General features: G+C 39.7%; 1 protein-coding gene across 1 annotated transcript; it reads right to left on the reverse strand.

Moving 5' to 3' along the window:
- Nucleotides 1-1,850: 1,850 nt before the first annotated feature.
- ITPRID2 (ITPR interacting domain containing 2) lies at nt 1,851-74,161 on the reverse strand. Its single transcript, XM_070945828.1, has 18 exons — nt 73,850-74,161; nt 72,867-72,912; nt 56,824-56,873; nt 55,735-55,791; nt 52,017-52,056; nt 50,706-50,804; nt 48,364-48,572; nt 46,031-46,725; nt 35,455-35,527; nt 29,944-30,035; nt 18,785-19,981; nt 16,990-17,067; nt 15,350-15,477; nt 11,187-11,337; nt 9,583-9,648; nt 8,035-8,427; nt 3,743-3,866; nt 1,851-2,922 (listed from the first exon to the last, which is right to left on the reverse strand). The coding sequence occupies exons 1-17, from the start codon at nt 74,040-74,042 to the stop codon at nt 3,756-3,758; spliced, it is 3,678 nt and encodes a 1,225-aa protein (XP_070801929.1). The 5' UTR covers nt 74,043-74,161; the 3' UTR covers nt 1,851-2,922; nt 3,743-3,755.
- Between the last annotated feature and the right edge of the window lie 70,018 nt (nt 74,162-144,179).

A 144,179-nucleotide genomic window follows, 5' to 3' on the forward strand; every position in this document is an offset into this window, starting at 1 on the left:
ATCCTGTTGGCTGAGATTGATTGGCATTCTAGTCCAATACTTGAAAGGCACTGGGTTGTAAAAGTTTGAATTAGAACTGCCACCACAGACTCTTTTGTAATTTTTCTTGTTGTTTCTAACCAAGCTTGCAGAAGAAAAAAGAAAATTACTGTCCATGTTGTAACATTTTATTAGCCAATTGCTTTGGACATGTGGAAATGAAAACCTAAAGTTTCTGAAGCTGAAAAACTGTTTTTTGAGGAATATCATATTTCAGTCAAATTAAAATTTATCATTTTTCTTATCTACGAAAATGGGCTAGAACATTTACCAAGTATACAAATGATAAAAACCTAGTATTTGAATGGCGATATTTTTTAATAGATTCAAGGGAACATAGCTTATTTCCCTCAAAATAGTTAAAGCAGTGAACTAGTGTTTCTCAACTCAAAGGAACAACCGATTAAATAGCCACAACTCCTAAACTATGTTCTAAATAGTTTCATTTTATTAAAAAGGTAACTTGTGCATATTTTAATTATGAGAGCATTTAATGGGATTTTCTTCTTCTTCTTCCTCCTCTCCTCCTCCTCCCCCTCCCTATAGTAACTTTCTTATGGCTTCTTGTTTTCAGAAACAGTATTTAATAAATTCAAAAATAATTTGACATATAGTGTAAAAAACTTGGAATTTGGGAAATATGAGTTAATGATGTGTTGAGTCTTAGACAGAAAATCCAATACATTGATACTGTAATAGCATCAACTGGATTGATGTAGACATAAAGCATTTTTTCTAACTCTTTAGTGAATGAGCAGCCTGCTCCTGCAATTTGTCATTGCCATCAATGTGGTCATTCTAAAAAAAAAAAAAAAATGTGAGGATGGAGAACATCCAATTCCTCCAGAGTTGGTTGAAGTACAGTTCTTGATCATTGGCCATTCTAAGTGGAGCTGTAAGGAGTTGTGGGTTCAGCAAATTCTGGACGATAGCAGGTTCTCTTTACTGAGATGTGTGTGATTCCATCATAATTACAGTACCTGCTTCATGAGGTTGGGCAACACTATCCAAGGCAAGTCATCCCTTTGGCTTAGGTTTTATTAAGTATCCATGCAGTCACACTCATGGTGACAGGGAGTCTATGGAAGGTCAAATAAATTTGTAGAAGGCACTGTTTAAAGTTACTTCAATAAAGAAAACTTGAGTAACAATAGCACTTACTTATATACCGCTCCATAGTGCTTTACAGCACTCTCTAAGCGGTCTACAACATCAGCATAATTGCCCCAACAATCTGGGTCCTCATTTTTATTTTTATTTTTAAATTTGATTTATATGCCGCCCTTCTCCGGAGACTCAGGGCGGCTTACAATGCGTTAAGCAATAGCCTTCATTCTTTTGTATATTTTATACAAAGTCAGCTTATTGCCCCCACAAACTGGGTCCTCATTTCACCTACCTTAGAAAGGATGGAAGACTGAGTCAACCTTGAGCCTTGGAGAGATTCGAACCAGCAGAAATTGCAGGCAGCTGTGTTAATAACAGGGTGCACTAAACCCCTGTACTATCAAGGCTCTTCATTTTAACAATCTTGGAAGGATGGTAGGCTCAGTCAACCTAGGAGTGGGCAAAGTTAGCCAGCAATACTGCATTCTAACCATTGTGCCACCACGGCTCCTAAGTAACCACAAATGGCATGAAAGTTATGGATGAAATAAGGACTCCCAAATTCTTTTAAATATTTTGATCTCCAGTATCGAAATGTAAGAAGACACATCATTACATCTATAGGCAAAATAAATATTTTTATTGGCACAATAGCCTTTTTAAAAAGGATTTAGCCCTTGGGTATATATTCCCAATGCACAGTTTTCTGACGTACTTCTCCCAATATTTGTTACATTTTTATGAGTCACTGATTATTTAACAGAATTTTAATTTTGTTAGCTGAAAACATTTTTTAAAAACATGTAAGGTAGTTGATTAGCATTTAAGACATGGCTATATTCCAACTTTTGAGCATTACTGTATTAAACTATATATTAAGAATAACACCTGCTTCCATTTTTATTGGCTGTGGTGAATGTTCTTTTCTTTAGGCTGTAGAAAAAAAGAGTGAAAAATTTCCCCATAACAGCAGTCTAATGCTAAGACCATGTTGTTATATGCCACTTGTTTTGCCTTTTAAACTAGTGTTTTTTTCCAGACTTGTTTTAATAGGCAGAGGAAATGGCTAAAAACCACCTCTCAATATAATTGCAGAGTAGTTCATACATTAAGTAAAACAAAAACAAAAAAACAACATCCCAAGAAAAAAAGGGAAGGATAAAGAAAGCAGAAAAATATATAAATCTTTTCTTTTTTTAAAAAAAGTTAGCTACTATACAAAGATCAGGCTTTCAGTGTACGCATCTGTAGTAGTTTTAAGTAAATTCGTGTAATTTTCTAAACTCTCTGCAAATGACAGCTTCTCCCAAGCATTCCTTTGTACAACAGCTTCTTCTCTTCTTTTTAAGTGGCACTTGATTTCCACAGCAGTGGAAACGATTACTCCAAGCTCTCAAAGTGAAACAATTATTGCACAGTTAAATACCTCACAGAGGTCAGTGGGGATTTTTTTGTTGTTGTTGTTTGAATCTATAACAATCCTAGGCTATTTATAACCAGGGAAGGTCCAGAAATCTTCAAGTCTTAAGAGGAACACACAAATAAATATTAAGGCTTGCAAGGTAATCACAATTCTCTTGATCATTCACGCACATCAGTAAGATGAAAAGTGCCTGGATCTTAGCACATAGACCTGAAATGGGAAGACATGCAGCGCTCAAGTCACTGCTGCATACAACAGCAGCCTCCTCTGGCATCAGGAGAGCAGGCAGAGGCATCCGTCTACATATCCCAAAAGGAGACATCCATAAGGTCCTCTGGATCACATACTAAACCCTTGGGAAAAGAAACAAACATGTTATGTGAAGTCAGGAAGACACATGCTTAGTTATTTAAAGCACTAGTGGGATATACATTAATATTCTAAAAATCATGCTTTTTAATCTATACTTGGATTCAAGAGTAGTTGCGGACAGGTGGCTGGGGAAACTTAATCGGAGAACAGAATACTTTGTGGTTTAATTTTAAATGTGAGGTTTCTAGTACTCTCCTTACATGTGATTTGCTAATTTTGTTCTGGGGAATTCTGATGTGTCTAGAAAATTAAAAATGGATTTCTCCAGAGGTGAGATAAGTAAATGATTGGATATGTTTCTCTCGATGGGTAGAGAAAACTGCTTTTCTCTGCAAAGAGCAGCTCTGACATGTTCTGTGGAGGTATTTTAAAAAGCATTCTATAAACTACAGTCCTTATTGAGAAGCAAAGGAAAGATAAGAGACTACATGCTTTATGGTAGACTATGTCTCCATTCTATAATAATCCCAGCTATGTAACTATGGAGAAATACACAGGAAGAACCGCATCACAAAGGAAAATACTGTTGCTATTGCGTCTTTAAGGCTTGTTTTATACAGCATCCAATTTCTGGAAATCTCAATCTGACATTAGTTTTAATACAGTTCTTCCCACTCAAAGAGGACTTAAAAAGTGGCCATTTAAAAGCAATGCTGATTTGGCAGGATTCACAAAGACAGGGCCTGCCCTGACTGCATTGCATAAACAGTTGAAATGTTAGAAATCTCCTATGGATTATGTATAAACCTTCACTGTTTTATCGAACAGGCCAACTAATGAGCAACCAACTGAAGATCTTACCTGTAGTACCGATTCATGGTTGGGTTTCTTGTTTAGAATTAGCTGATAGGCCTGGGGCAGAAACAGCTGCTAACAGCCCACTTACAATTTCCCGTCTGATTTCACCAACAATGGACTCCTTGATCTAAAAAATAAAATCAGAAGTTATGGCCTCTACCAGATACTACAGACCTATAGCTCACCCAGCCTCAAAGGTTCTGATTGGGAAATCCTTTTTTCCTCAATTTTTATTCCCTACTTTGGAGTGAAGTTGGGGAGGTGGGAATCTTTTCATTCCTGCTCATTCAGCCTTCACCTTAATTTCAAAATTTGGAGGAAGGGTTAACACTATGGCTCTTATGCTCACCCAAAAAATAGAGCAGTTCCATAGTGAACAAAATGGCTGAGTTTTCCATGTAGGACCAAATACATTGTTTCTTGGGCCAAATCAGTAAACACATTTCCGCTGGCAGTAGGCACCCTGCAGTCTTCAAGTCCCTTTTTTTCTTCAGCCCTCTGAGCTCCTTGGACCAAGGCCACTGAAAACTAACAGTAGTTTCCTAGCACTCTGAGGTGCAGGGTAGTCTATAAGCCCTAAAACAGTCACATCACAATTAAAAAACAAAGACCCCCCTCATGTGACGTGGGCCTGCATCCCCAAATGTTCAGTGCTGTTTTTGCTACAAAAATATTGCACGCCGTAGCTACAGTTCTATTCCAATTACAACAACCAACTCGGTTTATGTAAGAGGATAAATCACTGTGTGGTTTAATTGCCTTAGTGTGTTGTATAATCCCAACTGCTGTGGTCTCCAAATCATGATTAAGCTTTTCGTATGCTCTGGGCAAAGCCTGGCATAGCACTGTGTGCAAATCGGTTATAATGTCAGTGATTAAATTAGCACATTCCATTTTCAACTAGTTCCCTTTCTCTTCCAGTTAATGCAGGGATATCCTTCCTTTGAGGCAGAAAAACAAAGCTGGTTGCCCTGGACATGGAAGATCCTGATTGGGGACCCTTGGGAACAGCAAACAAAAGCAACTGGATGGCACCAATTTGCTTATCCTTATCCAAACAGTCAAGAGGAAGAGATCTCACCAAGGCCACCCTTTCCATATCATTTTACCCACCAAGCAAGACCCATCTGACACACAGCTCTGTGCTTTTGTGCCTTCATAAAGTGTTCAACTGCCTTTCCAGAATTGCTGAAATGGCTGTCTTCAGAATCAAAGACTCTTAGTTCTAGGCTTACTGATTCTGGAGGCTCCTCAAGAGTAGCAGAGTAACAAGACTATGAATACACTTAATGGAAATAAACAGTACATTGTGGAATTATCATTGGAAAGGCCTTCTGAATTAGCACAGTGGGTGACCAAACAAAGAGATGAATCTTTCTGAGAAGAGGCAAGTTGAGTTTACTCCTAGCTTAATAATAGCCAGACTTCCTTTGTGACCTCGGTAGGAAGCTGTAAGCCTTCAGCTGGCTGGTTGAGAGATATGTCTGCTCTGTGAGATATAAGGCACACAGCTTTTCTACTGGAAAGTAATCCTAAAGAACAAGGCTTGGACCATAAACTATAGCTGAATATATTAAAAGGACATTAAAATAGAGGGGGAAGGCAGGGAAGAAGAGAATCACATCCCCATATTTTCTGAAAACCAATACTCTGCATAACAAAGGATAATCTGTTTGCATGAAATAAACCTTTTCTGCTTCTGGAAAAAGCTTATAGGAAATGAAGATGTTTCAGCACATTGACATTATTTTTCTCTAATAAAATCTCCATTATCATTTGCAATAATGCACCAGAATCTTGGGGGAAAAAATCTTGGGGGAAAAAACTACTAAAAATCACAGTCTTTTCTTTTTCCTCAGTATCAATCCACTTATAAAAGACTTTTCTCCTTTTTTTGTTGTGGTTTGTTCCATTCCATAAATAAAAGGTCAGCTTGTAAGTTTTTCAAACTTACAGACAGAACGTATCTTGACTTCTTTATTTCGTAATGTTTTTCTGTAGGAGGAATGTACTCATTTATTTTGAAGGGTCAGAAGGCTTTTTCTCATTCTAGTAAAGAGAGGTCAAAAGCTCAAACGCATTACTGGCCACTCAAAAATGCTCTGAAACACTGTTTTTTTTTTTTTGTACGGCCTTCATCTTGCCCCCACTGCAAACAAAATAATTCAAACACAGAGAAGGAGACAAATCATCAGTATGCCGTAAGCTTAACGTTGTGAAGAAATATCAAGAATGCATATTAATAAGCCTTCTTGCAAGAGAGTTGTTCTGTTTTGAAAGCAAACAAAGCCTGGCTAAAACTTTGGGTATTTATGAGTAAATACCCAAAGTATACAGTGACACACATGGCACCCAACACCCCCTCTTCCTGCAACACATGCGACATTCAGCAAACTGACCAACTCTGGAATTTGCGAGACGGGAGCTGCATCCTTCCACCCACTTACCTGGAGACCAACCAAGAGAGCTCAATGGGACTTCTGTACAGAAATGTGTAAGAGGATGCAGTTAAAGCTGTTTGAAACTCAAGACAGTCCACCGCATCTCCACTAGTAGGCACCCCTTGAGTGAACACAACTCGATGTCTTAAAGCACTCGCCCCTTAAATGCCATGAGGCTTTTGGCAACCTCAAGTGAGGGCTTTCAAAACTTCAGCCCTTGTTCATAGAGTACAACTTAATTATAGAATTAAGTCCAGATTTGAAGACGGGCTAGGCCTTAGCCATCATTGAGAAGAAATTGTATGAGAGGCAGGTAGTGTCAAGTTTTATTTAAGCCCGCCTGACAGGAGTAACCGAAGGAAGAACAGTCAGAATGCTGTTAATCAGTGGTAATGTGTATAATGTGTCTCAAAGTGAGAATGATCAATCTATAAGCATGACCATTGAGAATTAAGCTCCATAATACCAATCAAAATATGCATTTAATTCATGTCTTTAGGATAGTTTGACTGTCTTCTAAGTGTGTAGGAATCAGCCTAGATACACACAATTTGCATGAACAATATGCAACAATCTGCTCCAGTCATTTATCTTACACAAAAGTAAGGGATGCAACACAAAGATCCCTGTCACTCACACTGAACAGACAGCCAACCCTGTCAGCTAAGACTGAAACTATATTTTGGACAATGCACCCCCTCAACCAAGTCTTTCTTGCTATCCTCAATCAAAACAACTTGAACCACTGATTAAACTATCCAGGGTCTACTCTGTGAGACTGAAATGCATTCAACTAGTTACCCAAATTTCTAAGTTTGAAGGTCCGTGTAATGACCAGTCCTATTTTTAAATACAACAAAGTATTAGTTATATAATAGTAAGGACAAAATATGTGATTGGATGCAGCTGAATTCTCTGGCATTCCAGCGTCAGGTGGATTAAACAGACTTCATTGCCCGATGGACTAATACTCTGGCACAGCATAACTTGTTTCAAAGATCTGAGAATTTGCTGCTGATCCAATTCTGCAAATCCTTGGAAATCTAATGACCACAACTGAATAAAAATGGCCTAACATCCCAGAAACAGCCAGTGGAGAACATAGATCATGCCTGGCCTACTTCAACACTGCTGGTTTACAATTATGTGAATATATTCTGAAACTAAGAATATATATTAAAAAGTCTTCCTTTAATTTTATTTAAACTGATTCTCATACTTCAAAGGCTTTTGGCTTTTTCTCCCTCCAAACAATAAAATTAGGTAGCTTCATACTAGGTTGATTTAATGGCTAACAAATATTTTTTTCTCTGCTCAGTCAGTAAGGTGCTAAGTACAGATAAATGCAATTAGGTTGTAGAATAGAAAATATAGCATTTTCAGTCGTATTTATTTATTCACTTATTAGGATTATATCCTTGCAACTCTTGATTCATAGACGTTTCCACTAGAGGACCTCTTTCAATCCTTTAGCTGTCAAATTCAGCTTTCCTTCTTTTTGCAGTTTTCCCCACAGAAACTCTGGGTTTCTGCTACTAAAGGGGGGGGGGACTTGTATTTACTTAGTATCTCTTAGTGGATGAGCAACAATAGCTTAGTTAACGGTTACATTTTAAAAATATGCAATTAGCCAGTTGTAATTGACTAGCTGGTCAATATCTTTTTTCCCCCAAGATGTTCTGACCCTTTCATCAAAATCCATTTGTTCGATTTCATTCCTTCTTGCCCATTTTTAGCTACTAATTTTCAAGATTTCAGATTTAAGCAAAGCCTCTGACTTAAAGGGAGAGAGATGGCATAAGCATACATAAGCAAGCACATGCAATCCTCCCTGTAGGAAATCTCTGTCCTCACCTCTCGAATGACTTGCTGCAGTTCCTCGTTCTCCGCACTCTTGGGCACTTCCTCAGTTGTAGGCCCAGAGGGTAACTTTTCAAGTTTCTGTTCTGCAGTGGACTTGGTGGTCCAGGGCTCCTCCTGCCCGATTCCTGCTCTTGCCGGGGGAGAGGGCATCAAAGCTACACTTGCCCGGTAGACTTTTTGGCTGGGTGGCCTGCACCTTTCAGATGACCGCCCATGGGCTTTTCGGCTGGCTTGACTAGAACACACCGAAGAGGAATCAGAATGTGCACAGTGTTCAAATGTAGATTCCGAGCCTTCAGGAGGAGGTGTGTGCCTGCCAGGTTCGCCCAGTCCCAACCCCAACTCTGATTTCAGAGATGACTGCTCCCGAATGAGTTCAGAAACCTGGGGATTCAGGGAGTAGAAAGAATCAAACAGTCGCCATAGCAAAAGCATAAACATAGTATCTTGTTTTGGGGTCATAAATTACCTGTAACAACCCAGCATCCCTAAATCTCTAGAGCTTTCACTAATAAAAGTAATAACTAGCATGGGCCCAGGTTACCTGAGGAAATGTCTCGTCTAAATTTACACTTATCTCTCCCGACTAGTTTGGCACAAAGGGTGTGCTATGGACCCCATCAGCTACAAAATTTTGATTGGCAGAGTCTAGGGGGAGAGCCTTTTCTGAGAGATTTCTATGAAAATCTTGCCCCTGGAGGGGAGGCTAGCTTCTGGGTACCTAGGCACCTAGGAAATTTGTCTTCTAAAAATTTTCAGAAACTACTTTGTAACGACAAAGGACTAGTCCTCTCCAAGGGCTTGGCCTTAAGAATAGGGTCCCACAAGAAGCCCCAAGCATCTTTTTATATTTACAATCATCAACCACTAACTGGGTATTTCAATTTTGTTGATTATTTTATCTTATCTTTTATCTTTGTTTTACCTTATTTTACAAATATTTTTATAGTGTTTCTAAAATGCTTCAGGATTTTCTGAAAAAGTGAATTTAAACAATAATGAACATCCTATTTTGTTATGGAGGATTTCCCAACTTTCAGGAACAGCTCGAGTAAGCATGTTTGTTGGGGGATGGGAAGGAGATTAAACCCAACAAGCAAAAGTCACATGCCCCTATTCCTCTCAGGGGAATCCTATACTGGATACCAGCCTCTAAATCAGGGGTGTCAAACTTGATCGCATCGCAAGCCGTACCGTGATACATTGGGATGGGTTTTTTGCCTTTGTGGAGTCCGGGTGGCCATAGCCTGCACGGGCCATATCCAGCTTGAGGGCTGCCAGTTTGACAGGCCTGCTCTAAATCATCAGATGCCCACTTCCATCAGTACTTATCTTCATTTATTTATCTTATTTAAATTAAAACTGAAATCAAATAAAATAGCTTGCTTCCATATTCTGAGCTGCGTGTATACACCCACAACATTATTCATAGTCCTACTTAAAGCAATGAGAGACAGGCATATCCCCCCCACCCCACCCCAGGTCAACTCTGATTAGTAATTCTGCACATTCCTGCTTTGGTTATACAAGATTACTTACTGGCTCCATCACATTCAACGGAGAAGGACATGACAAATTATCAATGCTTCTGCTTCCATACATCCCCTGGAGAATAAAAAGGAGAGGAGGATTAAACATTGTTTAATTGCCCATGCATTTTGAGATAAGGGGGAGCGAAAAAGCATTATAATGGTAATCCTCTCCTTCCAACCACAACTGAATTCAAAATTTCCATTACTAACCAAGACAGTTGTTAAGTGAACAACTGCATTTTATGACCTTTCTTGCCACAGTTGTTAAGTGAAACATTGCACTTGTTAAGTTAGTAATATGATTGTTAAATCTGGCTTCCCCATAGACTTTGCTTGTCAGAAGGTCACACGGGTGATCAGATGACCCTGGGACAATGCAACTGCCATAAATACATGCCAGTTGCCAAGCAGCCAAATTTTGATCATGTCACCATGGGGATGCTGCAACGGTTTTAAGTGTGAAAAAATGGTGATAAGTCACTTTGAAACAGTTGTAAGTTGAGGACTACCTATTATGAAAAAAGTGAAGCCTATTTTAGAACTAAAAGGGTATTTTTATAAAGGTAGTAAGAAAGGAAACTATTTAATGCATCATAAGCAATTAAATTGTCACCCACTAATCCCAATCACCACTATCCCCAATTCCCCCCAGTTTTTTTCATCTCTCTCATATTTGACTGTTCCTCTTCCAGGGAGGAAAAAATATATATATCGAAGGCAACATTTGATAAATGTGCACTCCACAAATTTACTCTGTAACAGTTAAGTTGTCCATCTATGAATCGTATTTTCCATAATTTAGTTCCTTCTGGTTCCCTATATAAAACTTTCTTTGCTGTTTTTTCCATATTAAGGATCTAGAGAACTTAATAGAACTGGACTAGTCCACAAAGTAGTTATTGAGTAACAGAATGAGAAGCAATTCTAATACAGTAACGCATAATTGATAGTAAAATCAAAATGTTAATGATTTCAACAAATTTAGATTGTGTCTACATCGGGATTTCATTATTTTAACAAGAAAGCTACATATCTGCAGGAACTGGGCCAGCATTTTACCAGATTCTTGAGCCTACACTGAGAGAAAAACAACCTTAGAATGAGCTACCCTGCCAGTCTCCCGAATCTCTCAAGATTTATACCTGAATCTGCACGTCTGCCTCATCTGTGTGGGCCGCCCAACATTCTTAATATTACTTTGTATTATGCCTCCAGCCAATGTTCCCAATATTAAATTCTATTAAGCTATGAAACCCAGATCCTCCTGCAAACTCACCGTATTCCAAAACAAATTGCTCACTTCATCAGCTGCACAGATTGGAGGCGTAATAAAAATTGGGGGCGGGAACATAGACCTTACTTCCCATCTATACTGCTGCTTTACTTTTCTTATGCAGAAGTTACCCTGAAATTATTCTTCAGTTGAACAGAAATTGCATCTTTAAAGAGATCAAACCGAGACAGGGCCTCTTCCTGTCAGGCAGCAGGAAATTTGTATCTCTTTGGGTAGAAACAATCAGGTTTAATAGCATGTCCTTGCTTTGTACTGAGCAACTGTACATTTTTGCTAGACACAAGATGCTTGAGACAATGACCAAACACAATACCCACCATGAAGGTTTGTTGTCTGTAAGGTGGTGACTCATGCATGCTCCTAAGCTGCTCTTCAAGAGCAAGTAGACGTTCCTCTAACTGCATTTCTAACTCCTGAAGTTCCATTCGAACTGATTTCCTCAGAGTCTGGAGCTGGTCAGCTTCATACCTAAATCAAAAGCACGTTCCGTGGATCAAAAAGTGTTTTCTCATTGTATGGACAATAACAAACAGAAATATTGATAATCATCTAAAACAGTTGAGCAGCCTTAACCCAAGGGACATGCAGATTATAGACATTCACATGAAGAGGTCAGTGAAAAGAGCAGGAGTAAAATGGGTCCAACCTACCTAATTATAACAGACTTGAGCTTTTAAATTTGTTTAAACAAGCTAAATATTTAATGTTCAGTACTGTATTTGCCTACAGTATATACAACAACATCATTTTCTACAGAACAGAGCGATCCAGAATTATTTTCATAATGCACTGTCCAAGGTGAAGGTGCATTGATAATCATGACTATGTAATGCCTCCAAAAATCTTAAAATAGAAGTACATTCCAGAACATCACCAGCATTTCTCTCTACCTCAGGTGACTACACTGAAAAAAGAATGAAATGCTGATAAGAGGAAATAATGGTGCAAAGTGCGTGAGGCCCCATCAAGGACAGAGGTATGTCCAAGATTCTTTTTATTTCATGGATTGTTTTTTTTAAAAGGGTTTTTTTTTTTTTTTTTGGCTTATTAAGCCTTACATTTAGAGCTTAGGCTACATCTGTACAGAAGATATGTCGCCAATTTTCAGTTATTATGTCAGAGAGGGATTCAGGTTTTGTAAAACAGAATTCAGGGGCTACATAAAAGGACTTTTACTTTCCACAGTCACAGCCATGATAATTATCACAGTAGGTCAAACAATTATTGGAACTGATGCAAGGCTAAAGAAATTTAAAGAACAAACATCATTTTCAGAACGCGTTCGAGGTGAACGTAATTCAAGTACCAGATATAGTACATGACAGGCACAAGGAAGAGCGTTGACCATAAATTGTGTGTATAAGGGAGAGAATGTGCTGGATTAAGCAATTGCATAGATGTAATTTGACACACAATCCAGGCAACATTTTTGACCCTTCAGAGGACAACTTCTGCAGAAAGAAATCGGATTTGATACTGTTTTGAAGGGTTTCAATGCATAATGGAGCCAACTTGATAGAACTCAAAAAAAGCTAAATTAAAAAGGGCTAAATTAGGAAGGGATGCTCAATCAGAAACAAAACATTTTTAATATATTGCTATGCTTTCCTCCTAGAACATTTTGTGAATAAAAAGGAGTGATTCAGATTAAATTAATAACTAGCCCCCAAAAGTAGATAGCCTTGGGATCACTCTCAGTTTTCCAGCTAAATGTACTTCACAGATATGATATAATATAATGGTATGTATGGGAACTTGGAAGGACAGAATACTTTTTAAAAATTAAGTTTCCCTTAAACTGAGCTCAACTCTTGGTGATTTCCTAAACTTGTCCAAGCAGTTTTCTTGATAACAAAATGAAAATGATTGGCCATTGCCTTTTTCTCTACAAGTCTTTTTTTAATTTTAAAAAAAACAACTTTGTCTAGTTTACCGCCAGGAATTTATGTGGCATTAAGTGATAATGAAATCTGCTTCATTTTTCCAGTCAAGATTGACTATAAGTATTTACAGATGCGGGCAGATGGCAGTTGAAGACATTACAGACACTGTTGGACAAAGGGATTAACTTAACTTGGTTTCAATATAATCAACTACAATTGAGATGGAAAGAGGACCAAAAAATTGGTATTATGTTGCATGAGGAAGAACTGGTTAGACATATAAAAGAGAAAGGTCCAATGCATATTAAAAGACTTTATAATGTTTTGTTAGAAAGGGATTCAGAAACTGAATTAATTAAAGACTGTATGATTAAGTGGGCACAATTTTTTTTTTTATTGCAAAAGTTTTACAATTACATTTTCTCCCCCTTTTTCCCCCCCCACCACCCACCCCAAACTTCCAAACCTCCCTAACCCTCCCTAACCCTCCCCTCCCCCCAGACTTCCACACAATATACTCATATCCGATACAAAACCCCCCTTAGTATAAAACTTGTATAAAACTTGAACCCCTCCCTCCCCCTTATAATTTCTCTTTTTATCTTCATTACATTAAAAAATTTCTAATACATTATTTTCAAGTAAAAGCTATTTGATACTTCCTAGTTTGATATTTGTTCTGAACATATTCTATCCACTTTTTCCATTCCCATTCATAAGTCCCTTGTGAACAATCTTTTAAGTATGCTGAAATCTTCGCCATCTCTGCAAAACTGGCCATCTTCAAAGTCCATTCCTCAATAGTGGGCAAAGCTTCGTTTTTCCAGTATTTACCTATCAACAATCTTGCTGCTGTTATCATATACAATATCGATTTTGTTTCACCCAATGTAAAACCCTTAACTATACCCAATAAAAACAATTGTGGAGAGAATTGAATTTTTTTCTTCAAAACATTCTGCATGACCCACCAAATTTTTATCCAAAAAGCCTTAACTTTCCTACAGGTCCACCAAACATGATAATATGTAGCATCCAAACATTCACATCTCCAACATTTTGGCTGAACATTAGGGTACATACATGATAACTTTTTGGGGTCTAAGTGCCATCTATAAAACATTTTATAGAAATTTTCCCTCAAATTCTGCGACTGTGTAAATTTAACGTTCTGAACCCAAATTTTTTCCCATGTTTCCAACATCACTGGTTCTTCAAAATTTTGAGCAAGTGGGCACAAAATTTTGAAGAACCAGTGATGTTGGAAACATGGGAAAAAATTTGGGTTCAGAATGTTAAATTTACACAGTCGCAGAATTTGAGGGAAAATTTTTACAAAATGTTTTATAGATGGCATTTAGACCCTAAGAAATTGTCGTGTATGTACCCTAATGTTCAGCCAAAATGTTGGAGGTGTGATTGTACAGATGCTACATATTATCATATTTGGTGGACCTGTAAGAAAGTTAAGGCTTTTTGGATAAAAATTTGGTGGGTCATGCAGAATGTTTTGAAGAAAAAAATTCAATTTTCTCCACAATTGTTTCTATTGGGTATAGCTAAGGGTTTTACAGTGGATGAAACAAAGTTGATTTTGTATATGATTACAGCAGCGAGATTGTTGATAGGTAAATATTGGAAAAATGAAGCTTTGCCCACTGTTCAAGAATGGATTTTGAAGATGGCCAGTTTCGCAGAGATGGCGAAGATTTCAGCATATTTAAAAGACCGCTCACAAGAGACTTATGAATGTGAATGGAAAAAGTGGATAGATTATGTGCAGAACAAATATCAAACTAGGAAGTATCAAATAGCTTTTCATTGATAGTATTATATTATATTAAGATAGAAATATTTGAACTATGTGAAGATGAAAAATGATATGGGGGTTGGGGGGGTTCAAGGTTTTTTATATAAAGGGGATAATGATGGGGTACATTCTATGGAAGTCCGGGGGGGAGGGGAGGGTTAGGGGGGGTTAGGGAGGGGGGGTTGGGGAGTTTGGGGTGGGTTAGGGGGGCAAAAATGGGGTGAAAATGTAATTGTAAAACTTTTACAATAAAAAAAAAAAAAGATTGACTATAAGTATGTTAAAAAATACAGTTGTACGAATACTATACATATTATCCAACATACTATGGATATAAAGAAGTTTTTCACAAGATTGGGATCCTTCTTGTTGGAAACATCCCAAATCCAAAGGACTAGGAACTTGAACTCGTGAATGAATAACCAAAGAGAAAGAAACTTACCGAAAGAAGAGATCATAACAAAGGACAAAAATTTGATCCAGTCAGAAGTATTTGGAGCAGAATGAGCAGGAGAAAGATGGCAGGAAAAGAAAATGCAGTGTGAGAATAGTTGCAGCAATTTAACATCAGTTGTGATCACAAAAAATTGTTTTAGCAACAGAAGCAGAGGACGAGCAGTGGGATTTTTACTTTGTTTAGATGGACAACAAGAAGAAAAACCATGTTTAAGGTTAATTCAAGATTGCATACAGTACCTAGAAGGGAAAAGAAAGTGCTCAGAGAAAGTAATGTAAGGGAGGATTTTAGTAAAAGAGAGTGGAAAGAATTCTTTATTGCCACAATTACCTCTCTTCTTCAGTCATGTGTTGATAAACAGCAGTCTGCTGGCGCAACATGGCCAATTCTAAATCCATCATTTGAGTTCTAAAGAGGTTTAGGTTCCTTCTCACCACTTGAAGATCCTGGAATGTATTCTAGAGAAACAGACCCAAACAAACACTTGAGCTCCAGTTTGAAAGACAATATCCTGGCAATATATTCTCCTGGACATAATAAGGATTGGTCTCTCTCTCTCTCTCTCTCTCTCTCTCTCTCTCTCTCTCTCTCTCTCTCTCTCTCTCTCTCTCTCTGTGTGTGTGTGTGTGTGTGTGTGTGTGTGAGAGAGAGAGAGAGAGAGAGAGAGAGAGAGAGAGAGGAGAGAGAGAGAGAGAGAGAGAGAGAGAGAGAGAGAGAGAGAGAAACTAAAAATCCTGCTTTGTAGGCTGACATTCTTCCCCTCTAATACCTGCTAAAGAATTCTTAATTCCATACAAAAAACTCAGAAAGAAGAAGATGAAAATTGTCTCAGTATTCCTGACTCAACAATGGTAATTAGGATCAGAATATTGGTCACTAAGCAATGGAGTTGTAAAGTGTGATGTCATGTGACCGCATCACTTAGCCATGGAAATTTTAGCAGTCTCCACTGCCATCCTTAAGTGAGGACCTCACGTGACTGCAACTTGCAACTTATTGCTGGGGAAGCCAGCAGGAAATCTCAAGTCCAGGATGACTTGCAAGTAGGCGAATGGGTGGAGAGTGTAATGGCGTGTGATTGAACATGGGGTGCTGTGGCACCGTGCAAGCATGGCTAGGCAGGCAGACATACAATATGGAATGTGGGCAAGGAGACATATGTGCTATGGTGCATGAGATCTCTAAAGAGGGCTCTTTGGGATAGAAAGTAGCAGGAGTAACTTACCAGAGAGACTTGTTACCTTTCCTATCAGCTTCCCCACTGACTTTGCTTGTGGAAGCTGGCAGGGAAGGTCACAAAGGGCAATCACATGACCATGGGACACTGCATCTGACGTAAGTGTGAGCCAATTGCCAAGTGCCCAAATCAAGCCTTGATAGTACAGTGGTCTACGCACCCTGTTATTAACACAGCTGCCTGCAATTTACTGCTGGTTCGAATCTCTCCAAGGCTCAAGGTTGACTCAGCCTTCCATCCTTTCTAAGGTAGGTGAAATGAGGACCCAGTTTGTGGGGGCAATAAGCTGACTTTGTATAAATATACAAAAGTATGAAGGCTATTGCTTAACGCATTGTAAGCCGCCCTGAGTCTCCGGAGAAGGGCAGCATATAAATCAAAAAAAAAAAAAATCAAGATCATGTGACCGTAGGGACGCTATGAAGGCTGGAACTTCAAGGACCAGTCGTATGTACCACTTGTTCAGCACCACTGCAACTTCAAATGGTCACTGAATAAGTAGTCCTTAAGCAGGGATTATTTATATGTAAAAGTACAACCAATACACGTTATCAATCCATTTTTTTTCCTTTTTGAGAAGGAAGACAACAGCCAACTAAAATTCATCACAAAAAGGCTTCACTGATATACATTTGTACTATATATACATACAGATAACACGGACACCCTGAAAATGGTGTCTTTATATCTAAGATTATCTGTTATGGATGAAAGGAAGAAAAGTGCCATTTACTTCATAGAGAGGTAGAATGGATGATCTCTGAATGCCGTAAGAGGCTCCAGTGAAGTCATGAGTTCTCATCGTAGTGTTCTAGGGAGAAGAAAAATAAACATACACCTGTCAGATCATTTTAACCCCCAGAGGCAATGAGAGTCAAGCCCTGACACAGCAGACAATGTGAGAATGACTCATGGACTTGCAGAAGTAGTACTCGGTCTTGTACCTTCTGCTTTTCTAGAACCCAACTTGCTGGGTGAATTCCACTGGCATATGTGGTGAAGTGAGGAACAGATTTTTGATCCTCCACCTCCAATCTAGCCCGCCCCCTTTCAAAACGAGCAGAGTTTCCTCCATCCCTTCTGTTTGAAGATGTGGGATTATTCTTCAGATTGACTCTGCCTCTGTTGCAGAATCACAGACTTCTGAATATGTTGACACATGCAAGGAAGTTCTATGAGCCACGGTGGCACAGTGGTTAGAGTGCAGTACTACAGGCTACTTCTGCTGACTGCCGGCTGCCTGCAGTTTGGCAGTTCAAATCTCACCAGGCTCAAGGTTAACTCAGTCTTCCTTCCTTCCGAGGTGGGTAAAATGAGGACCCAAATTGTTGGGGACAATATGCTGACTCTGTAAACTGCTTCAAAAGAGCTGTAAAAGCACTGTGAAGCAGTATATAAGTCTAAGTGCTATTGCTCTAGCACTTGAAAATATAGACAAATAACAGTCCCTCATGCGAGCTGATGCAATTATAGAGAGAGCTGCAGGATTTTTCAGGTAAGCAAAGGAATAGTTCTAGATTGAAAACCCTTCTCCGCCCTTTTCATCCTTTGCTAAATAGCAAAATGACACCACCCATGGAGTTACTTATCTGTGAAATAGGTTACACATAGACACTCCCCTAGAGTTGTTTCAACATGGCTAGGCCAGTATACCCTGGAGCTTTATGAATTAAAGATGCCAAGGAAAAACATTACATTCCGTAAACAGAGTGTAAAAGCAATTTCACATTCAGTCAATGGATTTCACAATACAGCTGGTTAACTCTATTCACTTTCCACTTGATAATCCACAGGAAAAATAATTATGCCACTTCAGTTCTTTTATATGCTAAATGAGAGATTTTATATTTGAAAGTTATGTTCAAAAAGGTTTAATCTGTCCAACACTTCCCTTCCAAACACAAGCCTTTGGCAATCATCCTGTAATGTGTCAGAGAAATGATGTGACAGAGATATAAAGTACAAATAGAGAATTGCATGGCATAAATTGCCCCATGCTGCGTTTCATCCTCTTTAATGTACTTGATGCATGCTTTTTCTCCAAGGAGAAAAAAAAATAAAAAAATTAAATCCATGCTTCTTAAAAGAATTTGATATATATATATATAAACTTTAATTTGTATATGTAAGAGGCAGCATAAGCCATTGGAAAAAGGCATTTTATCTGGATCTGGATGCTCAAATCTTAGTTTAATGGTTGTTTTTGAGCCAAAAACGTCTCTTCTTAGCATCACAATCATTGACATGAAATATCTGCTTAACATCCCTTTGATCTCAAAGATTATGCATTTAAGTAGGAAAATAATGGCAGCATTTAACAATCCCCTACTCCTTGTCCTGTCAGTCCTAAGCCATTAATACGTTTTACTCTATTCGACCTCCTAAGCTACAGAATCCAACTATTCTGTCATTCCACAATGATCCAATCCATATGGGTAGAGAAGATGGGCATTGCAATCCAGCATCCATGGATGGTTCTAGAACAGAGAAGGGGCTAGATTCTAGCAACCAATTCCACTTTCCCTTACCTGGGAGAGGTTTTGCAAGGAGTTCCTGATTTCATGCAAGACTCGTCTCAGTTGCATTTCAACAGTGGAGGGAGGGTTTGTGGAATGAAGCCGGTGGGGATGTCCAACATGCCTCAACATATGAGGGCAGCCAAAAGGGGAGGGCAATCCCCCACAGGAAGAGCCAGGGGTGCTTGGGATGCTGTGTGTACTAAATGTCCTTGTTTGGCCCTGGAATTGACGGTCTGGAAAGTCAGAGTGGAGAGAATGCAGAGAACACGAAGATTGAGACATGCATGGCGGGAAGTGCAAAGGGCAGCTCTGGATTCTGCTGCGATTTTCATCTGGCCCCTTGTTTCCAACAGGCTGGGAAGGTTCCTTCCTCATGGGTGACGGAGCAATGTGGAGGGTGGATTTACATAAAGGAGTAGAGCTCTTGTCAATGTCTCTGAAGGATGTTTCTTCTGGGGTATTTTCCTTCCCAGGATCATCCTCTGTGTCATACAGATATGTGAAAGAAGGAGGGCCACACAGCATTTGCTTGCCTGGGTTTAGCTGGAGATTCACGGAGGAGACAACTCGCACTGGATTGAGAAGAGTGGTTGGGAGGGACTGGGAACGTCTCAGAGGATAACCCAGTTCTGAGACCTGATGCCTTTTCTTAAAAAGAAGGTCCTTTGATTTGAGCAGGGGGCGATCTGTTCTGGGACTGGAAGAGGTGCTGTCCTTTCTCTGGGCTCTCTGTAAAGCAATATTAACCCGCTCCACAGAAGAAGGAGAGGAACAGCTACTTTCTAGAGATGACATTGATTTGAGAACATGGTGGGTTTTATAGGGAGGGAACTCGCGTTCACTGCTCTTATCCACATCACTCTCTTCGCTGCTTTCATCCAATGCTTCCGATTCTGCTTCACGGACTGAAGCAACTTCGTTTCTTCTTTCTAAGCCACCTCTGTCAAACTCATCCTTTTTGCCATTTGAAAAAAGTCCGTCTTGACGTTCTAACGTGTCCTGGCCTCCTCTTACACCCACCACAGATACTTCCTCTTTCTCCTGCTGCTTCATTTCCAAGAGGAGGAAATTCTCCTCATCAAGCTCACTGAAACAGCCCTCTGGTTCAGCCACTGGCGTCTTGAGTTCTTCGCTGTAGGATGTCACTGTATTTTCACTGTCACAGCTATCAGCGCTGCTTCCCATAGCCTGCAGTGAGTCGTGCCCCTGAGGAGAGAACACATGGAAAAATGGCGGTATGAGGGAAAGGAGGAGTAATAACACTATAATACAAAACAGCACACTCATCTCTTTTCATCACCATGAAAAAGGTGATTCTACAACATCCGCAGCATACATTGTTAAACAATGCAATTCTATTTCAAGGTAACTTGTTCGCTGGGATTCATTTTTTTTTACTTTTTCCAGGCAGCTGCTTACACACTTGGCTGGCTCTGACAATTTCACAAAGACTCGGGGAAGGCAGTTCTTTAAACCTCCATGGACCAAGTTTTCATTGCTCCAGACAAGTTTTTCTCCATCTCAGTGCATTTTTTTTCAAACAGGCACAACAGGGTCCATTTTTTCCTGGACAAATCACTGTTTTGCAATTGCATTTGCAGTGAAGCGGTTAGTAGGCCGCATATAAAATGTATACAGATACAGATAGTCCTTGATTTACAACAGTTCACTTAGAGGCCATTCGAAGTTATAACAGCACCGAATAAAAATGGCTTATGACCGTTTTTTAGACTTACGACCGTTGCAGCATCCCCATGGTCACATGATTTACATTCAGATGCTTGGCATTATGTTTGACTCACGTTTATGATGGTTGCCGTGTCCCAGGCTCATGTGACCATCTTTTGCCACATTCTGACAAGCAAAGACAATGGGGAAGCCAGATTCATTTAACAACCGAATTACTAATTTAAAAACTGTGGTGATTCAATTAACAAACGTGGAAAGAAAAGTTGTAAAATGGGACAGAACTCACTTAACAAATTTTTCACTTAGCAATATAAATTTTGAGCTCAATTGTGGTCCTAAGTTGAGGACTATCTGTAGGTAGTATTTTTTTTTATATTCCACCCATGTTACAGGATATCCTCGACTTAAAACAGTTCATTTAGTGACCGTGCAAATCTACAATGGCCCTGAAAAAAGTGACTTATAACCCCTTTTCACAGTTACGACTTTTGCAGCATCCCCATGATCATGTGATCAAGCACCAGACATTTGAAAACTGACTCATATTTATGATGGTTGTGGTGTCCTGGGATCCTACGATCAGCTTTTGTGAACTTCTGACAAGCAAAGTCAATGGGGAAGCCAGATTCGCTTAAGAACCGTGTTGCTAACTTTTGTGGGCTTTGCTTAACAACTGAGGCAAGAAAGGTTGTAACATGAGGCCAAACTCACTTAACAACTATCTCACAACAGAAATTTTGGACTGAATTATGGTCGTAAGTCAAGGACTACCTGTATATATTGTTTTATTTCTCTTTGTTACATTTCACTCATAACATTAAAAAAAATAAAATAAAAAAGCATTCCCCGTTTTGATTATAAAAGTGGCTGTAAGCCAGGGATAAAATGCTCCTGGTTCAGACCAGATAGTGTGATCTGATAACGAGGGTGGCGGGTGGTTCGGAGAACCGGTAGCAAAAAGCCCTGCCCCCCCCCCATGCCCAGCTGAGCCGCACGATCATCAGAAGCTTTTTTTTATTATTTTTAAAAACATTTTTTCTACAACCTCTTTGGCCGAAAAATATGCTTTTAAAAATTAAAGAAAAAGCCTCTGATGATCGTGCGGCTCAGCTGGGATCGTCAGAGGCTTTTAAAAGCATTTTTTCTACAACCTCTTCGGCCGAGGTTTCACCACTGCTGTAAGCTATGAAAATTTGGAAATCATTGCCCTAACTTTGAAAACTCTTACCAAGACTTGTTAAAAAAAAACAAAAAAAAAAACAGATCTACTTTTCACTTGAGAAGTTTTGACATTATTTAAAGGTAGTTGGGAAATTCTAAAGAAGCTTGTGATATAATGCACTTATTCCCCCAACCCTGCTTATCTCTTATTTCCAGTCTCATTATTTATTTACCCGTTTTTGACCTTTAAAGTCCCAAGTAGACTGGAAACAGAAGGACAGCCCTCTTGCCCTTCTGCTAAGTTAGATTCCCCTCCTTCTGAGCCTTTCTTCTGTCTGCCTTTACCAATAAAATCTGACAGGCAGGAGTGATTTGTCTTTGAATACAGAGGACCCTCCACCCTTTCCCGTTGTGTCCTCGGCACCGCACATGAGTTATATACACAATCTCCCATTCCAAAGAAGAACTGGGTACACGGAGTCCCCAAAGTTCAGCTGGCTGTTTTTTTTGCCCACACACTTTGTTTGTTGTCCTCCTGGCTTCTTTATTAGGCATCAGGCAGAGCCATTATTCATGCCGTCTACTCCAAGGAAGCAGGAAACCAAGCAGAGTTAAGACAAAGAAGTAACAGTCAGGAAGTAGGACACAGAGACCCTGCAGCGCTAAATACAACTATGGAATGGGAGGGAGTCAAAGAGAAACATAATCCAAAGAGATTGTGGTGTTTCTCTCTCTCTCTCTCTCTCTCTCTCTCTCTCTCTCTCTCTCTCTCTCTCTCTCTCTCTCTCTCTCTCTTTGTAAATTCTCATTCTCTCTCTCTTCCCCTGGCCCCTCTCCTTCTCCCTCTCTCTGTGTGTTCAATCTTGCATGACTGCAGTGGAATGAGAAGTAGTCATAGGTAGTCAAGGGAACAAGCCAAAAAGCAAGAGAAGTAAATCCACAATTAAAAAAAACAACAACCAACTTCCTATTTTTGATTGTTTCTGATTTGACAGCAATATCAAATCCTTCCCAAGTAGTAAAATTTAATAGGTCTTTTGCCTGAGTAAACACATTCATAATTACACTACATATTTCTTTTTTAAAAATTACTCAGATCCTTTTTATAAATGTTTTTTTTGTCACACAGCCTGCTTAGAAATCTGTCTTTACCAGTCTACCCTTGGGCAAAGTATGGACTATCAAGAAAATTCCTTTTGGCTTTCCTCACTACTCCAACGAATTCCTTCTCTAAAGCAGAAAAACACGGGAATAGAAAGGACGTTGTCTCACCTGAACGTCCATTTTCGATGTGCTGCGACTCCAATCCATGGACGGGTAGCTTCTCCTTAGTTGCTGGGCAGAACTGAGTGCTGATCTCCTTCCTGCAAGCTGGCCACGCCCACTCTGTCCAATCAACTCCAGTCTTTCCTCACGAAGGCGCCATAACTCAACTGGAAACTCAACTGAAATATCAACACAACCTTAACAAATCCAAACATAGCAGAAAGCCCGAGGGCGGGTATGGATTGGAGTCGCAGCACATCGAAAATGGACGTTCAGGTGAGACAACGTCCTTTTTCCACTGTGCTGCTCCTCCAATCCATGGACGGGATGTACCCAAGTTCACTGCTCAGGGAGGGGGCTGTCTGCTCTCAGAGTCCTGGGTCGTGGCCACCTGTTGTAAAACCCTGCGACCAAAGGAAGCCTCCGCAGAAGCATACGAATCAATTTTATAGTGCCGAATAAACGACGAAGCGGAAGCCCATGAGGCCGCACGGCAGATATCTAGAACTGACGCCTGTGTAGCCCAAGCCGCGGAGGCGGCCGCACTCCTGGTAGAATGAGCATAAATACGTGGAGGACGAGGCCGGTCCTGAATATCATAAGCGGTTGCTATGCAGGCCTTGATCCATCGAGCCAACGTGGCTGACGATACCTTCCGCCCCAAAGATGATGGATGAAAGGACACAAACATTGCTTCGGTCTGCCTGAAGGACTGTGTACGTCTGATGTAGCGACGAAGCGCCCGACGAACGTCCAAGGTATGCCATAGTGTTTCTGAAGGATGGTGAGGATTTGGACAAAAATTCGGTAGTATCACCTCCTGGGCTCTGTGAAAAAGGGAATTAACCTTTGGTAAAAACGCTGGATCTAGCCTCAGGACGACCCTGTCAATGTGGAAGGTACAGAGCTCTTTGCGTATAGACAGTGCGGTGAGTTCTGACACCCGCCGAGCGGATGTAATCGCTAACAAAAAGGCGACCTTGAAAGTCAAAAATTTTAGGGACACCGAGGCCAAAGGCTCAAATGGTGCAGCGGTAAGAGATTTAAGAACCAAAGGCAAATCCCATGACGGGTACCTATGAACCACTGGTGGAGAAATGTTGGTAGCACCGTGCAAAAACTCCCGAATTCTGGGATTCAGAGAAAGCGTGCGGTGTCGTTCACAGGTGATGACAGTTGATAGAGCTGCTACCTGGCGACGTAAGGTCGCCGGGGCCAGACCTTTGGTGAGACCGGCATGTAAAAAGTCCAATACGTCTGGAATATCAGGTGATGTCGGGTCTACATGGTGTGACAGGCACCAAGATGTAAAGGCGCGCCACGAAGCCTCATAAATTCGTGTCGTGGAGGAACGCCTGGCAGATTGAATCACGGAGATGGCCCCGGCAGAGATTCCAGCTTTCTGCAATTGGAGCCGCTCAAACGCCAGGCGGTTAAGCGGAGCCACTGCGGATCTGGGTGGACGACCACCCCTTGTACTAGTAAGTCTTCCTGGAAAGGTAACGTCCAAGGCGGAACGATAGAAAGTTCTAGTAGATCCGCATACCAGGGTCTCCGAGGCCACAGCGGGGCTATTAGCAGCAGCTCTGCCTTCTCTCGGATCAGTTTTCGAATTAAGCGAGGGATCAATGGAATCGGGGGAAAGGCATAAAGAAGTCCGGTGGGCCACAGACACCGCAGCGCATCGCTGCCCTCTGATCTTGCGCTTGGATAGCGTGAGTAGAAACGGGGTAGCTGAGCGTTCTGGGCTGTGGCAAACAGGTCTACCTGAGGGTGGCCGAACCTGCGTGTCAGTTGTTCGAAGACGGCGTGGTTCAGGCTCCACTCCGCCGGATCGATGAGTTCCCGACTGAGCCAATCTGCCTTCACGTTGGATTGTCCCGAAATGTGATCTGCCACCAGGGACGCTGTGTGGAGTTCCGCCCAGGCCAACAGTCTCTCTGATTCCATCATCAAGGCCCGGGAACGTGTGCCCCCCTCCCGATTTATGTGTGCCTTGGTGGTGATATTGTCCGTTCGGACTAACACATGTTGACCTTCGAGAGTGTGCCGAAAGTGGCGAAGAGCAAGGCGAACAGCCCTCAATTCCAGCCAATTGATGCTGTTCGCCTTCTCCGCCCGAGACCACCGACCTTGAACCACCGCCTCCTGCAGGTGGGCACCCCAACCGTGTAGACTTGCGTCGGAAGTCAGGACCAGTCGGCTGGGCTCGAGAAAAAGACATCCCTTCTGAGTTGCTGACGACCTCCACCACCGAAGGGATAATCGAACCTGAGGGGGTAAAACAATTGGATAACTGGAAGTGCTGCGGCCCTGCTTCTGGAAGGGAAGCAGCAGCCACTGTAGGGGACGGGCATGCCTGCGAGCCCAAGGCACGATGGATATGCAGGACACCATCTTCCCTAACAGTTGAGATAGCAGTAGAAGTGGCACCTTCCTTTGATCTTGTATTTGTCTCACCATTGTCCTGAGGTCCTGAATGCGAGTTGGGGACAGAAACACCTGGCCCAGTTGCGAATCGATTACCGCTCCCAAATGATGCAGGCGGGTTGTTGGACAGAAGTGACTCTTCTGACGGTTGATGGAAAAACCATGGGCCTGGAAAATCTGTAACACCAACTCCATGTCCCTTAATGCCTGAGGACGCGACGTCGACATGACGATAATATCGTCCAGATAGCACATTAAGCGGATTGTGTGCGCCCTGACAGCCGCTGCCACTACTTCCACCAATTTTGTAAAGGTCCTGGGTGCCGATGACAACCCGAAGGGCATCGCACAATATTGATAATGGTTGTTGTTGTAGGCGAACCTCAGGTAACGACGGTGGCCAGGATGTATTGGGACATGTAAGTAGGCTTCTCGCAGGTCCACGGACTGCAGAAGGTCGTTGGGTCTGATCGCCGCCAGAATCGATCGAAGGGATTGCATCCTGAACCTGCGATACCGCACGTATCGGTTGAGGCCCTTCAGATTTAAGATGGCCCTGTGACCGCCCGATGACTTGGGCACCAGAAACAAAGTAGCGTAAAACCCGGTGTATTCCTGTCCCTGGGGCACCGGTTCTATCGCCCTGATTAAAAGAAGATGCGAAATCTCTGCGTCCATGAGACGTCTCTTCAGGGGACACAGTGGAACAGGGCAGCTGCGAAATCTGTTGGGCGGCGTGGAGTGGAATTCGATGTAAAGGCCCCGTTGAATCGATTGACGGATCCAAGCGTCTGTTGTCGATAGGTCCCACTGGGGGTGGAAGAGCTGGAGTCGACCCCCAATAGGACCTGACTCGGGAGCGTCACTTGCCCCTGCGAGCCTGACGGTAACTGGAGCCTCGGAATGGGCGCTTCGACTGGGACTGGCCTCTGGAGCGGTCTCGGAAAGCTTGTCTGTCTGTGTTCCTGTCTGAAGACTGGGAATATGAACGAGGAAAGTAGGGTCCGCCAGACCCTGCGTAGGCCCGAAAGGGCGGCCGCTGAGGATAAGGGGCATATCTCCGCTCAGCTCGACGAACGGAGGACGGAAGGATCTTCCGTTTGTCCTTGTCCTCTACTAATATTGGTTCAAGGGCGGTACCGAAGAGAGATGGAGCCGAGTATGGAGCAGACGCTAACTTCCACTTGGCTCTGGCATCCGCTCTCCAATTGCGGAGCCAAAACATACGGCGATTTGTCACAGATGCTGCCATCGATCTGGAAGCGAACTTGGCCGCTGTGAGGGACGCATCGGCCGAATATTCAGTTGCGGCCACCAACTTATTAATGTCCTGATGTAGCCGTATGTCCTCAGGAGGTAATCTCTCCTGTAGTTGTCTGAGCCAGATTAGAGCAGCGCGGTTGAAAAATGAAGTCGCTGTGGCTGCCTTTATTGCCCAAGCAGCCGCCTGGTGCGCTTTTCGAAAACCAAGTTCCATCTTGCGGTCCTCAGCTTTCAGACCATCCGCAACGTCTGATGTCAGCAAAGATGTAGTAGATAAATTAGCCACCGGAGGGTCAACAGTAGGCATGGCCAGTGCATCCTCCAGTTCTTTCGCTGAGGCGTAAAGCCGTTTATCTATGCCACTCGGTGAAGACAAGGAGCCTGGCTGACCAAAGGCTGAATTGATGACATTTGAGAATAACGGCGGATAAGGAATCACGTCTTGATCTGGTTTCGAGACCTGGAAAAGAGCATCGTGTGGTGTTTGAGAGGCATTATCCGATTGAACATCCGAAACGCCAAACTTGGTGGTAAGCTTGGCTTTGTGTAAGAGCGATTTGAAAAGAGACGGACGGAAGAGGCTAGTAAAGACAGGCTTGTCCGGTGGAAGGCCCTCGTCTTCCGAAAATTCTACATCTTCAGGACAAATCTCGCCTGGTTCGAGTTCATCAGAAGAGCCTTCATCCGTCTGGTGAGTCGCAAACTGCGTTGGCCTAGGCTCAGGCCGGACTGGAACCGGTGGGTCAATGGAAGGAGGAGTGGGGCCCACCGCACCTTGCTGAATCCCAGCTGCCAGAATCTTGGCTAGCGCATCTGACAAGGCTGCCTGGAAGTTAACCGGATTGTCTGACAAATCAGGCCGAAGGCCCGCAGCCGTCGGTGTAAAGGTCGCTTCAGGTAAACGTCTCTGATTAGAACCTTCCGGCACGGAATGACTTGAGACATCTGGTAGTGACATAGAAACGCCTCTAGAGTGGCGGAGATTAGAAGAGGCGTGTGGGTCCTGTCCGCCCGAAGAGGACCCCAAATGCGTTGAAGATTGCTGTCGGGCCTTCTCAAATTGTTTTTCTAAAACCTGGTGTCTGCGCTGCTCTGCCTTGTTAGATCCAGGCTGCGTATGATGCTTTCGTTTGGTCTTAGCCTTTCGTGTTCGAGTCGATTGTTGAGGGCACGGGGGAGAGCAGTCCAACTCCGAATCCGAAGAAAGAGGGACATCCGCCATCTTTGATTGGGAGGCAAACCAGTAAGATTACCTAAACTGTTGACCAAAAGTTTAGTGGTCTTCAGATAGATGACTTCAATTTTTGGAAGCGCCTTCTTTATGGAAATGCCAGGCTCAGAAGACGCTGAGCTCTATGCAGACAGTAAGGCTGCTCCACGGGGCATAGCAGGCAGGGCTTTCCCTTGGAACCTGGCCCCCTTAGAAAACTGGGTCAAAGGCTCGGAAACCGCCGAGCTCAAGCCTCTTAATTAAGTCACTTAATTAATAGACACTGCAGTAAAGGAAGGCCAACAGTCGCTTATCAGGATGTATGAGTCACAAAATGGACGCCTCTCTAAAATGGCGGCCGTTGCTTGAAAAACGGCACTGGCGGGAAAGGTAATAAGGCCAATAGCACTCCTAGCGTCTCTCCGCCTCCTCCTCCAAATTTGACGGCCTTTAGAGCAAAAGCGGCTCTGGCGGGAAATTTAATAAGGCCCACAGCGCTTACAGCGCCTCACAGCTGTTCGCGCTCTTGCCGGCTAAGAAACGGAGCCGCAACGTCCGGCGATGAAATTCCTACCGTCTTGATGCTCTCGGCGGCGGCGATCAACAGCTCCACGCGGATCCGCCCAGCCGGGTCGGATCCGGCAGGTTACGAGCTGAATCTAGCCTGCAGGGGCAGCGGCTTGGGTCCCCAAGCTCGCACGCGCCCACGCTGCCTCAGGTCTTCCGTTAGGGAATTAACAATTTCACACGAATCCGCCCGTCCGGGTCGGATCCGAAAGGCTGCTAGCCAAGCCGGTCAGCAGGGACTGCGGCTTGGCGCCCCAAGCTCGCGCGCGTCCCAGCAGCCTCGTAATTCGCTTTGAAGAAGTAATCCAAATAAATCACAAAGGGGAAGGAGACAAAAATAACAAAACAAGGGAAATAGAATCTATACTGTGGAGCACTCAGAATTGCTAGTTCTCACAGCAACTGAGTGAGAAAGACTGGAGTTGATTGGACAGAGTGGGCGTGGCCAGCTTGCAGGAAGGAGATCAGCACTCAGTTCTGCCCAGCAACTAAGGAGAAGCTACCCGTCCATGGATTGGAGGAGCAGCACAGTGGAAAAAATATGGCAACTGTGGTTCTTAATTATAATTTTCACCCTTTCTTTCAATTTACCCTGACACTACTTTGGTTCCCTTTTGTTTATCCTGAGCAATGGGAGGTTGGGGAGGGGGGTCTGCTATGTAGCAGATATTAGGTCTCAAAGGATGGCTTTTGTATAGGATGAGAAGCAGATCCATACACTCCCTTGGCACCACTGCTCTAAAGCATGTGTCCAACCTGCAGCCCACCAGCCACATGCAGCCCTGGACAGTTAGTAACGCAGCCCCACAAGGTAACGAAAAATATTTAAAAAATAAATGAAGCCTGTTATTAAAATACATTTACTATTATGTATTTTATATGCAGCCCAGGCAAGGTTAGACAACCAAGCTCTGAAATGATGTATCTGCTTGCTTCAGTTTGACTGATATAAAATGGGTTTCTGCTGGAGCCATCTCCAAACGTAATGGTCATAGAGTGAGTCATCTACCAAGAGCTACAGGTCATAATGTTTCTGTTCAGTAATTCACTAAATAAAACACAGGAGAATGGAAAATGGGTAGAAAGCAAGATGTTGTTGACTCGATTTAGGTGGCAAGTATTCAACAGAAACGTAGTCTTCTAGGTAGCAGCTTCAATGTCACTCAGTGCTCTTTCCCAAAGAAGTTTACGAAGCCATGACATATAGTATCAAGAAAATAAGCCGGCATTTCCAGAAATATTTGGCTGATTAAGTTAAACTTTTAAAGACTCTTCCCTATTCAATGCTATATGCGGTTGTGAGTACTGCATTTTTATGCTGCTGGTGGTATTGTACCTGGAACGTGATTACATCTTGCAATAATGGTGGAAAAAAAGAAATATCAGGTCTTGTAGCTTGTAGGTTCTGCTGCAGTTCAATCCAACCATCCAGGTACAAAGGGAACATCCTGCTACCGAATTAGAATCCTAAAAAACAGGACTTTTTCCACATTTCCTGTAGGAATGCCAAAGGGTCTCCTTGCTCACACAACAGGCTGCTAAGAATTGGAAAAGTAGAAATGAAGCAATCCAAAAAATTTACCTGCAGTTGATTGAGCAAGAAGCAGTCTGTGGAAGAATCTTCTGCAAAGCCGCTGCTGTCAGAATGCTGACTTGCTGATCGTAAGAGCTGATCTATCAGTGGGAATGAGGGGAATGGGAAGGGAGACAAATGTTAAAGGCTCAGCAGATTTTCCAGCATGTACACAATTCTCCATTTAGCTGGCAAGAGGATACGCGCATTTGTTCATTCAGCTGAGAGAGCCCTGACCTACCAACCCAAAAGCTGGCTCTCATTCTCAGCTTTCAGACAAAGCCTGATTGTTTCTCTGGCTCTGTTTAGTCCTTAATTGGGCCTTTAGATGGTTAATTTCTTTCTTTACATTATATGATGATACTTTATTCTAAGGAGCTGGGGCCACCCCTCATTTTATTCTCAAGACAAACTTCTGGAGCGAACAGTACTGAGTGTGAGGACATAACCTAAAAAAAGCTAATGAAATTCTCTGGTTACAGCTGGACTTTGAACCCAGTTCTCTCAATTCACAATTCACATATTAATTAATGAAACATCATTCCCCACCCGGAAATTAGACTTGCTCCAACCCTGCTGACTTTTTGCAAGGTACTAAAAACCTGGCTTGGCCATGAAGTCTAGGATCCTGATACCATGGGTGAGCCTCTTTCATGACTAGGTTGCTTTATAAGTATTCTTATTTGCTTTTATGTCATTTTTTGTCAGGTGCAAGAAATCAGGAAGCAAGGGGGTTTAAATGATTATAGGTTTATTGTATGCTACAGCTCTCCACAAGAATCTGAACTACTAACAGTCAAAGCAAATTTGCAGTAGATAAGAGTCAATGGAATTCAAGGGTGTCTGAATTCAAGGCAATCCATTTTTCGGACTCCTGGACTACATTACTTGCAAAAACTGTAGTTTATAAAGAATGTTGTAATAAGCGGATTTTAGACAATTCTAAACTACCAGAAATTTCAAGTGTTTTACATCCCTTAAGATCAAAAACAGCTTTAAAAATATCAGAACAAATGAAGGAGAATTCCTTGCAGACTAGATAAGGGCAAATTGAAGTCAACTTTTATGTATTGAAAACACATCCTCAGACATTATTAAAATGTTGCTTCTAAATGTAAATAATCTGATTATTTACACAAATACATAGCTGAGAGATGAACAGCAGCTAGTTTTGGGGGAAGACTTCCAAATTTTTGCTCTCTCCTATTAGAAGAATGTTGGCCTTATTTTGTGTGGTTTTAAAATATAACACAGATGGCACTCTTATAATCAAAATAAATAAAACACAGCAAGGCCCTTCATTGCTTTTGATCCTCAGTTTGCATGACTCTCACTCTCTCTCTTTTTCTCTCTCCAATGGATTTTCATATTGCAAAGAGAATATGCTTGGAATTCTATTATAAACAAGAAGGGTGCTCAGAAGGAGAATGTCCAAACATAGAGTACTTATCACAGCAGTAATGCTCCAGAAACAATGGTCATGGATCATTTACACTTAAGAGCTGCTGAAACTGCAGCCATTCTTCAAACAATACAAGCCCTTAAAGGGTCCTAACTGGTCTTTTAAGATTTGAAGAGCTCAGGATACAATGGGGCTGAATCTACCCTTTCCCTTTGGCAGCATCCCACAAATGGAACTTACTACTGGCAGCAAAAAGGGAGAGCTGAAGAGGCGATTTTACCCAGAACAGCAGATGTTTAGGGTTTAAGAGATGGGCTGGGGAGATATTTCATCAAAGTTGCCTCGCCTTTTACACTAGTGGACACACACTGTTGAACAAGCAGCATTCCACAAATGAAGCCTGTTTGTGTTTATACTTGTATCTGTCTAGGCATGCATGCCCACCAAACAGAAATATATATAAATAGAAAGTGCTACGTATATAAATAGAGCGTGCTATGCAGATGTACTTGTTTTTTCAGTAATAGAAATAATTAAGCAAATATAAGGGGAAGGAATCAATAACCAATCTCATTCCACTCTGTGCTAATATTCTAATGAATATGTTATGATCTGAAGATTTCTACCCAGAAAACATCCTATAAAGTTCACTGAAATGTCCCACTACATTCACTGCATCCTGATCAGTAATAAAGCTTTCTCCAATCTGTTCTCTTTGAATGTGTCAGATTGCAATCTTCCATATAAGAACAGTTCTGCTACATCGGACCAATACACATCTTTTTGTTTCTTTCTGAGATCTGCCTCACAAGAAGCAGAATATAGACTTACCCTTTTCCAACCATTGCTCCTCTGCAACTAGGAGGTAGGCTGTCCTATATCTCTAGGTAACACTGAATATTCAAGACTATTAGCCCTTAATTAGGTCTTCCATTAATTTATCCCTTCCCCTTTTAAAACCATCCAAGTTAATGGCCATTGCCACATCCTGTGTGATAACGAATTCCACAGTTTCATTATGAGCTGTGAGAACTTCTGTCTGTTTTAGATTTCCTTCCGGACACTTATCTTGAATAGCCTCTAGTTTTACTCTTTTGAGAGAGAGAGAAATTCTCATCTCTTCTCCACACTGTGCATGATGTTATGTATCTGAGTAATTATAATAATAAATAATATAAATAAATCCCAGACTTTAAACTGTCTCAAACATTTTAACCATGATTGAGCCCTTTGATCGTTTTGGCTTCCCTCTTCTGTACCGCTTCCAACTGTCATGTCATGCCAACCAATATGCTGTGCAATATTTTTGTTCCTGTAATTTATAAGAAATAGAAAAAGCTGAAGACTGGAATGTGTGAAAAATCACTGTATGTATGTTTACTATTGGGTAGGATCAACAATAGAATAGGGAAGGTGTTAGACTAGGAAAAATGAAGTTCTGTTAATAAAAGAAGGGCTGTGGAGTATGGTTGGATAAAACATGTGAGGCTGCTGCAAAAATAAAACATGGAAAAGAAGTGTACATATTCAGACCTGAGCTTTTTAGAAGGAAGTTACTAGAAAATAATGATCAAGGCCATGACTTCTAATTTAGCTCAAACAGAATGAACTAGTTTGAATTAATCCTGAATTTCAGTGTATAGCCCCACTGTTTCATCTTAGTGAGCATATACTTTGCATCCAGGAAACTGTCAGCTTTGGTCCAGGGTTCTTCCAAATTAAAGGATTTTAGGAAGCCAAACCTTTAAGAATTTCCACTAGCCAGAATAGAAGATATTATATCCCTGATAATCAAACAAATCCACTCGCTTTAAAGCAGATTCAGACATGTATGTTTCTATTCTAAACTGTTAAGATATTTGAATGTTCATTTTTTTCCTTGCACAGTTAGATAATTTATTTTTAAATGTGTATTTGAATTTTGGCAAATACCGGTAAGGCAAATCTCATGGCCTGTATAAGATATACCCATTAGGCCATTCAAGAATAAAAATAGAAATGATTTCCTGAATCAACATTTCTTTAACAATATTGAATATTGTGCATAGCAACACTTCATATTATAGTACATAGCAAATGAGACTTTTTGTTCCAGTCCGTCCTTCACCAAAGGAAACCTTGTGAGAAAAACATACCTCTACTTGAGTTATGTAATAACAAATACCAATGCTGAATGCACAAAAGAGAAACTTGTTTTCCTCTAATTAAAATTCAGTATCTAAAAGGAACATCATATTAACTGTACTGGAGAACTGAGCTTTTTCTCCCTGAACAATGCGTTACTAAGTTAAGCTGATTATGATGAACACTTATATTAAGAAAGAAACACTATTCATAAAATAGACAGTGCAAATTAAAAAGCCTGCTGTTAATACAAAGAAATGGAAGTACAAATTCTATGAATTTAATATAAAAATGTTAAAGTTTTTATGCCTGGGCTTTTTTTAAAGAAGGAAGCAAACCAATGAGATGATGCATATTTTACTGCAACCCTATTAAATAAGTTGCTGATAACAGCTGCAGTCTGATCTTTGAATGAACAAATTCTATGGATTTAATATAAAAATACTAACATTGGTAGCCTTGGTAGTACAGGGGTTTAAGGCACCCTGTTATTAAGCTGGTTATTAAGACCAGCTGCCTGCAATTACTGCAGGGTTCGAATCTCGCCAAGGCTCAAGGTTGACTCAGCCTTCCATCCTTTCTAAGGTAGGTGAAATGAGGACCCAGTTTGTGGGGGCAATAAGCTGACTTTGTATAAATATACAAAAGGATGAAGGCTATTGCTGAGCACATTGTAAGCCGCCCTGAGTCTTCAGAGAAGGGCGGCATATAAATCAAATAAAAAAAACAACAACATTTTTTTTTATCTTTATGCCTAGGCTTTTTTAAAAAAGGAAGCAAACCAATGAGATGATGCATATTTTACTGCAACCCTATTAAATAAGTTGCTGATAACAGCTGCAGTCTGATCTTTGAATGAACAAAGCTATGAAAAATATATTTATCAGTTTAAGAAAGAAAAAGAAAACAAAATCAAAGTAGCAGCTTTGGAGGCGAGTCATAAGCAAACATATAAAAATAATACATCTGTTGTGAATAGACTTACGAAATAAGCAGTGGAAACAGATTGACAGATAACTAACAGATTGAATGAGATACCATCCAAACAAACACCAAGAATTTTCACACAGGGTTTAAACCAAGTCTGAAGAGCTCAAACTCACAGATTTAGTCTGATTGTAACTGCTTATTATATATACTTATAACTAAACTAAGAGTAGGGAGTTAGATATATGTGTATCAAAGCTCCTGAGCCAGGATAATATACACACTGCATTCTCAACCTGCTAACGACAGTCGCATTCTGAAGCAAAATTAAAGATGTTTCATTCTATGGTCAAAGAAAAATATGATCTTTGTTGATCAAGGAGTGGACACCTATTCTCTTTGCTACTGCAATCTACGCCATTTATTACAGGACTTTTCTTTCCATTCCGCATTGTTCTCCTATAGTGAGGAGCAGAGGGATGCAATTAACGTGGACACCCAACAAAGGAAAAAACTACATGAGCATCGCTATAATCAGTCACCGCATGCTCTGATCTGGAAATAGTACAATCCTAGAACAGTCTTACTATGGAGGAAACCTCACTGAACACACTTGAGGCTTAATGCTTGTGTCTTATGGTAATGCTTAGGGCTCCTCTATCACATTATCTCAATGGCTGAACACAGAAGTCTTTTGTATCATCAGCATTTGGAGAATAACAAAAAGCTTTTTGGTTTGGGGTATGTCATCTTAAGGTTCAAAACAGTCATTTTAAATGATAGGGCATCTTTCACTCATATAAATATATTGCACCACTTCAATTCCTCCACCCTATAACTGGTAAAGGGTCAGAAAAGCCAAACCCTTAATTAAGGTTACAACTCTGATCCAGCCTCTGTCATTTAGGATGCCGTTTCATAAGAAGACGACACTGTGATCTGAAATGTAATTAAAGGGCAGACTAGGAGCTTATGGGTGGGCCACTACTTAAAAAGCTTCAAGTACTTGGTCGACATTTAGTGGTCGGGATGTTTCAGGAGGAACAAGGAAAAATGAATCTACTCACCTTTTTTTGTTCTGTTTAAAGCCCGCTGACTTGCGTTAGGAGCGTGTGGAATCTCTCCCTCTGTACTTTGAATCTGCAGAAGAAAATCAGTGTATTTTTAAACCTATGCTTTCAGGCAATAAGCTTTCTAGTGAATATGCATGGAATTTATACCTTGCATAATTGGCTGTTTAGTAATTAACAATTCCAAATACAATAACTCTGGCAAGCCAAAGGAGTCAATTATTGCTGTTTATTATTATAGTGTATCTTTTTCAGACTTCCTGGGGCGATAATGCTGAAGTTGGAACACACAGGAACAATAAAATGTGAAAAAGCCATGACATCAGTAATTTAGGATAAAAGGCTTTTTTTAAGAACAATGATGCAGAGCAAAAACAAAAACAAAAAAAACAGCGGCTCATCCCATGAGTTTGCTTTTGGAAAACTTTTAGGCAAACAAACACAGAGAGCTGTTCGTTTAGTAGGAGGGATGTGGAGGAAAAGAAAGCTGTAAGGCTGACTCAAACTCAGAAAACCATGATAGCTAGTTTGTACATTTCACAAATGTCCTGTTCAGGGGCTATGTTAAAAAGGACAGCAAGAACAGAGGAAAGGAGAAAAATATATTCAAGGTAAAGTTTCTATTCTATCTCCTAAAGAAACTTTCTAACTTTCTTTCTCAGTGCTCCACAAACCTTCAAACCTAAATAAGACTTCTGAAAAATTTAAAGCTACCGCAGACTGCTTTCATTTTTAGTTGATGCTGTGTATCTTTTTACTGTTTCAGAATATGGTAGATCCATCCTCCAACGATTACAGATTTAAAACACAACGTCTTACAGTGGGAAATACTGCAAGCTTCAGTTTGCACACACACCTGAAACAGCAAAAGGAAACTAGATAGGAAGCTTTCGTTTAAAGAGAAAAAAAAAAGTGTCCATTTTTTTAATGTATATCACAAGACAACTGATAGCAGCTCTCCGGGCTAACTTGTTCCTTATGCAAAAATCCAATTAACTTTAAGACTTTAAAATATTTTGGATCATCTGATCCAAAGCTACCAGGGAAATATAGTGGTATGTTTAATAGCAATTGAGAGCTAGGAAATTATGAATGCACAGAACTTCTATACCGAAAAGTCGTATTTTCCCTCCTTTCAAAAAACAAATGAACAATACTATGAACCCACTTGCTACAAACAACACAACCTGGCAGGATCATAAGATGACAAGCTGATAGAAGCATAAAATGTTGGCTGAAGTCCCATTTATATATAATGGGACTACATCATACATAACCCATTTAGTATCTGTGAGTTTGCCTTTGGGAAAGAGAAGCAACCAATCCACCACCAGGCAGCCCTCCTGCTGCATGGTGCTGTTCTAGAAGCAGGTGCCATTTTGGGAATGGCAGGGCCGCTTCCTGCCATCCTGCAGGAGGACTGTCCTGGGAAGGGCTGCAATTCTCACAATCTGAGAATTGCAGCCGCTTCCAAAATGGTGACCATTTCTGAGAAGGAACCACACCGCTTCCATATTGAAAAGCCACATGGTGGATCAGCTACTTCTCCTTCCCAAAAACGATCTTGGGAAATAATATGATGGACCAAGGCATGAAAGGGTGGATGTGAGCCAGAGGGATGGGAAGCAGAATGGGGTGGCTCAGGGTTAGAGGAGACCCTGGGAAGCATGGGGGAGGCCACATGTGGCTGGGGAAGTGCTGCAGTGCAGGCCTCCTAGGGCTTCCCCCATCCCGAGTGGAACCCTGTGTTCCACTTAACAATCGCAATGGGGAGAGCAAGGATTGTGTTTATTAAAGCCATTTGCTTAATGACAATGACTTACGACCATATTTCTGAGCTCAATTATGGTCATAAATCAAGGACCCCATATACTGTTTTCGCTTTCTCCCTTTAAAATTCCACTTGCCCAAGTATCTTCTTTCCCAAGATCCTTGATTCTTCTTCAAAAACTGTGGTCTTTTTCAATCATTGTGAAGCTACCATTTTTATTTTGAATAATTTTATTGTTCTTAATTTTATCTTCAGAACCTTTTCCCGGGCACTGAAATGTACTAGTTCACCACTGAAGCTTTAAAATAAAATAGAAGTGACCTAAATAGAATTTAAGTAATTCAACAGTGTCTTAAATAAAGTACAGAATCTATTTGATTTCATTGGCTTTTAGGTACATTTCCTTGTTATTTGTCCTCTCAGCATTATAGACACAGGAAACAGGTCTTCACTTTTTTAGACGCCCTCTGAAATCTAGTAACACATGGAACTATAAATAGCCCTTTTAATTACAGAGAAGGTTATATTCAAAATGTGTAGACAAACTGCAAGGACAAAACCTCTGCAGAGTTTTTATTTAATCTAGAGGTAGTAATTAACATAACTTGAAACTCTAGGGTATTTAATTCTAAAATTCCAATTTCAATCTGGGGAATTTCAAGACATTTTAATATGAGCGATTATTCTGATTTTTCAAATGCTTTAAGGAGCAAAAAAGGGAAAGAGAGTTCCAAGGGACAGTAAAAAAGAATATTAATCAAGCCTCACATTTTGCCCATACACCTTGTTACAAGGGAACCATAGAAGAAAAATATGAAAACATTCACTAAACATTGCAATATTTGTTATATTATGTAACTAACAGGTCAGAACACTTGCTTTTTAAATTAAAAATATAAACATTGTATTATTATATAAATGTTACATCACTTAAACACTGCTTATTTAATCTCCCTGAATCTAAAAAGACACATGATTTCATAAGTTGGCACATACTCATGCTATTAAGAAAAATATACTTTAAACATAAACATGTGTCACTATTTTTTTAAAAAAAAACCAATTTTAAAAGAATTTTTTTTTGTAGAGTTAAAGAACTCCTAAAAGTGAATTTTTAACAACCTAGCTAATCTTCTGAATAACAAAATAAGATGATATTTTTATAAATACATGTAACCAATAATTACTGTAAGACAGTAATTTTAAGATGTTTTATTTTTAACAGCATGACTAAATATTGGCTGAACTTGTTGATGACATAAGAAGGATTGATGGGGGGATCTGTAAAATATGTCCCCTTGATGATCTGAGACTATGATGAGATCTGGACAGAGTAGGCCTTTATAATCAAGGCATTGGACTTGAAATTTGGTAATCATGAGTTCTAGTTCTACCTTAGGCATGAAGCCAGGTAGGTGACTTTGGCCAGTTGCTCTCTCTCTCAGCCCTAGGAAGGAGGCAAGGGCAAACAACGTTTTGAAACCTTGGGAAGAAAATTGCAGGGACTTGTCCAGGTAGTAGCCAGAAGTAATACTAATTGACATTATCTAAAAGAATAACAGGGCTCAGTGAATCTCTAGTAATATTTAAAATATGTTAAGGAAAATGAAGATCAACTGCATTAAAAATCCATTTTAATAGTTGCCACACCAAAAATGTTGGAATGCTTATTTCTGTTGTCTTTTCCTTCTCCTATATTAAGAATGTAATTCTGTACATTCCAAAGAACTGCAAAAAAAAAAAAAAAATTACATAGCAGAAGCTCAGCTTGACCTGAGAGATTAATTTTACTTCAGTTTAGCTTCATGTTGACACTGGAGTTAATATATGTTTAACACACCTTTGCCACACTGATTTTTTATCTTTGAGGAAAAGAGCTACACTATATATGGGATTTTTTTTTTTTAATTTGATTTATATGCCGCCCTTCTCCGGAGACTCAGGGCGGCTTGCAATGCGTTAAGCAATAGCCTTCATACTTTTGTATATTTATACAAAGTCAGCTTATTGCCCCCACAAACTGGGTCATCATTTTACCTACCTTAGAAAGGTGGAAGGCTGAATCAACCTTGAGCCTGGTGAGATTCGAACTTACAGTAATTGCAGACAGCTGGTGTTAATCACAATGCTTTTAGTCTGCTGAGCCACCAGGCCCGGATTTAGTGGAGTCTTTCCATGAACTCCTGTCCTCAGAAGCTTTATCCAGTTTGTATGATTGCCGATTACATTGTAGACTCAGGAACTCCAATTTTCATGAGTTAGAATTGTGTGTTCCAAAATGTAATGTCATGCAACGTTATTGTCAAGTCAAGCTAAGAAATCCATCAATTTTGCTATTTCTAGGCTATCTCTGTTTCTTTTAAAGGGTTCTTTGGATTCTCAGAACAAATTGCACCTGACATTCTTATTCGCCCAGCACAGAGAAGTAGCTCTCCATACCAATATGGGAAGCTCCTAGCAGGCATGATGGACTTACCTGCAAGGCTGAATTGGAAATATTCCCATTTAGTTGTCTTTATACATACTGCTATTGAGGCAGAATGATTAAACTACGGTATGAAACACATACCAAAACAACAGCCTCATTGTCAGCCACAATATGGATTTTGACTTAATTCTGAATACCAGTAAAAAGGGAACCATGTAACTGCTCAGACTCTTTGAATGTATGTATGTATAGGCTCACTATTACTTTTCCTACACTATCCATGTCAGGCTTACTCAACCTGTTTCCTCCAAGGAGGCCAAGCTCCCATGGTTAGTCTTTCACCCTGACATATTATGGAACACATCCAGACGGTGCCACCAATGGGGGGGGGAAAACCCTACACAGAATTCCTACCCATAAGCAACTATCCACACATACTTCTTGTATAAGACTGGAGACTCTGCCTATTCAAAAGCCCTTGATTATACACAACAACCTATTGGCATGCTTAATGTTGATAAGGCAGGAGTTGGAGTTTTGATGTCCCTGTCCAAATATTTTGGACTATAACCCCCACTGTTTCTGTCCAATGGCCATACTGGTTGGACTGGGAACTGTAGTAAAAATTTTTTGCAAGGCATTCAGTTTTATGTACCTGTTTAATATGAGTAATGCAGGAATAGTGTTAGAAGCATCCCAAGATGAGAGTATAAAAACAGAAGAAAAATCACAAGAGGTGAAACCAAGAAAAAAAATAGAAAAATATGACTTTTCTGATATAAAACCAAAAAGAAAGGTAGCCTTTTAAAATTCTGCTATTAAGAGTTGCCAGATTGGTTAAGCAGACTCCAAAGTCTGCACTGCTTTCTTAAGGGACCTGGCCTCCTTATTTCACAACTACTCCATTTTCAGACACTTCCTTAGCTCTAAATTGTTTTTGGTGATAAAATCACCTAGTTAATCTTTTTCATATAATACATTCAGACAATACTGCTTTATTAAAATAGAAAATCCAAAATCAAAGGACTTCCTTTTAGGAAACAGGGCTATTTTCAAAATACCAAACTAAAGCATTGTGTTCTTGTTATCACTATTTAAAACGAACAAAATAAATACTATTGAAATTAAAATACCTTGAGCTTGATTCAAGGAAACAAAATAGGGATATTTCACTGTGCAATTTGCAATAATATCTTCAGAACAGAAGCTCCAACTCCTAACCCTAACCTAAAATAGATTGAACATAGATTATAATAATAGATAATAATATACTCCCCAGAAAGGCGGGTATAGCCATGACCTAAGTGTTAGTTTCCAGTCCCTCTGTATCTCTCTTCCACAAACACACAAATCTGAGGGCCTTTAAATGTCCTAGAATCCTAGATAGATTTGTTTGGGGGGTGGGTGGGGGTGGAGAGGGTCTATTTCTGCTCAACCTGGATCAGCCATATGGACAACAGCCAATTATCACATCTGAACAGATTCAGGAATATTTTGAAGAGGCGATATCTATCGTACTTTTACGCACCTTTCCCCCCCCCAAAAAAAGAGGGTGAAAATCTGGATGCATCTTATATTCCGAATGTAGCCCTGCTCAGCTTCTCAAATGGAGGTTTCAGGGGCTGAAAAAAGCCTCAGAAATGAAGCTTGAGAAAAAAAGCCTCCAAACAGAGCTTCAGAAAAAAAGCCTCCAAACAAAGCTTCAAAAAAAAAAAAAGTGTCTGAAATGAAGTTTCAGAGGCTTTTTTTCTGAAGGTCTGTTTTGGAGGCTTTCAGAGGCAGAAAAAAAAAGCGAGGTACAGAGCTCACAACCAACCAACCTATTGCTAAAATTCACCTCTGGGAACAGCTGATTGGGGGTATTCCGGGAGACTATCCACCCGCCAATCAGCTTTTTTTCTTATTTTCCTCCCCAAAAACTAAGGTGCATCTTATACTCCAGTGCGTCTTATACTCCAAAAAATACGGTAGTTTAACCCTGAATATAAATAAAATCCTACTCTGTTTTCCCCAAAGTAAGCCATGCCCTGATAATAAGCCCAATTGGGCTTTTGAATGCATGGCAATAAGGCCAAGCACTTATTTCAGGGTTCAAAAAAAATATAAGACAGGGTCTTATTTTCGGGGAAACACGGTATGTGTAAAGCCATTCTGACAGATAGGTCAGTAAAAGGGCTGGCCAAAATAATTTGAACTTGCTCAACAATACGAAGGCCTGCCATGTCTTCAAAACTCTGCATTTCTGTTGTGAAAGTTTCCCCACTGTCCGATATTGCATAAGCATGCAAACACTACCATGTGCAGTGCTTGGAGAGGAAGAAGCAAGGGGTTAAATTATGAAAAGTGCATTACAATATTACAACCCAAACTCTACTCATTTTGTATATGCGTTGTGGATCAAGCACTCATACATAAAAGACAGAACCTTGATCATGACATCTTGGACTGCAAATAAATTTTTGACTTGGTATTATGATTCAACAGATGCTTCCACAAATTACGTTTATTTGCAATCCTCCAAATGATTTTGCGCAGCCCAAGTCAATAATTTTCATATCCCCAAAATTAAGCATTCTTACTTGAGAGTGCGGGCACCGTATTTTCTTAAAAGCGTAACAGTTACCCATTTGTGTCTGTGCAAGCCACTTTTTGGAAGAGAAACTGATGAAGAGGTATACTAAACCAATCACTTTTGAGAATATATAATTTTACTAAAGTTTTCCTTGAGGAATGACTGGCAAATCTGATCACATGGAACAGAGGTAAGTAGAATTCCTTGCTACCAGGAGAGACATTGGCAATAAGGCAGTATTTATTTAATGGCTCTGCTGAAAGTTAAGCAAGGCTATTAAAACCAAAGGTGCAGTAACAGCCAATCTCTGGAGAGGAGATTTTGGACCTACATCAAGTTTTCTGTTTTTTTTATGTGTGCACTAACAGCTCTCTTATGGCATACAGGTAGTCCTCCACTTACAACAGTTCACTTAGTGACCATTCAAAGTTACAACAGTATTGAAAAAAGTGACTTATGAACATTTTTCAAACTTAGGATCATTGCAGCATCCCCGTGGTCACATGATTTACTTTCAGATGTTGACAACTGACTCACATTTATGACGGTTGCAATGTCCCAGGGTCATGTCATCACCTTTGGCAACCTTCTGACCAACAAAGCCAATGAGGAAACCAGATTCACTTAACAACCATGTTGTTAATTCAACAACTGCAGTGATTCACTTGTCAAATGTAGCAAGTAATGTCATAAAACGAGGCAAAACTCACTTAACAAATTTCTCCCTTAGCAACATAACTTTTGGACTCAATTGTGGTCATAAGTTGAGGACTATCTATACTACTTCTTGGCTGTTCCTGGACAACAGAATTGAAGGATCTACTGGTAGGTTTTTGGTTGAGTTCCATTTGATTGCTAAACGTTTTTGTTTTCTAATTAGACTGTGGAGATGAAAGAAATTTTTGGGCACGGTTTTATGCAACTCAACTGTGATCTCATTTTGAGTACAGAAAATAAGCTTCTGACCTGAGACACTGAGTCAGAGACATAGTAAATCTTTTAACAGTAAAGTTTATTTTCTAATCTGAAGCGACTTCTTTGTGCTTGAATTTCAGGGTTAAGGGATAAACCAAAATTAGATCCCACAAAGCTAAGCCTGCATGCCCTTAAACTTCTTCATAAATGAGTCTTCAAGGGTCTCCCATTGTTCCTTTTTAATCAGCATTTCTCCACAAAGAAACACCCAGCTTCCTGCACGCCAGATCACCAGAACTGCCATTTTGCTGAAAAGTTCAGAAGCAAACTCAAATTATGCCATTTAACTTTTCTCTTCCCATCTGATGCGGAACTGAAGTTAGGGATACCTAAAATCAATATAGAACCAGAAATGGCCTCTATGCATTTGAATCAGTTCTTCCGTAGAAAAGAAAAAAAGACAAGATGCTGGAATAAGGATGCCATTGGTAAAAATCAGAGCAAGATCAGAACAAAAATCAGACTGGTTGCATAGCAGAGTTAAAAAAACAGCAAAGACATAGAACAGAATATTTATTTATTCTATTATTATATATTCTGTACACAGAATATACTCTCACTTAATGTAGCCTCCGTAGCAAATGTCTCCTTTTAAAGCATATTTCTGTAAAGATATGACAATTGGAAGATAGACCAACTCTAAAATGTGGGGAAGCCAGGATATGTACTCATTAGCAAGTTGCTATCTCAACTATACCTGCCCTGCAATCTCTAAAACTACACACAACACACAACTGAAACATCAACAGCAGCTTCTTTAATACTCCTTAAACAAAACAAACCCAAAGGCAAAAACACATACTGTAGATGTCTCTGCAAGGCAAAATAACTGTTATCAATGCATATAAACATCCATCTTACAAGCCATTTGCTAGGTCTCAGTTTGCTAAGGCGGCTCCGTGACTTCATTTGCTCCTAGGGCTGTGCTGGAGTTTCTTGTCCTCCCTTTCCCACTGGGGGATTAGGCGGTTGGGGTGGGTGGGATAAGAGGGCTGATCCCTTTCCTTCCCCCGCCTCTGTTGCGGGTCGCAGGGTCAGAACCCTGCCTGCATTTCTATTTGCAACCTTTGCCCTGTTCCCTCCACCCTTCCACATCTCCTTCGCCAATATCAATAAGGATGCCAGCACAAATGCATCCGATTGGCTGAGAAGGCAGAGGCCAAAACTCCTGGGAAAGCTGTGCCTTGACTCACTCTCCCACGCTGGCTATCTTGACAGCAGCAGACTTCCGACAGAAGCCCCAGCCACAAGGGCTCTGGGACAGCTTGGAAAACTGTGCCCTGGATATCTCTGCCATGATACGTGCAAAGAAAACATTCCAAAGGCAAGCTTGGAAAGAAGAAAAGCAGACCTTTAGGGCACTCTCCGCTCTGTCTCATAGTGTTTTTCTACGCACAAGACAATTAGAAAAAAAGAAAAAAAGAAATTAAGTGAAACTGTCCTCATTTTTGCCATTAATACTTAGATTCCGCACTTCTGTGAACTAACTGTAAAATCATAAGCATAACTTAAGTCACTTTATTTCAGGCGTATTTCTAAATTGCTAAATTTATTTGTCAAAAACAAATAAACCCTCTTATGTTAGTGTGATAGGGGAACATCATAGGGAGCAAATATTTTGCAATTCAAGAAGAGATCTAGGGAAGTAGCCCCCAACCTTTTCAGCACCAGGGACCGGTTCCATGGAGAAAGGTTTTTCCATGGACTAGAGTGGGGCGTGGCTTCCCACGCTGCCTATAGGCAGCGGATGGGGCTTCGCTTGTTTGCATGACTCATTTTCTGGCATGCTGCGGCCAGGTGCTAGTCCACAGACCAGGGATTGGGGACCCCTGATCTAGGGTTGTGTAAAAATAAAAAGTTGCACAACTGAGAGGCAAACAAAGATGTTTTAATGCCTTAATCAAAATTAGAATTGCTCAGACTTGTCACATGGGTAAGGTTATTAGCAAGTCAGGACAGAAATACAAACGGTATCCCATCATTAGCAGCTTTAGGAATAATATCCAGTAAGTTGAAATACACCTTGAATGATATATAACTTGGAACCCTCCAGAATGTTATGACCAACTTCCAGTTGTTACAGCTGGCATAAATAACAGAAAGGAATGGTACAAATTGCAGTCCAGATTATTTGGAGAGCACAAGTTGCTTGTTCCTGACCTAAAAGGATAAGGCTTTAAATTCATCCACTTGTCTACCTAATTCAGTATTACCCACACTGGAATAGGAGCTTCTCATTAAATTGCATAGGCCTGTTTTAGAATTTAAAATATGATTCTTATGTAATTCCCACCTAAAATGGACACAAATCATGATGTCAGTTTTTGTGATCATGGGGAGCTCCAAAGAACATAAACAAATAAAACTAAGATGCCACAAGTTGCCCATCTCTAACTAACAATAACAAATATGCTGTATCTCTGGCTGGCTTTTAGGCACAATTTAAATAGGAGTACCTCAAAAAAGTATAATCTTCTTTCACATTAGTAACCCCAGCCCCTTTTTATGGCCGTACCTGTAGCTGAAACACTCACTAAAGATCGATCAGGGTTGTGTATGAAGCCATGAAAGATCTGGTTTAAAATTGTAGTTTAAGATCTTCTTCTACACTGTATACCAAAGAACTACCTTAGCAGCTTATCAAAACTCTGTATCCAATATTTGTGCAATCTAGAGGGACAATAACTCTCCAAAGTCCTCTACACAGTTCTACCAACAGCTACCAGATATCAGACTAGAGAAAGCTTGTGCAGAATATGAAGGGGAATTAGCACTTGAGGAACTACAACATCAAAGCAACAAATAATCCTTATCTCTTTCCACATACCTCCTCCATCTCAAAGGAGTCCTTCTGCTGCAGCATGAGGCTGGCAATCGATGGAATGGTTAGCGGAACAGAGGCCTCTTTATCAGCCACTGAGGTTGCAGGCATTTGAATTGCCCCGGTATCTTTATGTTCAGAACTGGTTGATTCCAGAGTATCACCCATGAGATTAGAAGAGTTCATAGCAGCAATCTTTTCATGAAATCCACCTTTCTGTCCAAAAGAGTTATTATTTTGCTGATCTTCGTAAGAAATAGAATAACCTTGAGTTTCCTGTCGAACGCTAGTGCCACGACAAAGTTCTGAAGAATCCAGAGCTCCTAACAGGTTGGACTGGTTGCAAGGTGCTTCTTCTTTTACTGTTGCCAACAAAGATGCTTTGAAGTGCTTTGGAGTTTTAGCTTCATTTTTCACTTCTGGTTCTTCACTCCCATTTTCAGATTTGCCCTTCTCAGTGGATGTACTACTGCCGCTATCCCCTGCTTGAGGGTTCCCGTAGAGATTGAGTTTAGACAGGGTCTTCATCAAACGATTTGCTGTGTTACTTCGTGTCAGAGGTGGTGGGCTGGATGCCTCTTTACAGGAAGATACTGAATTCATGCTCCCAATTTTCTGCAAGGGAGTGCCAGAAACTTGAGAGTACAAAGAAGAGAATGCATTGGCCACAGTAGTAAGCACTTCAATTTGACGAAAGCGACCTGGCAAAAAGACAAAACCAAATGACAAAAAGAACAAAGGGCAGCACTGTAAAAATGCATTATTGAAACAACAAATGAACTTGAAACTTGCAAAGTTAAAAACAGAAACACCAGAATATCAGCACCAAAGCCAAGCCCGACTTCTGACTTTCAACTATCCTTGGCTTCTGAAATCTGAAGGAATTAACTAGGGTTCCATGCACGAATTCTTTACCAAAACGTTACTTGTAGTATTCCCTGAGGAAAAGTAGATGGCCTTGAATTGTTTTGTCATGGGATCAGTCTTAAAAACACATCTGCCTTTTGAATCACTCAAAGGATAAATATATTGTTTCATTTTTATTGTTTTAATGTTCAGTAGGGATGTAGGCCACTCTGTATCAACTCCGTGGCATATAAACCCAAGAAAGTAATGCACACCAAGTTACATTATTGGGAAACTGTTCAGAGGGAGAAGAGGGGGAAAAACATGAGATTCCTTCCACCACTTCTCCATCAAATAAAAGCACCTATTCCTTACTGAACTGTCTTTAAAATGAGCTCCACTCCTCCTTCTCTGAACCTTTTCTCACATTCCAGTTCCATAGGCTATATACTATTCCTACTTCACTCTGCTGTCCACGGACAATTTTGAGTAGGATAGTACCAAAGTTTAGAATTGATTGCATCATCTCTAGTTAGCATAAGACAGAGAAGCTAAGGTTTCGGGGTTAAACTTTTCCAAGGAACCCAGGCTGGAAAAGGCTGGTCAATTGCGCCTAATGTTTTGCTACAGTTATCTACATACCCACTATCATTTGAGAGGTTGACTTTTCACATTGCAGAATGAAAGGGTAAATTATAGAGGGATAGTTAGCTGCCTTGACAACATTCTTCCCCAAGTGACTAGGTTCAGATGGCTTAAAATTAGAAGGGTTTTGCATTAGATCTATTTATTTCTAGTTTACCAGTCTGAAAAACAAGGAGATTAATCAAGTAATATCGGTTTTTTCCAGGGGTGAAATGCTACCGTTTTGGTCTGGTTTGCCCGAACCGGTAGTAAAAAATGCTACTGATTCACCGAACCAGTAGTAAAAAATGTTTTAAAAAAGTTCCGACGAACAGCTGAGCAACCCACAATCGTCAGAACATTTTTTTTTTTTTTTTACTCTTTAAAGCATTTTTAACTACCAATCCTTAAATTCCGATGATCGCAGGTCACTCAGCTGATCGTTGGAATTTTTTTTTTTTTTTTTTTTACTTTTTAGGCATTTTTTTACTACTGACTCGGGCGAATAGGTAGTAAAAAAAAGAAAGAGGGAAGGAAGAAAAAAAGGAGAGAAAGGAAGGACTATAAACCTGCACTAGACGCAGCTTCAGAAGATAATCCAGGGCTGGAAGGGATCTGGAGGTTATCTAATCCAACCCTGATCCAGCAGGACATTGTTAGTGAGTTTCTATCTTTTGATTCCCCAGTCACATGGTTACATAGCCCGTCACATGACCCCCCACCAAGCCACACCCACAGAACCAGTAGGAAAGAAATTTAGATTTCACCACTGGTTTTTTCCCTGGCCAACTTTTGAAATTATGAAATGCATAATTTTTTATGCATTTCTGTTTACTGAATGTGTATATTGCCCAGTAAGAAAAACATACTTGTCAAAGCAAAATTCGGGTTTTCCACTTCCATCCGTTGCAGTTGTGCACTCAGAAACACTTTGATATCTATTCCCCTTGCAAAAGATGACGAATTAAAAAACCTTGATGGAATTTTAGAAGCAATATCTGGCTCATCACGTCCAAATCCAAGATTATAGAGAACCTCTTCAGGATCTTCCTCATAGAGTTCCAGTAGTTCAGACACACTAAATTAAAACAATAATACAAGAATTGCACTATATAGTCTGCTTGTCTAGTTAAGTAGAGAGGTGAAATCTGTAAGACTGTTACACTGAATACCTGGATTAAAAGATTGAGACTGCAATTTTTAGCTTTTAAAAGAGATGACATTATGATTCTGTGATCTTACTTAAAATATATTTATAAACATTGAAATATTTGTTGTGCACTCTCCCGTAATTATATTAACCTTAACAAGACTTCTCAGCACATCTAGAATAAGCTTCACTGAGTTGGCTGGGGAATTCTGGGAGATGAAGCCTGTAAGTCAAGCTGCCAAGATTGGATACTCCTGAGCTACACTGTTTATTTACTTTAGATATTAATGAGCAGCAGAATTTGCCTAGAAGAATGTTTAAATTTGTATGGTTTCAATCAATAATTATATACAAGGACAGACTGTCAGCAACCCCAATCTTGTTCAAACTTCCTTGAAAGCGAAGCCCTACTCATAAACCCCGTAGTTCAACTATATAGCTCTGAGAAGACTTTGCCTGTTCATCCAGTCTTCGCTATCGTGACTGCATTGTTAGAAAACAGTAAGACATGTTCTATAGTTGGACAGCAAACTCAACTGCATCCTATAAGGTTTGGATTCTAACCAACCAATCAACCAAATTGTTTGCAGAATGTGTGGCACCTTGCCCTTTCCAGTTCTTTATTTCTTAAATACAAGGGTAATGATGGCCTGATCTAGACAAGGTCTATCACCTGTAAATTGGAGGTGATACTCTACCAATCTCCCTAGTCACCTCTCTTTTTAAAATACTTAACGCTGACTGACTTGAGCTCTTGCTGGTTTATTTTGTAAAAAGAGCCTGCACAGGCTCAATAAGAAGCTTCTCTCTTTTAAAAGGATATGGGGAGTGGAGATTAGGCTCCTAGCCTCCTGTACACACTTACCTTAATCCAGCATTGTTGTAATAACAATATGAGAAATGGTGTGCAATATAATGTACCGTGTTTTCCCGAAAATAAGACCCTGTCTTATATTTTTTTGAACCCTGAAATAAGCGCTTGGCCTTATTGCCATGCGCTCAAAAGCCTGATTGGATTTATAATCAGGGGGTGTCTTATTTTGGAGGAAACAGGGTACTTCTCCACTTGATTTGCTTCCAAATTGTGCCTGGAGACTTTACAGAAATAGTAGGCAATCCGCTCAAATTTTTTGCCTTCCAAAGCATGGGCAGCCAGAGAAATGCAGAATGAACCACACAGACTTCCTCTCTCCCTTACAGAAGATAAGCTGATCTCATCTGCATGAACACATCAGTGTAGAGTTATTTTGGTAATAGAGGAGTGGTTTTCATTGCCATTTTCAAAATGTTTTCAATTTGAGGACTCCTTGGGCCTCTCTGGGGGACGCGGTGGCTCAGGGGCTAAGACGCTGAACTTGTTGATCAATAGGTCGGCAGTTCAGCAGTTCAAATCCCTAGTGCCGCGTAATGGGGTGAGCTCCTGTTACTTGTCCCAGCTTCTGCCAACATAGCAGTTCGAAAGAAAGTAAAAAATGCAAATAGCAAAATAGGGACCACCTTTGGTGGGAAGGTAATAGCATTCTGTGCGCCTTTGGAGTTTAGTCATGCTGGCCACATGACCACAGAGACGTCTTTGGACAGTGCTGGCTCTTCGGCTTAGAAACGAAGATGAGCACCGCCCCCTAGAGTCGGAGACGACTAGCACATATGTGCAAGGGGAACCTTTACCTTTACCTTGGGCATCTTTGAGCGGTTGTTTTCTTGCAGATATTTCATTAACCAACTAGGTAACATCATCAGTACTAGTGCTAGGACTAGCACTGATGATGTTACCTAGTTTAGCTAATGAAACATCTGCAAGGAAACAATTAAGGACTATTAAATTTAAATGCAAAACATATACACAGGAGACATAGGAACATACATACTGCCATAATGCGCAGTATGCCAAAAGGTCATGAAATTCTAAAGGTGACCATATTTAATTTATTTCAAAAAGAGATATCACTAAACTGCAGACCCGTGGAACTGTGATAAAAATGTATAAAACGTGAAAAGAAGAGGTGGAATAAAAAAAAATCCCACTGGTTCTTTACTCCCCGCTAATAATCCTTTGCTTACCTAGAAACAGTTGCACTGCTTTTTCCTGAGCCAGTGGAATTCATACTTCTCCCCCTCTGATGAAACTGAAGCCTCTTGTCCTTTGCCAATATACTGTTGCTGACAACACAAAGGGAATTCATAATTACAAGGGTGGAGAGCTTGCCTCTTCCTTTAGGAACATCCCAAATATCCAACATTCTACTGCTCCGGTTTTTCTTAAATTCACTTCGGATGCAATGCACAACAGCAGCTTTTCATTGTGAGCCTCATGACGCCTTCCAAACCCCACAACTGTTTCTTTTGCTAAAAGCACCCCACCTAGTTCTATTTACCACATCCAGAGAACTGCATGGAACTTCTGCTTTTTTTTTTAGCTCAGCACAGAATTTTTGTTTGAAAGAAATTAAATATACAAGCACAAAAGGAATGGCTATTTAGCAGTGTCCCTTATTTCCTCAGCTGAAGAGTAGAACCTTTTCCTTCCAGATGTTTTGGACTGCTGCTTGCTAAAGCACAACAATGGGAAATGTCTGTGGAGCAGATCAGTCACAAGTTATTGGCTCGATGAAGAGCAGCGTTACAGAAGGCAAGAAAAACAATGCAGGGTATGGTGGGTTTCAGACATGTAAGCAGAGTCAGGATTTTCCATTTCTGGAAGTTCAGGGGAGGAAAATAGTCCCCCAGCCCATAACTCCATCGATCTGATTTTAAACTAACACTACAGCTTCTTTTCAAAACGTGGAACGCTGCATTTAGAAGCACAATTTGAGGGAATTTGAGGGTCACACGCAAAGGTTTCAAAGACTGTAAGTTACTCATCTTTGGTTGATAAGTAAATTATGTACTGAGTTATAATCAGAATGACAGGTAAATGTGCTTTATCTAAATCAAATGGGCTTTTCATATTTCTGCATAATATGGAAACACAACATGCTGCACTCTTGGCTTTTCTCAATGGTTGGAACTCCAAGGACCTTCAGTAACTACAGTAATGCAATGGTGATGCAGTTACTAGACTCCATCACCATTCACTCAGATCCTGGAGAGAAGTTTTACAAAGGTGTCACAATAGGTGGCAGAAGTTCCATTTATCAGTTTGGGATCCGCATTGTTGTTATGGGGGTAAGAAGTGGACCATCTCACTCAGAATGAAAGAAAATCCAAGGCTAACAATGTAGCTGATCAAAAAGAAAGAAAAAACAACTCCTCACATCTGTGTCTCATCAGCTTATAGTCTTGATGACAAACTATTAAAGTGAATTATGCTCATATAGAAAGATCAACTTCATGTCAGACATTACTCCAAAGCAAAAAAGTATGAATTTTTACCAGATTTCCATTTGTTCAATGCTTTGATGCAGTTGATTAGCTGAAAAAGGAGAGGGAAGAGGAAGGAGAGAATGAATATAAATCTGTACATTACAAATTATAGAAACAAAAATGCTTGGTAATCATTAACAGAAATAACAAGCAATTCAATCACTCTTATTTTATAAATAGTATTTTGAAGGCATGTACTGGCAAGCTGTTTTTAGAATGAACTGTTGGAGAAATCTCAATTGTTGGATTCATGCAATATGTTAAGTCACAGATCGTGGTTTACTAATCACAAAGGATGGGTTTACACAAAATCCCACGCCACACTCACATACATGGCATTGGCACCTAGTGCACTGGATGAACTAGCTATAAAATGAGACTAGGATAAATATGTGAGCAATAGGTGACCCTCTTTCATTCTGAGCCTGAGAAAATGATCCACCGTTAGAATTTCTAGCAAGTCCCTTGCATAAATATTTATTTGGCATGAGGCAAAGAGAGCACAAGAGAATTCGCTTCATTCCTTTACCGCCAGTGTCCATAGGACTCATCTGTATTTCTCTCTGTAGAATGAAAGCATATCTCTCTAAGTGCGTGGTTGCTCTTGATTAAGTTGCATCTCCCAATGTTTATGCTTATATATACAATGGGAAGCCCAGGGCAGAATGGATACACTCAGTTCTGGATTACATCATGGGGGGGGGGGGAGAGCAGGAGAGCATTACAATGGAACAGTCATAGCATCTTTCTAGGCTGTTGCCCAAAGGGATTCAATGGGATCTTTTTTTTTCTTCGCTCTACATTCCCCACTTGATCCAGCCCATTTGTCAACTTCTCTTTCTTTTGCTGTTTTCTTTCCACAGACCAAGTCTGGCCCCATTCTGTTGAGTTGTCAGAGTTTCTCTGCTGATGGAGAGTCCCAAGCCCCTCTACCTAATGTCCTCCCAACATTCTGTTGGGTTAAAAATAAGAGAATTGCGTTGCAGAATTTCTGTTTTATGATTAACACAATAATAGCTTGGTGTTTTTGGCCTATATTTAAAATATAGGACCTTTTTTTATTTTATTTTATTTTATTAAATTTATATACCGCCCTACTCCTGAAGGACTCAGGGCAGTGAACAGCCAAAAAATAAAACACATAGATTACAAAATTTAAAAGACAATATAAAACCACATTAAATAATTTGGCCCAGGACAAATTAAAAACACCCCCAATGGTTAAGACAAATTTAAAATTTACAATTTTAAAAGGGAAAGTTAGGCCAGGTCAGCCTGTTGAAATAGAAAGGTCTTGAGGGTGCGGCGGAAAGTGCGTAGATCCGGGATCCTCCGTATCTCTGGGGGGAACTCATTCCAAATAGCAGGTGCCCCCACAGAGAAGGCTCTCCCCCTGGGGGCCGCCAGTCAACACTGTTTGGCTGACGGCACCCTGAGGAACCCCTCTCTATGAAAGCTTACTGGCCGGTGAGAGGCTACTGGTGGCAGCAGGCAGTCCCGTAAATATCTAGGTCCTAAGTCATGGAGCGCTCTAAAGGTGGTAACCAAAACCTTGAAGCGCACCCGGAAGATCACCAGGAGCCAGTGCAGCTCGTGCAGGAGAGGTGTTACATGGGAACGCCATGTCGCTCCCATAACCACCCGCGTGGCCGCACTCTGCACCAGTTGGAGCCTCCAGGTGCTCCTCAAGGGGAGCCCCATGTAGAGAGCATTACAGTAGTCCAGGCAGGAAGTGATGAGGGCATGAGTGATTGTGCGTAAGGAGTCCCGATCTAGAAAAGGACGCAACTGGCAGATCAGGCGAACCTGATAAAAAGTCCTCCCGGCCACAGCCGTCAAATGCTCTTCTAAAGACCTTAATTTTATCAGGACTCTGCAATCAAAACTAGGAGCATCCTTTCGATACTAAAAAGATTTGTTTATAAACAAAAGCTGAATAATTAAAACATTTTAAGTCAAGGAGAAATGCAAGGAAAGGGGCATATCTAGAAACATTTAGATTTATCACAGACGTAACTTGATTAAAAAATCCTGCAAGCATGCAAAAATGTGTTTGCCAATAACAGTGAAACAGAAAAGTCTCCAGTAGTACCAATTATTCCACTTTCCAAGAATCTGAAAAGCTGGTTTTAATACATATCTGATTCCAAGACACATACTGAGTATTCCAGAAGTTGAAGAGGCCCAAAGGTAAAAATTTGGCATGGCCCAGAACAAGTCATAAACATTTCACCATATCCTGGCATCTAATTCTTGAAATCTTTCTGTGCATTGCACATGATTAATTATGAACAGAAATCAAGTAAATTCAAACAACGAGCCTTAATCCAAGTTTGTTGCTAGAAATCTAATGCCAATATATTCTGATTTGGTGTTTATAAATCCCATAAAATGTATCTTTTTTTAATGATTCTAGAAAATGTTAACAACATCCTCAACATTTTTCTTGCCAGAATCTGATCCCATTACTGTGAGGTATAAGTTCAAATTAATACCAGACAGACCCAATATAGAACCATTCTTAAATACTTCAGATTAGCTGGTAGGCTAAAACCAATCTCTTCAATGCGTAATATTCCAAAGAAGCCTTTCCCAAATTAATCCCACTTTGATATGCTGAGATTCCAACTCCCAGAATTCCCTATCCTATTTTTCTAGTTCCGAATATTATGGCTGGGGAATTTTACAGTCACATGGAAGACTGTTCTGGAGCACACAAACACCTGATCCAATTGCTAATGCAGGTCTGCTAGGCAGATATTTTCTGTCCACTCTTGTCATGGAGGACAAAAGACAAGACACATCCTATTTTGCTCACTGCATTGCAGAGTATTTATATTATTGGGTAACAGCTATTAAAATTAAAAGCCTCATGCAACCATGGAAGTTGTCTTAGAGAGAAAAGTAAGAACAATGTTGCTGTCTCACAACCATGAAAATGCTTTTTCATGTTCCTCTCTGTGCTGGCAAGGAAGTCAGAATGAGACTATGTTGGTGAATGGAGTCAGGAGCTGTTAGGCTTTGAAATAGCAATTTGTGGTTGACTTTTGTTGTTCAGGCTTGAAATATTGAGCAACTCAGTCTCCTCAAGTAACATTTTATTTTTCTATAATAAGAAGCATCTATCCGATCTGCAATAATGGGATGTTGCCCAGGAAATAAAAATGGCGACAACGGGGACAAAATGTTTAGCTAAGTTATAGCATGATTGTTTATTACATAAAACCAGGTCATAGAAACACAAACGAGGCATGGGGAATAAATGATTCAATACCCCGAATCTTGAAGGTTTGTGATTTAAAACAAACAAATCACCCAGCTGATGAAGAATAAGTCCACATATTTTAATAAGATAACTGATCTGAAAACAAAATAATTATTTTTACAGCAATATATCCGACTCCAAGAACAATCTGCATAATATTTTGGTTAGTATGAAACAGAGAGGTGAAATTTGAAGGAAATTGTAATGTCTCACTGAAACAGAATTTGTCATAAGTATACTTGTCTCATTTTGAAAACTGAAAAAGATTTGGATATACTATTATATTTTACTGAAAGATTTCTGACACATTTTTTTCAAGGATCTCTTCCTACATTTTTAAAGTAACAACTAGTAAGCTCACATGCTTCAATCAGAATAAAAATTACACTGTTCAATTTTAGAAAAGCAGAGTAGTTTTATTTATTTATTTTTTAAAAAGCGTACACTTAACGCCACACCTACCTTCTGCTCCCAGAGACAAATCATCTTCAAAACTTCCTCCATTCCTCACCAGCATGCCTAGAAGAGATATCAGTTTGGCAAAATCAAAATCTATTGTTGTGGTAATTTTCCAGCAATACTGTCAATTGTAAATTAAAACACTAAACATATTTTGGAATATCTATTAATTTGCATCTCATCTTTCTTTTGTAGCATTCCCTTCTCCACTTTCTTTCCTCGTCACAACAGCCCTGTGAAATACTGACCGGCCCAAATTATATTAAGAGTCCATGGTTGAAAATGGGCTTAAAGCTGATCCTTGTTCTAATTCCATACTTTAACCACCACATACATTAGCATATTGTACAAAGTTGTAATGAAGTTTACAGGCTTTTTACAGTCTAATAAACCCCAAACTGTTAGCACTGGCAGTTTTGAACAAAAATGACAAATCTTATAAGACATAAAGAAAATCTCCAGAGATATTGTCAAGCTAAAAAGAAAAAAAAAGAGCAATTTCCTATCTACAAATGTCACATAACTTAGTACTTCTGATTCACATCAAACATGGCACAAAGCTTTAACGTTTTGAAACTGCTTACCAAAAGTTTCAAGCCTAAATATCATCTGGGAACAAACATTCCCTTTCATCCCTGGAAAATGAAATGAAAGAACTCCAGCTAATTGCAAAGGCTTCTTCTCAGCTCTGTCACTACCTGCACATTCTTGTCGTACTTTGAACTTTTGCATTCTGCAGGTGGTAACTTTTCAGGTGTGGTGAGTTCAGTCTGAGCCAGTCAAGAAAGAGTGTGCTGAAAGGCTGACCTATTTCATAATACGCTTCTTTCTCACTCTCTCTTTCCAACAGGGATACCTATACAAGAGTCTCACTTAGCTTTAGCAGGAGGGAGAAACTGAATACTGTAAATACTTACCCCTGAACATCCCATTCCTATTCAGAAACAGTACTGGGAGAGCGGGGACCCAAGATGCTCTTCACAACATCCAAACAGCTTTCAATTCAAACTGCATTTTGAAGAGTTATTATACTTGTATAATTCTGCCCAATGAGCAAGAAAACAGAGAAGTCAGAAAGTGCCAGATATTTACCTTTTAATGTTGGGTTGCTCTGCTCGTCCAAGGAAGCTCCCAATGGTGTTCTAAAACCACAAAAGAGATTAAAATATGCATGACTCCTTTAAAACTTGCTTCTTCACATCCTTCCTTAAAAAGCTGACTTTTTCACATCCGCCAACTCCTCTTCCTGAAATTGTCCGTGCACGCGTACATATAACTTATAAAGTCCACTCTGAGAAAACTGACTGTCTATACAGATACTAGTTGCAAAAGCCAATTAGGTCGAAACTACAAGAAGTGAACTCTGTTGGATCTCATTTCCAAATAAGTATGAGCAAGATTGCACAAGCTCTCTTAAGTGTGGGCTAGCACAGCAACATAAAGGTGAAGAATTAGTCATGTTTTAAATGCCTTAATGATTCAGAGAGAAAATACATTAACTGAAAATTCTTTCATATTTTAGAACACTTTCCTGCCACATTCCTATATCCAGTTCGGAAAGAGTGGACAAAATAAGCACATTTTAGATGTAAAATGGACCCACTCACCTACATAGCCCTAGGTTGCCACAATTAGAAAAAGATTTGTCATTTTATTATATTCTGCCATTCAACTTAGACTATAATTATAAACCACCATAGTAAACAACAAGCATCTAATGGAGCTTATTTCTAGAAATATACCAAGTGGGTCATAATGTTGTATTATGAATCCTTTGTAGGCTTGCCAACAGCCAAATCAATGAGCATGAAGTTTCTGAAAGTCACTAAAGCAATAATACAGATGTGAACCCTGAAGTTATGATAGTCTGCTTGTCTGTTTACCCTCTGCCCCAATTATGGCAAACAGACTTTATCTTGCCAAACAATGAAAGCAGGGGAGGAAACTTTGGAGCCCACTGGCCCAGAGAATCATGGGTTCTCCCTTCTTCCATGCCTTCAATATTTACAACAAATGTGAACCAAGTCACAAGAGCTCCAGTAGAATCTGTAACGAGGAAGCAGTTGGAAGGAATAAGGGAACAAAGGAAGAAGAAACTGGTACTATTTCACATCTTCCTCCTTCATTGCTACTCCCAAATCTATCATAGCAGCACTGTTGCTGCCAGCCTATTCTTCCTTTCATTAACCAGAGAAGGCATATTTTGCCAGTGACTCCAGATGATCAAAGTCCCTTATGGGTCCTTGGACCCATTACTGTAAGAGGAAAGAAGCACCCATCCTTCTTCCTTCTCTCTCTCTCTCAGTGTTGCAGAATGGGATGGGAGCCCAGGGCCTGAGCTCTTTTCACCACTGGAAGACCCATCTGAAAATTCATAAGGCCCCAACCACTCTATCCATATGTCAGTTTTTGTGTTACAGTACAATGCGTATTGGGAAGAACAAATACAACAGCTGTGTGCCATCTGTTCCCTTGTGGCAGCTTTTAAAGAAGAGGCCTTATTTCCAGGTCAACAGTTGATAACTCTTAGGACTTCAGCAGCACTAAGGAAAACAGAAAACCAGCTTAGCCAGGCCTGCTCTAATCCCATCAACAGATGCCTGTTGCACAGAATTTAGCAGGTGGGTCTGTTTACCTCTGTGCTGTGAAAAGTTTCACCTGCTGGTATGGAGAAATCAACAAGTGAAAGTATTCACAGAAGCCAGGCAAACAAGGCCAACCCTGTATACTAAACTGGATAAAGACAAAGGATACCACAGCCAGTGAATCAGTCAGCAACTCAGCTCTCCAATTAAAAAAAAAAGAATCATCTTGGGTTTGTTTTTACATGCATACACACTAAATCCTTTACTATGGCACATCATGCAAGTAAAAAAAAAACCATTTTGAAGTAAAATAATCTTTAATTATTACCATGGTAATTAAATCACACGATTTACTACCCACTTTAGTAGAGTATTTAGGCTGCAATGCTACACATATTTACCTAGAAGGAAACCACTGAGTTGGCACAGAAGACCATCACCATAAAACTGCTTGCTTATTTTCTCCAAAGATCGTAACGGCCATTTTGTGCAATTATTTCTAAGGTCATACAAATAAATCGGTCAGGCAGCTGATGAGATGACTTTCCCTGCCAAAGTCATTCAGGAAGAGAAGCATGGGGGAGAAACCAGAAATTGCTTTCCTAATGTTGTTCCGTTAACACTGTTACAAATAAAAGTGGAGTGGCATGGAAACAGCTCCCCAGATTTGAACTGCACTTATTTAGAGTTTTGCCAAGTGTGGGATATAATAGATATAGTGATCATAAAGGAGTAATACATTTGTTGATACATAGATGGTTATTTTTATTCTTTATATGTATTTCATTAGAGTAAGAGAAATGTAAGTCAGTGTGATCTTTTTTTAAGAAGTGACTAAATGCTTAATACTATGCCTAATTTAATGCCAAAGGCTTCTAGTTTCAATCATTACTTAAATGTAGCCTTATGGCTATGCAATCCAACGCTTTTTAAAATGTCTCTATCCTTATCCCTTATCCACCCCTTATTCACTGTTCTGCATAATATTCAGATTGCTGAGTTTTAAGAAGTTTCTTGCTACTCTGCATTAAACACTTCAAAATCATGTGCTAAAGATTTGTTATCTTCTTAAGGACCAACATGGACAATGTTGGTTTTCAGACTGCTTTTTTGTTTTCAGCTTATTCCTGATTCATAGCCTTTACTTGTAGCTGAAGTAAAATAGTGCAACCATCACTGACAAATCAAATCAAATCCCTTACTAGAGGCCAGTGATCCAGACTAAATAAAAATAAATAAAACCCAGAGAGCAGAGGTACAAAATAGAGCATACAACACAAAATAAGAGCATACAAGATAAAAAAATATATATACAACGATGCTTGCACTATTTTGCTATCAGCAAAATGCTAATTTTACAAGCTGCAAAAACAAACTTTGCAAGAGTTATTAATAAATTTCATATAACATTATTCAGTCCATCCCAAAAATGAAGTTAGAAGAGTTAAGAGCTCTTTGTATGTCTCAACTGAAATTGCAATATAATAGAATATTAATTCATGCTTCAATATTATTATCTTCAAAAGACTAGAACCTTTCCATAAATGGAATTTTACCACAAATCTTTTATTGCCCTCTGCTTAAATGCTTTATTGATCTACAGTAGCATACCAATCAAAGAGAATATTATTTCAAAATAGTAATGCATTCCACAGAAATAAAACAAGCTTGTGTCAGCTTCAAAATGACCATTACAGCTGAAATTTTGATCTGACTTCCAGTTTGTCTAATATTCTTCTAAAAGAGCAAGAGAACTTTGGCCTACAATTCTTATCACCCCTGGCTAGTGGCCTCACAGACGGGAGTTGAGATCCAGCAATATTTAGAAACCAGTAGGTCCCATGTCTGCTGTTTGGGGGCTCTAGGTATTGATGAATGGCATCAAAGTTGCAAGAAACAAGAACTTTTCTTAAGACAAGAGAAAATTAAAACACATATTAACTTTAGCATAAATTTAAAAACCCAGTTCATATTTAAAAATAAGACCCTGAGCAGAATCTCTTACTATATCCTGGTAATCTCTGTAGGCTTTCTGCCAGCTGCCATGTCCTTAAATATGCTATCATGCCATACTGATTACTGGGTTGAGTGAAGTAGAATAGTAACAAAGCAGCACAAGTCAATATTATACTACTAGTCATACAGGGAAGGCATGTAATATGAAAAAGAGATTAAGCTGATTACCAAAGATCTGTTTCTCCTCTCAATTAGAATAGGAAGTTGTCGTATTTTGCCCTTGTTCATTCATTGCATTGCACAGGGATAGGCAATATACTGCCTCTGCAATATTATGCAACCAGTTCCAATATCTTCAATCAGCACAGGCAATAATTTGGCATGTGAGAATTGTGGTTACAAGACCATCAGTTGTCTATCCTCTACTGAGGTGTGATAACATGTAAGTTCTAAATTAGATTAAAACCTGAGAAACAGAACAAGAAGAATTTGCCGACTGGGATTAAGTTATTCATGATGTTAGGTTCCTGTGAAATCAGTGGGATTTCAATACAATGAATTCAGATATTAGGTATTTTAGTGCCAGTAACCGAGAAAATAGCTAGTCTACTGCATTTTTGTGGTCTTTCCTGAAACTTTTTGCTCATCCCATTTCCAAAGCCAATTGCCATTACAAAACTTGGTGTCAGTTCCCTTATTTGTACCTTCAAAACAGTACAGAGTTGTCTCACTCATTTCAAGGGGACACTGACCGCAAACACTGAAGCAACTGCAGTAATGTTTTAAACCAGAGGTCACCAACTGGTGGTCCACGGACCACTGGTGGTCCATGAGAAAATTTTGGTGGTCCGCAGAATTCTTTGTTGCATTTTTTATATTGCACTAAATACTATTTATCGTTTTAAAAAATTCATATTAGTGGTCCAGAGGATTTGAAATTATGAATTTAGTGGTCCCTGAGGACCAAAAGGTTGGCAACCCCTGTTTTGAACCCATCCCCTCCTTTTGAATGTGGACAGGAAATATCAAACCACCAAGGCACTTTAGCTAGGGAAAGGAGTGTCCAACCCCTGAAAATTGCTATGGATGAAACTCTTGAGCTTTTGTATGTCAATGAAAGAAGACTCAGTGGAGGGAGGGAAAAGGGATTTTTATTAAAAGGTTTTCAAGCAACAGCCTTTCCAACCCAGAATTTAAACAAAGGCATTCATTGTTTACACCACTGGCTCTTAATGGTTCTTTTAAAATTCTCCCCATTCTCTTTCCTTAATGGCCACTCCAGAGTTTCTCCGGATCCTTCCTAGGCAGTTGCCAATGATACATGGTGCTGGCTGGTAGCAAAATGGTAAGTGAAGTTGACACTCTCTCCCAGAAGCAAACCTTTCACCTCTAGAGCGGATTAACAGCTACCAGCAAAACCGCTCTGTCAAACAGCCTCCGTATATTTCCTACACACAGGGGGGCCTGTAATTTATCCCATTACAATGAAAGCAGTGAGAGAGACAGAATGTATGTTTGAACACAGGCAATTTATGTGCATAAAAAGCCCTCAGAGGGCCCAGCTGGACAAGTGGAATATTTAGAAATGAGTTACTTCACAGCAGTTGCTTAAGTCAGCCAAGCCCCTTTGGAAGTGAATTATTTGACTGAAAAGGAAGGTTGGTTCTGGAGGAGGAAAAGTCTTGGTTATTTTGCACTTGTTTAAAATAACTTGTTTTGCAGATGGGAGGGGGATGGGGGGGATCTTTCCTTTGCATTTAGCTAAGCAGGCACCCAGAAGTGGAATGCAGAGAGAGATAGATGATTATTGTAAAACTGGAAGCACAGACTAAACTGGGAAACTAAAATGTCTTCCTGTAGCTGCAGAACCAATTTCATGTTTTATTGTAATACTCTAACATGATAATTGTTGCAGTCACCACAGAAAAGAGTTGCTGTGTATGTCACACTGGTTTTATGAATGAGTGCTAATAGGATACTGTATCCAATAATTGTCTTGGGCTAAGGGGCATTTGACCATTTTTTTTCCAAAGTAATCAAATTTGTCTTCTAGAGTGTGTTGGAAGAAATATCCTTCTGGGTTCTGTTCCAAGTGGGGAAAAAGACACTGGAAACATGGAGACTGCTTGGAAAGATGGTTTAATGGTGGACAGGATCACATGGCTTGAGTTCCTGAACAGAAAAGGGGTGAGATCCAGCGAGTCCCCGGGTTTTATGCTCTCTCTGGCTTTGAACTTCCTGGGGCCCCAAAAGAGTATCCTGATTGGTTGTCAGACTCCCAGTGGGTGGAGGTCTTAGTTAGCCTTGCTGGCTGATGTAATCTGCCCAGGTGCCATGTGGTGAGTTTCTGTCCTAGATGGGTCCTAGTTTTTGCAGATTATGGCCCATTAACAAAGGTGTGGGGGGAGGGAGGCAGGAAGCTGCTTTGTCTTTAAAACATGTTTCTCCATTTCTCATCCAGGGAAATATAATATTCTGGCTTTTTAATATTTCCTAAAATATTTCATTCTTCCAGGAAAGGGGTGGGTGCTAACTTCCTACAGGTGTAAATGCTATGAGATATGCCTTCCAAGGGCCAAGAGAGAAATCTCCGAATATCCAAACATGGATGGCAGCGAAGTTCCACTTTGTATTAGCAAAGGCACTCTTTAACTGAAAACAAATAAACAAAAAGAAAAACCTCTGTCCAATCTGCTGTACATTAGAACAGTTACACAACAGCTGCTTTATTTTAATTGGCCTGCAAAGAAAATCAAAGCTCTGTGATGCAAGAAAAGTCCAGTTTGGCCTGTTTGCAGCTGAATACCTGTCTAAACCAGGACAGTACTTCTTAAATTCACGTTTCCAATATCAATGATAGGAGTTCCAAGAGAACCCACAAATGTATTAATCCTAGGTTTTTCAAATTTCATGAACCCCTTAAGATTTTGTAAGAACTTGATGCGGTTCTATGAGATAGTAAAGCTAGATTTACTAGCCAGATACTAAAGGCTAAAGAAAAAAAGCAACAAACTCCCCCCCCCCTTCAAATGCAGCCAATTTTCATTCATAGCAGGGTTTCTTCTTGATCAAGGATTCTGAGTTTTTTTTTTTAAAAAAAATAACAGTTCTGTGGCCTAAAATTTGAAAACTAATTGACAAATACACATTAGTGTTTATGATTTATGGCAGGCATATCAATAGTCTGGGAATATGATCAAAACAGGCAGATTTGACCTTGGTCATTTTGTTTCTCTGATTAGATAAGAAAATCTCTCTGAAATGGTGATCCAAAAGATCATTAGTTGACTAATTATTACCAAGAAGATTCGAAGTCACGTCTTGCATCTTTTTGCTTTCTTTTTTCCCTGTCTTGCACTTTAAGTGTTATCTTCAATTTTTTTCTTACTTTGTATTAATTTTCATCTTCCTTTTCAATGCATAAAAAGAGGTTTATCAGATACTGTATCATACTCAGCCTGGTGGTAATCACTAATTTTAAACCCAAGTCCAGCTGTTTTAGAGAAGGCAGGGACTGAACCTGAGACTGTCTACATCGAAACATATGTTCTACCACTGAGCTATTGTTATTTAAAAGTTTCTCATCCTTTAAAAAAACTCTATAAAACAACATACCAACCTGTTCTTGTTTATGTTACAGTTGCTATAAATGAGAAGTAACCAATACATTCAGTCTCCCTTATCCTTCTCACTAGGAATTTAGAAGATACCAACTTTTCACATTGACTAACGTGTTATTTTGCTCCCAGGCTAGACATCCAATTTGTTCTGTTGCAGACACTTTACAAACTGCCCATTTCTGGAAACATTTACACATTTCCTATGTACTTTCCAATTAAAATATGTCCCCCCCTCCTTTTTTCCCCCTCCTCTGCTATGGCAATGAAGGCTCTCCCACCCCACCCCTAAGAAGTTCTCAAGTTTAGATAATAAAAATCACTCCACATTTAAGGTGGAGGACTTCCTTGTTTATATTTCAATATGGGTTAAAAAAAATCTAAGGATATGGTTAGTTTAAAAAAGAAAGGAAATCAGCAAGCAAGCACTTTTAAAGTTCATCAAGGCTTATGAGAAACATATACAATTGGCTATATTAATTTAAGCAAGTACTTGAATGCTTTTTAAAAAACTTATTTATTAATAAATATGTCCTGCTGGATTCCAAAGGCTTTACCAATTATTTTTCATACAATATTCCAGTAAAAAAGTTATTTATAAAAACAACTTACTCCCAACCCCCATCTCAACTTATTATCAGGAAATAACTCATTCAGTTCCAGCGAAACTGCTTGTTTTCTATAACAGCTACACAAATTTAGAGCACAAGGACAAGAGAGGAAATTCTGTCCAGCCTTGATATCACAGCAAGGAAATGCATTATAAATTCAGATGAAAAGCACCAATATGGGGCCAAAATCCGCAGACAGTTCCACAGGCAGTTCCTTCTCCTAAATTGATGATGGATTGGGAATTGAAAAGGTCCATTCTTACCAAAACTCAACACTTACTGGATTAGTGGAGAACCTGTGACCCTCATATGTTTCTGAACCAAAAATACCAGCACTCCCACTCAGTTCAGTGAGAAAAAAAAGGAAGTTGGGAGTTATAGTTCAGCACTATCATTGGCTATTTAGTTCACATCTGCTACCTTTTACTAGGACCCTTTGGTTAGAATAGTTGAATGCTGAAGAGGAGAGTATTTTAGTGCTGGTATAGAAGGAATGATTATGATGCACAGATATGTATTGTTACTACATGTGCTCATATTATAATGGGATTAGTTAATGTAATATAATGTATTTGATTTGATGTAGTGGTCCACTCCAGAAGATTCTGGGCAGCTTTAAAAAATCCACTCAAAAAATCTATTAAACCCACATAAATAGGTAATCCAGACTGTCAAATAGCACAAAAAAGTACAAAATAAGAGGGAGCCCACCAACAGATAATTATTAATCCCAGTTTGGGAACAGAAGCAGGTTATAAGAGCTTTCCAGAATGCCAGGAGATTATGCATTATACGTATCTTGCAGATAAATGCTGTTCCAGAAGATAGGGGCTGTAATTGAGATGGCACACTTTCTTAGTCCCACAAGCTGGTAGCATTAAATTGGCGGGATCTGAAGCACACCCAGTCTGCCCAAATGTATGAGAAAGGCAGATGCAATTGGAGATAGGCCGTCCCTCAGATAACTAGGTCCTATTCTATGAAATGTTTTGAAGGTGGTAACCAGTACCTGGGATTACAGCTGGAAGCCAATTGATAACCAATGAAGCTCAGGTAGCAGCAGGGACACATGGGCCTACTGTGAAGTGCCTGGTACTGCTTGCACTTTTGCATTTTGTACCAGTTGTAACTTCTGGATGGTCTTCAATGATTTCTGGTGCTTATACATGTATTATATTACAGTCTTCCTGATTTACTTCTCAATAAATTTTCATCAGTTAGCAGTATAATATTAGTAGAAGTAATAATATCAATAACAATAATTTTCATGGTAGAAGAGCTCTTTTGCATATAGGCAACATAATCATGTTAAATTAAACATACTTTTAAAAAAATTGGATCTAGGAGAACTGTAAGTGCTAAAGACATCTTTATGTTATAACTCTATAAAGATGGCATTTATTTATTTATTTTAAAAAATCCTACTTGCTCCGACATTTTCTTATATCAGCACATATGACGAAGCATATCAAACCAAGAAGATATTTCATCATTATTATTTTTTTTGTATGAATGCAACTTAATTTTAAGATACTAGATGGCTTAAAGTCCAACTCTTTGCATATTTACTCAGGAGGGAGTCCCACAGAGATCCATTTCCAAATAAGAATACATATGGAAATGAGGCTTAAACTTAATTTGTCACAGCAGGTAACATTATCTAGCTGACCCTGGTTCAGATTGAAAAAGCTAAGCAGAGTTGGACATAGTTAACACTGACTAAGAAGTCAGTTTAGCCCAAGGAAATCTTTATTTAAATTTGCCAATTTACAAAGCCTGCTAATATTCAGTGGATTGCTTTTGCTCTTGCACCCTGCAGTCAGTCTGCACTCAAATGCAACTAAATCTAGCTGAAACAATTTCAGTTCTGTAGAGTGACATGTGCCTAAAATAACAACATCATTCAGTTTCCTTCAAAGTGCTAGTACTATTTGCTGCAATAAGGAGAAGAATATCTGTTCAGATCCTTTGAGTATTTTGACCTCGTAATTGTGTGATATTATTCTGCTCTATTGGGAGCTATTTTAGTTCTGCAGAGAAGTTCCACATCTCCTCTAAAGATTAACAATTGATGACAAAATTCTAAGTCCCCCTGCAACATCCCTGTCACTTAATAGGTGCTTATTGAGATTCCTTGGCAGTATATAAGGCAGATACAACTCTACCCAGATACAGTGTTTTTGTCACTCTATTCAATAATGTGCACTAGAGGAAAATATTTAGATTAAGCATTTTTCAAAATCAGTCTTGAAGAGGTTTAAACATCTGTGTCAACTTTCTATCTTCCCTTTAACAATTATAATATTTCACTTTCTCTTGGTGTATATATGCTGAGCAAAACAAACAGGTTGAGTATCAGTCTGCCATACAGTTTATTCAAGAAAGAAGTCCACAAAAATTGTGAATAGTGTGTGGTGGGTATCATGATTTGTTTAAAAAGCATGCAACCTCACTGCCCTTTCTTGCAGACTGACAAAACATCTTAATCTAATCTAGTACGCCAACATTCATGGCTATTAAAATGGTGTATGTGTATGTATATGTATATATAATTTTCAACTCAAGGTAGCAAACATACCTAACGCTCCTGTTTCTATTTCTATTTTCCCCCAACAACAACCCTGTGAGGTAGATTGGGCTGAGAATGTGACTGGCCCAAAGTCACCCAGCTGGCTTACACACCTAAGGTGGGACTCCTGGTTTTTAAGCCACACCTTAATTACTACACCAACGCAACTAAAATAAAAAAGCCACGGTATGCAAAATGTCCCAGATAATTTAGCCTCTCCTATCTGCTGGTAGACTGGAAAAGGCCCCATTTTGTAATGTCAGAGTTTCTACCATTCAGTATAGTGTAACATGCCTCACCCTGACACTTTCCAAATGTGTTAGAGTACATCCCTGTTGAGCTCTCCTATTGTGGCTGAAGGTTATAAGTGTTGCAGTTCTGGAGAGCACAGGCTGGCCAGGTAGGTACAAGTCATGCTAAGCCAGTGAATAAATGGAGGACATTACAAGTAGACCTCAACTTACAATCAAAATTAAATCCAAAATTTCCATTGCTAAGCAAGACAGTTGTTAAGTGAATTTTGCCCCATTTTATGGCCTTTCTTTCCATAGTTGTTAAGTAAATCACGGCAGTTGTTAAGTTAGCAATATGGTTGTTAAGTGAATCTGGCTTCCCCATTGACTTTGCTTGTCAGAAGGTCTCAAAAATGACCCTGAGACAATGAAACCGCCATAAATACATGTCAGTTGCCAAGCATCCAAATTTTGATCACGTGATCATAAGGATACTTGTAAGTGTAAAAAACAGTCATCAGTCACTTTTTTCAATGTCATTGTAACTTCAAATGGTCACCAAATGAATAGTTGAAAGTCGAGGACTGCCTGTATATAGGGACCATATAGGAACCAAAAACCAGAGTGAAAGATGGAGTTCACTGGGTGAGTCAGGGCAAATCACTGAGTTGCTATTGTGTGAAAAAAAACTGGAGGAAACAGTACTAAGTATGTATTACCTGCTTACCATCTTTAGCTCTCAGAGGAAAGGAAGGTTAAAATTTAGCAATCTGTTAAAAACATGACATCTGACATACAGAGAAACACTGTCTGCTACTATTATGAAATGATAAAAATCAGAGTTTTTAGGGAGTTTGGATAACTAATAGGGCAAGCAAACCAGAGAACTGGAGGCTAGGGAAATAATAATATGATTGACCACATTGGACATTTTATAACAGATAATAAGATGAGACAGTCCTCTCATATGCTCCATTTGAAGCTCCTTAGAGAAAGGGTGGGACACAACCACAGTGCATTTTAAAAAATATGACTAACCAGCCAAATGTTTGGCTGCTGTCTTTGGTGGCTTCGGCCTCAGACCACACTGACATTTTATATCATCTACACACACTCAAGTCATTCTAACATAAAACTTTATGCCTTTCTCTCTCACACACAAATGCATAAGTTTTCATACATTCATCAGGATGGAATCCGATACATGATTCACAGAATTAAATGTGAACATTTTAAATTTATTTCTGCTGCACACACGTAAATCAATTGCAAAAAGAGACATCCAATTATAAAATGAAACATAAGCACACACAAAAATCCACTTCAAAGAAAAAAGATGATCCCAAGTAAGATCATCCCCCACTGGAAGACAGGATTTCATAGAGCATCTAGACTTGCATTTCTAATTGTCCTGTGTTCTTTGATCAAATCCTCCATCTTTTTTATTTCCACCCAAAAGGAAGGAAGGCAAAACAAAGTGTCTGATTGTGCTTTTTGATGAATAGTGATGGCTGTGGTCCATCTGAAGCATCACAAAACACGGACTATAGCACATACTTTAGTTGAAATCTCATCGACAGATGAGACTCACAGACTGTTTAGAGCCACGGCACTAAAATATATATAGCTAAGGGTTAGTACACTGGTAGAATGAGATTTACAATACAGGAAAAATATACAGGATTATATTATAAATCCATTCGATTTTTAAGCACCACAAAACTCTTTGGATTTCCTTGCTGAAAAGAAGCTAAGTATGGAATATATATATCTCCTATTTTTCCCATAACAACCACCCTATGAGGTGGGTTGGGTTGCTAGAGAGGGACTGGCCCAAGATCATTCATCCGGCTTTCAGGCCTAAGATGGGACTAGAACTCATAGTCCTCCTGGTTTCAAGGTCACTGGACCAAACTGGTTCCAAACTACACCAGAAATATAGAGAAATCTAGAGGACTTTTTGTTGCAATTCTATTTTAACAAACATGCTATGTGCAGAAATATTTAATAGAGCCCAAGAATATAGAAATATTTAATACATAATTCTCTAGAATAGATGAGTACAGTGTATCTGATTGGACAGGACAATAAAATGAACTTTCCTGGTTGTCACCCAGGCACATGAAACCAAAGCTTTCATCTTCTGGAGCTACACAATCTTCCTCAGGACCAATATTCAAATGTCTTACACTAATCCAATTAGTCATCTTAAAGACCAATTTTCCAAAGCCTGATGCTCCCTTATGCTATTGGAATCTCATGTGTTTAGAAGATGTGTTTACTCATCTAACAAGTCTTTTGCTCTGTAAAAATAAAAAAGTGAATGATCATTCAAATGAGCCAGCAAATCATCAGAAAGTAAAATGCAATGTTCCTCCTTCTCTTTCTCATTTCTTTCTGGATGATACTACAGTTTATAATTGGTGAAATATTCCAGATTTAAATTCCAAGCTGTCAGTCCAATACAAATGTTAAGCCTTTTTAATTCCAGATTCCTCAGTATGAATCATACAGTCATGTTTGAGACTATAGAGAGTTAAATAGCATCCTAAAAGAAAAAGATAAGATATTTATCGAAGTAACTGTTAACAACTCCTGATTATTGATTAACTGATTATTTTACAAGTATGTATGTAACCTATCAAGATCTGGTTTTCCGAGGTGGTTTACACCACATTAGAATCAGAAAAAGTAGTTTTAGTTCCCATTTATTAAGAAAGCTTTTAAAAACGTATGAATGACTGTTAATGCCCAATCTCAAATGGGATTCCTAGTGGCCTTATATTTAAGAAACTGAATATTGTCCAACTCTTGGAAGCTTCATCAAGGCTGTATCATCTCCTCACAGATCATTCACATTAGCTAACAATTAATATTGCTAATTTGGCAGCATACCCACAGCATTGCTGAAATTAAACCAGAAGCCTTCCTTTCTAACAAATTGGATTTTTTCATACTGGGATTTGAATGAGGAAGTGCTAAACTTCATACTTAGATGTCTTTGTAGACTGTATATGAATTTCTGTTTCCATGAGTGACTGAAATAATACTATATATGATTATTTCAGTCACTCATATGAATAATCATATTCATATTGTATAAACACAATAGAAACACATCAAAAGGGACAAAATATACTTAAAGATTACTGATATGTGGTAACTGATATAATCAATCTTTCAGTTTTGTCTTTATCCAGCTCTGGATAAAGACAAAACTGAAAGATTGATTATATCAGTTACCACATATAGGAATTCTGCAAAAACAAGATTATCCAGTCCTGAAATTGAACAAAATAAAATAAAAGCAGTTGATTTTCAAGTTTTTCAAGATTTCTAGATTATTTCACTGCAAAGACCTTAACAGTTTCATTATGTTTTTCTTGAACCTGACAACACAGCACCCTTGTCTCAGTTAATATTAGGGAAATAGTTTCCTCCAGAAAGAAAAACAAAACAAAAAACACAGCTCTCTTTTTTTCAGTGGCCATAGCAGACAATATCCTTTTTAACCAAAAAAGATAAGACTGCTTTTATTACACAAGCCATTTTGGGACAAAGGAAGCAATAACTTTCATGCTACGTTCAACAGAGAGTCCAAATATGGTCACAATAGAGAGGTGGGTGCATTTATTGAGTAGAATGCTGTAACAGCCTGTATTAAATAAAACGTCAAGGATTGTTGGAAATACAGAAGTTTTGTTTTTAATCTGCAAAAAAAAAAAAAAAAACCTTTGAAAGACACTATCCTGCTGCTACACACATGCCCTCAAATCCCTTACTCATATTTTAGTCAAAAAAAAAACCCTGGGATTAATTTTGCAGAATTATGGGTTGCCTTAAACTGCAGATTGTTCCTATCTATCTCTGCTGGCTATTCCCTGCACTGCTGTCATGCTCACCAGGTAAACTTCTGCCCTTCCAGCAGAAGGTGCTGTAAGGTTGAAAGATTGAAAATAATCATAATAACAACTACTATCCGCAAAACTACTTAAGGTTCAGTCAAAAAATGTTTAGAATGTTAGAGTAATTTCCCCTGAGCAAGAAATCACAAGAGCTACTACCAACAATACTTTAAAAGTTCCTTTCGTTTCAATATTGAAAAGGAAAACTGTTTGAATAGGAATGCACCATTAGTTGTACTCTTCCTTTGGATGTTGGCTGATAATAACATGTATTATTTATGTACTTTAATTAATTTACTGCTTATAACAAAAGGGGGAGGAGTATCCTCTCTGATCATAATGGCAAAAAAACAATGGCATATCCTTTGAGTTATGCAACAAAACTATCACAAAGGTAAAAAATAAGTTAAAGAGCTTTTTTAAAAAACCTCACAAACTGCCCCCAAACCCATTTGCATGGCTGCTCTGTGGCAATCTCCATCCCCACTCCCAGCCAAGAACTATTAAGTGCATAATTTATCAGGGGGGAAAGTGCTATTTTTCTATGCTACTTTTTCAAGCAAAATTGTATTTTGCACTGTAAACTAAAATGTTTTCTACATCTATGTATAAATGTTATTGCAGAATGAGGAGGAAGGCTATCAGAAGTAACCCCAACCTACAAAAATACAATGATTTCAACCAAAATTCATTTTATTTTGTATTTTTGATTCATTTCTACGCTTTTCTTTATTTGCTAACATTTGATTTTTAAAGTTATCCCTATAATTAGAAAAATGAAAAAATTACTTAAAAGACATGGCCTTCTAAAATATTATGTGTAATTTAAACAACACATAGCAGAAAAAGACTTATGTTTTCAATAATGACCCTGACCAGGCACCATATCTGCCTTTCCCCTTTTATCTTTTTTTGATAATTCTGCTAAGGTAAGAACCAAGATTAACCCGTTTGCAGAAAGATTAATGTGAAGCTTTCTATTTTAAATCCAGCACCAACTACGTTAAATTGTTCTTTAGAAAAAAGTTTGCTCTAACATGATAATATTGCAATCATTATTCTAATAAACTTTATTTGTTAGGAATATGAATTAAACCCTCTGAACACCTGACACAAAAAAACAGATTATGTCATCTGAGATATGTTTACTTAGAAGTGAACAAACACAAGTTCTCTTAACTTAAAACCTGCTCACAAACATAGATGAAAACCCAACTGGTTGCAATAGAACTTCCTTCCTGATAGAAGTATTTAGGTTTGCAGTTCTATGAATTTAAAATCCAGCTGAAAAAGCAAAAAAGCAACCAAAAATATTTCCTTTGTTTCTATTATATTTCAAGAAAATACTTCTATTTACAATGAGCTAGAAACCTTACAAATACAAAACCTTTAAACCCTGGAAAACAGCTGCTATTTACTGAACAATATAGTTCCAATAGAACTGTCAAATCAGTTTTCTTTTTTTCTCTCTCTCTCTGTTATACACACACACTCACACACAACCACAGAAAACAAAGCTGCTTCTGCAGCATTCTAATCACAATGAAGTATTATATTCCACCCATGTCCTTGCTGGGAATCAAAACCAGTCTCTGCTTAATGCTGGAGAAAAAAAAATCACATTTAATAATTGCACAATACTTCACAGGAAATGCTTACCTACAATCTTTAAGCCATATTGCAATCTTTTCATTGGGAATAGCGCCTGCAGGACAGAGGGAGGGCAGCAGAGCAAAACAAATCCAAGGGGAAAAGAGTTAGTTGACGAACCAGCTTATTATTTTTTAAAAACAAAAACAAAACAAAAAACCTAGACAGAATCTTAAACTAAGCGACTTGCAATGCAAATCAATCCATGCACATCATTTGGGAACAATGAGACAAGCTGAGATCATTCATCATTTTTCGGGACAAGAAAACAGCAAACATGTAAACAATTAAGCATCAGTTGACAGACCCCTTTAATTCAATTCAACGCAATGGAGTATGACTCTACTTGATCAATACAGTGAGTGCAATAAGCACATAAGAAGAGCACTCTTAGGCAGTGGTGGGATTCAAGTAATTTAACAACCGGTTCTCTGCCCTAATGATTTCTTCCAACAACCAGTTTGCCAAACTGCTCAGAAAGTTAACAACCGGTTCTCCCGAAGTGGTGCAAACTGGCTGAATCCCACCACTGCTCTTAGGCAAATATATTTTATAAAAGCCAGCCTAAGCAGGACATTTGAGGGAAGCAACTTTCTTCCCCAAGGTCAGCGCAGCTTACTCTCCAAAAAGGAAAGGGGAAAAAAAAAGTCGCAGAGGATAGTTTCGATTGAAGTGGGAACTAGAAATCCTTCCCACCCTGTCCCGGATTTGTCCCGACAGGAGCAGGCAAAGTCTTGTGTCTGGCATGTGAAAGGCTAAGCCGATTTCCTGAGAGCTATAAACTTCAGCGGACGTCATCGAACGCCTGACAGAAGCGCCATCCTCGCCTCGCGCATCAGAATGCGGGAAGCGCTGAGTATAAATCTGCGCTTAAAAAGCCTTTCAGGTGTCGCCGAGGCTCTTTCTTTTTTTCTTTTCTTTCTTTTTTTTTTTTGCACCTCGCTACCCGCGGGGAGGGCGGAACGAGCGACTCGCCTCCCAAAGAGACTGACCTCCTTCCGCAGTCAAGGGCAACTTGGCGCCGCACAGCTCCTGTTCAGCGGCCAGATCCGCCGGTTCTGGAGAGAGGCGCTCGGCCTCCGACGCTTGCCAGGAGTCCCTGCTTTTAGCCCAGGCTTTTCTCTTTTGCGCCACACCTTGCCATTCCTCGCCGGCGGCGGCCACCATCTTCTCCTCTTCCTCCATTGGGGGCTCCTACTTATGCTACTGCTCGCTTGGCCTCCCGACACCACCGCGGGGCTCCTCGCCGCCTTCTCCTCCTCCTCCTCCTCACGCAAAGCGACCTGGCTCGCCGGCTGCGGACGGGCGGCCGTTCCTCCTCCTCCTGCTGCTGCTGCTGCTGCAGCTGCCAAAAACGCCTCCAACCTGCACGGGAAAAAAAAAATAGCAGATCCGGAGGCGGATTTCTGTCTCTCTCTCTCTCTGGCGCTCCATTGAGCCGGGGCTGCGAGGAAGCGGCGTCTCGGCTTTGAATTCCGCCGCAAGCGCTTGCGCGGGCGCGCAAAAAGCCGATCCTTTCCGAAGTTGCCGAGGCGACCAGAGAAGCAAGCCGGAGGGAGGGAGGGAGAGAGGGAGGGAGGTGGGGGTGCCGCCCCAACATCTGCCTGCACAGCTGGCAAGAAAGCCGAGCAATAGCCGCAGCCTCATTTTTCCGCCTTGCAATGCCGAAAGGCCAACATTCTCTCCCCCCACCCCACGGACCCCATTTTGTTCCCCCCTCCTTCCAGGGCTGCAGGACAAGCTTTCCCTGAATTACAGCCCGAAGAGGGAGAGCCAGGAAAGGGGGACGAAGCGAAAGCAAGGCAGCGTCCGGACAAAAACTTAAACATACTCCCGGCCAAAGTAGGCTAGAAGACCCGTTTGAGCCCCAAACGAAGGCAGGGTTGCGCGAAACTCCCCATTAGTTTCCAATCAATCTCTTCCCTGCCTTTATCCTGCTCGCCTTTTGAAGGACCCGAGTTTTGATACGGCTTCTGCTGCCCACCCGCCTGCCTCTCCCGACAAGAACAGGCGGGTCTCCCCCTCCCTTCAATCCCGGGCGAAGGAAGCCTCTGACCGGCTTTGAAACTCACGTACGACGCTCGCTTCCCTCCGCCTGTGCAGCGCGCTCTGCAAACGGGGCGAGGGCGCCTCTCGCCGACTTCCTCATACTGCGTCTGGCGGGAGGCGAGCATTGCGACGGCCGCGGCGGCTTCTGCTCACGTGACGGGGGAGCACAGAGGCAACCCGGGCTTGGCCTGATTGAGCCGCGGGGAGGGGTCGGGTCAGGCCGGGTGGCCGCTTAGCCGGCGGTCGGAGAACCAGCAATAGCGCTTGAGATTTATACACGGTTGGACAGTACTTTATTACGGTTATTACTCTAAGCGGTTTGCAGAGTCAGCATCTTGCCCCCCAACAATCTGGGTCCTCGTTTTGCCGACCTCGGAAGGATGGAAAGCTGAGCGGACTAGCGAGCGGTGGGCCGCCTCAAAAGAGTTTCAGCTCGGTGCCGTGCAGATTGGGGAAGGGGTGAGGGGAAACGAATAACGGAGAAGTGGGTGGGACGAGACATCGAGAGCCTCTTCCTGGCCTCCCTCCGGTTCTGAAGTTAACTTCGTATCGTGTTTATTTACGGTCTGTTTCATTGCTTTACACACACACACACACACCGAAATCTCCGTTAACTTAAAATACAAAGGCAGAAAAATTCAGTGTCGAGAAAAATAAAACAAATTTAATTACCCACCAAAGCAGGACAGGTTAAGCCTATGCACCAAACACTTGCCGGAATAATGCTGTTTTTAAAGCTTGGAGGTCCTGGATGGCAAGGTATTCTAATATATGGGCCACTGAAATGTATGGTAAATATTAAATGTTTTGACTATTAATATTTTTGTTTACTTACTGTGTTGTTGACTGATCTTTCGGGACTTCATTATATTCCAATTCTCACCTCAAGTTGAAAAAGTTTAAGAATGGTGTTGGCAGAAGTTTGTCCTGTGACAGTGGCACATAGTACAGGTAGTCCTTGATTTACAACAGTTCATTTAGTGACCAAAGTTACAACGGCAATGAAAAAAGGGACTTAGGACCATTTTTCAGAGATACAACCTTTGCAGCATCCCCATGATCATGTGATCAAAATTCAGATGCTTGGCAGCTGGCTCATCCTTAAGATTGTTGCTGCGTCTCAGGGCCATGTGATCACTTTTTGCAACCTTCTGACAAGCAAAGTCAATAGGGAAGCCAGAAAGGTCGTAAAATGGGGCAAAACTCACTTAACAAATATCTCACTTAACAACAGAAATTTTGAGCTCAATTGTAGTCGTAACCTATTGGGTCAGAACTCTCAGAGCTCTTTTAAGGCTATTGGTTCTGGAAAGGACTATAGGTAGGCCTTGCTTAATATCTATACATTCAGCAACCAAAGTTACAATGGACCTGAACAAAGGGACTTATGACAGATCTTTGAAATTCCAATTGTTGTATTGCCCCTATGGTCAAATGGACAAAATCCAGACCACATTTAAAGCCAGCTTTTGGCAACCTACATACCTTTTGCTGTCAGCTGTCCGTGCCTCCCCCCAAGCCCTCCCGTTGCTGCTCCACCTACCACACTGCCCATCACTACTGGGGCCTTCTTTCACAAATACCTTCACGCTCCAGTGTAAAAGAAGGCATGCAAAAGAAGTTTCTTGCAGTACAGTAGTGGTGGCATAGGTAGCTGGCAGCAGGAAGTAGATGGATCGCCCAAAGGGCAGCGATAGGTGGATAGGGGAAGTTAGAATGGAGACAGTCCCTTATCTTCTTTCAAGAATGGCTTGCATACAGGTGGGTCTTCACCTAATGACTATGTGGGATTCACCCAATGAAACCAACTCAGATTGCCAGAACTGCCTTCATTAAGTGGAGTAGTCACATTACATTTTGCTTAATGTCTGCATCTGTTAGTAATGGAATTGCCGATCCCAATTAAGATTGTTAAGTAAAGACTAACTGTACAGCATCATTCGGATAAAGTAGCAGAGCAATGCTGTGATCCCTTAGCTTGGGGAGGTAGAAATCTGAACATTGAAATTTGACATCTCACCATACCATTGATGTAAAAATTGAAAAGCAAAGGAGCCAGAATCCATCCCCTTTTGAGTTTTAACCAACTTTATGAGAAACCCTTGTGTCACAGTCATGTGAGCACAAGTGACAGTGACAGAGAAAAAATGGCCCAGAGGCACCCAGTTAGTTGCCCCAGCTGAGGACGGGCTTGAACTCGGGTCCAGGCCTAGGGAAACATTTTAGCCACTGTAACACATTTACAATTAACATATTATTCTGAATAACTAGATCCTGATTTTTCATAAGAAGGTTCCAGGTTAACTTAAAAGACACCATCATTTTGTAAACAAAAAATCTTTACAATCAGCACTGGGGATTTACAGCAACCAGATTTTAAAATCCCAGCCACAGTATTGTAACACTCACAGTGTTATTGTTTCCATCCCACCCCCAAAGGTAACAGTGACTAAGGCCAAATTGAATATAATATAGGAGCATGAACAAGAGTCATATGGCAGCCAGGGGATTCCTCATCAGTCATTTGTCCCACCGTCGTCCTCTTCCTACTCTCTTTCTAGATCAGAACCCTTTCCTGCTACTGGATGGAAAAACCCCTCAGCCAAATGGTTATTTCTTCCATTTCAATCATTTGTGCCCTGATTACTTCATGACTCTATCTCTGTCTTGAAGACCACCTGGAACTTTCAACTGGACCACAATGCAGAGGTGCAAGCAGTGATGGGCATGCCTTGGTGCACCCATGTAACATTAATGGGTGATGTATGTCCCTCCCTCCTTCCCTCCGTCCCTCCCTCCCTCCCTTCCTTCCTTCCTTCTTCCTTCCTTCCTTCTTTCTTTCCTTCCTTCCTTCCTTCCTTCCTTCCTTCCTTCCTTCCTTCCTTCCTTCCTTCCTTCCATAGTTTTCAACTAACTTTCCAAGGTTCTCAACTGTCCAAGAAGTTAATATGAAAATTAGATGAGGGAAAGTAGAAGCAACTGGAAATAAATGACTAGCTTATCAGTGATACATCTAAAAAGAAAATTCTAAGGCATAATCATACTTTCCAAAGCAAGAAAAACACTGTTATTTGTTGCTTCCATATCTCCTGAGATTGGAGTAGAGGGAGCTAGGATATAACTAGCAATCAAGTGGAAGCAGGATGGAGAGAATATTGAACTTTTCATTCAATATTCATTAGGTCCTGTTGTGAGATTAATACCATTTGTCAGATTAATTTACTCTCTTCCTATTGTTCCTCATAAAGTTCTGTGAGTTAGGTTGAACCAAGAGATACTGATTGTCCCAATGTCCCAATCCAGCCCTTAATATATTGTACAGGCTTTACAGTGCTCTATAGCTATTGATCAGTTTTTAGTAATAAAAAGTCAAGCTCAAAATCAGTATGGCATGGTATGATGAGGGCTGCTGTCTTTGAATTGAGGGAATTTTGAAATTTTGGCAGGCATCAAAAAATGGCTGCCACAAGGAATGAGTATATGCATCTAATATCTGCTTCCATGGATGCTGCACATCACAAAATATTTTACAAACCAATAAAAAAAACAGATACAAAACATATGAAACTTAAAATATACTTGAGCAAGAACATCAATTGGGTTTTTTTTAGCCAATTCCTGGTTTCAATTTCCCTGCTTTTTATCAATCTGCCTTACCCCTCAGTTCATCAGAATGGGCAGAACGTAAAAACATACTTGGAATATGCCAAGAAACCATGAGTTATGCATCCTTGTTTACACGTAAATAATGATTAAACTCATTAGTTTCAATACCGTGGTTTATTTACTGGCATTTACTAATTTTACTAGTTCAGAAATGAAACATTTTCTGGCATATTATATATGAATCTTACTAAGACATTTTTGTAAAATCTCTTTAAACAGCAGCCACATATAGAACCAAAGGATCTTGGTATTAGCTCATGCATTTCTTGTCACGCAATATGTTGACTTAAACTGTCTGGTTTTTAAATGAAGCTTTTAGCATAGAATATGTGGAAGATTGATAATCACTGTGGTTTAAAAAGAAAACAAAAACTAAAGATCTTAGTTCAACACTGGATCTGGTGTGTGTATACTTCACTGGATTGGGGCCAGCATAGTCAATGAATTCAGTGTGTTTTGCTAATTGAAGTACAAATAATTCTTTTTCTGAAAAGAAACAATAAGTTCCCATGGGCCAAGCAATCGCTTTGAAACAATTTATTTGCATAAGCCAAATACTGAAGTTTAAATAAAGTACACAGAATAAAATAGTAGCCAACTGACCAACATATCCACAGAAGCTGTGGTCTAGTTTGTCAGATCATTAAATCAGTACATGGGGGAACAGGAGAGACTGGCGAAAGAGAAGAAAAAAAATTGATACTAAAGTTTTGGACTAATAATTCATTGATACAATATGAATTGTACAATATGAATTATGTAGCCGCACAATCTAAACAGTTGTACTTCTCTCCTGCTAAAAGATTGTAGGTAAAATAAACCCTTCTCCAAGATAAGAAGTTACTTTATGGGGAAGAATATATGAAGTGATCTAAAATTCAGTCAGCCGTTCAGGGTAGGCCAGGCCAGGTCTCAGACACCACAAGAAATATAGGAACTCTGTTGAGGTAGACTATAATGACAGAATCCTGAATGCATGGCAGTGTTTCCCCTTTCCTTCCTCTCACCATATCCCAAGAGTGAATGTGGAGTAATCCTGAGAGGTATTGTCACATGCTCCTTTTTTCCTGGCCTAAGTTCATGTTTTACTAATGGTCACTGCCCTTTTCCTCCAAGGTAATCTCTATACTCCTATACAAATTCAGTGGCATTTAAAATAACAAACTCACTTGGTGCCATAACTATGCTTAAACCCAAGAAGCACATACACATCTATAAGTAAAGGTTACTTAATATGAGCAGAACATGATGAGTTATAAATTATAGCCATAACAGCAAGCATTTTACAGTTTAAAAAAAACAAAACACTGCAAATAAGCTTTCAAAAATTCTACAGAATTTGATTGATAAAAGTTCTAAATATTTTATTTAGCCTTCACTAGAAGGTGGAATTGCTGCATTCAAGACTATCGCTATGTTATATATTACATATTGCATGTCACATGGAATATGTAGCATACTGTATAATACAATTATATAGACAACAGATCTGATTTATATTTGATGGAGACAGGTGTTGGAGAAAGGAGCTTTCACTTTCAACTTCAGCCTGCCGGCCTTCTCAAAATCTCACATAGGTTGGGAAACTAGATTTTGTTTCATGAGATAATCATAGGGTCTTGCATGAGCTGCCCTCACATTGCAAGGAAATTACATTCTACAGTTACAAAAAAAGGATGAGCCAGATTTAAGAAGCTTCAGTGACAAACTGCTTTTCTTAGACGAAATACTGCACTCTGCTATAATCGGAGGCAAGAAATGGTTTTGTTACTTCTAAAGGCATTGCAATAAATGGCTTTGAATCTTTCTATCATCAATTTTCCATAATCATAATCCTTAATTCCCTTCTGCGGAACTGACACTTCATATTTGCTAGCTTATTAACCTTTCTCATCCTATCTCCTGTATATGCCTGCATAGAAAATAGGACGAGCCCAGTAGAAGCAAGACCAATTATTCGGTCTTTCCAAGTTTGATTCACTATTATGGTTTACAGAGTAAAAACTACTGTATGTTGCCCAGGGAAATCTAAGAGGAAATGTAAAATGCATGAGATGCTATTTTATATAACTACTTACTGATTTTTCTCCTTCTAAAAGAGCCCATAGCAAATAAATAAACTATTTGTCCCTTTAGCTAACTGTTTCTTAGAATCTGATAAACATGCCCTAAGGCAGAAGTCACCAAGAACTGTGCCAGGACAGAAGTCCACCTTGTGGGCACCATGCCTCAATGAGAAGAACCTTATGAAAATCTGGGTACCATCAGGTTTATGCTTCTAAGAAGTAATCCCTGCCTGGGCTGAATGTTCTGAAAGGATGGATTCAGCAATTCTGCCTTGGGAATGGTTCCAAAGGAATAACTTTTTGTGATACATGTATAAGAGAGAGGAAGAGAATTGATAGAAGAGATGAATGGATGAATAGAAGGGAGAATGTGTGCATAAGAGTGTGCATGAGAGCCATGGTGGTGCAGTATTGCAGGCTAATTCTGTCAACTGCCATCAGTTCAATTCTCACCAGCTCAAGGTTGACTCAGTCTGTTCTGACCCAGCCTTAGCAGAAGCAAGAAACAGATTCCTTGTCACGAAAAACCCCTCTTTATTTACCTCTTGTGAATTAATTGCATTCACCCACCAAAAAGTCCAGGCAAGAGTCCTTCAAAGAGTTAACTGCAGTACCAGACCTTAACAGTTCCTTTTGATAATTTCAAGGCCATGAGCTCCCAGCCGAAAGGCTGCAAATTAAGTTCTGGCAAGCAGTGTCTGTGGTACAAAACACAATGAGCAAAATCTTCAGAAATACGAACTGTTGTCTCCTACGACAACCACTCCCCTTTCCTTCTATTTATTCCCCAGCCAGGGAGTGGCCATTCAGCGACCACATGTGCTTTGCTTCCTGAGACGACTCCTTGTCCTCCATTGTTCACCTCTCCTAACAGCTCTGCGCATACATGCATCTGGAACAGGCCCCAGCTGTTCTTCCTCCTCACTCATATCAGCCTCCAAAGGCAGCTGCCTCTCCGGTGGCTGGCAAATGTCAAACAGCCCTGGCTCTATCTCTGTGTCCGACGCAGAGCATCCATCAGAGCCTTCCCCAGACTCCAGAACTGGCCCAGGTTCCTCTCCAACCTCCTCATCGTCTGAGTCTGCCGCCAGCTCTGCTGGCAGCTGATGGGCCACAACACAGTCTTCCATCCAGAGGTGGGCTGCTGCTGGTTTGGACTGGTTCATGACCCACAGGTGGGCCTGCCCACCCGCCCCGGTGCTATCCTGTCCTATATTACCATGTTTTTGAAGCCACGCGCATGCATGGAAGGTGCTCTCTCTCACATTTTTGGTGCTGGGCAAACTGGTTGTTACAACCGGCAGCAGCCCACCACTGCTTCCATCCTTGGAATGTTGGGCACAATATGCTGACTAGAGGGCTGTAAAGCACTGTGAAGCGGTATATAAGTCAAAATGCTATTGCTAGTGCTATAAATGGATTAATGAAAGTTTGGATCCCAGACCCCAGAGAACTATCTCCAGTGGCATATAATCCTTGATGGTAAAAATGATGCCTATTTTGAGTTAAGGTTACATGGATGGGGCTGTTTTAGTAGGAAAGGAAGGATTGATATTGATGTACCAAGTGTTGACACATCAGTAAATCAAATGTGTTTTATATCATTCTTCATTATATGATTTATGTTCAGGAAAAAGTAATTACCTCTGTAAGAGAGAGAGAGAAACATATATGAGGATAGATAGAGATAACAATAGAGGGATAGAATGATTTTCAGTATGGCTTTTGATTAAAATATTAGATTTTAATCTATTGGGCTATTAGTTCATTGCTCTAAAAACACTATTTTTCATTCTTTACAGATGCTAATATTCTATGATACTTAATTGATACACGCATACATGTACACACACCAACACATATAAATTACCGTGCAAATCATACTGCAACAAATAGTTCCCATTTTAGACAGCTGTTGTTTATTATAGCAATAAGAACTGATTCTACTTTTGACATCTGCTAAACATTAAAAATAAAAAAAGGCAAGTGTCAGCAATATACTTGTCAACAATATAATGCCAACAATCACCAACCTGGCATTATTAATCCAAATACTGCTGTCCTGAAATCTTTTTTTTTTTCACTTGCCAGTAATTGTTTATAGATTAAGTTACAAAGACAAATGACGCAAGTGTCCCCTTTTATTGTTGTTGCTTTAGCGAAAGTTGGATCTAATCCACCTGTAGCTTTTCACAGGCTCTTGTTTTTTACAGACTGCTCTCATCAGCATTTGAAAGAAGCCCATTGAGTTTTTCCATGAAGGACCCCTCTGTGCAGGTTTTCTTTCATAAAGAGGACATTATCCAAAGGCAAAACTTGTCTTCCTAGCCAAGGAAATAAGGAAATCCGGGACATTTTGTCAGCACCTTCTTATTGACCACTGACTTGTATAAAAGGAAGGTGTAGATCCTTAGCTGCAGACTTTTAGGTACCTTAAAAGATTCTTGACAGATTGTCATTTTTCATATGTCAAAAGTGGGAAATGATTAAATAAGGGACTGGAAATTAATTGCATCAGCTACAGTATGCTTAATTTTAATTAATACCTGCACATTAAATCAAATGAAGTTTTCCTCCTGATCATAACTAGATTTTTCTACTTTTTTCAAAAATGGTATATAACCCTCTACTCAGAAACCTCTGCCAATCCATCTGCGTCTCCATATACTAATTTGCCTCTCCATGTATTAATGTACCTTTCTTTTCTATTATAAAAAAAATTAACAGTAATAAAATCATGTGCTGTTCCACATAAAAAGTTAATAAATTGCTAGTCTCCCCACCACCATATATTCAGTGCAGGTGAAGGACATGCATGCATTCATTTCCCAGGAAACTCTTTAAGTGACTGCTAGGGTGGAGAACTACAAATTCACCCCTCTTTCCTCCACTGCACTGGAGCAATAAAAGTGAAAACAAAGCATATGGGGCCATTTGAAGCTTATGGGGGAAATGGGGAATTGCTTTGTTTTATAATTCAATAGCTCCTGCCAGGCACAAGTAATCAGAACCACATATGAAGAGTTCAAGCTAACAACTTTATTATATTCTGCCTGTTATGCAGGAATCTCCCAAGACTGCCTACCTTCTTTAGCGAATAGATACAGTTCTATGAAACTTTGTGGGAGGAGATGTTTAGTCCCGGATCCCTTGTGGCTGCACAATATTTCACGGCTAATCCCCCATTTGAATCCTCCTCCCTGACTGACTGGCATTCCCCAACAACTCCTAACATAACAATTTATGTGCATCAATAAAACAATAAAACCAAAGCTAATTAAAACTCTGACAATCATAATATCGTTCTCCTAGCAATGTTAAACACGCTAAAGCCCACCCAGGAGAGTGTTTTCCAAATTTTCAGTGGTAGGTTGATCCATAGGGATGGAGCCAGTGGTGAAATCCAATTTTTTTTTAATACTGGTTCTGTGGGCGTGGCTTGGTGGGCATGATGTGGCTTGGTAGGCGTGGCAGGGGACAGATATTGCAAAATCTCCATTCCCACCCCATTCTGGGGCCAGCCAGAGGTATTTGCCGGTTCTCCGAACTACTCAAAATTTTCAGTGCCGGTTCTCCGAACTGCTGAAACTTACCTCTACCGGTTCTCCAGAACCTGCTGGATTTCACCCCTGGATGGAGCGTATATTGAAAAACATTGTTTCCTAGCCCTCTTTCCCCAAATTTATAAGAAAGGCGATACTCAATAATCCTAGATAGGACACATACATTGAACAGGTAGATAGTTCTGGAAATATGTAGATGCAGAGCTTGATAGGTAATGACCAGCACTTTGAACCATACTGAGAAGCCTACAGATAACCAATGCACCAGTAGTATGTGGTTCTAGCTGTAGTCATCCACTGGCAGAAAACTGATGCCTTTTATACAAACTGCAGTTTCCAGGTAGTCTTCAAAGATGACTCCAAGTTGGGTGCATTGTGATAGCCCATCTCAGAGGGGAGAGAATGAGTCACTGTCACCCAATATAAATCTAACAAATAAATAAAAATTACGGTGGGCGGGACAGGACAGAAACACTTCCATTAGATTCTACTTTTTAGAGGTGTTTCCAAAAGCTTCCTTTGTATAGACCTGAGGTCCTCTGGTCATGAAGTTCTGCTCCTAAGGAAAGAGAATGTACATGAGCCACAATCACTATGGAACCCCAAGCTGAAGCCAACACCTGGTTACTGTTTGCAACAACATGCTTTTGTACACATGCCAGGTTTGCATAAAACCACAGGCAAGGTGCAGCAACTACTGCGAGTGAATGGCTCTGCTGCTAGTTTTCTAACAGCCACGTTCCGGAGCCATCACTCCTCCCTAACCTCTCCTTTCCTCCACTTCCCTCATAATGGTCTTAGCTTTCGGATGCTGCTCTCTTGAAGACAGAAAGTTCAAAACAGCTCTGACTCATCATGCGTTATGAATCAGCAGTTTGAAGGCTTGCTTTGACTTTAAACATGGGGCGCTAGGAAATGCAGTACATAGCTGTGGGTGTGAAACTATTCCCTCCCTTTGAGGAATTTAACCAAATATCTCCGTTTTAGTCTTCACAGGCACATTCTTTTAGCAACTCCTAGAAACATCTTCTCCAAATTCGGGGGTGGGGGATGTGAAGGGGGGAGGGGGTAAAATGCAGAAACGAATTACATTCCCCCACATTTCTCAAGAACCTGGAATATGGGAAGTTTCAAGGGAAAAGCTGTCTTGAGTCTCTTCAGAAGTTCAAGGAGGACATTTTACAAGCAAAGGAGGAAATTGTGGCAAGAATCCAATTCTTGAAGTAATTTCCTCATGAATTATTCAACCTGGCTTGTAAAAATTTGAAGGAATCTAGTAGCACCTCTTCAGACTAGCCAATTTTATTAAAAGGCAGAAGCTTTTATGAGACAACAGCTCACTTCATCAGATGCATGAAGACCTTCAGTAGAACATCTCTATTACAGTCAGGCCCGTATACCATTTTATAATATGTTTTACAGAACTCAAATGAATATGCATAAAAAACTAATTAGGAAAAAAAATTGTAGCAAATTTTAGCAAAAGACCCTGCAAATACCCAGAGAGCTAAAAAGTTAAATATGTAAGATGAAATGATTAAGAATAGAAGTACTTTGCAAAAAATATAAGTAAACATACATATATCTTTTTAGTTACCAAACAGAGCAATATAAAATAACCCTACAAAACAGCACTAAAAGGTAAATAACATTTGTTCCTAGTCAAATTGAATAATTGTCATGTTTCACTATCAGTTTCTAAATAATATATGTTCTGAAAGAAAACTGAACAACTTTGAAGGTGGCATTGTGTAAAAGTGTAGAATTTATCTGGTTTATCTTCCTGGAAAAAAAATGTGGTTGCTAGGAGCCAACACTGATTTGATGACACATAATCAGTATATCAAGAACTGACTTAGAAATGGAGTTAAATACAAGAGACAAATGAATTCCATCATAAAATTGGCAGTACAGTAGCACTCGGTCCACAGTTTCAATTGCTTTTAAATGGCAGAAGAACAACAACAGCAATAAAAAATCTCTCATGGACAGAATATGTTGTTATCCTCCTTCGAGTAGGGATACATTTGGTGTGTTAAAAGCTATTAAGCTACAGTTCCTTACAATATTTTGTAATTGCAAGATATTAGCTAGGAGATAATCCAGGGGTGAAATGCTCCCTGATTGGACCAGAATCGTCTGATCCTGTAGCGATTTTTCCCTATGGTTCAGCAATCCAGTAGTGATTGCTGCCTGGGTGTCATTACTTCCTGGTTTTAACTGGATGCGCAGAAGGTGTGTGCATGTGTGGCACGTGCGCTTCCAAGCCGGTAAGAAAGGTAAGTAGATTTCACCCCCGAGATAATCCCGTTGTTTTATATATTTTTATATTATTTTGTGGACTTTTAATGCCCCAAATGGACACATCTGTTTATTATATTGTCAGACATCTTACAGTATACTTTAAAATTGGCTTTGAAGTTGATGAAACAAAGTTAAACTGCAACAAAACACAATTGACTCTCAATTGTTTTTAAATTAACAGCAAAACCGCACCGTTTATTATTTAACTTGCATGAACAAATGCAACTTCTAAAAGTTATTGAGACAGATGCCCTCAAATTTCTGTAATTTATTTATTTGTAGGATTTGTAGCTTTGCCAAGAAAAACCACACAATTCACAGCATAACTAAAATACATATATGGTGACATTACCAGGAAAGCCCTAGCACTCAAAACAGGTGAAATTCCCCTTCATTGACTTTCCAAGGAAGATAAGAACTAGTGGATCTATCCAAGTTCTTTGTATTAATATCCATTGTCAGCTCACTCCAGGCATAAGAAGACATGCATCTGCTGAGCTGTGGTGGCGCAGTGGTTAGAATGAAGTATTGCAGGCTAACTCTGCCCACAGCCAAACTTCAATCCTGACTGGTTCAAGGTTGACTCAGCTTTCCATCCTTCCAAGGTTGGTAAATAGAAGACCCAGATTGTTGGGGGCAATGTGCTGACTCTGTAAACTGCTTAGAGAGGGTCGTAAAGCACTATGAAGCGATATATAAGTCTAAGTGCTATTGCTGTTGCTGTTACTGTTTACTGATAGCTCCTCTCTAGAAGAATGCAGTAGAGTTGATAGGATTGTGTCAATGAATTAGAAATGATTGCTGGTGCATGAGATTTTGGACATCTGTGGAATTTGTCTCTCATCCTTTATTTATCTCCTTCTGATTTAAGTGCTAAATATTGTATCTAATGAGGAACTTAAATAAATAAGTTGTTATTATTCAGAGGGAGGTCACAATCAAGTAATCAACAATGGCTCCTCCAGACCATTGGAGTTTTGCAAAGAACAAGTGGACAAAGGCTAAGTACCACATTTGTATATTTTGTAAAAGATTGTTCTGTGAGGTCATACAATTAGCAGCAATGTAGCTGAGATCAGATCATTTCCTGTGTGCTCTGTAGGTATATCGGACTTCTGCTAACATGCTCAGAAACAGGATGAGTGTTGGCTGCAGGCTTCTGGAATTGATGAGTATCACAGCTGGCGGGCACTGGATAGGGAAGATTATTTTAGATTACCGGCTGCAATCGTACTATTGATATTGGATTTGGACCCAGTATTAGAAGTTAAGTGCTTTTCATTTTCTTTCTGAATGATACTTGAAGATAATGAAGTTTCCTTTAGACAAAAATAAGGTATTTTATAAGGCTAAATAGCCAGGAAAAAATGGATCATCAAATAAATCAAGCCAGAGTTCTCACTTGAAGTACAAATGACCCAGCTCTAATTATCATACTTTGGACACATAATACAAAGATTGTGCTGTCCAGAGAAATCTATAATTTTGAGAAAGATTAAAGGAAAGAGAAGAAGAGAACAACCAGCAACAAGGTGGATGGATTCCATTATAACAGTGATGGGTTGCTTCAGTGGAAGAACTGAAGCAACAGGTTATCCTTGAGAAAATCTATCTGTATGGGTCACTAGGATATTGACTTGATGGCAGATAATCAACAAGTCAATCATGCTGAATAGGTTGGTCTAGTTCTAGGGAGATCCAAGTTTCAGTCCATTAATGGAAACTCATTTGAGGACTTTGGGCCTATCACTCTCAGCCCAGCCTGTTTCTCAAGATAGCTATTGTGAAAATGAAGGGAGATTCCAATCTAAATGGTTGGAATGGAGTCTCTGAAGCAAAGGCAGAATAATAAATAATATAACAAAAATAACATCAGATTTTCCTCTTAGAGCAAATTTCTTAAACTTCATTGTAAAACTACTCCCAGCTCTGTCAAAGATAACTAAAAACTAAACAGCAGCTGTTTAATCTATGGTTTTAAGGCCGTGCTTTAATATTTGCACATAGCCTGAAAGGAATGACCACTTAATTCAACATGTCTTGCACTAATTCTTTGCACTAATGCGGTTATAAAATCCATTTAATAATGGTACAATATACAGCTCCTCCTTTCTGACTTGGCCAAAGCATGATTTGGAAAATATTGCTTGGAAACTTAATGAAATACTTTTGTATGGTCTTTTTGAAGCCGTTAAAAGTATAAAGGTGTTCCTTCCCGTTTCTGTCAGGGCTGCACTGACAGAAAGATTAGGCTTCCCCTTAATTCTGTTCCTAATGAGCTGAAGGGAGACTTTTCAATCTCTTTCAGTGTAGAAGGGTGTGTTAGATCAGGGGTCTCCAACCTTGGCAACTTTGGTGCCAATTCCTCAGGCAGCCAGCTTTGCTGGCTGAGGAATTCTGGGAGTTGAAGTCCACAAGTCTTAAAGTTGCCAAGGTTGGAGACCCCTGTGTTAGATGGATTATGTCAAGAAGTGGCAATCTCTTGGTAGATGGGCACACAGCACATTTTGTGAGTGTGTGGGTAGGGGGGTGGGGAAGTGTGACAGCCACGGTGGAGAAGGTGCAGAGTGTGAAGGTCTCTGAGATATACAGTATTTTGATAATGTGGGGGTGGGGGTGGTGATGAATTGTGAATGTTGCCTTTTTTTCTTCTTCTTCTTCAGAACTTTAGAACTTATTTTACATGTGTCATGCATTTCCTGTGTCAAATGGCAGGGCAAGCGGAAGGTCAGAAAAGAGCATTTCACTTTCTCCAGCTCATGCAGTGACGGATGTGCACGAGTGAAGGAAGGAACATGTGAACCTGCTTTAAAATGGCCTTATACCAGTAGTGGGTTTCAAATTCTTTTACTACCGGTTCTGTGGGTGTGGCTTGGTGGGCGTGGCTTGGTGGGCATGGCAGGGGAAGGATACTGTAAAATCTCCATTCCCACCCCATTCCAGGGGAAGGTTATTGCAAAATCCCCATTTCCTCCTGATCAGTTGGGACTCAGGAGGCAGAGAATAGATGTGGGCGGGGCCAGTCAGAGGTGGTATTTACCGGAACTACTCAAAATTTCCACTACCGGTTCTCCAAAACTGGTCAGAATCTGCTAAAACCCACCTCTGCCTTATACACATAATGAGCAAGAAATCTGAAAGCATTGAATTTAAACTCACTCATTTAGCTAAAGGTTTTTAGGCCACCATTCCCAGGGCACTTTATGAAATTAAACAGTATAAACAATATACAAGCAAACCTTTTTTTTTTTTAAAGGTAAAAAGCAAACATCCACCCGCTATACCAAAGCGTCTCATCCTTATTTCAGCAGCCTTAAATGAATTTAAGCTAGTTTAGTGGCTTCTACCAAAGAACCAAGAAAGTACACAAGCATTGCCCAGTGGGTATGTGTGCACACAGTCTCAGCTCCATGAGGTAAAATCAGATCCAAAAATCAGCCCCCTCAGGAAGTCTAGAATTATACCTTATGCTTTAATTTAAAGATTCTTTAATCACAGAATTGTGCATGTCTGATGGTGCATTTCCTCTCCTCCCTCTTATACCCCAGTGAGTCAGGGAGGGAACAACCCGAGCCTCTTCCTAACACAATCTCCATTCCAAGGATTTAAGGAATGTTTCTGTTCTTTTTGCTTACATATCGGTTTCTGAATATTTGCCTCAAGACCACTTCTCTGGCTTTCTCCGCATGGTTGAGGAAGCATTAACAATGGGGAAATGTCGCACCATCTCTGTGCACAATAGTAGCCATTGTGTAGAAAGGAACAAGGGCTTGCATGCCTCCAAATTGTGATGCACAGCTTTTGATCGGCCAAGAGACACCCAACCTTTGAAAGGTATGCCAGGAGCCACAGTCAGAAGGGGAGGGACCACATTTGAAATTATTAAAAAAGTAAAGCCCAGGCAAACATGACATTGAATTAATTAAACATAGGTAGTCCTCAACTTACAACAGTCCGTTTAGTGACTGTTCGACGTTACAACGGCACTGAAAAAAGTGACATGTCCATTTTTCACACTTGTGACCATTACCTCATCCCCATGGTCATTGATTTACATTCAGATGCTTGACAACTGATTCATATTTATGACGGTTGCAGTGTCCCGCATCACGTGATCCTCTTTGGTGAACTTCTGACAAGCAAAGTCAATGGGGAAGCCAGGTTCGCTTAACAACCGTGTGACTAATTTAACAACTTCAGTGACTGACTTAACAACTGTGGCAAGAACGGTCGTAAAATGGGGCTGAGCCCACTTAACAAATTTTTCACTTAGCAACACAATTTCTGGGCTCAATTGTGGTCATAAGTCAAGGGCTACCTGTATTAATGTTACGATGCCACTTGAGATGGAATGAGAACATTGCAGGATGATGGGGAGAGACAATGGTGGCTTATGGAGGGAAAAGGATGAGAGCCTGGGCGGAAGAGGTGCAATGGGAGAGATGACCCAAAGACATGGTGGGTAGCAGGAGGGAAGCACAGAGAATCATGGAGAATGAGAGGCTCTGTGTGGGCCAAGAATTGGATGCTGCTGGAACTAGGAGAACGTAGCTGTGCATGTTAAGAACAGCATCTGAATTCCAGCAAGTCATACATGACTCATAGGCTGCCCTTTGTATATCTAGGCCTTAGGCAAATATTACAAAACTATCTCAGCAAAACCCATGAGGTTTTTTTTAGCACGTCCCTTGAACAAAGAGCAAATGCTGAAGTCAGTTACTATGATTGTATTCCTGTTCCCAATAAATCCATTTTCTTTCGAAGACCATGCATAGCAATTACCCAGAACAGAGGAAGACTGATTTAGCCATATGTTCTATTTTAAACAAAACAAACCCTACAATTCTCATGCTCCACAAACTAATTCTAAATTTACCAAACAAGAATGCACGCTTGACATTTCTCAGGCTGAAAAGCTTTACCCACTCATTTCAGAACAAGTCTCACTTGCATTCAGTAGAGTATATTTCTAAGTAGAATGGGGAAGAGAGAGAGAGAGAGAGAGGGAGGGAGGGAGGGAGGGAGGGAGAGAGAGAGGCTCCCTAATCTTTTAGAGTAGCACTTGGTGTTACAAGCAATTATTGCAATAAATTTTCTATATAATAAATACTGCATGTTTCCTCCCAAGCACAACTTTTATCTGGTTTAAGACCATACTTTCAATATCTACAACCAGATTAAGAAGTAGTGGGTGAGCCAGGACTTTTCATTTGTACTCGATTACAATTATTACCCCAGTGCCATTCACTCATTGGGTCACACCAAGACCTCAAATTGTCCATCACTTCTCTGTGCTTCCCATTTGGCATCACCACTTCTTTGGAACATAAGAATTACTTTCGTCAATAATAAAATTACTAAGTGCATAATTGGAGAATTATTCACTTAATAATTTTCCCCTTCTGACACATTATAAATTACAGATTCAGATGGAAAAGTCTATTCCTAAATTGAAATAAAGGCAAAGAAATGGCCTTTTAGCTTAGTACAACCTGTGAACTCATCTAATCTTGGTAGGGTTGGTTTAGTCTGAAGAATTGTAAGTGGGATGGGCTTCCTTTGGATGTACACTTTACTGTAAATTATATGTCACAAAGTCAGGTTGTGCCTAGCCACAACTCACCTTTTGCTAGATCCCAGTAGCAATGGGATTATCAGCAAGGACGAAACTAAATTATGTATTGAAATCCGCAATGCAAAGCAAATCCAAGGGCTTCATACTTCAATAAACAATCATGTAAACACTCCCAAAAGCAGTTCAGTGGGTAAATGATTGATTTTTAAAAAATGGCCCTCCAGAATGATGGCAGTGGGAAGAAACCGTGTTCTACGCATAGGAGACCTAGGTTTGGCCCGCCTCAGGGCTGGAGAGAGTTGAACACTCACACTCCGATTAACCAGTGGAACAGCCTTCAGAAGTTGTGGGTGCTCCATCATCGGAAGCTTTCAAAAAGAGACTGATCAGCCACTTGTCTGGAATGGTATATTGTCTCCTGCTTGTGCAGTGAGTTGGACTAGAAGACCTCCAAGGTCCCTTCCCATTCTGTCATTCTGTTATAGCCCAAGACCACAATGTGACTGAACTCACCAGAGAACCAATCTGCTACAGCTGGTTATTGCCTATAACCCCTTCGTGGCATAAGGCTAGCTTTGAGGGTTATTGCCTCTCACCCATCAGTTCTGCTCACCCATTGCAATTTGACAGAGTTGCTGCACTTCATGCCCCACCCTTTAAGCAACGTCATCTGACAGGATACAGGAAGTAGCCCTTCTCCATTGCAGTGCCTGCTCTTTGGATGAGTATCTCCTTAGAGGTTCAGGCTGCATCATCCCCACAATCTCTGAAAACATGCTGGTTTCCCAAACTCTGTGGTAGGTTGGCGTATATTCACTTGGCGTGCAGTATCTGCTTTCATTACTATGTCTTTGCTCCCCCATTGTATTTACTGCTGTGGTTGTTATTTGTTCAATTTAGGAACTTTTTAATATATGAGAAAGAAGGAGGGAAAGGCAGGCAGGCAGGCAGGCAGGCAGGCAGGCAGGAAGGAAGGAAGAAGGGAGGGATCCATCAGTACTCTAAGGGGAAGCTACTTAGATGGAACACCCTCATGTATTCAGGCAGTATTTCACAAGAATAGATATGAGTGCATAAAAGCTTTTTGTTGTCATTAGAGATGGAAGAGAAAAAGCCCAATGTTTCAGGCTAAGCTTTTCCCCTCCTAAATGGGGAACATATACAATATAGCCCTGTAATGCTGAATAAACACAATGCAGCTACTAGAAGATAGATCAGGGATAGATCAGGTTCTACTTACCTTTACTACCAGTTCTCAACGGGAGCGTGCGCGCTTCTGCGCATGCGCAGATCGCCAAATATGACCTCAGAGTGGGTGGGCGGAGCCTCCCGCTGCTTTTATACCAGTTCTCAAGAACTGGACAGAACCGGGAGCAACCCACCACTAGGACAGATATAAACAAACCTGCTTTAAGCTCAAATAAAGATTAACTTCTCATTATTTCCAGCCTAACATCCCACCCCACATCTTGATTCATCTTCCTTGTTTACCCAAATCCTTCCATTAGGCCAAATTATCATATCTTAACCCTTGATAGTCGTAAGTGCTGGTGTGCAATACAACAGCCACACGATGCTCCTTCACTGATTTCATCAAAGTCCATGTTTCTGCAAAACCAGTATTTTTTCTCCAGAAGAAGATGATAACAAGGACAGGTGAAGTGTTTGTGTCAAGAGCAAGACTGGAACCCATCTTCTATTTATCCTCCAGGCAGAAATGATTCTGCTGGTTACAGCATCTATCTCTAAAAGTCATCTTTTAAAGAGTGACTAATGCTAAAACATCTCAATGCAGTAGCCTGTAATGGTTTCAAATGCCACATTCAAGGGCAGACATTCCAGTGTAAAGGTTTCCCTTAAGGAATAGGACTTAAGCCCTATTGCATGCTTTTCTCTAAGGAAGATTAAGGTGCACTTTCACCATCTGTGGGAAACCCCTATTTCCTTGGCCCGTGTTTACACAAAGGAATAATAGAACTAACATCCTTGTCCAATGTTTTTGATCTTTCAGTCCCTAGAAATATGTTCCTGGTTATTAAAAGGAAGTATTTCAAACCACTATACAGCATAATTATGAAACTGAATCTGCAGCTGAGAGGTAGTGCAATCCTCTAGTGACCTAGTACCAAAAAAGGGGGCATTGTGATAGAATTAAAGGGAGTCAGAACTTTAGTAGGTAGCAGCATCTGGCCAACTGTGGCTGACTTTGGAAGCTAAGCAGGATCAGCCCTGGTTAGAACTTGGATGGGAGAATTGCCTCAGATTCCAGAGCTGTAACCTAGATTGGGAAGTGGGGAAATAAATACCAGAAGGCAGCAATGGTCCGCCACTTCTATCAATTATGCCAAGAAAACTGCATGACATGGTGCTCATGTAAAGAAGCCTTCAAGTCCAGTATGATTTCTGGTGATGGATACTACGGTGCAGTAGTGGGTTTCAAAATATTTTACTACCGGTTCTGTGGGTGTGGCTTGGTGTGTGTGGCATGTCTTGGTGGGCGTGGCATGGTGGGCATGGCAGGGGAAGGATATTGTAAAATCTCCATTCCCAACCCACTCCAGGAGAAGGATACTGTAAAATCTCCATTCCGTCCCCAATCCAGGGAAAGGTTACTGCAAAATCCCCATTTCCTCCTGATCAGCTGGGACTTGGGGGACAGAGAATAGATGGGGGCGGGGCCAGTCAGAATTTTTACTACCAGTTCTCCGAACTACTCAAAATTTCCGCTACCGGTTCTCCAGAACTGGTCAGAACCTGCCGAAACCCACCTCTGATACGGTGGCTGCATTACAAAGGCACATATATTTCTATTCATCTACCAATGATTTCAGATTGAAAGCTTTTATCTCTACCTTAATAGCGAAAGGAAATAAGAATGATGTCAGCTTTGGAAGCTATATTAACACAGGAAGCTTCCACACTGCCACCTTCTTGCTCTTGGGACAGTAGGAGGGGGTTGTAGTTAGACATAATGGCATTCTTCTTTTCGGTCAAGGTCATGGTGTTCCTGCATCTGGAGGAGGAGTGGTTGAAGTGATGGCTCAAGTTGGGGCGGATGGTGATTGGGCCATGTGATGGACTGAGGGGTGCAGGGGCTGGATTTGGGATTTTGATTTTCTGAGGGAAAACCAGGAACTCTCAGATTTGGGGTTTCCCAGGTGTGCCAGTATACCTACTCTAAAAAATGGGAACTTTGAGAAGATGCCTGTCGGAGTTTTTAATTGGAGTTGGGGTTTTCTAGAACGCCGACAAATGGCATGCAAATCAAAATTCATTTTCATGAAAGAATGAGAGGTGTTCCGTAGAAGCAATAGTCTCCTATGTTCCTTCCTGTAATGATGCAAATGCTCTTTAATCATTAACCCGTTGGAATTGATGCAGTAGCTGAGAATCAGCAGAATGGGGAAAACGTTCCATGATGTCTTTCCCTGGTCATGGCTTATAGCCTTTTAAGAAAAGAATTGCTAAATCTGAATTGATGTTGAGAGGCCTCAGTTTTCTCCCCTGGAGCTGCAAAAATGCATCAGCTACACGCAAAGCCGTTCCAAAGCAGGTCTAAGCATCTTGTAAAGTTCGCAAGAGAAAACCTCCTGCAACCACTCTAAGCAAAGGACAGCAGGACCTGTCCTGCCAACATTCAAGCAGCGAGGATTGGATGAAAAAGAAACAACACTGCCAATGCAATTGGGGCCGTTATATGCGAAATATTCAAGTATTTGCAGTCTTCAGCTAAGCTTAAACGGGTGGCCACTCAGTTTTCTGAAACTTTCTTAGCCTGAGCTAAGCCCACGCATCATTCTAAGCCACAATTGTGCTGCAATTTGCTTCCTTTTGGTGCAGCATGTCATGTAAACCCTAACTCTGGCTTGGTCACCTGCCATGACAGGGGTTCTACACCATGATTTCTGGATAATTTTTAGGTTAGACTTCTCCAATCCATCTTTTATTCACTGCACCACAATGAAATCATGGTTTAGCAGAATGTGAGCTCTCGGCTGTAATCATCAGCCAAGCAAAACGGGCTAAATCAGGATTGCTATATAGGACTGTATATTATCTCAGCTATGAAGGGCACAGTGGATGCAAATCAGGGGTAAAATCCAGCAGATTCTGACAGGTTCTGGAGAACCGGTAGCGGAAATTTTGAGTACTTCGGAGAACCGGCAAATGCCACCTCTGGCTGGCCCCAGAGTGGGATGGGAATGGAGATTTTGCAATATCCTTCCCCCAGGAGTGCAGAGGGAATGGGGATTTTGCAGTATCCTTCCCCTGCCACGCCCACCAAGCCACGCCCACAGAACCAGTAGTAAAAAAATTAGATTTTCACCACCGATGCAAATGAACACAATTATGTTGTAGGGGGAAAATAACATAGAGAGAAATGAATGTTGGAAACCATGGACACAGAGAAAATGGAGAAGTTCAATTATACCAACGGAGCAGAGGCTGAAATGATCAGGATCAGCCACATTGTACCTTATGTTGGTCCAGGTACCTTTAGAATAGAATAACAGAGTTGGAAGGGACCTTGGAGGTCTTCTAGTCCAACCCCCTGCTTAGGCAGGAAATCCTACACCACTTCAGACAAATGGTTGTCCAGTCTCTTCTTAAAAACTTCCAGTGTTGGAGCATTCACAACTTCTGGAGGCAAGTTGTACCACTGATTAATTGTTCCAACTGTCAAGAAATTTATCCTTAGTTGTAGGTTGCTTCTCTCTTTGTCATTATTTACAGGTGTCCAGTCATTTGGCAGAGCCTCTGGGTTGTGGAAATCTATCCTTTGGGCCTGAGAGTGAACCTTAGTTGCACTGTCAAAGCTGCACAGTACAACATGATTATAGCATACAGTGCCAGGGAGGTCATTATTACCAGAAACTTTGTGTTGACCCCTCAGGGCAAAAGCAGAGTTGGGAAGAGTTAAATCCTGGAAAGGCTTAGCACTCCCTACAATGTCCTTGTGGCTCTCTAATCTCTTACACAATAGGGATTGTGGTGGGCAGAATGTGATGTATTCCCTTGATAACGACTGGGGAATTATTACTCTGTTGTTTTTTGACAGATTGCAAAAGGCACAAAGCCTCAGGATTTGCCTTTCAGCACCTGCCCTGGATACGGAAATGTTTTTTCATCCCTTTCTTGCTCCATTCTTTGCAAAGATTGACAAACTCTGAAGGTATATTTTCTGAAAGCTTCTTCCCCCTCAGGCGTCTTTGTGGCTCTTTCTTTTACGCCACAATGCAGTTGAATGACCGATGGAAAGTCGGAAAGCATCTGGGTGTCTTCCCACAATACAAGAGCCCTGGCAGTTGAGCATCATGCAAATTGTGATACTACTTATGTGACAGATATCAGGTTTAGACAGAGGTAGCTTCTAATGATCTTAAGCTGCAGGAAGGGAAGAGGATTACATTTCTCCTTATATCAACTGTGAATGTTGCAAACTACTTAGAGAATAAGCACCATCTTGTTCTAGGAAAGGAATGTTTGTGTGTGTTTGTGTGCGTATGTACGTATTTTAAAGCAGGGGTTTCAAACTTGATTTCATTGAGGGCCGCATCAGTGTTGTGTTTGACTTCAGGGGGCAGGAGTGGCCAGGGTGAGCATGGCCAGCTCGACGTCACTCGTGTTGGGAGCACCTGTGTTGGCCTGAGCGCTCTCCATTTTCGGCCATGCGTCCCTCTCAAGCTCCATTTTTTGCTGTGACAGCCCCCTGCAACCCTCTGCCAGCCAAAACTGAGCCCTCCTGACCTCCATTTTTGCTGGCAGATGCACCACAGGCCAGTCCTTCACTGTTTCTAGGGCGGCCCCCCAGGCCAGATCTAAGCACCCCACTTGCGGGATACAGCCTGTGGGCCTTGAGTTTGACACACCTGCTTTGAAGTCTTTGTCAGAAATCTGTTTCCCAGTTGTTTCCCAGTTCAGAAGCTTGCATATATCTGGGTGTGAATGTTCATAGAATATTTTTTTAAGACTCACTTATTTTTCAATTTTGCTAACCTAAGTTACAAATCTAAATGAGGAAGATGAGGTGACGAGTTTACTTACCTAAAGACAAATGTCAGGTGGAAAACTTTGGATTTTGTCAGTTTTACACGCCGATGACTTCTGTCTTATCAGTTACACTGGTGCTAACACTAGACTAGTGCTACAAAGTGCTATATGCAGTTCAGATATTTTAATGGCTTGAAAAACTTCCTTTTCCTGTCTCCCCTTTCTCCTGAGCAAGGCTGTGTTTATTACACAACTATCAGTTTGATGAATTTGAAATCCATTAATGACAAACGAGACTATTAAAGGAATGAAGCGCTGAAATGAGCAGGATTTTTAGAAATAGTGTTTGTTTAAAAGCTTGCCAAATCATGGAAATTATGATAGTGGATATTAAGAAAATGCTGTAACCTAAACAGAAAAGACTCTGGTTAGTGTAACTGGGAGGTGTAGCTTGCATGATACAGCAGTAATGAGAAGACAAATTCCAATTTGCTATTTAAAAATGTCAGCTTTTTCATTTTTAAAAAAATGTTCTCAACAGAATGAAGGAAGGAAGGAGGGAAACTGAAGTGCATATTTTCCATATTTCCCTATGAAGAACATTACTTCCACCAGAGGTGAATGCCAAACAGTTAATTTATTTTTAAACAAAGACATTACTGCAATATAAAATGTTTATAAATCATGTCAGATTCTTATTCCACATGATTTTGGAAGGTTCTTGAGCTTATATGTAAAACATATTGTATTTCCCTAATTAACTCAGACTCCTGAATGCATATCTATTATATGCATTTTTTTTTTAAAAGGAACATGATGGTGAGAATCAAATTATGAGTGATGGAAAGATGGGTGGTTGAGTTTAATAGAAGATTTAAATAAAACTACTTAATATTGAACTTCTTGTATTTCTTTAATGGATCTTAACAGAGGGCATTGCCATGAATAGTAAAATAGTAGTAAAATAGGAATAGTAAAAGAGAAGGAAAGACCTGCAAATAAGTAGCCTTCCAAGCTACCAAAAAGGCCAGCTTGAAAGATGGGTCTTATTCAGGGGTGAAATGCTACCAGTTCGCTCCAGTTCAGGCAAACCGATAGTGATAAAAACTACCAGTTCGGGCAAACCAATAGTAAAAAAAAGCTACCGGTTCAGTTGAATCGGCTGTTAAAAAGCTGCCAGTTCAGGCAAACTGGTAGTTACGAAATCCTGCTTTCTAGCAAAGCTAAATTACACGCCACAGCTGATTCCCCCCCCCTCGCTGTTCTACTTACCTTTCCAAGCCTTTCCAAGCATGCATACAGCATGTGCCAAAAGGAGGCTTGAGAAGGTAAGTAGAACAGCGGGGGGGGGGGATCAGCTGTGCAGTGCACTTTAGCTTTCCTAGAAAGTAGGGAATCCTGCTTTCTAGAGAAGGTAAATTGTGCGCCACAACTGATCTCTCCCCCTTCCTTCTACTTACCTTCCCAAGCCTCCTTTTGGCATGTACTGCGCGTGCGTGTGTACTGCAATGCACACATGCATGCAGAGCATGTTTGGTGCGCACTGCGCATATACACGCAGCACGCATTTGGCACGCAGCACGCATGCGCGGCCAGCGAACCGGTAGCAAACCAGTTTAGATTTCACCACTGGTCTTATTGTTAAGTTTAACTCTTATAATCAAGGATATTTAGAGGGGGGGGGTTAAGATTAAGGTGGTGCCTGTGTATGACACCCTGACTTCATGAACATCATGAACATGACACATGTAAAAAAGAGGCAGGACTTCAATTGTGTGGTTGAGCCCACCATCTTGAATTGTTTTACCTCTTCTGTGGACCCTTCGGCTTGTGACATTCACAATAAGCAAACAGCTATCTTTGCATTGCATATCCAAGCAAGGAAGTACCCAAGCTGGTTGATTCCTAGTCTGAATCCCCTGTGAATCTCCACCTAATTTCTAAAGCCCTCTCCAACCAATCAGTTCATATATCTGGCAGGTCGGATTGCTCTTACTCATAGTAGCTACTGGGAAATAGAAGGAAAGGACCAGGTCATGTTTCTCTTTTGGCTTTCATCTAATCCACGGCTCCCTTCGTCTCTGCTCCATGCAGTTCCAGATAAGTTCCACATATTTCTTCAAAGTGAATCTGGTCCTTATCTGGCAAATAAAACCTACCTTGCTATGAAATGTGAGAAAAATGTGGCTATCACCAAAGTTTTATCTTAGGGGTAAATTTTCCAATCTTGCCTATCATTATGACAAGTCTTTGGTTTATCTACTAATGTGGTTTAATGATTACCTTTGCTGTTCAATATTTTAATTGCAACTTCGTGATGCAGGAACAATGGGAGGTTGCGTCACTTCTTTCCACCAGTAAGGTTTCTGTGACCACTAGGGAAAACAGCAAGCTACAGGTGAAAGGAAGGGATTTTGTTATTCTTGGGTTTGTTTTTCACCTGGCCTGAAATGAATCGCTATGTTTAAAAACAAAGGGAATTTTCTATTTGCTGTCTGGTGCTTTCCTCAAGATGCAGTTGAAAATGATGCTTCTGTATATCACATATTTCCCAATGTGACTCACTTTTATTTCACATATACTGAAGATACTGATTAGCCCAGTATGAATAGCTGGGCTAATCCCAAACTCTATAAGACAATTATAAAATGAGTATCAGCCTTTTCCCCTCCAATTTAGAGCTCTATGATTTAATAATTCCGTATTGTTTTAGCATTCTGCTTACCGTATTTTTCAGAGTATAAGACACACCGGAGTATAAGACACACCTTAGTTTTTGGGAAAGAAAATAGGAGAGGGTGGGATTCTGCCTACCAGGTATTCATCTGGCTAGCATCCTTAGCCTGGTCAGCTTCAGCACATTAGTTCGCTCACTGGTTTTGAGGTTGGAACTGGTTGGGGCTGTGCTTCTAAAGCACAGCTGATCGTCGAAGGGAGCAGCAATTAGAAAAGCAGACAAAGCGTGGAAGATCACTTTGCTTGCTTTGGGGCTGAAAAACAGCTTCAAAAGCACAGCTGATCATTGGAGGAAGCTCCAATGACTAAAGCAGGTGAAGCGCAGAAGGGGTAAGAGAAGGCAGTAGCCATTCCGGGTAGCCATTTTGGGCACCATGTGTCACGTTTTCAGCCTCCAAATGCATTGTGTTTTGGGTGGCGATCAGCGGTGATGTGCTTTGGTGATCCCCGCAGCCCTGAAGGGCTCTCAAATGGAACATTTGGAGGCTGAAAACGTGACACGCGGAGCCCAACATGGCTAAGCCACTGTCGGTGGCAATCTCTGCAGCCAGGAAGAGACGCATGGAGGCTGAAGGGTGGGGGCCAGTGAGTGGGCATGGTTACATTCAGAGTATAAGACGCACCCAAATTTTCAGCCTCTTTTAGGAGGGAAAAAGTGCATCTTATACTCCAAAAAATATGATATGTTAGGAGAACCACATCCTAAAACAAGAGCTCCTGTAGAATTCAAATTCCCTAAAAATAGTATATAATATTTTTCAAAATTGAGAAACACTGCTCTAGACTATAACCTGCCACATAGTTAGGAGAAATTGTGTTTTGTCATAGATCATAATGATTTCCATGTGATTCTGTCTAGAGCAGCTGGCAATGCATTGTTCTTTTTCCATCTTCCTTTCAGGGAGCTATTTTTTTTACTATGATTATAATTTCTCTTTTATTGTAGACTACAATTAAAAATCTGCCTAGGACAGGTCCTCTTTTGGTGGAGATATATATATCCACCGAAAGAGGACCTATCCTAGGCAGATTTTTATATATATATATATGGATTTCAGCCATATAAATGGGCTGAATAATATAGATAGAATCTACAAACTGAAACCTATTTCCAATTACCAAAATAGTAACTATCATATTAAAGCCTCATAAATAAACAGACTGTGTTCAGGACGAAGCCAGTGATGCTGTACTTTGTTTTACTTGCAAATTTAGAGAGGAGGAGAGAGAACAGAAAGCTGAGAAACATTGAAAATGGAAAACTTCCTGGAATAAATGTTAGTTGTACATGACACCCTTAACATTTAACATTGTGTACTATTGCCAAAGGGGAAGTTGAAAATAATAGACTATTTTCAGTAGATGAAGCTTAGAGAAATCACATTTACAGCACAATGTCTACTTTAGAAGTAAGCTAAGTTTTCTTACTTTATAAAGATTTCCTACTTTATAAGAGAGAAGGCTGTTTTCTATTTACAGTACTTCAATAAATTAAGTATCTTCTAGTTCACAGAAAATGGGTTGCAAAATGATGATGATGATGATGATGATGATGATGAAGAGGAGGAGGAGGGGGGGGAGGAGGAGGAAAGAATTTTCTGGACTTTTGAAGCGAACTGAAAAGTTACCAAGCATGGAGAAATTTAAAATAGGCCTACCTAGTTACTGAGCCTTCACAAATTTCTGCTGCTTAGAATAAAGTCTGTCTGAACAGTTAAGTACAGAGGATTTCCTTCCCTTAATACTACTACAATAGTATGCGAACCCGAAAGATCTGTTTTGTGGTTCCATGGCAAGAAGCAATGATTACATCTCACTTCCCCCACCTTAAAGAAGCAGGAAGTGTGGTCTAACTTTTTCTCTGGAATAATAAATTCAGACTTCCAATAGTTCACAGATGAAAAGAGGAAGATCCTTCCAATTCTCAAGCAAACAATCTTATCCCAAGACTTTTCCTCTCCCATTCTTTGACACGACAGGATGAGTAATATGCTTGATTTAATACTCATCGATTCCTTCTGCATAGCTGACTTGTTTAGTTAAGCTCATATATAATCAACCTTTATTATAAAGAAATGCTCCCCTAAGTAAGGTGGTAACAGTTTAGACAGTAACTGGAATGATGACTCATGGCTGTAGGCTCCATGGAGCCCCCAGGACCCATCAAGTGAGACCATGGAAATTTGGCAGCAAATTGCCCAAATTCAGTTGAGTGATGTTCTTGTTTTAAAAGCCAGTGCGGCTCAGTACTTTGGTTAGTCTTCAATAGTAGACCATATATTATATACCCTGTTTCCCTGAAAATAAGCCCTCCCCTGATAATAAGCCATCCCCAAAAATAAGCCCTCCCCAAAAATATTTAAATGCATGTGCAGCTGGTCCCTGCCATTTCTTCCGGTTAGGGTTAGGGAGACAGAGCTGGAAATCAGGTAAGACGGCAAGAGGAGCCCCGTCTTGCTCAACGCACCCCAAAATAATAAAACCTCCCTGAAAATAAGGCCATGTGGTTATTTCGGGATTCAAAAAAATATAAGACAGGGTCTTATTTTCGGGGAAACATAGTACTAATTATAGCAAAAAGAATTCCCAACCTCCACACCCCTACACCCCAAAAAGACTCCTCAAAGAGGGGATAAAATTGAAGGGTTGTTATCATGTCACTATCCTGTCTCTTGTCACTATCCTCAGAGGCTAAACTTAATTAAGAAGAACAGTAGAAGAAAGGTTTTTTTTAAACCTTGAGCTACATTACATGGAGAAAGGTCATAACAGAAGTCGGAGCACCTACATGAAGGAACCAGTTGTGAAAGATAGAAGAAGTTGAATCATGTCTGACTGCATCATATGATGCAGTCAGATGTACTATTTTAGCTTGTCAGTGAGGGAGGAGGAATTAAAAAATTAGAAGTTTGGGAGATGTTAGCATCACTGGAGCTGACCCAATATTTCAAGACTATTCACTTTGTTGAGCTACTGGCCCTATACCTGCCTTCTTCTAAACCATTCCTGATATTTTACCCTAAGATTCCAAAAAATGTAAGCTGGTATGATTGGAAAGCACCATCCAATTTTTCTGTCTCCTTTGTCACCTTGCCTCCCCACCAAAGATGTAGGAAATATTTATATGTTGTAGGGCTGATATACTAACCAAAGAACAACCATTTCTTTCTTGTGGTGATTCATATTTTCAAACCTGCAAAATGTGTCAATGTTTCGGTTTCCATTACTATTAAAATGGGGATTGGTAAACATATACACTAAGTAAGACACTTGCAAAACTCAATCAAGTCACAATTGTTGGATTGGTAGAAAAGGCCTCTGCTAAAAAAGGGGGACAATTTTCTGGTTGGATAGAAGACCTCCAAGGTCCCTTCCAACCTAGCCTAGCTTAGCCTAGCCTAGCCTAAAAAGATTCAGAGCTATACATTCAGAATATTGTATCAGAGATTAATGATCATACAGTACTGTAGTTGGACTTTGCTGAAGGCCCTGAAGTCTTCACATTCTTTTGCTTTATTCCTTTGTTTTGTTTTGTTTTTAAATGCAGTTTAGAGCTCCATTCCTAAAAGAACAAGGAAGTTATTGTATGGCTACACATTTTACTTCAGCCCCTTAAAGGAGCATTTGTGCAAAAATCTGTGGAGTTTGTGAATCAAGTCACACGTATGTGTGGCATCCTTTCTTCTTCTCCACAGTTAAATTATCTCTCTCTGGTATATTCTCCTTAAAGGTTTAAAATGAAAACTTGTTATTTCTTGGGCAATAATTGCTAAAACATCTAATACAATAATAAGAGAAGCTGTATTGATGGAAAGGGATTTTATGTAACATTTGTCAAGATCCATGAGCATTCTCGTCTCCACAAGTTCTCCTATTCGTGTGTACCCAGTGAAATGAAAATGGTGATAGGTCACAATGACCACAATGCATGAAAAAAAAAATAACAATAGCAATGAATTAGCATGCCGCCTGACTCTTAACGATTATGGATGGCTCACAACAATACAAGTAGTTACAATAAAATCAATAACACATAAAAAATAAAGATTAAAAACATGGCAGGTCTGATGAAGCGAGGAATCTCTTTCTCCCTCATCCAAAAGCTGGATGAAAAGCCAGGTCTTCATGGCTCTTCTAAACAATGGGAACCATCCAGATTTCAGGCACTCTTACAGAGAAGATGCACTTCCAAGCTCTTGAAAAATGACATTGTTTAATTGACGGAGCCTGGAGTGTGGCAAGCCTTCGGGATCAAATTGGTCAGGGAGAAATTAGGGGAAACAGGCAATCCCTCAAGTGACCGGGCCCTATAACTTCTTCTTCCTCCTCCTAGGGTATCCATTGCAAGTGCAGGGTCCGCTTTTCAGATCATTGAATACCACTTTCCACGCTCGGCTGCGTCTCCACGGCGCAGGCCCGCGGCTTGCATAACCTTGTTGATGGTGTCTTGCCATCTCTGTTTTGTACGCCCACGAGGTCACTAGCCATTGACTTCTAGTTAGTAGGCAGTCTTGGCAATGGTGGAAGAAGCTGCTCTCTGGACATGTCTATATGCAGTGGAGCCGGCCTTCTCTGTAATTGGTGCCACACTGAAATGTTGTCGAGTGTTGTCATTTGTGATTTGGTCAAGAAGGGAGATGCCCGATATCCAACGATATCCGTACATGTTATAGGACCAGGCCCTATAACATGTACGGCTTTATAGGTAACAACCAGCATCTTAAATTGCACCTGGAAGCAAATTGGCAACAAGTACAGCTTGCAAAACAACAGTGCTGCATAGCCATATTGAGTCATTAATCATTAATGTTTGTTCTACTATATTTTCTCCCAATAAAGTTTTCAGTAGTAAAAGAAACTGGTACATTCTCATGAATCTTTCAATAAATAAAATAAATACAATAAACTGCCATTGTATGATACAACGTAAGTCTCCATAGGCATCTGTGAAGGAGAAAGTGATGAGTGTGTCAGGCCACAAACTCTGCCTATGTACTTGGGTGAAACCTCACAATGCCAGTATGATATGATTGAATTTGTGGCATGATTTCACAATGCCTACTTTGCTTTTTTTGACTTTATCGTGAATAGGAATCGACATCTATTTATATATGGTGCCTATGTGATTTTGTTTGGATGCGGTCTCATAGACTTTTTCGTTTTCCTTTGTAGAAAGCCCCCCCTCACTCCATTAAAATGTTCTTTATTCTTAATATCAAAAAGAGGCAGGATAGAACATTTCCTCTAAAGGAGAAAAATCTTAACGAAGGCAGAAAGTAGCCCCAGTCTTCCTGTCATGGGAAAACAGTCTCAAGCAGAAGCCTGAAGAGGCTGGTCTTTATTTTGTACTCATTCAGAAAGACTGAATGATAAGAGACTCCAAATAAGCAACACAATAGGCAAGCCAAAGCTGACAAGATTAGCTCAAACACCTAGGATTTGCATTTCCCCTCTTGCCTGTAGAGCCAGTCATAACCACTACATGACCTCATAGGAATCTGGCAACAGCTGTTAAAATATCAAAGGACATACTGTATTCGTGCACAGGAACAGGCATCTCAATCACAAAGCCCCAAAGAATGTATAAAAGCCCACCTACTCTCAACCCCATTTTGTCAGCCACCCCAGAAATATGCTGCTGTCACTAGTTTCTGGCTACCAAATAAACAGAGACTTCCTTTCCTGCAGCCTGCCTCCATTTTATTTCCAGCGTCTTTTCAACTTGGAACTGGACTGTATTTTTCTTCCAGAGAATATAACTAGTAAAAGATCAAAGAAATTGGGTCAATCAACCTACATTCACTTCCTTCATCAAAAAGAAAAGCCAAATTCCTTCCTATAAGCAAGCCAGTTGTCTTACATGCAAGCTTGTTCTTGTTTGAATCATTTACTCTATAGATGTTCCCAAACTGTTCCATCTTTAAATATGATCTCTTCAAATCCAGGTTTTATTCTTTATGCAGGAAATAAACTGGGCCTGCTTTTCATCATTTTGACTTAAAACTTTCAGGATATTAAAAAAAAAAAAAAAAAAAGCCAAGCAAAGGGACATTCATTTTTCTAACAATCACTTCATATGCGTACATACACGTGCGCAGATAGACATAACTGATGAAGGCTGATAGTATAATTAAGTAAATCAGATTAGTTGCCAACATTCTTTCTGCTCTCCCACACCCCAAAGTTAATACTTTGAAGTTCTGTGCCAACAGCTATGATTCTGTTGAACTAATAAAGAAAAATGGTTTTCCTCCTGGGAGTGACACTAAATTAATCATCTTTCATTCCTTTTTTTTTTTTTCTTCCCTGCCAGGAAACAGAAGTTACTTACAGATGTGAAAAAGGAAAACAAACACACTAAGCCTTCTTCTAACCCAATGTATACAGATGCTTTATATACTGTGCACTGCACTAAAACACAGTAATGACTGTCTCATGGGTCAAAATTCAGACGCTTGGCAATTGGCATGTATTTACAACAATTGCAGTATCTTGGGATCCTGTGCAGGGGTGGTATTCACTTACTTTCCCTACCAGTTTGCAAAATGTGAGCGTGTGCACATGCGCACAGCTTCCACGCATGCGCTTTGTTTGTGCGCGTGCCTTCCATGCATGGCCCGGCCTCAAAAACGTGCCTAAATAGGACAGCATGGAGCTGGGACAGGTGGGCGCCCGCAATTTCCACTACCGGTTCACCTGAATTGGTCCGAACCGACTGAATACCACCTCTGGTCCTGTGATTGCCATTTACAAACTTCCCAGACAGCTTCTGACAAGCAAAGTCAATGGGGAATGTCAGATTTGCTTAACAACCACACGATTCAGTTAACAACCAGATGTGACTCACTTTAAAAAAAAACACCTTGTTTAGCAATGGAAACTTTGCTCTCAGTTGTGGTCATAAACCAAGGATTATCTATAATCAATTTTCCTGCCAAAGTGGGTTTTGAATCTCCCTCCCTCCCTCCCACAAGTGAACCTTTGTGATGATATTCTGTACTCTTATGGTTCATTTCTGGGTCATAATGATCAACTCATTTGATGCTGTGAACAATTTCCCCATCTTTGTTCTCGTAACCTAATAAAAATGTCTTTAATTTCTGCTGTTTACATAGAAGGAACTAATTTTGCATGAACTATTTGATACTGAAGGATATTCATTATGTGACCCGCACATTCTTCTAAAATGCCAAGTTTGACAATTTCTCTTTGAATACTCCATTGATCATCCTTAATTGTTTCTTCAACATTTCTGACGTGAAATGCTGGTTGCAGTCACAGATTGTCCACCTAATTCTTGATCAGTGAAATGGGTTCTTCCCAATAAAGTTTTTTTGTTTATCAAATTTATTGGCTGCCCAACTTACCACACAGTAACCAGAGGTGATATTCAGCCGGTTCAGACCGGTTCGCCCGAACCGGTAGCGGAAATAGCGGGTAGGCCTGTCCCGGTGCTATGCCGTTCTATTTAGGCACATTTTGAAGCCGCGTGCATGCGTGCAAGTCGTGCATGTGAGCACAATGCACGCGTGGAAGGCCGCATGCATGCACGGAAGTGGCGCGTGCGAGCAAAGCAAATGTGTGCCTGCGCACGCTCACATTTGCAAACCGGTGGGGAAAGTAAGTGAATCCCATGTTTCCCCTAAAATAAGACCCTGTCTGATTTTTTTTGAACCCTGAAATAAGTGCTTGGCCTTATTGCCATGCGCTCAAAAGCCCGATTGGGCTTATTATCAGGGGATGTCTTATTTTGGGGGAAACAGGGTACCACCTCTGACAGTAACTCTTTACACTTTTTAGCCCAGCAATACACAGAATTTACATCAACACGGTAATCAGCATAAACCACCTGTATACCTAACAGTGAATTTCAACTAGAATTGAATTTCAATTTCAAAGAGAACTGATGAGTACTTACTGCACAATTCCATTTCACAAAAAATAACTAGACAACCCTTTCTCACAGTAACTTCCTGCAAACTGAAATGAAAGGACATAGGCTAACTAACTCAAAGTACTGCCATCTATTGGTGACTTACAGCATTGTAGGCATTATTTTTCATTAAACCCTTTCTCTGACCGCATATTAATCTTGTCTGCTGTTTTAATCACTATAGCTAAGCTGATATAAAAAGACTGGGTATAGAGTAAAAAATTAAAAATAAAAAGGAAACAAAGCTAAGAACTTTAGGTATTACAGATGGATGAATGGGAAAATATGTGACTGAAAAGACTAACATTTCATTAACATTATAATTTTTTTAAAAAAAATAATAAAACGATGTATTGTTGTATATGATGCCAGAAAATTTTTTCTTCCATGTATAAAGATACTTCGAATAGATATAGGAAGTGTGGAAAGCATTTTATCATGCTTGGTGAACTTGTAAAATTTTGGATTCAAATCAAAGGTGGGTTTCAGCAGGTTCTGACCAGTTCTGGAGAACCGGTAGTGGAAATTTTGAGTAGTTCGGAGAACCGGTAGTAAAAATTCTGACTGGCCCCGCCCCCATCTATTCTCTGCCTCCCATGTCCCAGCTGATTGGGAGGAAATGGGGATTTTGCAGTAATCTTCCCCTGGAGCGGGGTAGGAATGGAGATTTTACAGTATCCTTCCCCTGCCACGCCCACCAAGCCATGCCACGCCCACCAAGCCATGCCCACAGAACCGGTAGTAAAAATTTTTGAAACCCACCACTGATTCAAATATACAGTGATACAAAGAACGTTAGAGATTAATGTTCAACTGAAACTAGAACTTTTCTTGCTAGGATTAATGTATAGACAACTAGAAAAGACTTATGTGCAATTGTTTTTGTACATGACTGCAGCAAGATTATTATGGTATATACCAAGATGAAAAGACCTTGAAATACACACAATGTATGGAACATTGGTAAACAAAGGAACAAAGGAACAGTTGGTAAAGATGACCAAATTTGTAGAGATGACAAAACTGACTTGCTTGATTAACAAAAAGACAACATTTGTCAGTGACTGGAAACCCTTTATGGACTTTTTGCTGAAAACAGAAAAAATATGAGCATATTTTATGGATTAGAAAGGATAGAATATGGAAATAAAGGAGCGAGTGTAACAGAAACGTATTTATAACTGCTGTAAAGAAGATCAGAAGCCATTTCTTTTTTTTCTTATTTGCTTTCCTTTACACATATTTTTCATATTGTTTTTACTATTTAAAAATGATTTTAAGGAAAAATAATAATTAAAAAAAAGTTAAAAGGGAAACTCAATATACATGTCAGCAATAACTGAATGCTGATGATATTTGACTTGGGAAACTGTGCCCTGAAATAATAGACATCAACGTAATGTTTAAAAATGCTTGCAAAATGAGATCTTGGGGCTCTTATGGGCTCTCATTGGTATTTTTAATGTCCCTAAGCTTTGATAAAGCAAAGCAAGTAGTAATTGATAGAATGAAGGAGATGGAGTTCGAAGAAGAACTAAATAGGTTACCTCTCCACAGTAGGGACAGAATCAAGCAGGGTGTGTGGGAATCAGCAAGATATCTAAATGATCTGATCTTCCCAAAACAAAGAATAGCTTTCTTCAGAGCCAGATTTAATATTCTCCCCTCAGCACTTCTCCAGGGTAGGTACAAGAGAACACCAACAGTAGAACGGGTATGCATATGTGGAAAAGGAGAAGTCGAAGATATCTCACATGTTTTATTGTACTGTGAGTTATACAGAGTTTATAGGTCAGTGTATATTCTCCCTTTATTACAGAGATTGCCAGGGAGGGCAGACGACTTTTATGTAGGCTTTCTCCTCCAAGACTCAAATCCAGCTACCACGCGTGCAGTGGCAAAATTCTGTGTCGCTGCAATGTCCACACACACACACAAAATTGGTTACAGAATTATAGAAGTCAACTGGTGCCAATTTTTTGGAGATATCTATAACAATTATTGGAAAAATACATTTAAGGATAAGGATAATTTTATTTCTATACCGCCCCTCTCCCGAAGGACTCGGGGCGGTGTACAGCCAGGTAAAAACACAATACAAATATCACAATTTAAATTTTAAAAATTATTAAAAGTATTACATTTAAGGCCAATTAACTAAAAAACCCAAAAATTTAAGAATTCCAAATTTAAAACTCAATTTATGAAGCTAGCCCTGCCTGTCAGAAGAGCAGGGTCTTAAGAGCACAGCGGGAAACTCGGAGGTCAGAGATCTTGCATATGTCCGGGGGCAGTTCATTCCAAAGGGCAGGGGCTCCCACAGAGAAGGCTCTCCCCCTGGATGTCGCCAGCCGACATAATTTGGCCGAAGGCACCCTGAGGAGTCCCTCTCTGTGGGAGCGAACTGAATGGTGGGAAGCTATCGGCGGCAGAAGGCGGTCTCGTAGGTACCCAGGTCCTGAGCCATGGAGTGCTTTAAAGGTGGTAACCAACACCTTGAATCGCACCTGGAAGACCACTGGGAGCCAGTGCAGCTCACGCAGGAAAGGTGTTACATGGGCGCAACGGGTTAATTAAAGGCATTGATTCAATTGTGATTTTATATATAAAACAATCTCACTGAATTTTTTTGAATTTGCAGATATAAATTCATCTCCCCAAATTTTATTTATCAAATGTTTTGTATCTTTTTTTCCTTTCACTGATTTCTTTGATCCTTGTTATAACAGTAATATTAATACTGATATCCACTTTTGTTCCTTGTTTACTCACATACTTATCAGCTCTCCACTCATGTAAATTAGAGAGTCACCCTAACGGTTTGAGATCATGTATTTTCATAACAAAGATGTTATTATTCACAATTAATGTCAGTATTATTGTCCTGTATGCAGAATTGGTGCAGGGAAAGTGCCTCAGAGGGAGACCACAGCTGCGATATAAGGATATCTGCAAGACCCTGGGAATGGACATTAACAACTGGGAAACCTTGACCTCCGATCGTTCAGCATGGCCTTCTCCAATTCGAAGAGACACTTGTTCGGCAGGCTGAGGCAAAGAGGCAGTCCCGGAACCAGCGAAATCTGGGGGCTAGGCAGGGGACAGAATGTATCTGCCCTCATGTGGAAGGGATTGCCACTCTCGAATTGGCCTTTTTAGTCACAGTAGATGCTGTTTTAGGACCTCTTTCCAGGGCCTCTTGAGCATAGCCTCTTGAGACTGAAGGATGCCAATGATGTCAGTATTATTTTTAATCTGTTGTATGTCTCTTGCTGGTTGATGACCATAATAAAGTTTTTATTCTTATTCTAAAAGGAGATCTTAGGGATGTGAAAAAGGTTCTTCCAAAGGCTGTTTTTTATGCTGATTATGTGAATATGGGCAGTCCTCCTGGAACAATTACAAATGGGATTGACAATTCCATCACTAAGTGATGCAGTCGTAAAACAACATCAGTTCCAGCTGCAGTCGTTAAGTGAATCATTTGTACTTAAGTCTAACGTCACTTGAATGAGACTTGCAAATTCGTGCTGGCTTCCCTGTTGACTTTGTTCGTTAGAAGCTGTTGTGGAGGTTGTAGGTGGCAATCGCATGATGCTGCGGGATGCTGCAACTATTGTAAAGGTGAGCCAGTTGCAAAACGCCTGAATTGGGATGATGCGACCATAGGGAAGTTGCAATGGCTGCAACTTTGAGGACCAATCCTAAATCTCCTTTTTTAGTACCACTCTAACTTTGGTAACTGGTAAGCGAGAACTACCCGTATGTGTACATGTTTTAATTAATCCATTAAAAACTTTCAGAAAGGAAACAGAGAACAAGCATATTATCCACACTGCTGCCTTTGGGAAAGACATTCAAAGTTTTAATGATAGACTCTGTTATCATCACCAATAGCTTAATATTTGAGAAATCCCTCCTCCTTCTCTGACTATGCCTGAGAGAAAAGAGGAGTTTTGTAAGGGGTGGGTTCTACTTACCTTTAGTACCGATTCTCAAAGGGGCTGCGCGCGCATGCACAGAAGCTTCCTGATGACATTGGGGTTGATGGGCGGAGCCTCCTGCCGGTATTACTACTGGTTCTATAGAACCGGTCCTAACTGGGGGCAACCCATCACTGGACCACACCTATAGAAAGAAAGTATTACTTGTGGCCAAAACCAACAGATTCTTCTTCTTAAAGCCTTTGTTTGAAAAATAGGAGAGAGTATAATGCAATGCACCGAATTCATTTTGAATTTTTAAATCTAATGTAAATATGTCCAGAATGTAATATTTTGTGACTTTTTTTTTTTGCATTATATAATTTCATTCTAACAACTATAGCAGCCATGTGAAAGATATTCCAAACTGAAGGAATGTTCTTTCTGCGAATGAGAAAAAAAAAAGTCAAGGAGGAGACATTCAAGGATGAGGAAATAATTAAAATGCTAATGAAGTTGGATGAAGCAAAGGTATTTATTTAACTATCCATGTAAAGCGAAGGTAGAATTTTAAAGGCTCAGTGAAAGGTTGTGCCTAAATAAACATAATTACAAGAAGAAAATGAAAACTCACAATGGAGAAGTAAACATTTTAATTTATTTATCTTGCAATATTTATATACCACTCCAACTTTCAGGCTTTTGAATAGTGTACAAACAATTGCACAAAGAAATAATTAAGGCAAGACTATAAATATAAAAAAAGCTCTAGGAGGCCATTTGTAATCTTCATCCCAGATTAAAGGCCCATTAAAGAAGAAAAAGCAAGAACTGAAGGATGAATAACAGTAACAGAGTTGGAAGGGACCTTGGAGGTCATCTAGTCCAACCCCCTGCTCATGCAGGAGACCTATACTAGGGATTCGAACCACCGAACTGAGACAGGCATACCCCCCCCTCAAAAAAAAATAGCATGGAAAGGTTCACTTCTTATTTCAGCAACACAGTGATGATAGAGCAGGGTGATGAGGGTCACATTTTGTGAGGTTGATGTCCATTATATTCTCCATTTTACCTTTGCCTGTCTCCTCTTTTGTCCTATTTTTGAATGGCACTTTTCCTTCTCTCCAATGATGCATAAATGGCTGCCATAGTCCAAATAGTCATCTGGCACTACACCTTCTATCAGATTCTACCCTGAGGAGGTGAGAATGCAGATCTCGTCTCACAGTGGGAAAGGAGGAGACAGATGGCACTTATTAGCCAGAATGCAACCTTATCCAAGGTCAGGAAGATGTCTTCTCCAAGAACAGTGAAGTCTTTCTACAGAAGGACAAATAATAGATGGTGCTAAGTGTGAGGCTTCCATCTCATCTTATTGGAAGTTCACATTATTATTATTATTATTATTATTATTATTATTATTATTATTATTATTATTTTGTTTTATTTTATTTTATTATTTTTTTGCAGAACATATGTTTCAGTTCTGTTAATTTAAGATTGACATAATAATAATAATAATAATAATAATAATAATAATAATAATAATAATAATAATTTTATTTCTATACCGCCCTTCTCCCGAAGGACTCAGGGCGGTGTACAGCCTATTTAAAAACACAGACAAAACAACAATGTAAAATTTAAAATAATTAAATAAATTGGCTCAGATTTAAAACCCCCAAAAATTTAAGTAGTAGAAGTACTTAAGTAGTAGAAGTAAAAGCACAGACAATTAAAGAGGGGGAAAAAGTGTTGCTTCCTCTATTTATTTAGTGGGGAGTGGAAACACTTGAGAATAAAAATGCCATGTAAAACTACACCATCTCTGAGCAGGAAGAAAATCATTAGGCCTAAACCAACAGTGTTTTTCAAAAGCTTCTAAGTTCCCTAACACATAATGACTTACTGACTCATACTTAAGATGACTCATGAAAAGGAAAGAACAAGGCTGTGGGCCTCCCTGTATCAGTTGTCACATCTCGGGTGTGGAATGAATGGTGAAGTCACTGGGAAGGGCAGGGAGAGAAAAAGCACGCTGAAGTGGGTCATATGTATACCAAGCAACCGTAAAGCAGTCTATTCACTGGCTCTGACAGGAAAGAGACTTGGCATTTTGTAAAATGCCAGAAGAACACAGAGTGTTAGCTATCATACAATAGAACTGTTACAAGAACAATGAGATCAAGTCCAGTTTGGTGACAGAATAGTTCCTGTAGAAGTTGAAGATAGCGTGATAGGCCTACCTATGTCCTTACGATCTATTTTTGTTTTTGTTCAACCCTTAAGGGAGAGCTGCAGGTTCCAGAGATTCAACACAAATATATCTGGCTGAGGTACATCAAAATAAAATACATATCAGGAAGCTAAGTCAATGACATGGTTCACACATCCCAGAAAAGCTACAAGGAGGTTCTTTTGCTTCTGGCTTCAAGAATCCAGCCATTATGAGTTGTACTTTAAGAGACTGTATTGTTTGAATTGTGTTGACTCCTAACTGTCAGTGACCTTCTAGGGCAGAGGTGGGGAACGATCAACGATGGCCCTTTTATGACTTGTGGACTTGAAGTCTATAAGTCATAAAAGAGTCATCTTCCCCACCCGTTCTAGGGCATCAGGGAAGTTGCTTTTGGTTAACCTTTTGTATATATACACACCAAAATGTGAAGAATGAAACTCAGAGTCTTATTCACAGAAATGAAGTATGAGAAGTTTCAGAGGCACATTTCACCTCAACATAGTTTAAATCAAAGTATCCCTTCAAAGCATTTCAACAAATAAAAAGGTTTAGGACTTCCAAACATTGGAACAGAGGGGCTATGTCCTTTACATCAATTGGATGGAACAGCAATGAACAGGTTAACCTTGCTTTGCTGCTTCAGTATAATAGAACATCTTTGAATATTGAGGCAAAGTACCTCAGTGGAACAAAGCACGCTTGTAGTACAAAAAGAAAAACAAAACAAAAAAATTCTTTTCCTGGGCTGCAGGCTTTTACATGGCTCTATTTTGTGGTCTACCAGAAGTTTGGGGGCATGAAGTTGACATGCCTTTAGGATGCTTCCAGAGATTCATCTGAGAGCCCCATGTTTAAGTAAATGTGACACTCCTACCACTACTCCTGAATCAAATGATTTAGAACATGTCACGTTTCCTACTTTTATACTTTTTATACATATATTTCTTTTATAATTCTCTTGCTCACCCATTTCAAGTTTTGCACTACCATCATACCTTGGATAAGCTTCAGTGGTGGGTTTCAAAAATTTTTACTACCAGTTCTGTGGGTGTGGCTTGGTTGGCGTGGCATGGTGGGCATGGCAGGGAAAGGATACTGCAAAATCTCTATTCCCTCCCCACTCCAGGGGAAGGATACTTTAAAATCTCCATTCTGTCCCCAATCCAGGAGAAGTTTACTGCAAAATCCCCATTTCCTCCCGATCAGCTGGGAATTTGGAGGCAAAGAATAGATGGGGGTGGGGCCAGGCAGAATTTTTACTGCCGGTTTTTATTTTATTTATTTATTTTATCATATTTATATACCGCCCTACTCCCAGGGGACTTAGGGCGGTGAACAGCCAAGATAAAAATACAAATAACATACAAAAGTTAAAAGCTATTAAAAATAGATTAAATAATTTGGGCTCAAAAACAAATTTAAAAACATCCAATTTATGTAAAACATTTAAAACCCAATTTAAAATTAGAGAGTTAGGCCAGACCAGCCTGTTGGAATAAAAACATTTTTAGGGCGCGGCGGAAAGTGCGTAACTCTTGGATCCTCCGTATCTCTGGGGGGAGCTCGTTCCAGATGGCAGGTGCCCCCACAGAGAAGGCTCTCCCCCTGGGGGCCGCCAGTCGGCATTGTTTGGCTGACGGCACCCTGAGGAGCCCCTCTCTATGGGAGCGAACTGGTCAGTGAGAGGCTACTGGTGGCAGAAGGCGGTCTCGTAAGTACCCTGGTCCTGAGCCATGGAGCGCTCTAAAGGTGGTAACCAAAACCTTGAAGCGCACACGGAAGACCACTGGGAGCCAGTGCAGCTCACGCAGGAGGGGGGTCACATGGGAGCGCCACGTCGCTCCCATCACCACCCGTGTGGCCGCATTCTGGACCAGTTGGAGCCTCCGGGTGCTCCTCAAGGGGAGCCCTATATAGAGAGCATTGCAGTAGTCCAGGCATGAGGTGACAAGGGTGTGAGTGACCGTGCGTAACGAGTCCTGATCCAGAAAGGGATGCAACTGGCGAATCAGGCGAACCTGATAAAAAGTCCTCCCGGCCACGGCCGTCATATGCTCTTCTAAAGACAGCCGTGAGTCCAGGAGGATGCCCAAGTTGCGAACCCCATCCATGGGGGCCAACGACTCACCCCCAATAGTCAGTGATGGTGCCAACTGACTATATCGGGACGTCAGAAACCACAGCCACTCGGTCTTCGATGGGTTGAGCCTGAGTCTGTTCCTCCCCATCCAGATCCGTATGGCCTCCAGGCACCGGGACATCACTTCGAGGGCATCATTGGGGTGGTCTGGGGTGGAAATGTACAGCTGGGTGTCATCAGCGTACTGGTGGTACTTCACCCCAAAACCACGGATGATCTCACCAAGCGGTTCTCCAAACTAGTCAAAATTTCCGCTACCGGTTTTCCAGAACTGGTCAAAACCTGCTGAAACCCACCTCTAATATGCTTCCTTCTTTCATCCCTCTCCCCTGCAAAATGAATATTTGACATAGAATTGCAGACCTTCAAAAGTAATTCTGAATTAACACATTAGGCTACAATGTGCTGGTTTGCTTTTTGCTTAGAGCAACATGTGAACCTGTCTAATAATAGTTTACTTAACAAACTATGGGAAAATAAATAATGGCTTAACATAAGATATAAATCCAGATGCCACATTTTAGAATTTACCTCCCTTTGTCTTGTACATGATGAAATTTAGGTTATTTGTTCAATAAGTATGTATTTTTTTCCTGTTACTGTGAACTTCACTGTATTGCAATATAAATATTACTGATCATAACAAAAGAACTGATAGAAATCTGTTCCCCTCCTTTGCTCTTAAAGAGTAGAGAAAAGTCTTTCAAAATTCTCTTGAATATATCTTGTGTGTGTGTGTGTGTTATGTTGTATATAGAGTAGGGATGTGGATACATAGAAGATAGATAGATAGATAGATAGATAGATAGATAGATAGATAGATAGGCAGGCAGGCAGGCAGGCAGGCAGGCAGGCAGGCAGGCAGGCAGGCAGGCAGGCAGGCAGGCAGACAGATATAGTAGGGATGTATATCTGAAGGAGCATAAGCAATGGGTGGGTTCTACTTACCTTTACTACCGGTTTGCAACGGGATCACGATTAAGTGATCTGATGAATCTGGTTTCCCTATTGACTTTGCTTGTCAGAAGGTCGCAAAAGGGGGTCACATGATCCCAGGACACAACAACTGTCATAAATGTGAGTTAACTGTCAAGCATTTGAATGTAAATCACAGGACGATGGGGATGCTGCAATGGTTGTAACTGAATAAGGGTTGTAAGTCACTTCTCTCAGTGCCATTGTAACTTTGAATGGTCACTAAGCAAACTGTTGTAAATTGAGGACTACCCATATGTTCAAACACCGATCTTCTGGGCAGTCTGGTTGCCCTACTGGAAGGAATTCAGGGTCCTGAATTTGAGGCAAGGAGGTTCTCCCCACCATCACCATTAGAAAGCCTTTCAGTTTAGAAGGCTCTTCCCAGAAGTAACATCTTGGAGCTTTGCAGCTGTTGATCCACTGCAGGATACTGTAATAAGAGGGGAGTGGGTGGGAGGACAGCTATTTTATGGGATTTGCCTCCATTTCTTTCAACCTCTAATGGGCTTCTAAAAAGAGTTGCAAGGACCTAAAAATAGCTGAAACGTGTTGAGATCCCTCCCAACAGCATTCCCTCGCTCTTGCAGTTACGACAATAACTGTGGTTACTACTCTCTGAAAAGCACTAAGAGGCAAAAATGCCAACAGGGCTTCAATTGCTTGTTTTGGCTTGTACATAGAAGCAGAAGGAATGATTTATTTATAGCCACAGAGGTTACCTTCTGAACTGTCCAAATGTAGTGATAAAAGAGCCAGGTATCAGGCTAACAATGGGGAGACTATGAATTTGGGGGGGGGGGCTTTTTGCCTTCTGTCTTTTCTACTTCCCTGTCTAGCCTACAGCCAAGGGATTTTTAGTGGTCTCCCATAAAAATGCTAAATAGATCTGACCCTGTTTAGCTTTTTGGAAATCAGCCAAGGTTGGCTTAGGTGATGCCAGCTGTTATAATGTAAGGGATATTAACATCTTCAGGAGACGTGAAGAAGCTAAGTATGTGGTGGGTCTTTAAAGAATTAATGAAGTGAGGATTCATTGTTGTCAATGACATCAAAACAGTGTGAAATAATTGGCATCAACAATAATGTGGAGCCATCAGATTTTCAGATATGTGCTGTTTTGTTTTCAAGTGATTTTGAAATAAGTAGAATATGATTTGTTGGATTTGAAATGCCATGGATGTTCATCTCCACTTAATTTAATTATCTCCATTTCCTAAGCTTCCTCCGAGTATCCTTAATTACATGTTGCTTCAATTTCATGTCTGTTTTGTTTGGCTTTTAACCATATGCGCACTACCCAATCACATTTGTGAGATTGGTGCCTATATAAGTTTATATGATAAATTTTATCCAGATAACAAAGTTAATCTACAAGATACATCAGTTCACAGGAGACAGTTGGGTTAAGATCATATCACAAACTTCATGAATTTATAAACTTTTAAGAGGATTATTTCCTTAATTCTCATTAGGCATGGTAATCATTATACCACATTGGTTTCTGCTATGAATAAGTCAAATATGAAAACTCACAAGTACTGAGGTAATATATTTGTTTGACTGTAATACCATTGTCTATCACACAACACACTGTAAACAGCATTCTGCATTACATGGAACTATGGCCAGATTCCAACTACTAAATTTAAAGTATTGAAATCAAATGTGACCAGAAGCTGATTGTTTGGTAAATATTTCAGTGTTAAGGAAAATGCAATGAGTATTTGTTATTCAAAAGGTGGGGAAAACTGCAGGGGAGGATTTGTAGCTACAAACCTCTTTTGCTTTGAATATGAGTCACCTGCGTTGTTACAAGTTCAGTTTGGGCTGTTTATGAATCAGCTCTAACAAACGTATCACCCTAAGGTTAATCAGCAACCACAGGCTCATACATTCTGCTAAAATTTCTCAAATCCCAGGAAACCACAGTAGCTCAACCAACACAAAACTTCCCCCCCCCCATCATTGGGAACCAGATACATTTTTTAAACAGTGTCAGAAGTCCAAGATAATGACAATCGAGTTACTAGAGCTGAACAACCAGTAGATAGCAGCAAAGAGATATAGAAAACCCATAGTTTTTTGTTTTTTTTTTTTGCTGCCATTTAGCAGTGCTCTGGATTTGTGTAGCCCAGATCAGATGAATCATAAATGGGAAGAATATATAGTTCCTTTTGGCAATCATTCTTACCATTGTCCTCTTAAGCCTTTAATGGGTAGGGAGAGAGGAGCAATGTTACTTCTGTATTTCCATGCACTTACATTCTAGGCCAGGATTTTTCAACCTTTGCAGCTTAAAGATGTGTGGACTTTAACTCCCATAATTCCAGAACTCCCCAGCCAGCCTTGAAGTCCAGAAGCTTTAGAATAACAGAGTTGGAAGGGACCTTGGAGGTCTTCTACTCCAACCCCCTCCTTAGGCAGGAAACCCTACACCACTTCATACAAATGGTTATCCAACATCTTCTTAAAAACTTCCAGTGTTGGAGCATTCACAACTTCTGCAGGCAAGTTGTTCCACTGATTAATTGTTCTAAGTGTCAGGAAATTTCTCCTTAGTTCTAAGTTGCTCCTCTCCTTGATTAGTTTCCACCCATTGCTTCTTGTCCTGTCCTCAGGTGCTTTGGAGAATAGTTTGACTCCCTCTTCTTTGTGGCAGCCCCTGAGATATTGGAACACTGCTATCATGTCTCGCCTAGTCCTTCTTTTCATTAAACTAAACATATCCAGTTCCTGCAACCTTTCTTTATATGTTTTAGCCTCCAGTCCCCTAATCATCTTTGTTGCTCTTCTCTGCATTCTTTCTAGAGTCTCAACATCTTTTTTACATCGTGGCAACCAAAGCCCGTACATCTTCAATTTGCCAGATTGAGAACTGCTGTCTAGTCCATCTTTTAGGCCTCGACCTTTAGGCCTTCTCCAGTCATGGCTTCCATGATAAAATTGTGTCCCTCAAAATAATAAAACTTTATTAAAATCCACAAATGGACATAATCAAAGAGGGAAGAACTGGGAGAGAAGAAAAGCATAATAAGAACACTTCAATAAAGCAAAGTTCCCAGGGTCACAGCCATGACAATGGGATGCAGGGTTGCACAGGCTTCCATTGTTGCAGCCCCACCAAGATTGTGTTGCTGAAGGTTTTTTTTTTTTAAATTTGATTTATATACCGCCCTTCTCCAGAGACTCAGGGCGGCTTACAATGCGCTAAGCAATAGCCTTCATCCTTTTGTATATTTATACAAAGTCAGCTTATTGCCCCCACAAACTGGGTCCTCAATTTACCTACCTTAGAAAGGATGGAAGGCTGAGTCAACCTTGAGCCTGGCAAGATTCGAACCTGCAGTAATTGCAGGCAGCTGGTCTTAATAACAGGGTGCTTTAGACCACTGCACTACCAAGGCTCTTTAGTTGAAGGATGCATTGTCATTTTTAGCTATAATTTGCTTAATCTATTTAAAGAATGAAATAAATAAGCATCAAATAGGTTATTAAACTTCCCCACCATTTCAAACAGACCAAAAAAGTATACCCTTTTCTCCCTGCTCTGTGACATCAATGGATTGATTGATTATGTGATCAAGTTGTTTTTGACTCCTAGGAACCATATAGATGACATCAATATATGACTAATATTCTCTTGTCTCCCCCAAGCAAATAAACAAAGTATGACCTCTAGTGTAACAGAAAACAACTGTTTTCACAACTCACTGTTCCCCTTCCTTTCAAAACAGCTAACTCAATCTTAATACATGAAATTCTGCAGATCCCCTAATTTTCCCAGACTGCCTGCTCAATGTTGGTGTATCACATAGGCTGTGAAAATCACAGGAGCAGGTTAGAAGACTGCAGAGCAATATGCATGGAAGGAGATACAAAATGACAGGTCAGTTGCCTTTTTGATTGGAAGTTTATGTTTTAACAGGAACACCCAAATCAATTTGTAAATGTTATGTTTGAAAGAACACCGTGTGGATTTTTATGGTTGTTGTTTTGTGCCATTTTTGTTTAAAAACCCTTTAATTGTTTAAAAACTATGTGTATATGTATATTTATAATCTCAAGAACAATTATAATGAAAATAAAATGTGCCATTCTCATTTTGTTATGTCTTAGAACTGTTTTAAGCAATATATAGGTTTTAGGAAAAACACTTAAGTACAACAAAGGTTAGGCATAAAAATATATTTCTTTATTATGGTTGGGCAAGGAAGTGGAGAAAGAAAAACAATAATTATGACATTACTGATTCTGCTTTAGTCAGTAATTTCTTTACCCCAGATAGCAGACTACAATAGCTCATTTACTGGAACTGACCCTAATAACAATAGCTTACAAAGCGCTGAGGTTTGTTTTAAAATACAAATGTGTATCTAAAGGCTAGGGTTGATTTAGCAATCCAAACATTTTTTCTAAGTGATTTATGATGAGCTGTCAAGACAAAAGTGAGTTTATATACACATATATATAAACACACATACACACAAACACACAAAATATTCCCTAAGAAGAACCGGGCAATTATTCAACCTGATTTTGTAGCTTTGATTCTCTGGCACTATTAACTTTTGGCATTGCTATCCTGAAAAGAGAAATGCATTTAAAACTAGAACTTAACATGGATCTATGAGAAGGCTTCACATACATCTTTATGTTGTTATCATCAGGGATAACACTGGGATGAGATTTAAGCCAAATGCATCTTCTTCAGATTTTGCCAAGTAGAAGGAAAGGAAATTATATAGCCTCTGTATACTTTCATAGAGCAGTGATTCAATACAGCAATAATTTTCAAACTGGCTGTATTCAATTTGAACTCTAGGGACGGTTATGTCTTTTCCCCAAGAGGGCAGAAATTTGGATACAATTAGCATAACTGTTTGATATGTATAAATGCAAATGTGAGTCACTAAAAGAATTACTTTTACAAAAATGCATCTCATCAGAATAATGAGAAAGACTAGTGAGCAGTCAGATTGCTTGCTCAATCTGTTGCTGAGACGCTCTCTGCAGATGGGTGACGTTAAAAGTCCTATTTGTGCATTCTTCTTTATCTTGAAATCTAGCATGGACCTGGGTATCTTTCCCACTAAAGTCTAACAAAAAGAATGATTCTATTTAGTGGTAAATCTGATTGGCTCTTTTGCCCCCCAAAAAAGAAAGGCAGGGATTTCTCATATACCAGTGAAATAACATGTGATGGCCAGCGTCAATATCATAACGGTTCATCTCTTTCTTTAGTGTTAAAAGTTATTTCATTTCTGGCAAATGCAGTCTATGCAAATTCAGCAAAAAGGTGGCTGGATCCAATTTCATGATGGGAAAACTCGGCAAACACCAGGCAAACCGGCGATTAGGTAATGGAGTGGATGGTTCCATCTGCTTTGAGTTTAACACAGCAAAATAAAACCACCTGATACCATCTTGTCTTTTTTTACTGAATGCAATCAATTTATTGTATAGCTTTTGTTATATATAGATTTGGATTACCTAAAAAGTCTTATTTCAGACAAATAACCTTGCCATCAATGTGAAATAATTTGTTTAATTGCAATACATCAAGATGAGACCTATGTCACTTTTTGGATCTGTTGCACCTTTGGCATATTTTAGTACATATACAATCTTCCTCCTCCTCTTCTTCTGATTAAAAAAAAAACTATCAGGCATATTAAATCTGACAAGTGTAAACATAGACCGTTCTAAAAATAATTAAATCCCCAAACAATTTGAAAAAGAAACTCCTCTCATGGGTATTGCCACTTTTTCTATCACGTTGACCAAGGAGAAAAAACATTTTTATAAAAAGTGCTGTCTCCAAATACAACACTGCTCCCCTCACTATTTTAGAATATCTTATGTGATGGATAAAAATTCTTACCTTATTCATTCATTAGTCAGAGTCATGTTGACTGAGTTGAACAAGTCATGCCCCTCATACAGTTTGTCAATGTATGCTTATTGTCTACAGACACATAGATGACTGCAATCATTTGGACAAATTTATGTAGAGATGCGGTGGCTCAGTGGCTAAAACGCTGAGCTTGTCGATCGAAAGGTCAGCAGTTCAGCGGTTTGAATCCGTAGTGCCTCGTAATGGGGTGAGCTCCCATTACTTGTCCCAGCTTTTGCCAACCTAGCAGTTCAAAAGCACGTAAAAATGCAAGTAGAAAAAGAGGGACCACCTCTGGTTGGAAGATAACAGTGTTCCATGCGCCTTTGGCATTTAGACATGCCGGCCACATGATCATCAGACAGCACTGGCTCTTTGTCTTTGAAATGGAGATGAGCACCGCCCCCTAGAGTTGGGAACGACTAGCACATATGTGCGAAGGGAACCTTTACCTTTATGCATCTTTACTCAGAAGGACTCCCCTATATTCAGATGTGCTTATGCCATGAAAATTGTGCATAGGCTTGCATTCTTTTTTCTTACTTTAACACCTATGATGAATTAATAGAATTTGTGTCTTTTTCTGATATGGCTACTTCTCCACTGAAGCAGAGATGGACTATATCCAGTAGGCAAAGCAACATCAAAAGCCAAAGTCTGCATCATGTAAATAGAGCTCCATTAAACCAAACCCCCAAACCCCAGTTTTTTCATGTGGAATATTTTAAGATTTTTCAAGATACAGGACTAAATAGGAAGATACCAGAAATTGTAAGTATGGAGACTCTTTGTTAATATTTTGTTTTGCTTTATTTGAAAGGGGTTATCAAGATGTTCTATTAACCACTTCTGTTTGTAGCTTTTTTGATATTAACTATAAAACCTTCTAGTGTAGTTCCTTGGTTTTTTTTTTCAGTATTTTTTTTTTATTTTTTAAGACAAACAAACATTTAATACATCAATTCTCCCTTCCCTGTGACATCTCGGTGTTATCTTCTAGGCTTCTTCTCCATCTTCCATAAGTTTCTTGGAACTACCATCTTCCTTAAATATATAGCATTGTCCAAGTGGTAATTTAGGAACTGGAGTACCAAATGTGCTTTCCCTCCATAAATTACCTAGAAGCAATGAAGGACCTTAGCCAATGTTTGAGGGCCTTTGTAGGGCACTTAATACTTAGAGTTAATTTAGAGTAAACTTTGGAGAATAGCTCCAGATCAATAGTGGGTTGCAAAACTCGTCGCTACTGGTTCACTTGTGCGCGCTCGCATGTGATGCTTCTGCGCATGCGCAGAAGCGTCCACCACGGGTGGGTGGAGCCTCCCGCCACCGCCACTACTGGTTCACCGATTCAAGTAGAACCGGTAGCAACCCACCACTGCTCCAGATTCATGGTATTTTAATCCCTCCCTCCAAATTTCCATGTGTACTTTATGGTCTGCTAATGTTAACTTTCACATTTTGAATTCCATTCATAGAAGACTACTATGGTTTGTAGGATACTTGGCACAATTTCCAGGTGTGGGTTCTCTTTAGAACTGTATTTAAATCAATACTACACACTATGTCAGGTCAAGGGCCTGGTGGCTCAGCAGACTGATAGCATTGTGATTAACACCAGCTGTCTGCAATTACTGTAAATTCGAATCTCACCAGGCTCAAGGTTGACTCAGCCTTCCATCCTTTCTAAGGTAGGTAAATTGAGGACCCAGTTTGTGGGGGCAATAAGCTGACTTTGTATAAATATACAAAAGTATGAAGGCTATTGCTTAACGCATTGTAAGCCGCCCTGAGTCTCCAGAGAAGGGCGGCATATAAATCAAATAAAAAAAAAAGTCCAATATAATCTAGGATAGTGCCAATTAACATTTTGTTCAATACTGAATCAGAGACCTTGACCTTAAATAATCTTTAAAAGACCACATATCAACGCTAACTTCTGGCCCAGAAAGTCAGTATCAGCATGTCCTTTCACATTTGTATGATCCCCCAACAGCAAAACTTCAATGTAACAGGTTTCCTTTAAGATGACTCAGACTCCATCTTTTAGCTGTTTGCCCACAGCATTTGGTGGGATTTACTCAGTGGTGAAATGTAATCTATGCTATCTTCATAAGTAAAAATTAATAAACCATAATATGGCTTATTTTATTTTTGCTTAGTACATCATACAAGCCCAGATAATGTGCTTTGTAAATAATAGTTTATGGCCTAGCATTTAGCTTTAAACCAAACAGCTTTGATTGAATCAGCAATTGATTAAGTAAACCATGGCTTAGTGAGATACTTTTAACTCAGTTAATAAAATTAAGAATGATTTTGCTTCCAAATGCCTGGATTGGTATGTATTCAATAGTTCCACATTTATCTGTTGCAAATAAGTCTGACAAATCAATTAATAGAGCTTACTCCAAAGAAAGGGGAAGCATTCACATGTACTAATAATATATGTGATTTGTTTAATTACATTTTATTAACTAAGGCATAATTAGCTGACTTTACAGAACACACTAAGCCCAAACATAATCACAATGGCTGGGGTCACACATTACACCAAGAACAAAAGAACAAAGCATGATAACATGACATGAAAGTACAAAATTGACTCATACAGCTCATCTAAAAATCATATGAATGAGGAGAGACAAGAGTCCTGCCCATCTGTTGTTATGTTGGCTACTACCAGAAATATGTACCAATAATGATTTATTTTTGGCCAACGACAAAGCCAAGAAGGTGGCTTCATTCTGGCAGCTTAAAGCTTGATCTAGACACAGAAGCAGCATCATTCTCCATGAGGTGAGACTGACTCTTCCAGAAGTCCCTCAAAATTTGCTTATGTTAACAGGCTTGGGGATCTTGGGGAACGGAGCTTTGTTGAAAAGGCTACATTATCTGTATCACTGAAGATGCTGTTCCCTAGTCTTTTTAAATAATATTGATATTCTTATTATGGAATGTTTTTAAAGTTTGGTTTTTATGAGCTCATTTTTATTGTATGCCTCCCAGAGACACATTTGTGAGATAAAGGACTATATAAATGTGAGGAATGAAGTTAATTTAAATTTAACTGAATTTAAAACAAATATAATGCTTGCCTTCAAACTTCCCACATTTTTGTCTTGATAACGTTAACTCTATAAAGTTAGCTACACTCTATAAAGAGTAGCTCTCGGGCAGAGGAGGGTTTCAGCAGGTTCTGACCAGTTCTGGAGAAACGGTAGTGGAAATTTTGAGTAGTTCGGAGAATACCATCTCTGGCTGGCCCCGCTCCCATCTATTCTCTGCCTCCCGAGTCCCAGCTGATCGGGAGGAAATGGGGATTTTACAGTATCCTTCCCCTGCCATGCCCACCAAGCCATGCCCACCATGCCATGCCATGCCCACCAAGGCACACCCATAGAACTGGTAGTAAAAATTTTTGAAACCCACCACTGGTCTCGGGCATAGAAATATTGCACCCTCTTGCTATAGAAATTAATTAAGATATTTTTCATTTCAGAAGTTCAAGATTAAAGCTGGAACATTCTCTTTATGATGTATATGCTTTACCATTGAACTATGGTTCTTTTCCAACCACTGGAATTCATAGTTATGACCATGATATTTTCTGTGTATACGAATATTTTCTTGGCATGTTTCAGATTAACCAGATCCATAGACCATAGGAGATGAATAGCAATAGCAATAGCACTTAGACTTATATACTTCTTCATAGTGCTTTTACAGCCCTCTCTAAGCGGTTTACAGAGTCAGCATATTGCCCCCAACAATCTGGCTCCTCATTTTACCCACCTCGGAAGGATGGAAGGCTGAGTCAACCTTGAGCCTGGTGAGATTCGAACTGCCCAACTGCAGCTAGCAGTTAGCTGAAATAGCCTGCAGTACTGCACTCTAACCACTGCACCACCTCGGCTCTTAATAGGATAATTGTAGGCCCTTGAGACCAAATCCTGAGTTCAGTGTCACTTAACTCCTGTCTCTATACCTCAATACCAGCAAAATGATCTATCTCAGTGGTTCTCAATCTTTTCTTCACGATGGATCGCTTTTAAATACATTTTGTGGCCATAGGCCACACTCAAGATTTCTATCATTTCAGATCTCCATTTCCTCCACTAACTCAAGATTTAAATCATTTCAGATCTCCACTTTCTAATTTTGGACTTTTTTAAAAAAAAAAAATTGATTTATATGCCGCTCTTCTCTGGAGACTCAGGGCGGCTTACAATGCGTTAAGCAATAGCCTTCATACTTTTGTATATTTATACAAAGTCAGCTTATTGCCCCCACAAACTGGGTCCTCAATTTACCTACCTTAGAAAGGATGGAAGGCTGAGTCAACCTTGAGCCTGGTGAGATTCAACTTACAGTAATTGCAGACAGCTGGTGTTAATCACAATGCTATCAGTCTGCTGAGCCACCAGGCCCTGCTTCTTTCGACCTACCCGCTCCTTTTGCCTGAATTCTCATTCTCAAGTAAATGAGCCCACATGCTTGATGGGCCAGACTAGTAACAATTCATGCTTTTGTTCTTTCCAGTCTTCTGAGACAGATTTTTTTTCCTTACTTCCTAAATAAGATAGACACTTGTATAGAGCATTCCCTAATTAAACCAGATGTCACCCCAAGCCACAGAATGCTTTCCTCTTTAGCTGACTCATACTTCTCAAGAGATATTTATGGAGTTGTTAACGTGGTTTTCAAACACAGCGATTTTGGAAAACAGAGACTAGTTTCTTTCCTGCTTTTGTGTTTCTAGTATATGCCTTGGTAAAAACTGAAATTACCTCCTGTTTGTTCATGTTTTATTGTACAAATTGTTTTGACAAGCTCTGCTTTATCTGGAGCCCTGTATTAATGGCTTAAACAAGTTGGCACAGCCCTGTTTTTATGAACAACACCTATTCAATATGTGTACTTTCTGAGGGACAAAATTGTTCTTTTTGTTAGTTGTTTGCTCTCACAGCACTAAGTTGCTTGTTCACCTATCTCCCTCTTAATTATGACAATGCTAATTATAATGCAGGAGCGATGGAAATATTGCATTTCACCTTCTGAAAATGCAGATTACAGATTCGTCTTAAAACTCCTAGTAACAACATGAAAAGGGCAAAAATCCACAGATCTGAACTGTATCACGTTTGTAGGAGGGAAAGAAATTACAGCTGTGCCAGGCTGGACAAAGGGCATATCTAAGTATAAAAACAGAGATTAAAAGCCCTTAAAATCACAGCAGGAAATAAGATTCAGGCCTAACCCTAAATATGTTTGCTGTATTAGATACGTCACCATTCACCCTTGTGCTTTGTTTCAATACTCTTCTGGCAGCTGAAGAATAAAGATCAGTTTATAGACTCAAACGTGTTTGGCTGGAGAACTAATCTGAGATCATTCTATGATGTTTGCTTATGTACAACATACCAGTCTGGCGTGGCAAAGCTGCTAGAGTTATTGAGACAGGATATTCTTTGCACACCACCTTTTCCTCCTATTCATTTGTGAGATTGAATGGCCATCCACTGGCCTCTTTTTTAAAATTATTATTTAGAGCCTGTGCCTTGAACATCAAAATAAACTACATAGCAATGACTTTTAAAAATGCTTAAATTTTTTTTAAATAAAGATCCCTTATAGATGATTGTAATGAATCATGGCTTCAATTAACTGATATACTGTATATATGCCTGCATATGCACATTTGGTATATTTGTGTGGTTTTTTTAGCTGTTTTCCCTTTGTTCATAATTTTGTGCATTCTTTTTTTGTTTTTGTATTTAATTAAAACAAACGTAGGAAAAAATTGCACAGATTTGCCAATGGTATCCATTTTATAGTACAAGGGTAGTGGGACGGGGATATGGTTCTCTATATAGCTAATGTATGGATGCTTGAGTTTTTCCCCAGGGGAAAATATGAGCCAGAATTGCAGAGAAGTACAGCTATGGTTATTTCAAAATAAGGTGGGCCTCAAGGGAAACATTACAAGTAATATTCCCAGAATAGTTCTGCCTTGTGATGAGAATGGGGTTTATCAGGTTAATAAGGTAATGATCAAACCTTGCAATTAAATTGTCAGAATTGATGTTCCTATTATATAAGAACTAGGGGGACAAGTTGTAATTTGTTTAATTGGTAGATTAATCAACTAAAGTTTTAGGTTAATTTGATAGGTGGAATAATAAGGATTATAGTAAGGCTGCATGTTTTCAATGAGGGGCTCTTCAGAGAAGTTAGATTTTAATTGTTTTAATTCCCCAATTATCACGGTCAGTCTTAGAAAGGCTGAACTAGAGGTGATAAACTCGCATAGTTAGATTGAACAGTTGAAGTTTTGATTGATTAATATGTGCAATGAAATTTAATGAAGCTGGAGGTCACAAATGTATAATTCTTCAAAAGTCCAGAGTCTTTTTGCAGATCGGTAGCACATGCATATAATGAACAAATAAATACCATTATTGTTCTGATAGTTACTTTAGTGTACTGTGATTTTATTAATTTATTACAAACTTCTGTATTTCAAAAGACATTTCTAACAATTGAGTAAGTATACTCACAAGTAACTATCAGTTTTAAAATCTACATGCTTACTTAACTAAAAAAATTTTTTTCCAGTTGTAACCCATCCTGGGATTGCTTTTAATAAAGAAAAGCAGGACATAAATTTTATAAAAAAATAAATAATAGAAATTGTTGCATTCTGGGTCTCTTCATAAACAAAAAATACACCCCTTTTGCTACTAACTTTCAAAGGAATGTTGACTTACAGTATTATACATTTAAATACTTTTACTTTAAATTAATGCTACCATTTCAATGGTTGATTGCAACTAATGCATTTATTTAAGTATTATTTAGGATTAATTGCATCCGTTTTCTCTTGAAAAGAGAAGGAAAACAGCATAAAGAATATTTTTGATCCATAGTAGAATATTTAACTCTGCACAGTTAAATTCAGGCACAAGAAACAAACAGCTTTTATAGTTTGGCCAGTGTTCCCCAACCTTTCACGGTTTGTGGTCCATCGTGCGGGGGAAGGGGGGAGGAGGGGATGGTTTTGTGCAAGGGGCATGTGCGTGTATGCACGCCCATACAACTTCATTTGTGTAGCAGGGCTGCGAGCGCTGGTGCCCACCACTCATGTGAGTGGGTCTACAAGTGCCAGCATCTGCCCCTCATATGGCCCAGCTGCAAGTAGGCCACGGCCTGGTAGTGAGCTGCAGCCCACAGATTGATGACCCCTAGTCTAGGGTCTATAAGCATCATGTGGAAGGATGCAGGATGTCCTATTTAATAAATGAATGTATCAGTTATATCAACAAGGTCTTCTATCATTAACCATCATGGCAATATGAGCTTCAAAGTTTCCTCATAAACAAACAAATAAATTCCCTATGTGTATATCATAGTAACCCCATACTGACTATATGATCCCTAGTTGGCTAGGAGATCATCAGAAAGAATACATTGAATTCAGCCACATTTTTGCTATAAAACTGTTCACAAATAAAATGTCAAAATTACTATTTTAAAGCTAGGTATAGAGAAGCCTTCTTCCATGCTTCCTCCATTAAGTTCTTTTCCTCAATGCAATATAAATATCCTTTTTTCTCCTGACAGGTGTTGGAAAGATTATGTGTGCCTATTTTAACTCATGGGAACTTCTCAGCTGATCATACTCTCCGAATGTGGTTCATTTTCTGCTCCCAGTAGGAATTATAAATGGATCGCTTAATTGTTCGAGATCTCTACTAGCTACTACTACTACTACATTCGTGTTGGAAACATCTAACAAAATGCTTCCTGGTTGAAAGGATTACCTGCTGATATCACTGTTGCCCAGGAAATGCCTGAGGAGGTTTCATGTCCCTGTTACATTCCCACTAAAGTGGTACCTATTAATCTACTTGCATCTGCATGATTTCGAACTGGTACGTAGGCAGAAACTAAAGCAAACTGATGGGAGCTCGTTCCATCACACAGCTCATTCTCAGGTTTTGAACTGTTGAGCAGTTGACCTCTTAATAGTCTTTTGACTCAGCATCCTATCCACATGAGCCACCACAGCCCCCTCTTTCAAGACACAAGCTGTCTTCTAAGGCTGGTGTTTGGAGATAGAGATCATGGCCTTCATGAGACTATCCCTCTCATAATAGCACCATGACCATTCGTAAAGATGGGTATAAGGTGAATAAGCTTATCTTAACCAAGACATCACAAAATATGAACCTGGGAAACATATTCATTTGAAATTAGTCCTCCTGGCCTATAGATTCCAGACAAATATTGATAGTCTAAGCCAGTGGTGGAATTCAAATTTTTTTTACTATCGGTTCTGTGGGTGTGGCTTGGTGGGTGTGGCTTGGTGGGCATGGCAGGGGAAGGATACTGCAAAATCGCCATTTCCACCCCACTTCAGGGGAAGGATATTACAAAATCTCCATTTCCACCCCACTTCAGGGGAAGGATATTGCAAAATCTCCATTCCCACCCCACTCTGGGGCCAGCCAGAGATGGTATTTGCCGGTTCCCCGAACTATTCAAAATTTCCACTACCGGTTCTCCAGAACCTGTCAGAACCTGCTGATTAGCACCCCTAGTCTAAGCTCAGCTATTCAGTCTGTGTGTCTCTTTTTGGTCACATACTACTATTTGAATATAGTAGTATAAGAGGGGGTAAGAGATGTAAAGTGCCTGGAAATTTTGAAATCATGAGCATGCTTTTCCCTCTCTGTGTGGAAGAAAATATTGAAATTTGGTGGAAGATGAACTGATGTGTAAAACCGTAATTTATAACAGTCTTTACTATTATAGACATTCACTCTGTTGCTACATTAAATATATTATTCTAACTTACCATAAGGTATTACCAGATATTCAGAGGCATTGAACTCATATTGCAAATCTATACTGGATCATGAAAAAAATCTCTAGAATATCAAAAGAATACCCACATCTGCTTTATTGATTGTAAGAAAACCTATGATTGTCTTGATCATGACAAGATGTAAATAGGCCTAGAAGACCTGGTGTGCCAACACATCTGGTAAAGTTGCTGCAGTCGTTGTACACAAATCGGGAAACCACTGTTTGTACACCATATGGAGACACTGATGGGTTCAAGAAGAGAAAGGAGTGTGAAACTGGTTGCATTCTTTCATCTTTCCTGTTCAACCTGTATGCTGAAGCTGGAATTTGAAGAATCAAAGTTCATAGTAAAGAATGGAGGAAGGAATGTCAACAATCTTTGATATGCTGATGACACAACTCTCTTCTCAGAAATCAAGAAGACCTGAACCGTCTGATCAAAAAGATTTAAAAAGAAAGTGAGAAATTTGGCCTCTTAAAGGATTAAAGAAGAAAGTGAGAAATGTGGCCTCTTAGTAAACATCAAAAAGATCAAGCTGATGATTGCTGCGAGGAATTGAAATGTCAAAGTAACAATTCAAAGTGAAGAGCCTTGGTAGTACAGTGGTCTAAGGCACCCTGTTATTAAGCTGGTTATTAAGACCAGCTGCCTGCAATTACTGCAGGTTTGAATCTCACCAAGGCTCACCAAGCATTCCATCCTCTCTAAGGTAGGTAAATTGAGGACCCAGTTGTGGGGGCAATAAGCTGACTTTGTATAAATATACAAAAGGATGAAGGCTATTGCTTAACGCATTGTAAGCCACCCTGAGTCTCCGGAGAAGGGCGGCATATAAATCAAATTTAAAAAAAAAAAAAAGAGGCTGGATATGTGGAAGAATTCACTTTCCTAGGGTTGCAGATTAATCAAAGCAGTGAATGTAGTGAACATTCCAGCGAATTTCAACCCAACAAACTTTTCTCTGTTAAAGGTAGCATACCATTATATTTATATTTATAACAACGTTCCGTGCACCTTTGACGTTGAGTCATGCCGGCCACATGACCACGGAGACGTCTTCGGACAGTGCTGGCACTTCAACTTTGAAACGGAAATGAGCACTGTCCCCTAGATTCCGGAATGACTCGCACATATGTGTGAGGGGAACCTTTACCTTTACCTTTACCTTTACCTTGCCTTTATATTTTATACCTTTTAATATTTATATCTTTCTATCTATCTATCTATCTATCTATCTATCTATCTATCTATCTATCTATCTATCTCTACATCTACATCTATCTATCTATCTATCTATCTATCTATCTATCTATCTATCTATCTATCTATAATTTTATACCTTTATATTTTATTTGAATACTGCCTGATCAGTAAGCAAGGACCCACCCTTATCCACGCCATTCTCAGCTTGGTCCCTCACAGCTCTGACTCAGTAAGATAAGAGACTGTCTCCTGTTCGACTCCCCCACCTGTCTATCTCTCCCCCCCCACATTCTCTACCTTTTTGGCTGCCCTGTACAACAGCTCTCCAAAGTGGAGGTGGCAGCGCCAGAAGTGCTGGGGCTGAATTAGAGGCCTGTGGCCTTCAGCAATCTCAGCTGGCCACTGCTGCTGCTCCTGTACCCAATCAACTACCCCACCACCATAGAGCAAAACCCCAGACAACCTCATTGCCTGCTTTTTTTTTTTTTTGTGCCTTGCTACTTCAAGATGACCTTTACCATGTTCTTTTTCTCCTGCTGATGAGGCACACCTAGCCTGACTCTATGGGGATAGGGGCAGCTATGAGCTGGGCCAGACTTTCTTCCCAAGGCCATGCCCACCATTCTCCAAATTACATGTAGCCTTCTCATGAAAGGTTCCTGAAGCCTTCTGAAAGCTCATGAAAATATCATGCTTGCCTTTCTTCAAACTGCACACACTTCTCTAAATCCATTTATTTAGCATTGTCAGAACTTTATTAACCGAGGACTATATATAGTGTGAAACAGGAGCTGAAGGATTAGTTTTTTAAAAAACCACTAAAATTAAAGCTTAGAAGATTTGGAAGATTACAAACGGATCCCTGCATCCACTGAGGCCAGGGAAATGCGAAGATCAAACATTCAAAAGCATTAAGAGCTCACATCTCCAAACAAAAATTATTGGGCCATATGGCAGAGGCTTTTACCACATGGCAGTACTGACTAGCAAACAACATACTTTGCGATGAATGGGAGGAGATAAATCACAGAGATCAATTTAGATCTTTCAACATTGCTGTGGGAACAGCTGGTAACATGTAGCTATCAGTTACACTTTAATCTCTAATGGTCCTTGTCTTACATTCTTCATCATTCACAGTTTGCAATATATAAAAAGAAGAAAAAAAGGCATCCTTACTATAGTACTTTGATAGCAACCTCATGCTAGGCCCGAAGTACACAGTTCATGAAAATTATATATTGTGAGGGAGATACATGCTTAAGAAGTGGGAAATATAAATGAAAATATTGTATCATTCTAATAAATATAATTACCAAGAACATGGTGTCCAATGAAAGTATTCCTGAGGAGAAGCCTATTTGAATTACAGATATTACCTAATTTAGCTTTCTAGATATTTCTTTTTAATAGTCCAATTTGTTTAAAAGGAATTTGGTTTTTTTTTTTGTCAGGTTCCATGATTTTATTCTTTGCTTTACTCTTCCAGATAACTAGAAGATAAATTGGGAGGTAATTAACAGCCTATTGCCCTTTCTAAAGATTGGGTATACAATATTTTCTATCCCATAAATAGATATAACACATATTTTATCTATTTCCAAGAAAGATCTGGTCAAGATAAGAATCCAACTGTAATCATTCAACTTATATACCACTCGTGCAAAGCAGGAGTAGGTTCTATTTACCTTTACTACCAGTTTGCCACAGGATCACGTGCATGTGCAAAGCAAGCATGCACAGATCGCTTCTGATGACGTCAGGGTCAGTGGGCGGAGCTTCCCGCCGGTTTTACTACCAGTTCTATAGAACCGGTGCGAACCAGGGGCAACCAAAGACCAGCTGGCTGGCGCGCATGCACGCACTGGAACCCAGAAGAGAGCAGCTGGCTCTCATAAGGTTCGCCATCACGGTTATACTGTATCTCAAGAAGTATCATATCCTCTCCAGGGTTTTTTCTAAGGGGTAAAGCTGCTTTCATTTAGATTTGGAAACAGCTGGCCAGGAAATGAGGTAAATTGCAAACAATGAAAACCCAAAACATCTATAAATAATTAGCTGCACAATTTTTTTAAAAAAAACCTCTAACTTTGCTGTAGTTTTATATAAACTAGCATAGAGTGCCAAAGCTCAATATTGTTTTTCAAGGAGCTGATGTCCTATATCAAATAGTAGGTTCAAACTAGCTTAAAATCATCTGATGGAAGTCTGCTTTGCTAATAGCTATACTGTTCTGCTTCTGACAAATGCCCTTGAGTTCCAAGTTTTTTTTCTGTGTTTTCTAGAAAATAAATGATTGTTACATCACAACAGAAGGAAAAAAATCCTGCATTGAAAGTACAGGTAAACCTCAACTTACAACCACAACTGAGCCCAAAATGTCTGTTGCTAAATGAGACAGAGTTGTTAAGTAAGTTTTGCTCTGTTTTATGACCTTTCTTGCCACAGTTGTTGTTGTCACTGTTGCTAAATTAGTAACATGGTTAAGTGAATCTGGCTTTTCCCATTGACTTTATCAGAAAGTCACAAAAGGGGATCTCATGTCTTTGGGACACTGAACCGTCATAAATATGAGTCAATTGCCAAGTGTCTCAATTTTGATCACATGATCATGGGGATGCTGCATAGGCCGTAAGTGTAAAAATAGTCATAAGTCACTATTTTAGTGCTGTTGTAACTTCAAATGGTCAAAATGGTTATAAGTCAAGGACAGCCTGTATGTAATGAGGACTCTGGTGAGGCTTATGTTAGGAGAGAAAAATGTTCAGAAATAACATTGTGCAATTGTTTTCATAAATACATGTTCTAATTCAGCTGTATAGTAGGAATATACCACCCTTTCCCAAAAAGGAAAATCAAAATCTATCAGAAGCTATCTATCTTGCTTTGCAATTGGAAGCAATTGTTATTGGCAAATGTTTTTTTTTTTACATGTGTTCCAGTTTTCAATTTTGTGTATTGTAATAAATGCTTATCAAAGATGCCTTCTTTGTGGCTATCAAGAAAGTCCCCAACATTAATCCAATCTGCTAAACTGACAATATTCCCAACATTCTTTTGAATGTTTGTTCAATGAGAAGTTGTTGAGATAGTGTCAAGAACATCCAAAACCAATTCCATTTGCCTCTACTTTAAGCATGAAATAAGGAGACATGAACCATTTTAGACTACCGTTGACCAACAGATAAGAAAGAGGAAGGGAAATAGTACTAAGGTCAAACAGAAACATTTATTACAGTGCCACCAAGTGACTGCATTTAAAATATCATGTGCAGATGTTGGAAACAAATTGAAAAAGATAGGATTGAAGCATGTTCAGCTGAATAGATTTTTTTTTTTAAAGACAGGATTTAATTTAACAGGATTATCTAAACGTCAATGAAATATATTCAATTTAAAATGAATCGACTGCATTTATTTATTTCATTTTTAAAAGATTAAAATTGCATTCATTGTGTTTCCTTATAGGGAGCTAACAGCCTCCTCTTGTTATATACTATTCAAAGGAACAGGATCTTGATAGGATGAAAATAGGTATATTTCTGAAATTGAGAATTATACACACCTGCTTGCTTCTACTTTTCCTACAAAATTTGAGAATACTGCTATTTCAATCTAATTCTACTATGACTTAATAAAATTCAATTTGCATGTCTGAAGACTCCCTGAAGATCAGTGTGACTTAGTATGGGCATGGCTCCAATATCAACATTTTTCTTCCTCCCTGTTACTTCTTTCCTAACCTAATGAAAAATTCTTGAAACTTGGAACCTTACAATAATTTTGCATGACTTCACTGAATTTAATGAGCACTCTGCTTCTATGAATTGTAGATTTATTTTTATAATGACTACAGCTATCGTATCTCTTTGTATGTAAGTTGCAAACTGTTACAAGAACATAATGTAAGTAATCTAGTTTCTTATTACCCTGTTTCCCTGAAAATAAGACATCCCCTGATAATAAGCCCAATCGGGCTTTTGAGCGCATGTGCTAAAGTAAGCCTCCCCCCAAAAATAAGCTCTCCCCGAAAATATTTAAACCAGAGCTGGAAATCAGGTAAGATGGCAAGAGGAGCTCCATCTTGTTCCACATGCCTCAAAATAATAAGACCTCCCTGAAAATAAGGCCAAGTGCTTATTTCGGGATTCAAAAAAATATAAGACAGAGTCTTATTTTTGGGGAAACATGGTAGATTAAATCAAGGATCTAACTTTCTCCAATCTGAATCCCATTGGATGTTGTGTTCTATAGCTTTTATGAGCCCCAGACAGCCAGTCGTTCAGGATGCTGGAAATGTAGTCTCAAGCTCAGAGAACACCAAGGATCCCACTTGGTGGGAAAAATTCAGAACAACAATTTCATTTTGGGTGGAAATTTCTATGGAAAAACAACAACTTTATTTTCACATATATAACCACATTACATATTTTTTATGTTTCAATATTTTGATAATTGTATAATTGAGCATAACTGGGCCCTATAGGTTTCACCAGACTCTCAGAAGGATCTATTGCAAAATAAATAAATAAATAAATAAATAAATAAATAAATAAATAAATAAATAAATAAATAAATAAATAAATAAATAAATAAAAACCTCTGATTTAGAGGGATTGTCCTCTTTCCAGCTGTGGCTGACCAAATATTTTAATGCGTTCTGCTATCTGTGGATGAGAAACAAATTGTCCTCAGCCGCTAGAGGTGCTTTCAGATGACCTTTTGCTACACAATTTCCTCACTTCAATCATGGAATTTGACAGAAGGCCCCCATAGGCTTGCTTTCCAGTTGTCATTCTCTTTTCTCCTATTTTTTTCCCCCTTACATCAAAAATAGATGTTAAGAAGAAAAAGGCGAGTCTAGGGAGCCCATTTTCTCCCATAACAACAGCGTAAAGTATGTTAGGCTAAAAGACAGTATCTGACCTAAATCATCAAGGGTTAAGGCTGGAGTGGAACCTGGGTCTATCTAGTCATAATCCAGCACCTTAATCTTTAAATTACACTACTTTTCCCTTATGGACTTCTTATATATTAACTTTTCTGAGCTTTATAGTTATAAGGGGAAACTTTTCTTGGACATATATCTGTAAAATCAAAAGGGAATAAGAAAGGACATGCAAAATCTGATGTTGTATACCTTCTTCCCTAAAGAGATTCGCCAGATTCATTTGCTGGTGAATATGCTGATAAAAATAATTTCTAATGAAAAGTTAATAAAGCACTGGTGCCATTCTTCTTTGTTTAGTTTAGTGCAGCTGTTTTAGAATTGTTTTAATGGGTGATAGAATATGGCGGTTCAATATTTTGCATGTTTGGAAGAGGAGATATGTTCTTTCCAACAGGACCCTCTGTTGACTATGCAGACCAAATAGCATTATAAAAAAGATTTTTTACTTGAAATGATATATTTGTAGGAATTCTTGAGGTCCCACTACTTGGCCTAGAAAAGATGAACCTTTATATAAGGATTCTTCAAACTCATATTGAAGGACCTCCCAAAGCAACCATCATCAATGTTTTTACCCAACAAAGTTGAGATTTGGGACTATTATCTTGAAGTTTCATTAATTCCACTCCATTAGTTGCCACTGAACATTGTGGCTATAAATCTCTCATTCCCTAGCCCAAGTCTGATTTTTTTTTAAAAAAAATCAAAACTGTCTTCTCGATTTGTAACACTTTGTTTTGCAAATAAACATTTTCATTTGATTTGATTTTTAATAGTCAAGATTAAGATGGTGACATAGATATTCTGGCGTTGTATCATTTTCTTTGGGGCTTTTGTCAACCAGAACAAAATGATGCTAATCTGAGCAGTTAAAAACTTCATTTGAAGACACAAGAAGAACATGCAAATAGGGAGGGAGGGTGAAGAATTAATGAAAGATATTTAATTTCCTTTCGCAATCTGTGTGTTGCTTGTTTGGGGACAAAGGTGAGTTGATTTCAAGGAACATTTTTGACCAGGAAAAATGTGACATTTGGATTTATAATTTGGAATGCCATGTTATTAATTTGCTATAATATTTATGTTAGTTACATTTTATAAAACATTCCTTCCACTTAGCTAAGATCTCTGCTACATTTTCCATCTTGATGAGAGTTCTGTACTATATCCAGTTGCTGACATATCTGGCAAGCATCTGTTCAGAGGCTGGACTTTTCATTATCCCATTGTCATAGGTAAGTATAGTTCCCAAGCAGTCAATCTCATCTTTTCCAAATGGAAAGGGAGAATAGAAGGACAGGATAGTATAACCCCTGCTTTTCCCCTTTAAAAAGAGAGGTGTATTAAAAGGTTTTAGGGTTATCAAAGCTGCTTATTATAAGCTTTTAGTAAATGAAATTGCAGATTTTTGCCCCTTTAAGACAGGAGTGTCAAACTCACATCGTCACATCATTGTCACGTGATGTGTCGTGACTTTTTCCGCCTTCGCTAAACCAGGCAGGGTGTGGCCAGCATGTGACACATCCGGCCCACGTGCTGTGAGTTTGACATCCCTGCTTTAAGAATTTCAAGAGGCAAATAAAATATCTGTTTAGTAATACAAGGCTTAAATGAAAAGTAATACCTCCAATGTTATAAGTTGCCACAGATGGCAGTAATGACAAGCTAGAAGTTCTGGGATGTTTTGTAGCATCTGTTCTTTCATTTCAGTTGGTGGGAGGTTGCTATGAGAAAAAGTTCAGTTGTGATTGTTCATGAAATGGAAGCCTAATCTGGATATTAGACAGTATGCTTTCAGCAATGGGCCATGATTGAATTTTTTTGTCTGCCAAAGGACTCCGTCCAATTGAAATTTACTGTTGAATATACATAGTTTATGGTGATTTACTGTGTTGATTTACTGTGTTGACTCACTGGAGAAGAACCTAATGCTGGGAAAGCTTGAGGGCAAAAGAAGAAGGGGACGACAGAGAATGAGGTGGCTGGATAGAGTCACTGAAGCAGTAGGCGTGAGCTTAAATGGACTCCAGAGGATGGTAGAGGACAGGAAGGCCTGGAGGAACGTTGTCCATGGGGTTGCGAGGGGTCGGACATGACTTCGCAACTAACCACAACAACTGTGTTGATGTGGGTACTGTGCATTGCTGTGTGAAAAAATAATACAAAAATGCTGTCCTGAAAAGAGCTGATTTTAAAGCGTTCTTGCTTTAAGGAATTCTCATTAAATATCCATTCTATTTTTTCTCCAGGAGGTCAAGGAAATTTACATGGGAATTTAAATTCATTTATCTCCAAAATTATAAACCAATAAGGTGGGCTGGGAGTGACTGGCCTCAAATCACCCAATAAATTTCTACAAGTCGAAGACAAACTTAAAGCATGGTCTTTCCAGTTCTAAACCAGCACTATAATGACTGTACTGTACTGGCTGCAACCATCATTCAACCAGTGAACTAATACATTACATTACGCCAAATCTAAACAGACTATACCATAGTCTTAGTGCAGCCTTTCTCATCTCAATATTTTACCTTGAAGGTAAACCTTTGAAATAATTTTCTGGTCTTGGGAAAACCCTGCAAAAAATCCCACTCTTCACAATATAATTCATTTCTAATCTACACAATAGACATTTTATATTTACAACAGCAAAGCAGCAGGGTGGAAACTAAGTAAAAATCCCATCACTGTGAGTTCTATCATTGTGTGGTGCTAACATTTAAAAAATTAAGCTTATTTTTTTTTTCCAGTCAAGATATGTTATAGAAACTCCAGCATCCTTGTGCTGCCATGGAGCCCCAGGTGAGAAAGACTGCTTTAGGGCAATTAACTCCTTTGTAGTTCAATATGTTGGATTAATCAGTTGGGTTAATAAGTAAACCGTGATGGTGTTAACCATGGGTGAATGTATCACATAGACACAAGATTGGGTAACTGAAATTGAAGGGCCCATTCTGCTAGCTTCATGAGGTTGGTTTGGAACCTGTAATGCAGAACCTGTAATGAGGTTCTTGGTTTCTTTGTGGCTTTAGAGAACACTCTCGATAATAATAATAATAAGCCTAATATCAATTTCTTGACATATAAGAGATTTAAAAAAAAAAAAAAAAAACTTGTTCTCTGGAGAAAGTAGAGAAAGAAATATTTCACAAACTGATGAGACATTGATATGAATCCTAGAAAATCAGTTTATTAATTCAGTGAGATTTTTTTAAAAAGCTACCCTGTAGGTGGAGCTCCTTGCTTAGCTATTTTATGGCTTCATTCCTCATTCCTGGGAAAGCCCTGACTAATGGGGCTCAGAGAAGATTTGGAGTAAATACTGACAGAGAATCAAACTTATTAACTTGGCCACATAATGAAAAATGTTAATCTGAACACTAATCTTGGTGAATGGTTTAATAAATACTAGATGATTTCTTTCCCTGATGTTTATTATTATTAAAGTTTAGATGGAAGGGAGAATATATATATATATTGTGGGGGCAATAAGCTGACTTTGTATAAATATACAAAAGGATGAAGGCTATTGCTGAGCACATTGTAAGCCGCTCTGAGTCTTCGGAGAAGGGCGGCATATAAATCAAATTTAAATAAATAAATAAATTATATATATATATATATATATATATATATATATATATATATATGTGTGTGTGTGTGTGTGTGTGTGTGTGTGTGTGTGTGTGTGTGTGTGTGTAAGTTTTCACGGGTATATATGTGTGTACAGTTAATATCTTGGGTTTCTTCCCGTGTAATTGTAAACATATCCTTAAAAGGGTAGTAGTGACATTTTGACGAAATCGCATTCGTCATCTTCTGGCTGAAGTTCTTGGTTTGGTGCTTATGGGCAAATATATATGTGTGTGTATATGTGTATGTATGTATATGTATATGTATATGTATATTTGTTTTCTCAGGTTTTCGCGGGTGTTTGTATGTAGGTCTTTGGTTATTCGGGTCTTCTCCCACGTAAAATTGGAAGTGTCTTGGCGACGTTTCGACGAAGTCTCATTCGTCATCTTCAGGCTGGTGTAGCTTTGCTCCTGGAAGCACGAAGCCGAGAACACCAGCCTGAAGATGACGAATGAGACTTCGTCGAAACGTCGCCAAGACACTTCCAATTTTACGTGGGAGAAGACCCGAATAACCAAAGACCTACGTATATGTATATGTATATACACACACACAATATGAATTGTAACTCAGCTTTAGTGAAAATGTATGAGGCAGCTGGTGTATTATCATTAGAATAATAGTAAAATGCGGATTGTGGTGGGCAGGTGGAAGGAGAAACTGTGCATTGCAGTGAGGCTATCTCATATGTTAACCAAGCTTGCACACTGCAGTAAAACATATCGGCTTAAAAATAGTTTATTGAGTAAACTACAGCCACTTAAAGATGTGCAGTTGTGATGATATTACATCTTTTTTTTTACAACCCTTGTTTTGGGCATTTACTGACCAGATGCCCTTCCTGACACCCACACAGAGTTCACAGCAAATATTTTCTCTTTCAGCCCTGACAGAGAAACATCTGCTGCTGCCTGGGATTGAATTCTAAATCTTCTGAATGAGAGGTGAGAGTCTTCACCTCTAGGCCACCATCCCACTCTATAATGATATTCAAATAATGGAGAAAAAAATACATACACATGCACACCAAACAATCCAAATTATGATTTCTATCATATGTATACGAAGAGAATTCTTGTTTAGAATTGTGGATGGGTTTGCTTTCATTTGTGCTTTGCTTTATTTTTCCCCCACCTGAAAAACAAACAAACATAGCCTTCCACAGCCACATGATCAAAGGGATGATGGACATCTTTTAGACATACTTTCTGCTCATTTTTGATGCTAATATAAATAGCAAGTTTAGACAGTTTACATTTCCTGTAAATACCTACCATGTTTCCCTGAAAATAAGACCCTGTCTTATATTTTTTTGAACCCTGAAATAAGTGCTTGGCCTTATTGCCATGCGCTCAAAAGCTTGATTGGGTTTATTATCAGGGGATGTCTTATTTGGGGGGGGGGAAACAGGGTATTAGTGAGATTTATCAGATTTGGTAGACACACTCAGAGAAACACCAGCATTACTGCTCTTGAATCAATTCTACATTTTAAGAACTCCTCACTCATGTGGTATTTAATGGGGGGTGGGGGAATGGTGGTGTGACACAGCAGTATGGATTGTGCTTTCAATATTATGAAAGTGAGGAATATATGTAGAG

Source organism: Pituophis catenifer, unplaced genomic scaffold (assembly GCF_029215685.1).
Source record: "Pituophis catenifer annectens isolate HBS135680 unplaced genomic scaffold, rPitCat1.0.hap2 SCAF_1, whole genome shotgun sequence".
Lineage (NCBI taxonomy): Eukaryota > Metazoa > Chordata > Lepidosauria > Squamata > Colubridae > Pituophis > Pituophis catenifer.

Coding starts and splice junctions, on each gene's coding strand:
- ITPRID2 (XM_070945828.1), bottom strand. CDS start 74,042: ATGGAGGAAGAGGAGAAGATGGTGGCCGCCGCCGGCGAGGAATGGCAA. Junction 52,057..55,734: donor TTTGTCTCTGGGAGCAGAAG/GTAGGTGTGGCG, acceptor CTCCTTTTTCAG/CTAATCAACTGCATCAAAGC. Junction 30,036..35,454: donor TTTAAACAGAACAAAAAAAG/GTGAGTAGATTC, acceptor TCCCACTGATAG/ATCAGCTCTTACGATCAGCA.